Genomic DNA, 127,500 nt, shown 5'->3' with positions numbered 1-127,500 from the left:
CCACCTGCCGAAACATCTTGGGAAAATCTAAATACAATGTAGTTGCCAGAACAGTAGCCTATTACAGAATTACCCGTATGTGTGGGATCTACTGATATTGGAGCTTGGAGGGTCGCGTACACATACACATGTACAGTATTAGGCTAGGGTTGTCATCACGTGATCTATTCTAGACAGAAAGATGGAGAGAGGTACACCATGGAAGTGTTTGAGAGAGGGAGGAAGACAGTAGAGACGATGTACACATGGCAATCACATGCCTCAAGGCTCTTTCATGGAAGTAGGTAGAAATGTAACAGCATACATTGCTGTTATTATTAAGGCATATGCCTCCTGGCAGAGATTTGCGCTCTGCTGAGCACACGCACCTTTCTAGTTATGTAGTCAAATCATAGTAATCGGTTATGAGATAATATCTAATTTGAACGCAAAATGTCATTACATAGGTCATTCACAAACACAATGATTCTCTAAAATAACAATATGGCAGTCTCTCTGTCTCTGTTTATCTGTCTGTCTGTCTGTCACTCACATCTCTCTCTCTCTAGTACTTTGTTTACTGACCTCTAATGCCCCCCTTTACATGACATGATTTCACAGACAGTCTCTGAGATTGTGCCTCTATAATGTGCAACCAATTAAACTGAATTAACTTTGCAGCACATGGCCCGAGGGCTGTTTCTATTGGCCATGTCCTAGGCGAATGAGTGTAGACAGACAGACAGACAGACAAGAATAGTGAGGGAAGAGCAAGCAAGCAAGAAGCAAATAATGATGTCCCATACATTTTCCGCAAGAAAGTCTGTTTAGAAAAGTTGGGACATCACCTCCTGCAAAATTACACTCATTCGCATCGAGGCTAGCTCTATCAAAACACACTTTAGAGAATAATGATTAGGGTACTGTACCTGTCCATGTGAGGAAAACGCAGGTAAGCTCCTTGGGTGTTCAGTTGATGAATAGAATGACTGACTCCTGCTGATCCATAACAACCTTGGTTTAATAATGTAATTCATGGCCTCGTTCTCCTGTGTAGGGTCTTCTAGTGTAATGGAATCAATGCGATCAGTTTTACTCCACCATCTCGCATCCTAGCATCCCTACTGTCTGCTCTCTGCATCCGGTTTGCACCAGAGCTTAATTGACATTGCTTGCACATACAGTATATAACACATTTATATAGGAAGCACCTTATCAGGTCATCGTGGCTTGGCACCTTGGCTCTCTGCTTCAGACTCAAACAGCTCTGTGGTCTGTGATGTCGACACTGCGGTCGTCTGCTTACTTTCACCCTGGCCAGCTCTGTCTGTTGTTGTCATGCTCCTCTTCCGAGCACGAAGGATGTTGACATAAGACTAAAACTAAACTACACTAATGGTTAGGGGGAGAAAAAGGGCCTCAGACATTGTCTTTGTGCAGAGAATACTCCCAAGGCAAATCTTCCCTCATTCACCTCATTCACTGACCTTGTTGCGTTCTACACACAGTAGTGTCTCTCTCACCAACACGGTTTCCATCCGACACTTCCATGTGTCTCTGAATCATGTCCCACCTGAAACTCGGCACTTAAAACCATAGACACTGTATACAGACGTAGACACCTCATTGGCCGCAGCTGTTTATTGGAGCGATGCGTCATCACGGCCACCATATTTTGTGAAAAGAAAAGAAAAGTTGTGCCACGTAATGCCAAAAGTCATCATAACTCGCTGAATGCGCAACTGATTTTGGCACGGTTTGGTTTCTTAAAAATGTGGGTTTCATACGAAGACACCTGATTGCGAACGCGGAAGGAGGCCTCCGCCCAAGTGGAGCTTACTATGAAAGTCTGCTCGGCTTGTGTGTCTGTCTGTGTGCAGTGCACTGCCTGGGTGCGGCCGACAGAGTGCGCCAGAGTGCAGCTACAGTCAAAACACACACACACACACACACACACACACACACACACACACACACACACACACACACACACACACACACACACACACACACACACACACACACACACACACACAAAGTCCGTAAATACACAATATTTTCGAGCTGCGTTCGCTTCCAGCGTTCGCGCGTCTTACTTGTCTTACATAGACAGTAACAGCAATGGTTATAAAACAGAAAAAGGTTTTAGTCAGCTACTACTATACAACTCATATGTCTTGCAGTGGAGTTATGACAAGCTTCCCCACATAATATAATTTATGGAAAAAAAAAAAAAAGTTTGTTTTCTGCCCGACAGCAACGATATGTATTTTGTGTCAATGTTTTGCTATAGAGCACCGAAGTCTGACGTCATTTACGCATCCTACCTGGGTCGCGTTTTTTTCCCCCCATTCTGAATTCCCATAGACGTGTTTAATATCGCGTCAAATAAGAACTGTGTTCCAAAAATAAACAAATGATCCCGGCGGTTTGACTCTTATGGATATGAAGCATCAGCTGACGGTGAGAAAATGCTAATGTTGCTTCTGCTGAATTAAATACATTTTTGCCAGAAACAGACTGTAATATGAGTGACGTACTGACTATCATAAACGATACAGAGCCAACTCCCTGACAATATTGCAGGGACAGTTTGTTTATTTTTGGACCACAATTCTTATATGAGACGATTCTAAGATGACCCAATGTTATTTTCCATAGAGAAATTACTTCCGCGACCTGGGGGATGAACGAGTGATGTCGGGACTTCTGTACTCTAGAGCCACCTTCCTGACAGAATGGACTCTTTTTCTTTTTACAGTACAGTTTGAATACAAAAAAGTCAAAGTGATTTCTTTATGGCCCAGGGGGTGTGGTTTTTATGTCATATTTACTCAACATGAGTGAATATCATAAACCATTGTTTGCTTCGGGGCTTATTTTCTTAATCCGTCTTAAACCCAACGCAAAGACAACATTGTAAATCTGCAGCAGGGACCCCACGGCGGAAGGCATCTTCCGGGTTCCGCCTACAGAAAGACGTCATTCCTGCCGGCGCTCCGTAACACAGGACGGCTAGATCCGCTGTTTCCTGCCAGAATGATCAGTGCTTTATGGCCCGAATGGCAACAGAGAACACTTTAATGGAGCTGGAATCTGTGCAACATGTGGTTCACAAGTTACATACCAGAAACAGGAGCAGGGTTTCGAGCAGCGACCGGTACTAACACTATACTGCCTCTCTCGACATGGTGCAACCATCCCGCTTACCACGACGGATCCCTCCGTATTATGGGGCGCTGTGACCATTTCGGAGCATCAGGGGCAGGATGAGTTTTTTGTTTGCGCGCCGTGTGTCCAAAAACATGCTAACAAGGCTTTATCGATTCACGTAATGACATTCCCGTCCACTCTATCTCTGCAGGGCGCCCCACCCTAACTGGAACCAGATGATCCAATCATGTCATACTTGGAGGAGAACCAATCTTACATGACAGAAGTGGGTGGGTATTTCTAGACTTCTGATAAAAATGGAGAGAGGAGGGGGGAAAAAAACTTTTCTAAAGGGATAGTCTATTAAAGAGAAAGCATGAGGCCTTTTCCACAGCTGTTTTGTACATTGTCCTGACTGAGTCAAGCGGGCCGACTCGGTAATGGAGTGATAGTCAGTGTGGAGCGTTGCTCCGCCGAGGCCTGTTTCACGCTTTTTCAGGGTGTTGAAGAAGTAAACTTGCAGCAGGACCGCACACGCGCATGGACTGCTTTGTCTCCGTGTTCTCACACATGCAGACAGACACGTTTACATGCAGACACCAGCTCAAACCGAAACACTTAAGACACTAAACCACTAAACTTCAACTTAAAGGGGGGTTCTAAGTTATATTGTTTGGTTAAAATAAGTGTTAAACAGCTCTATATAGCAATCATTGATATCATGTGTTTGTTCAGTAACAGTAACAAGCCTCATCCTTACAGCTCTTTTGTAAACAGAAAATGCATGTTCAGGTCAGGATAGCAATTCTATCCAATCGGGAGAGAGAACTCATACAGGATATACTGTAGGTTAAACATGTGATATTCAAAGTGATTTGCGCTCTACCGACTGATTGCACCTTTCTAGTTTGTAATAATAAGAAACATAGGACCAGACAAAATTGGAACTGGAACACTATAACATTTAAGCTGATAAATTATCTTTCTGTGTTTGTCTCTACAACATTGGTATGCCAACCTGAAAATGCATTTTCTAAAGAGCTGGAGAGACCAGGGGACCCCTGTTATTGAACAAACCCTCGATTCAATTCAATTCAAATTGCTTTATTGGCACGATGAAATATGTTTTACAACTGGTAGTGGTTGTATTTGGTCTCTCTGTTCTTCTATTGAGCCATTTAAATCCAGTGTCTGGTTTGACACCTGGTTGGCAAGTGGTACTGTCTGAAGGTCAAAATGTAATTTCTCCTCTGATCAAGCAGGCAGGCTAATAGCTCAGTGGTAAAACAATTCCAGCACTTGAGCTGGAGGTTCGAATCTGGAGGTGGTACAGGAAAGTTACAGAGGGTAGCTTTAAGTAAAAAGAGAATCGGAGCACTTCTTCCACCACTGCAGTGGTGGAAAAAGTACTCACAAGTATCAACACTCCAATGTAGAAATACTCTGTTAAAAGTAAAGTAAAAGTCCGGAATTCAAAATGTATTTGAGTTAACGTACAAAGGTATTAGTACCAAAAGTAGAAAGTACTCATTATGTTATTAAGTTTTCAAATGTATAAAATGTCAAAACATCTTTTGAAAACAGCAGATCTACAAGCTCACAATGAGTCGCATCGCAACGCATTGTGAGCTTGTAGATCAGCTATTTTCAAATGGCCGTAAGATATACATAAGGCTGAAGTGGTTAATGTGTGTTTTGTGATAATAATCAAAATCTACAGAGCAACTAGTAACTAAAGCTGTCAAGTAATTGTAGTGGAGTAAAAGCACAATATTTGCCTCTGAGATGTAGTGGAGTAGAAGTAAAAAAAAATACTGAAAATTGGAAATGCTACAGTAATGTAAAAAAAGCTCAAAATTGTACTTAAGTACAGTACTTGATTACATGTACTTAGTTACTTTCCACCACCGCACCACTGACTGTAAGCAGCAGCATATGAACACCTCTGGTGACTTGACAGGCCTGCCGTGGACTCCGTCTGTCCCCCACTTCTCACAATTTAACTGCCTGGCGTGCAAGAAAACTCATTACACACAAACGTGTATACTTCAAAGTTCATTTGGATCCCGCACGCTTCACACGCGCTGATTGCCTCACTCCTACATTATAGTCATGTGCAATACTGGAGCACAGGCTGTAAAAACCACAATGTGGCCGTAATGTTTCATGTATTTGGTTGGTGTTTGTTGGTGCGGGCCGCGGCGCTGGGCTTAATGTTTCCTTCCCCCAACGCCAAGTCTGGTTTCAGTGGCCGGCTTCCATGTTCCAAAGATCACTTCGCATTTACACTTAGCAGTATATACGCCGGTGACTCTTGTACTGGGCCTTCAACCACACACACCCACACGCACGCGCACGCGCACCCCACACACACACACAGTTTTGCACACGGCGTGTGCGCTCGCGAATCATCTGTTTCAGATCTTCTAGTGTGACCAGCTTGAGACAGATGCAGCATACTGGCAAGAGAATGATTCCAATAAATTGAGAATAAGAAAGGGAAGAATCTTGTGTGTGTGTGTGTGTGTGTGTGTGTGTGTGTGTGTGTGCGTGTGCGTGTGTGTGTGCGTGTGTGTGTGTGTGTGTGTGCGTGCGTGTGTGCGGCGTCTGGGTGTGCGTCCAGCAGGTTGATGAAGTCGTCTGACACGGCGTAAGTGACATCACAACGAGTAGACGGGTCTGGGGTCAGAGCAGTAGAGAGCTGCTGAGGGGCCCCTAAGAGCCCCCTAAGGGCCCACTAGACCTCTGACTCCATTCTTCCACTTTTAACAGCTCCCCCTCTGCGGTTTGAAAGATCCTACAGCTCTATCTGTGTCTGCCGCTCAACTCTTTGTTTCTCTCTCTCCGCCACTGGTGGACGGTAACTTAAGTTGCATTTAAAAATGAAGTGGTTAATGTAGGTTTTTTAATAATAGTCAAAATCTACAGAGCAACTACAGTAGTAACTAAAGTTTTCAAATAATTGCAGTGGAGTAAAAGTACAATATTTGCCTCTGAGATGTAGTGGAGTAGAAGTAAAAGTACTGAACATTGGAAATACTCCAGTAAAGTACAAATACCTCAAAATTGTACTTAAGTAAAGTGCTTGAGTACGTGTACTTAGTTACTTTACACCACTGCTTTTACTTACTGTAAGTAAAACATCACAGTACTTGTCTGTCTCTCTACAACGCCACTGTTGTAACCGCAGATTAATGAGAGGTCCGTTCCAGTGACACGGACCCCTCATTAATCTGACCTCAGCGCCGACCAAATAACAAAGCGAGGACAGTAAAGTGGTCCTCACTGAGGTATAGGATGTCCCTTCACAGCAGTTCCACTCTTTCATTACAACGCATTACACATGATGTCTGTAGCACATTTACTCAAGTACTGTACTGGAGTATTTCCAATTGTCTATACTTTTACTTCTACTCCACTACATCTCAGAGGTAAATATTGTATATTTCACTCCACTACAATTATTTGAAAACTTTAGGTACTAGTTACTTTGCAGATATAAATTATTACGTTATAAAACATATATTAACCACTTTAGCCCTATTTTATATCTATGCTATTTGAAAATAGCAGATCTACAAGCTGACAACGCGTCGCATCGCGACCCGTTGTCAGCGTGTAGATCTGCTATTTTCAAACATTTTAGTAGGCTACTTTTACTTTTGGTACTTTAAGTACCTTTTGATACCAATACTTTTGTACTTGTAACAGAGTACTTCTACATTGCAGTATTGATGTTTTTACTTAAGTAAAACATTTGAGTACTTTTTCCACCACTGGTAATAGACCTTACAGCTATACAGGAGGTATGTGCAGGATTACAGTGGCGGAGGATGTACTCAGATTTCTTTTACTTACAGTAAGTGAAAGTAGCAATGGCTAGATGTAGAAATACTCTGTTACAAGTAAAAGGCCTGTATACACATTTTTACTTGAGTAAAAGTACACACAAGTATTGGCATCAAAACAATAGTGGTCATTGTGCAGAATGACCCATTTCACACGTTTTTTGAAAAGTTTTCAACATTTTGTCAAAATCTTTAGAAAATATTGATCTGTAGCTTGTGAGCTTTGTACATTACATTACAGTCATTTAGCAGACGCTTTTATCCGAAGCGACTTACAATAAGTGCATTCAACATAGGTAGGGAATGACACTACTAATCACCAGAAGTATTAAATGCATTCTCTTCTAAAACAAGCAACTAAGAGTACCGGTAGCCTATACCTAAAGTAAAAGTGCAATATACTGTATCAGCTACCTACTTTCATAAACAGATGAGACAAAATAGGAAAATCAAATTAGCAAGAGCTAAAAAAGATAAGTGTATCGAATAAACAAGATCCAATAAAACAATAAAACAAGAGTTCGTACAACTAGTTAACAACAAGTAGGCAAGGCGAAGAGGAAGGATAGTGTTTCCCTGAAGAGGTGGGTTTTCAGCCTGCGGCAAAAGATGGGCAGTGACTCTGCTGTCCTGACATCAGTGGGGAATTCCTTCCACCTTATGTGCGCGTAAATGTTTGGAACTTGTAAATAACATGCACAGTAGTTATTTTTGTTGTCGATTGAATACTTTAACAGTTTGCAAATAGTACAGTGGTACGATATATGCAATATACAATGATGCTAAAAGCATTGTGGTCCTGTGTATTCAATTCATCAAGACATTTATAGACATACATTAATCTAGTAGCAATAAAGGTATACAGAAAACAATTGGGGGAGGGGGGTCGTTTCTGGTGTTAAGCTTCGAAGACTTTTCTAGGACCAGCTGCAAACTATAGACAGGTGCACTTTTATGGCAGTTTTGAAGAAGGGTAAGGAGTCACACTTTTTGATGGCTGTTGGTAGGGCATTCCACAATTTGGTGTAGGACGAATTTAACCCCATATTTGTGCCGAATCTGGGTTGAACGAGATCAACCCTAGTGCTGGGCGATATAAACAAAAGCTAATATGATAGATTTCCTCGATATCGATATTGTGACGATAATTCAATCTTTTTTTAATTTTAGAAAATAGTAGAAAAAAAAACACAATGCGTTGCTTTGCAATGTGTTGTGAGCTTGTAGATCTGCTATAAAGCACCGAAGTCTGACGTAATTTATGCATCCTACCTGGGTCGCGTTTTTTTAGCCTGGTATCCAGCCTGCTTCGCTACGTTCGGCGGACTTTTTTTTCTCTCTTCGCTTCTCAGTCTGGAATGCCTCCTATCTCCAAGGGAGGCGGGACATGACAAACGTTTCGAGTCGTGCCGTGGCTTCTGATTGGTCTGTGGTGCGGGGCGGGACAAAAAAAACAGTGTGATCGTTGTGATTCGTCATTCGTTTGAACAACATCCAATCAGCAACGACGTTGCCTAACGTAACATATGTAGTTCCAGTGTAGTTCTGCAAAACGAGTCAATGGGGTGCATTCCAGACTGATAAGCGGAGAGAGAGAAAAAAGTCCGCCGAACGTAGCGAATCAGGCTGGATCCCAGGCTAGCGTTTTTTCCCCCCATTCTGAATTCCCATAGACGTGTTTAATATCGCGTCAAATAAGAACTGTGTTCCAAAAATAAACAAATGATCCCGGCGGTTTGACTCTTCGCCAGAAACAGACTGTACCAAATGAGTATCATAAACGATACAGAGCCACCTCCCTGACAATATCGCAGAGACAGATTGTTTATTTTTGGACCACAATTCTTATATGAGATGATTCAAAGATGACCCAATGTTATTCTCCATAGAGAAATTACTTCTGCGACCCAGGGGATGAACGAGTGACGTCAGGACTTCTGTACTCTACACCCGCTATTTGGAGGATACATTTTATACGTTTATTGTTCTGGTTTTAAATAATTAAAACCAGTTTTAAATAACACCAGGGAGAGACAACATTTATGCCATATCACGATTTCTTGTCACATATCACAATATTGATATAATATTGTTATATTACCCAGCCCTAATGCACATACAAACAAAGATGCGGGAACAGGTATAAGCTTGCACGCACACACGCACGCACCCACACACACACATGCTACCTGTGCGGAGAAACATGCAAAGAGTGAGAGAGAGAACAATGTATTGCGTTTTCTCATGGTCTTCTCATGGTTTTTACTCAACGCGCGTTGGAGGATTTATCCCACAATTACAGCAATTCCATTTGACTTTACTGTGCCTGGGGGAGTGTTTAAATCAATTAATATATCGAACAATAAACAGCTCCATGCAGGAACTTGAGACGAGCCTACGCCAATGGCCTCCGCCAGGCCAACAAACACAGCACCTAAACAGCAAGTCAAACATGCTCATAAACGACTATTAATACTCCTTGTAGTGCTCCAATTCACTCATAGCAAAGACAAAATAACAGACAATTGGCTTCCTAAGCTACTCGAGGGCCAAGGATTCACTTCCAGCCCTTTTCTGCCGCCAGACAGTGAGACTGTATTAGTTCACACCTCACACCTCAATGAAACATGCTTGTGTTAGTTTTACAGGCTTTGGCCCGATGGCGCAGAGTATCCACACTGACCAGTAAAAAACTCGAGTCCACAATGGAAAGTCGAGATAGTGATGCTAGCCGTGTGTGTGTATATGTGTGTGCGTGCGTGCGTGCGTGCGTGTGTGTGTGTAATCGGACAAAAGACAGCTGAGATGGAAGAGATAGCGCCCTTCGCGACACACCAAACAAAAATGCAAAAATGTCACAGAGCGGAGCAATGAATCGATGGAAAAGACACATAATCCTCGTTACAGAGGGCTTGGCGCCTCTTTATGTGACACATGTGACTGCAGAACAATTATACATTCTCCCAAATCCCCTCCAACTGTGAGCGCTCTCCCCTCTGAAGGCATAACCTTTAGTTACAATGGAATCTTCTGATCAAAACATGTCATGTCCTCCTCTTTAAACACAGTTTGTGTGTCATCATGGCTTCTTCTCGTTACTGTATATGATGCAGCCCCGCCACCAGTGTGTGTGTGTGTGTGTGTGTGTGTGTGTGCGTGCGCACGGGTCTGATAATGCGGGGAAAGTCTGCTACAGTGACTTGGAGTTCATTCAGCGCTGCTGCTTTGAAGAGCTCAATTTGTTCACAGTCGTCTTGCTTTGGTTTGTGGGTTTCTATGGCCACAATTCATTAGAAACACTTTTCTTGTCAGAGCATTTACTGCACTATCAGCAGGCGCCTTGCCCTGTCTTCTAGGCAGAGGGGGAGTGAAGGGAAGAGAGACAGAGGGAGATAAGGAGAGAGAGAGAGAGAGAGAGAGAGAGGGGGGGGGGTAGAATGGGGGTGGGAGTCACAACCAACTGCCACACTGCTCTGGCAGGCTCTGCTCTATCCCCCTGACAGCTACTAGAGTGGGGGGTGAGGGCAGTAAAGTGTGTGTGTGTGTGTGTGTGTGTGTGTGTGTGTGTGTGTGTGTGTGTGTGTGTGTGTGTGTGTGTGTGTGTGTGTGTGTGTGTGTGTGTGTGTGTGTGTGTGTGTGTGTGTGTGTGTGTGCGTGCACCTCCGTGCATACTGTACATTGCGAGCATGCCGGTATGTGTTGTTGCCCGCCGTGCGTGACCGGCGCTGCGTCGACGGGGTCCAGAGATGTTGTTCTGAGGATGGGGTTCGCTGTGTGACCCCGACGCGCACGGCCATTCCAGCAGCTTGTCAGTGCTGGCGGCTCTTTCCATGGGACCGCTCGCTCTCTTATCCAAATTGCAGTCAAGCTTCAGAAATAAAGAGCCCCCGAGACCCATTCGCCTAAGCAGCTAAAACCCACGCCGACCGTGCGTCACAAACTCCATATTGACACTTTCATGGCTGTTCGTTTTTTTTCACTACTTCTACTGTTTTTTTTCTTCTCTCTCTCTCTCTCTCTCTTTTTTTTACCAGCGCTTTGACCTTTGGAGAATTTTCACAATTGTTCCCTCCTCCGCCGCGCCTGCATCGCCTTTTGTCTCCATCCATATTTTCCCCCTATTATGACTTTCTTTTCTTCCTCTCTCTCTCTTCCCTTTTTCTCTTGTTTTGTTTTGCTGTTTCTCCCTTGCTTGATTTCTATGGTGACAGTGCGCTTCCCAGGAATAATGGAGGCTGGGGGATTAGGAGGCGTGAAGGAGAATAGATGGCTTTCTCATAAATAGGTAGGAAACTCCTGGAGCCGGGCGGATGGGATCAGCAGATGTGTGACATGAGCTCAGGCTCTAATTGGAGACTTTTCTATCACTCAGGAGGTACGAGGAACCAGGGAGCGTTCAGGGTGGAAATGGAGACACCATCTTGCCCTGCTGCAGGCCTCACGTCGTCTCATCTCAAACCCCACTTAACCCGTTGAGACTGGGAACGCATCTGTGTCAATTTTAAGGCTATTCAAAAATAGCAGATCTACAAGCTCATTGCACGGCACTGAGTGCCGCACTATGAGCTTGTATATCTGCTATTTTTTGAAAAATCGTGAAAATGTGTCTGATGTGTCAAATCTTTGAATATACATATTTTTTCAAGCGAACATTTGTAACTCAAATGTTTGCTTCTGGGGGGTCCCTGGAACATAATATTTTGAGATGGGGTCTGCGGCCAGATACATCATTTTGGGGGTCCTTGACATGAAAACGTTTGAGAACCGCTGACGTACCAACGTAGGTTTAAAAAAAATAAAACGTTAACGAATTAGAAGACATTTTGTAGAATCGGCCTCAGGTCTTAATGGGTTAATCCCTGTTCGCACACACGCACACATGCACGCATACGAGCACACACGCGCACGCACGCGCGCGTGCACACACACACAAACGCGCATGCACACATACATACATAAACATACTCACGCCGTTCATAGCTCCAGCGTTGACAGCCATGTCCTGCGCTGCTACAGGTAATGACATCATCACGTCCAACGATGCACCACTTCCAGGTTTCATCGCCGTGAGGCTCCCTGTTGACAGGATACCATCGAGCGGCGCTCTCCAAATGGCATGGGAACCACGCGCGAGTCAAAACACATCAAAACACTTAGACACACGCAGCCGGGGCTGAGGCGAGAGCCAGTCTGTTTACAATCTGACATGGCCTGTTTGGAATAAGAGGACAGGGCCATTGGTTGGTTTTGCAGGGATGTTATAGTAACTCTTTTACACAGTGTAATGAGGGATTCAGGTTTCAACCGGCGGTTTTGTCCCGTAAATGCCAGCTAACTGTGGTGCTGTGCCTTTGGAAAGCGGGAGAGAGAGAGACAGAAAGATTGAGAGACCCGAGTATACACACGGAGTACGCATGTGTCCCAAAGAACACATGTATCTGCGTGTGTATGTGTGCACGCTCACGTGTGTGTGTGTGTGTGTGTGTGTGTGTGTGTGTGTGTGAGCGCGAGAGCACTAGCCTGAACTCTTCAGAGGCTGCTGGGCTTGACCGCATCAACCACAGGCGAGCCGCAGCTAAGCCTCCCAAAGCCAATTAAAATGTTACAAACTTCTCCATTTATTTATTTATTTTGTTCCTCTGGTCCGGGAACGGCCCGGACGGTTACTGTAACCAGAGGAACCCGCCCCAAGCCCCCCGAACCCCCCTCTCCCTCCACCGTGGGTCCGCCCGTGGGAAAGGTGTGGATGGGCGGTCCCTGGGTGGCCGGGCAAGGTAGACGCAGCCTGGGGGCTTGGAGAGCGAGAGCCTCCTGACAGGCTGACATGAGCGAGAGGCTTACAGAGGCCGGCTGCTTCCCAACAGACAGAGGGAGGGAGAGAGAGAGAGAGGGAGGGAGAGCCACAGGAAAGGCCTGCATGCTGCTGCTTTGAGACAGACTCATGTCTTGCATTCCGACCATATTGCACAGTGACGCATTGTGCACTGACCACGTAACCTTATGCCGTCAGAGCTAAAGCCCATATGCACCTGTGTGTGTGTGTGTGTGTGTGTGTGTGTGTGTGTGTGTGTGTGTGTGTGTGTGTGTGTGTGTGTGTGTGTGTGTGTGTGTGTGTGTGTGTGTGTGTGTGTGTGTGTGTGTGTGTGTGTGTGTGTGTGTGTGTGTGTGTGTGTGTGTGAAGGAGGGGATTGCCTCCCTTATAAAAACATCCTGAAAGTGCAGCTGAACACACACTGCACTCCCCAGCAACCCTCAACTCAACACACTGCACTGCGGACTCGCACCCAACACTCCAAGATCACATACACACGTCCCACAGACACACACACACACACACACACACACACACACACACACACACACACACACACACACACACACACACACACACACACACACACACACACACGTCCCACAGACACACACACACTCACACACACACACACACACACCCCTCCAAGCTCTCCGGCGGGAACCATAGCCATGCAGAGCTGCAGGCCGTTTCCCAGGCTTCAGTGGTATCGCGTGTCGCAGGTGTTGGAGCGCCGTACCGCTGGCCTCCATGTGGCGGCAGAAACGCCGGCGAGACGTCATGGGTTTGGAAACGCGCGGCTGACAGTCTGGACGTGACGGAACACGCCCGATATTCACCTTGACAGCGTGTTTGATTTCTTTCGGCATTCAGTGTAAAGAACACATACACAGACAACACCGACACCCTCCCTGCGGATGACAGGACGTCACCTGATGTCATCCGTCTGGACTGCATGACTGTCTCTCGGCCAGGGGTGGAAGTAAAGTACATTTACTCAAGTACTGCACTTAAGTAGAATGTATACTTTTACTTTACTTGAGTATGTTCATTGCTTTACAATACTTCTACTCCATTACATCTCAGAGGCACATAATTGTGTTTTTTACTCCACACTCTACATTTATTTGAAAACTGTAGTTACAAGTTACTTTGTAGATTTAAATTATTCATACAAAACATACATACATACATTAACCACTTAAACCATATTTTATACTTTGAAAATAGCAGATCTGGGCATTGTTGCAGAATGGCTATTTTCAAAAAAGTCCTTTTACTTTGGTACACTATATAGTAAGTTTTGATGCTGCTACTTTCGTACTTTTATGAGTAAGATTTTGAATACAGGCCTTTTTACCTCTACTTTATAGCATCCACCACTGTCCCTAAGGGCCTGCATTACTGCCTCTGAGCTACATGCATTGCACTAGACTAGATGAATTGAATATGCAGGACCACAATGGAAACAAAAGCCCTGCAGGGCTTTTTGTGTTATCCTTTTAGCGTCATTGTATAACTGTAAGTCTGTACTTTTTGCAGACTGTTGATAAAAGTATCCAGTCAATCAAAACTGTGTCACTTCCATGTCTCTAGTGTGTGTGTGTGTGTATTCCTCTACTACAGGAATATATGTGTGTGTGTGTGTGTGTGTGTGTGTGTGTGTGTGTGTGTGTGTGTGTGTGTGTGTGTGTGTGTGTGTGTGTGTGTGTGTGCTCGCGCGCACACATGTGCACGCTGTGTGCCCACCAGCGTGTAGCTGCATGTCTTGTATGTGTGCGCGTGAGTGCATTTGTATAGGCTTGCTTATACATTCGCATTTTGTTTGCACTTGCAGGTTTGTGTGTATAAGTGTGTATGCGCGTGTGTGTATAAGTGTGTATGCGCGTGTGTGTATAAGTGTGTATGCGCGTGTGTGCATGCGTGTGCGCACGATGTGCATGCACATATGTGTGTGTGACTGCGTTGTTGCATGAGTGTGTCTCTCCAGCCCTACAGTAGTAAAGATTACAGGTGATTATGTCAGATGTACGTGTAGGCAAAGAGATGTTGTATCTCTCTCTCTCTCTCCCTGTCACACACACACACACACACACACACACACACACACACACACACACACACACACACACACACACACACACACACACACACACACACACACACACACACACACACACACACACACACACACACACACACGCCGCACACTACACAGATCCGGGGTCTGCCCCAACCTGCTGATAGGAGGTGTTTGTGTTGTAACTTTTTTTTTTGCGCGGGGGTAAATGTTTTGATTAAAAGGCTGTTACTATTTTTCTAGTCACAATGGCTTTGTAGTGCTGTGGTTCTGCTGTGGACAGACAGACAGACAGACAGACAGACAGACAGACAGGCCGCTCCCTGCCTCCAGTGAGCGGCGGAGTGAGAGAGAAGCTGTCAGCACTTCACTGCCGTCACCACGGCGAGGGAGAGAGAGAGAGAGTGACAGAGAGAGACAGAGAGAGAGAGAGACAGAGCGAGAAACAAAGTTGAGGAAAGGAAGAGAGAGAGGGGAAAAAAACAGAAGTAGAACGCGTGATGGAAGGAGGGAGGTCAACAGAGGGTGCGACTCACTCACCTCACACCCTCATCCCCCCAGACGGGACGGGACGGGAGTGGGACGGGACGGGGGGAGCCTGCATTACGTAAAAGCAGGTGGAACCCTCTTTGTGATCAACTAGCCCACAGGGCTGCTGGAGCAGTAGTTCTCAAACTTCTTTGTGTCAAGGACCCCCAAATTGATATATATTTGGCCGCGGACCCCCCCCCCCCCGATCTGAAAACGTTTTCCAAAAAAACCCTAACCCTAACAGAAGATGTGATGCAAAGTGAGCTTTTATATCTGCTACTTTTGAATAGCCAACATATGAAATATGGATAAAGGGGTTAAAATGAGTGTGCTGCTGTATTAACTAATTTTGCTGGGGACCCCCGGACCCCTCTTTGAGAACCACTGTGCTACAGCCCACGGCTAAATGCTCCACTGACTCTGGGGGTCCTGCAGGACGTGATGAGAAGTTTCACAGCCTCCAGTAATGGCTGTTACGCCGGTTGCTATGCGTCGCGTTCGGACGGCTAGGGTACGTCACTCAGAGGATGACGGAATGCCATAAATCCCGAGAACAAAGGGAATAAAGGGACGAGGCAGCATCTCTCTGGAGGGCCGGGGGTGGCGGGGAGTGTATTAATGGGCTACTTTAAAGACGAGCGTCAGACACTGATGGAGGTCATCTCTTCCACTCGTACTGTAGTGACATCAGCGGCAGTTGGAACGAGATCCGTCCAGTTTTACTGCTGTGGTTTCCTCGTCGTGTTTCATGAAGACGAACGCAACCGGACGCTTTGGTGGCGATCAGACAAGACAACAGGACTCTTGATATCTGGGTGTAACACCTGAGATTCGAACCCCGGGGCAACCAAACATCTGCCGCTAGGTCAAGAGGGAATGCCCCCTTGACCAAGGGAGGTATTGGGCTTTTGGGATTCGGCCCCCCCAAGCCCCCCCCCACACACCCGAGATTCGAACCTGTGTCGACAGCTTGGAAAACCAAGAGAGGGAGGCCAAGAGGGAATTCCCCCTTGGTCAGGGAGACATTTGGCTTTTGGGCTTCTTTTGGGCTACTCTGCTACACAGGCTTGATCTTCAGAAGCTGTTTAGGCCCAGTTCTCAATTTAACCACTTGAGCCCTATAGCGACCCTATTCTGGGCACAAACTTTCGGCCGAAAACAGCCGATCTGCAAGCTCACAACACGTCGAGGCGTGTTGTGACCTTGTACATTGGCTAGAGCCCTGGGGGACGGCGGTCAACCAGGTAGGGTTTTAGTGGTTTTAAGAGTGGGAAATAAAAACAAACTGTTGAAATTAGTTTACGTTGAGGAAACAAGAAATATGATCACACTTTTAATCCAGTGAGAACCCCCTGACACCCCCAGCAAGCAGGGTTTTTGTCTTACAGTTAAAGATGGTTCTTCATTAGGTCTAAGCATTTTATTGTGAGGTTATACTGTAGAATTGTGTGCTGTCGCCGGCAGTTCCTTAATTTTTAGAACGGTCTCACAGCGCCCCATATTGGTGACTTGGACAAAATGCATATGAATACTGGATTTTTTTTTGGCATAATCCAAAACTGTGTTCGGCTTCAGTTTAAGTGAACACAGAACAAGGTGATGTAATAGTAGTAGAGTTTGAATACTAGAGGAGAGGTTTTTCCATGAGTGTCAAGCACACTAAATTGTCATAATATTGCGCGGAAATATTTCATAATCGGTTATACCTGTGTTAAAGTTTGAAACAAGACTTGATTGATAGGTATTCAGCAAAGGGACGATAATAAGTGATGTTCAACCTTTTGCCTCATTGGTTTGTTACAATGGCTAATGGTTATCGTTAGTCTATGGACAAACAGGGCATTATATGCAAAAAGAAAACCATGGCCATATAATCATTTAGTACTCAAATGAAAAGTTTTCAATATTGTAATATGTTTCTTTTTGCTCGATACCAGTACAGGTGTAACAGCCCAAAATACAGCATACCCGCGGCCAAACTATACCCTGGGTTAAAGTGGGCCAGCCCAAAATACACCCCTCCAGCCCAGACTATACCCCCTTGTGTTTTTTGCTATGACATTATTTTAGTAATGCATTATTATGTCATCTCTATAGCCCAGATTATACCCCCTTGCGTTTTTCATCAATACATCTGTATATCTCTCCTGTCCAGTTTATACCTCCCTGTGTTTTTCATAAATGAAGTGGTTGAAGTATTGGATTTAATAGCAAGTAGGCCTAGTAGACTACCTCTCTAGTTCAGATTATTCCCCCCTTGTGTACGGTCATTTGGTTGAATAATAACATTATAATACCAGATTATACCCCCCTTGGAAAGAATAGTATCTGGGTAGAGGGTTATTTTGGGCTAGCCTAATTTATACCCCCCGGTGTACGAACTGCACTAGACCAGAATATACCCCGGGGTATAAAACAGGCTAGCCCACTTTAACCCCGGTAGTTTGCCCGGGGGTATATTTGTGGCTGTTACACCTGGTGCCTGACACAGTGCCCTGCCAGCCTCATCCTTCTCCCTCTCTGACCTTCTCCGTGACCTCCGTAGAGGTCCACGTTTCTGATGTGGTCGGAGTGGTCCGCCCATGTGACAACAAGGGTCCATTCGTAGCATCCTTGTGTAGACCCCACTTGGGGTCGCGGGAGACTGACGTGGGGTCGCGAAATAATTTTGGGTCATTAAAAAAAAAAAAAAAAAAAAAGTTTTTTTTTTTTTTTAACTTTAAATTCAACAGAATGGATGAAATACCATCTAAAATGATCACAAATGGTACATTTTACCATTTTAATACAATACAAATGCTTTTTTTATTTTAGTTTATGTGTATAAATGACCTCCAGGTTTAGGTGGGGTCGCGAGTCAATTTCCGCCTTATTTTGGGGTCGCGGGCTGAAAAGTTTGGGAACCCATGGTGTAGACGGCATCCATGGACCTAAAGAACATTTTAGGATAATTCAATTTAAAACTCATTGTGTTGTCTGAAAAGTTTCACATAATCTGCACATAGAGGTATAATATAGAATCTGCACAGTAAATCCATCCATCCATGTTCTCATGCATTTATTCTTCATTGTAGACAGGCTAGCACCCCCTACTGGTTTTATTTGGTATCCTATAGATATTTCATCATTTAAAGGGGAAATCCACCCATTTTCAATATTTAACTATGTCATTAATATAGCATAAAGGAGTTGTGTGGAAATAAGAAAAAAGTTCCCCCCTTTCTGTGTTGCCTTGAACTGGAGGATTGATTGTGGGTTTAACATTGCAAATTACAACATGATGACTCATCATGTTGTAATTTGCAATGTTAAACCCCAAATCAATCCTCCAGTTCAAGGCAACACAGAAAGGGGGGAACTTTTTTCTTATTTCCACACAACTCCTTTATGCTATATTAATGACATAGTTAAATATTGAAAATGGGTGGATTTCCCCTTTAACATAGCCATACTTACATCATACTCACAGAATATGGAGGACACGCTTGAAGTAAGAATACAGGTGTAGCCCACATGTTTCTGTGAACACACAACACTGTTTACAGTCAATTCCTGATTGAACATAATTATATTAATATGAACACAACCCATTGTATACAGCAAGTCCTTATAACAACAAAACCTATAAAAAGCATGTTAAAGGGGAAATCCACCCATTTTCAATATTTAACTATGTCATTAATATAGCATAAAGGAGTTGTGTGGAAATAAGAAAAAAGTTCCCCCCTTTCTGTGTTGCCTTGAACTGGAGGATTGATTTTGGGTTTAACATTGCAAATTACAACATGATGAGTCATCATGTTGTAATTTGCAATGTTAAACCCACAATCAATCCTCCAGTTCAAGGCAACACAGAAAGGGGGGAACTTTTTTCTTATTTCCACACAACTCCTTTATGCTATATTAATGACATAGTTAAATATTGAAAATGGGTGGATTTCCCCTTTAAGAGTATGAATGGATACAAGGACTTCCTGATAAAATAAAATAACGTACTGTACATTTGAAGGTTTCAAAACCAGAGGAACTTATTTACAGTGTACTCTCCCCCCTGACCCCCCAAACTTTCCCCATCAACGTCAAACATTAGACTGGATAACTTCAACCCATTAGGTGGTTTTAAAAGTATGTTGCATACCTTAAGAACTGATGATTGCAGCTATTTAACAGCTATTTAATTTGACATTTACAATGTGTAATTAGTTTGTTTATTGTTTTGTGGATTATGGGTACTGTTTTAATGTGTACAGTAACTGAGTCTCCTGGCCAGAGGTCTGTACTACGAAGCACGTTCAATAATATCACTGCCTCATTAGTGCACTGGTAGATCTGACTATGATTACATTTATGTATTCCATTAAATTATTTATTCATGGCGTCTATGATCATTTTAGCTTTATTATCTAGGCTGTAACCCTGGCAGATGGAAAAATAAGTATGAAAACGTAATTCAAAGTGGTAAGTAGGTTTACTTTCATATCTTAAGTAGGAGGTTTCTCTGTTGTCGGATCATTATGAGTATAAAAGCACATGAAATGTTTTGATAGTCCTTACAGCCAACAGCTCACAGCTCACGAAGATTGATTGATTGATTGAATACTTAATTAACAGTTTGGCCAAATAAAGTACAGAGGTACAGTTTCATACAAAACGATTCTAAAATGATAAACCCAAGAAAGCACTATGGCTTGTTTCCATTGGGGTGCTGTGTATTCAATTCATCGAAACATTTAAAGACAAACAATAATCTACAATAATATGCAAAAACATAATATAAAGGAGTAGTAATCAAAAAGAAAATATGTACAGTAGGCCTAAACAGTTGGGGAGTTGGGGGGGACTTGCAGGGGCCAGTTCAAGCTCTTTTAGAGCGGTTTTGAAGGAGAGTAAGGATTCACACTTTTTTATAACTGTTGGTCGGGCACCACATTTTGGTGGCATAGGAGTAGAATGAATTTAACCCCTTGTTAGAGCCGAATCTGGGTTGAACGTGATTTGTGGAGCTCCCTCTGGTGTTGTGCTTGTGAACGTCTTTAACGTTTTTGAAGTAGTTTGACAGGTGTCTTTGTGGTGTAGATACAGTATCTTGTAGACCAGGCCCATTGCAAGTTGCTGTACTCTGTCCTCTACCCTGAGCCATTCCACCCTTGCATGATAAGCAGGGGTTAAATGAGTTGTAGATGTAAGGCCAAGAAGTAGCCTGACCGTTTGTTTTGGGATATCTGAAGCCTTGTTTTTAAGGCATCCAGCTGATACAGCTGATACAGATAACAGATAACAGATAACTCACTCGCTCTGATGACAATCAATCACAAAACCCATCTAACCCCTGCTCATTTTGCTAGGATTGGATGGCTTAGGGTTGAGTACAGCAACTTACAATGGGCCTGGTCTTCAAGATACACCACAACATTGGTATCCCCCTGTATTTGTCAAAATACTTCCAAAACGTTAATGAAGTTCACGATCATAACACCAGAGGCAGCTCCACAAATCATGTTAAACCCAGATTTGGCTCAACAAAGGGAATGAACTCGTTCTCATGCTATTCAACAAAAATGTGGAATGCCCTACCAAAAGGAGTAAAGGAGTGTAAAACCCTACTCACTTTCAAAACTGCCCTAAAGATGTCTTAAGAAGTCTTAACCTACCCCCCCCTCCCCTATTTCTTTCTTCTCTTGTACATATTTTTCACCCTTCATACCAGTAACCTGTAAGCTGATTGTATGACGTTCTGTATAGTAGTGTATATATCTGTCTGTCTCTTATATGTCATCATGATTTGTATGCATGGGGATCTCATCTTAAACAAGCTCAGTGCTTAATGAGTCTTCCAGTTTAGTAGACCTTGTATTGTGAATTTGTACTTCCATGTACTGTTGTTCTCATGTCTTACTAAATAAAGTACATCAATCAGTCAATCAAAACCACTCACATTAAGGCTGCAACTATTTATTATCTTCTTAGCAACAATTATTCTATTGATACATTTTTATTAACGAATCGACACAAAAATTCAAATACGTTTTTATTATCGACTAAATGGATAACTTTGATTAAACACTTAAGCCCTATTTTATTTCATTCTACAAGTGTCACGCAAAACTCATGACGAGTTGTGAGCTTTGTAGATTGCCTATTTTCACAATAAAATGTTTTTTATTAAATTGATTCATTCGAGTAACTGTTGCTCCCCTATCTCATATAAGAATATGTCATGGAAAGCCAAAGGGTTTTACAGAGCTCCTAACAAAATACAAAAAAAAGTCTAATTGATTAGAAAACTTTGCTCTTTTTGACAAAAAAAAAAAGATTATCGATCAAAACATCAGTAACCAGTGGTCTAGGACTCCAATTGACATCCAACCTCAAAATCTGCCACCGGTCCGGTTTTAGTCTCGGGAACCAGCGGTTCACGAACGTGTCCTATAGGTCAGGAACTTTTCTCCTGTTTCCGTAGCGTGAGGCAGCTTGAGGTACACGTGCACCCCCTGGACATGACGCTAGTATGTCACCTCATATCCAAGTACACCCCCTGGACATGACACTAGCATGTCACATCATGTACAAGTTACACACCGTAGACATGATGCTAGTATGTCACATGATGTACAGGCACACCCCCTGGACATGATGCTAGTACTGTATGTCACAGCTACGGTACCAAGGGTACCACCTCTCATCAGAGGGACAAGATGGAGAACAGACAAACTTTAAGAATATATACAGAAATCATTTACTATGCAGAACAAGATGGAGAATGGACAAACGTTAAAGGGATAGTTCACCCCAAAAATTACTTTTATTCTATCGATTAGTCACCCCATGGAGACTTGAATTCATGGATATCTTATGGCTTATGTTTTTGTCGCATTCTTAATTTGATGACCGGCAGCGGTTCCGGTAGGAGACACAAAGAGTCTCCTTTGTGTCTCCTACCGGAACCGCTGTCTACCGGTCAGCTGGTCATCAAATTATTGCCGTAGGAATGCGACAAAAACAAAAGAATATCCATGAATTCAAGTCTCCATGGGGTGACTAATCGAAAGGAAAAAAGTATTTTTTGGGGTGAACTATCCCTTTAAGAATATAAAATCATTTACTACTCTCCCCTCAGAGGCAGGACAAGGTGGAGGGTGGATTCTTTCTGGATGTTGTAGTCAGAAAGGGTGCGGCCATCTTCCAGTTGCTTGCCAGCAAAGATGAGCGTCTACTGGTCAGGGGGGAATGCCTTACTTGTCCTGGAGTTTGGCCATGACATTCTCCATGATATCACTTGGCCCAACCTCCAGGGTGATGGTCTTGCCAGTAAGGGTCTGCTCTACTCAAAACCTGCATGTTTGAAGGATGTGAATAAGTTGAGTTGCTACTTTGAACAGCTCAAGATGTAAATGATATGTAATAAATCAGCACTCTGCAAACTGCAAAGCATAAACTCTTTATCTCTCTGTCTCTTATATATTGGCAGTGACATCACAGTTTAGCTCCGACCTTGCATTGTGACTGGCTAAAAGACAATAATGTCTAATAACTCATCAGTACTACAGCATACACATACACATATACAGTACATGGGCCTATTTGTTGATCTGTTCCGCATTTTCTCCTGGGATTTCCAGACGTGTGTCAATGTGCCAACTCTGAATCCTGCCTAAACTGATTTACATCATGAATATCTTATTGCTGGCTAAAAGCAAACCAAAGCTGTACCCGTTGTTTTATTTGGAATTTTAGCCATACATTTTTTATTGATTGTTTTTGTTTTGTTTTACTTTGTTGTGATCATGTGTAAGCTATTACATATCTGAGCTATATTTTGTACTGTTTATCTCCAGTGACCACCAGGGATCCATTCCAAATGGACCCTATTAGGCTACCTGAAAGTCTACAAATGGAACCAAATGGACCCATAGGGCTGTAAATCTGAGTGTACAAACACACTTCCACAATCAGAGTTAATATACCACTGAGGATTTTACAATGTAGAATGGGGCCCCAGAGATTAAAAAAAATCACACCCAGTGTGAAGAGTGGTGCCTTTGAAAGTGTAACTGGTTGCATCCTTGTGTTGCAATCAGCAACAATATGTTGTCACGTGTATATACGGACGGACGGACGGACGGACGGACGGACAAAGTCAAATGTAGGAGTAGTTGGCACCACTCAAAAAAAAGAGTATCAAATGGGGATCCATGGCATAATTAAACTCTCGAAATGAAAAGGGTTGAGAATCTTTCAACACCATGGATGCTGCTTGGCAAGTGAGACTAATCCGGACAGAAGACAAATGTCTATAGCAGGGGTCTTCAACAGCGGGTCCGGGACCCCTAGGGGGTCCTCAAAGTTACTACAGGGGGTCCGCGAGTCCACCAAATCTTTGTGTGATGGGGAACATTAGCCGAATATAGCAGATCTACAAGCTCACAACGGGTAGTAAAAGTACAATATTTGCCTCTGAGATGTAGTGGAGCAGAAGTAAAAGCACTGAAAATTGGAGATACTTAAACTAAAAGTACCTCAAAATTGTACTTATAAGTACAGTAATTGAGTAAATGTACTTACTTACTGTACCCACTGGCTGCAGGTGCAGCGCATGGTGCAGGATGGAGAGTGCAATCAATGAATATACCCTTTAATGTAATAATACCAGAATAATACCACCCCAGCACCTCCATGAAGACCACCCACATCACCACCAGCGTTGCCATGTCCGCTTATTAAAAGCGAATTTGGGCTTATTTTTCTGTAAAGTTGCTTGTATCGATTGATTGATTGAAGACCTAGTTGCTTATTTCTTTCGCAATATCTGGCAACAGTGGGCCCGCCTCCTGTGAAGACAGACAGTGCTGCTAATCGCTCTCCGATCAGGAGGATGCATGGATGGATCAGGCAGCAGGAACAGGAAGGATAGTGGAACACAGATAGATGTCGTCGTCGGCCGGGGGCCAGATAGATGGACCAACACCAACAACAACATGTCTCTGTCCAGAGGGTCTTCTTCTCCTGGATCCCCGTCATTATTAGACACTAGACAGTAACAGGCATTATTATCCTTATTAGACCAACATGTCTCTGTCCAGAGGGCTGAGATGCTGCCAGAGGGTCTTCTCCTGGATCCCCGTCCTCATCATCACCTCGGTGGTCCTCTGGTCCTACTACGCTTATGTGTTTGAGCTGTGTTTGTGTGAGTATAATGATCTGATCTGATCCGCCTTGTGTTGGGGTTTTGACTCTGACACAGCTCTGGTTCAGATCGTCAGTGAGTTCTCTCTAACGCTGTGCCAGTCTCGCGCTGCTCTGCTCATAGACCGAACATTCCACTACTGTGCGAGGTCTCCAACTTTAGTAAAAAAATAAATAAAGACAACTATTTCGCTACTCATCAAAACTAGGGCTGTTTTGTGTTGTTGAAAGACTATTCTATATGGTGGGAAACGTTTCCGGACCCCACCTTCTCTTTATAATACACTTATGGGCAGAAAATAAAATATGTCCGCCAGATAGAAATTGTTTTATTTGCTCCACTGCGCCCTCTACAGATCTGGTCAATGGGAATGTATATCGACCAGATCGTTAGAGGGCGCAGGTGAGTAATTCAAATAATTTCCGTCTGGCGGACATATTTTATTTTCTGCCCCAAAAGTGTATTATACAGAGAAACTGGGGTCCTGAGACGTTTCCCACCGTGGAGAATAGTTTCTCAGCAACACAAAACAGCCTTTTTTTTGATGAGTAGCGAAATAGTTGTCTTTATTTTTTACTAAAGTTGGAGACTCGCACGCTAGTGGAAGTTTCAGTCCATGGGAATAGCACCGCTCCTAACAGAGCGTTAGAGAGAACTCGCTAACGCTCTGGACCAGAGCTATATAATCGATAGACTTTGTTGTTGTTACTATTGCGATTTTCGACAACACACATTTCCTGTCATGTTGTGATATTCTAAATACTAATACAGAGACCGTGGTGGCCATTGTTGACAGCTATAGCTATAGGAAGTTCACTAACTGGATTTTCTCTAGTTCCTTGTTTGGCTGTCTAGCTTAGCTAGCCTATATGTAGCTGTAGCCTATTATTGTGCAATATGTGAGCACACTCATAATAATAATAATAATAATAATAACAATAATAATATTGATTATACTATAAGCTTACAGTTGTGTTTGGTGTTTTTCAGTCACACTCACCAACTCACTGGAAAAAGGTGAGTTGATCTCTCTTATGTATGCAACTGTAGACATCTGATTAATCACTATAACCCCTGTATATACTTTGATGATTGGAGTCCCCCAGGGGTCTATAGTCTGCTATTAGTATTTCCCTCTTCTCTTCTTTGAAAATCCGTGACGCTATGTTTCATACATACAGAAATGTGACTGATGCTATCTATCTCATTGTCTACTACAGTATGCTATCTACTGGTGTTCCATGTTTGCTTTGCAATGTTCTCATGGACATACTGGAAGTCCATCTTCACTTCGCCTGCGTCTCCTTGCAAAAAGGTTAGTGTGAAGTTCTACATTTATTTGGTTCTCAAAGGCGATCTGCCTGCCAGGTTGGACCCTTTTGTGGGCCACATCTGGCCCGCGGACCGCCAGTTAACCACTCACTGAACCAGTTGCACCACCTCACACTAAGTTCAAACTTAGCCTAGTTATAGCTTAATCCATCCAATCCGGGGGACGCATCTCTGTCATTTTAGATTTCTTTGGCTATTCAAAAATAGCAGATATACAAGCTCATGAGCTTGTAGATCTATATATTTTTTTAAATCGTGAAAATGACACCGATACTTTCCCCGCTAAATGAGTTAAATGGCTTTTTAAAAGCCATTTAAGCCATAACTAGGCTAAGTTTGAACTTAGTGTGAGGTGGTGCAACTGGCCCCAGGTGTGTAAACCTCTCCCGACATGAAGTCCCTAAGTGATACCTGGTGAATGACTTATATCTCTGACTATCATCTAAAAGTCATGTGTTGTGTTCCAGTTCCAGCTGTCATATTCAGACAAGGAGCGCTACGAGATGGAAGAGAGGCCAGATGCTCAGAAACAGATCCTGGTTGAGATTGCAAAGAAACTGCCCATCTTCACTCGAGCACAATCTGGAGGTAAAGGCTCTGGTTTCTCTAAAACGACTTCCCTATGGTTTCCATTACAAGGCTCTGCTGCTAGCATGACCACCACCACACTGTGTGACTGATCACCCGTCTGCCAGCGGCGAGAGAACGCTGTGAGCTTTGAAAAGGCGCACGGCATCATATCTGTTCCGACCCCTGTAGTTAAACCCTTAAGAGAGATTCTGTAATTCAGCATTTAAGAGTATGTCCACAAATTGCAGCTCTCAGTCCCTGGCCCTTTCATGCACTGTTCCGCATCTTCTAATCCTCTTTGTGTTGAAAATAACCCAGGGCAATTAGCTGTGTGTGTGTCTCTGAGAGCGTGTGTGTGTGTGTGTGTGTGTGTCTGAGAATGTGTGCGGCTCTTGCTGCATGCATGGACGGGGGGTCATCACGGTCTCCACCACTGTAATCAGCCAATGTGTCTCTTTTCATTAGCGCTGATAGCTCTGACAGGAAGTGAATGAAGGGCAAGCTTGGGCTCAAGTGTCCGTGCTTTCAACTGACCGTCCCCTCTTGTCTTCCAGCGATCAGGTTCTGTGACCGCTGCCAGGTACTGAAGCCTGACCGATGTCACCACTGCTCTGTTTGTGAAACGTAAGTACCCCGTTTCCTCCCTTCAGGACACTCAACTTAGGGAGATTGCCCCAGGCAAGAGGACATGTGTTGGCCCGGGGAGTGTTGTGATAATTAGAAGGTGTTGCTCTCGCAGGCACCCAATCTGTTTGAAAGAGAATCACCCAACCGTGTTCAATCAGAGCGATGCATGTTGTTGCCTTCCCTGAACTAAGAGAGGAGGACGCAAGGCTCCAGTTTCAAATCACTTTCTATTTGTTGAAAAGAACAAAATCAATACCTGCAAGTTTGTCATTCACTTGTAAAATGAGCTCAGAGGCTTAGGATTCTGTGTGTAAAAAGAAAAGGTGTAATTGTATTTGTTAATTCACCACATAAAAGTGCTTTAATTTTTTATTTGTATTATTTTAGAGTTTTTGTTCATTATCTGGGGTATCTCTCCAGCTCATTAGTAAATATAAAATACATTTTCAGGTCAGGATACTGATTTCATCCATTCAGGAGAGAGAAGTCATACTCATGCCGTACTCATAACAAGTGAAATTGGAAGTGATGAAACAAATAAATAATCAGACAAAATTGGAACCGGAACACAAGCGGATATATTATCTTTGTGGGGTGCTCTCTCCTGATTGGATACATTTGTAACCCACCTAAAAATGAACATTTTGTGTAATAAAGAGCTGGAGCGACAGCGAGACCCCTGTTAGCAATGATTACTATCAGAATAGAGCTTTACACTTTTAACTACCATTTTTTGTTTTAACTAAACATATCACATTTACGCACCTTTAACGTTTGGTGTGAAATTTGGATAATTGTGAGAATGCTTTAATTTGAGTGTAAAATTAAACGCCATTGAATATTTTCTATGTAAATCATTGTTGTATCTACTGTACCATAGTGTCACCATCATCATATAGGTGGGATTTAGAAAGAGTAACGTTTTGTTGCACTGCAATGTACTGTAGCAGTTTGAATAAGAGAAACAGTGTTTCTACCTTTAGGCCAATGCAATAATGAATGTGCCTTATTTCAGATGTGTGTTGAAGATGGACCATCATTGTCCATGGTAAGCTCAGATCAACTTTTCTTAGTTGGAATTAAAAAAAGTTTTTGCCAAAATGTTTTTATTGTATTTTAAATGCAAGTATAAAACTATTGAATAATATGTCTGTCAAAAATGTGAATATTATTATATAACATAATTCAGAAATCGATGTGTGAACCACTTTCAACCTGACGTCCTTAGTTAGCACAGTGCGCCACGATACGACTGTATATTTGTTTATAAGCTTGTAGATCTACTATTTTCACTACTCGTAAGACAAAGGCTTGAGTGGATAATCATAACCCAATACTGAGCAATTGTTATGTTGTGATTTCCGTGAACCAGATGCTATGCTGACTGCAGTATCGTTTCGTCTTTTAGGGTGAACAACTGCGTGGGCTTTTCGAACTACAAGTTCTTCCTGCTGTTCCTGGCGTACTCCATGTTGTACTGTGTGTTCATCACAGCCACTGTCCTGCAGTACTTCCTCAGGTTCTGGGTGGTGAGTGGCCCATTATAGCCCATTTGTACGACAGAGTCACGCAAGCAGTTCACTCATCTGCCGTCCTAACTTTAATTCTGTTCTTTTTGGCAAGCGACACCTGCATGGTGGAGTAGATAATGCTTTAGTTTAGGAAACTGTAAACATAGGAACAGATTGCATTTGCATCTGTGAGAAAGTGGAAAGAAGCTCAGCTCGTAACGCAACAAGGTGTAATGACAAAGTTGGGTGGTTTACTGCACATGCACGTACCGTATCTGCAAACACGCACGTAACGTTTATTCAATTACGGCCGATAAATGTATTCTTTGGCCGTTGAAAAATAATCTTGCCGGTCACGGTGGCCGGCCCAAAAAATGCCTAGCGTAAAGTCTGGTCACCTCATAGGCCACTGTCGTGATTAACGCGTGGCATCTTGTGATCCAACTCTTATCACAAGATCATGATGTGTGTGTAATTGAACCTGTGGGAGATCCCCCCCCCCCTATTCTAGAGAACAGAACATTTTATTGTGGAGCCCACCAGAGTGCCTCAGGTTTCTGCCTCTCTTGTTTCTCTCTCCCAGGGGGACCTGCCAAACGGCCCTGCGAAGTTCCACGTCCTCTTCCTGATGTTTGTGGCGCTCATGTTCTTTGTCAGTCTCATGTTCCTGTTCGGCTACCACTGCTGGTTGGTGGCCAAGAATCGCTCCACGTTGGGTAACGCTTTACATATTTATCAGAATACTCCTTAGATTCTCCGTCTTGAGTTTCACTCTGTGTCCTTTAGTGCTGCAACTAGCGATTATTCTGTCGATTTATGTTTTCGATAAATCAAATAATCGAGAAGCATGTTTTTGGGAGGATAGATATATTTTTATATCAACAAAACAATACACTAAATATTCATTAGATTTTTTTATAATCGACTAAATTCGTTTTTTTTTAAACCCTATTTTGTACTTCATTGTACAGCGATGTCTCACAAAAATAACAAAACAAAATAGTAGATCTGCTACTTTCTGTATTGCAGAAATCGATATTCTTATTTAAATGGATTCGTTTTATTCACCTGTCGCTATGTGTTGGTGCTGTTCCAGAGGCCTTCTCAGCTCCAGTGTTTGTCGGTGGTCCAGACAGAAACGGCTTCAACGTGGGCATTCGCAGAAACCTGCAGCAGGTGTTTGGGGAGGACAGGAGGCTGTGGTTCATCCCTGTTTTCACGAGGTCAGTTTGTTCACATTCACACACTTGACCACTTAAACCCTAGCTTGCATCCATATCGTCGCTGTCGGGCAGACACCAAGTGTCTCCATATTTCAACCTTTTTTGTTTGTTTTTTGTACATGAATGCCCTACTTCATTCATACAAAAGTGTCGCACAAAAGTAGTGAACATAGCAGATAGCTGTTGGCTAGTTTCACTTTAATTTTTAAACTAGGGTTGGGGTTCAAAAGCATTTGTTGATTCTGAATCGGGGTCTGCTTATGAAATTTGAATCCTTCTAATCCCTTTTTGAATCTTTTGGGTGAATTGCACGTGAGCCTGTACATGTGAGCGTAGCTGTAGGCAAGAGGCATACAAAGCCCATGCATTACAGACGTAATTAATTGAAGATCATTTGTTTGACTCTGAGCATATCGAATAGGAATAATTTGCCTACTTGGAGACAGTTCTTTACTGGCTATAGACAACAAACCAGCATCATCATCATTATCATCATCATCATCACATTTGGCACACTCAAGGGACAGGGGACAGCAATTATGTGACGGAATAAAGTATTATTATGTTGTAATTGGAGTGAAAGAGATGGAAGGAGTGAATACGTTGACTGTTGCTTCACATCGTTCCTTTTCATTTGTGTTTGGTTTAACAGTCAAGGGAACGGGCACTACTTCCCCTTAAAGAGTCTGAACGAATCCCAGAACCCTTTACTAGCCAATGAAGAGATGTGGGAGGAGTCGGATGAGGGGTCTGATGATGGGAGCATTGGTGAGTTCCTTTTGACACTGTGACAATGACACCGACACTCACCTCGCGCCTACATTGTAACTTTTGGTAGTCGCAATAGTTTCTCCTGAACATAATGTTATGGTTTAGGCTCTGTGCTTAACTGTAGTAATGGGTTTCCAGATGGTGGCATGCGCATTTCCTCTTCCAGTTGTTCTGGCTGCAGATTTGAACTGTAAACATATACGACACCTTCATATGTGTTTATGGTTCAAATCTGCTGCAGAGCCAATCAAACAAAGCTACAGTATGGGAAAATGAACCGGAACAGGAAACGGGTGTGCCACCTTCTGAAGCCAGGAAATAGACCAATTATTTGTTTACCAACATTGAGACGCACAGGTGATTGTTTCATGCCATCAATTCCCAACATATTGTTTTGGGGTGCGCTGGTTTCAGTAGATTGAACCTCCTCTTGTGTGTTGGCTAGTGAGGCGCGTCCTAGCGAGACTTGACAGAATGGGTTTCATTTGGTGCCGTCCGGTGCGCGCATACTGGTTCTTATCAGTGTGACGTCGTCTGTTAAGGGGTCTATACAGTGATGCACCAAGCCTCCTGGTCCAGTCAATGCTCTATACTGTCATCTTGTGGTCAGATGTAGCAAAACACTGGAGCGCATATCCTACTAAAAGAATCCTAATAAGATGAACAAAACTCTCTCAGTCCGTCCATTTTTCTCCTCGGTGGGTTGACCATTCGATCTGGGCTTACAAATGGGCATTGGCATATGAAAGGAATGAGGAAGTCGAGTTTTCACTTTTTCCAAAGAATTTTTCACCACAGGCTATAGGATCTGTAGTTGCGGTCCCATAGCCTGGACGGATGAACAGTGGGTGGAAATGCGCGTTTGGATTAGTTTTTACAAAAAGGCATTGATGCAAGTTTTCTATGTTGAATATTCTATGATCTTTGTTTGTTGTTTTTGTTTATTCTAGCTGATGACCAAGACCCTTCGGTTACCATAGAGATGGAGGAGTAAGGCAAGTGTCAGCTTGGAACTTTTAAACCCTGGAACAGCAGACGTAAGTTCATTAGTCTCTCTGTACCATGAGGCAAAACGCATTCCGAATGTCCTGGACACGTTCAGACACTGCAGATTTCACACACAACAGAGAAGCTAAAACGTGTGGATGAAATCTGCATTTCTTTATCATTGCCACTTTTTATCCTGGTGTTTTATTTGCATAATTGTGAAGAAACGGAACAGGATGGACATCATTCGTCATGAACCTTCCTCTCTGTGTCGGACGGATTCAAGGCAGCATCACGTTGATTTGACGGGTAGAAACTAAAGCTCACATAATCGGGAGACAAGCATTGTTTACTGTGGGACCTTAACTTCTCTGTGGTTCTTCATGCTGTGAGCACCAGCTTCTGTGGGAACTAGAGATTATTTTGAACTGGGATACTGTCTGCTTTCCTAATGTCTCATGTTCTACTGTTGGCCTGTGAGTGTACAGTGCATTTACAGTGTTGCACCTCGAGGTCCTTAACACACCTGACCAACTTGAAGGAGTCACTTGTCACTTGTGCAGCGACACAGATCACCCTCCCCGCCCCGGCTTCCCTTCCACAAACACAATTGTGTTCACACGTATGGACACTCGGCCAAGCCGGCTGCACCGGGGTGGATTCGAACCGAGTAGTATCTGCGGTGGTGGGCAGGACCTTTTTACCACTGCGTCATCACCTCCATTTTCACAAAGGACTTGACCACTTAAACCCTACAGTGTATACTTTGTTGACTTGTAGTCTTCCCGGGGTTATATACTGTACTAGGCCCCCTACTTCTGTTTCCCGCTATACCAAATCTCTTTGCCGAAAATAGCAGATCCACAAGCTCACAATGAGTCGCAACACGACACGTTGTGTGAGGTCTGTTATCTGCTACTTTTGCCAAAGGTTCGCCTCAGAATAGGGACGCTAGGGTTCAAGTGGTTAACATAGGCTATTGAGCACACTCTGTGTTGATTGTGCCCTGTCTGTTTTGTGGACCTACATGTTTAAAGAATGTATCACAGGGTCTGAGGAGCGGGCTAGTGTCTGTATTTGCGGTGGTGTTTGGAGTTGTAATTTCATGACAAGTGGCAGCACTAAGGCAAACGGGTATGACATTGACTAGCCTGCTGCTTAAAACCTCTACAGTGCTGATGTTTTTTTAAGTCACGCCCAGGGTAAGGTTGGCCTCCGTTTGCATGCACCATGCAGCGTGGAAATCTCAGTGGAGCGTATGTAAATGGTATAAAATCACGCATCAGAAGAGGGCGCCGTTGGCCATATACAGTACACTCCCATAATTGTAGTTAAAGCTGCAATTATTTTAATGAATACAATGTTATTTTAACCAATCTGTATGGTAGAGTATGTTAATAAAATATAATTCTACACCTGTATGGTAGAGTATGTTAACACAATGTAACTAGTACATCTGCAGTGGTTGGAGGGGGTCTCCCTACTCTCCTATTGAGCCATTTAGACCCCGGTGTTGGATAGGACACCTACTGGTTGACGGGTAGTACTGCCTGAAGCTCATAAGTGCAATATCTCCCCTGCTCAAGCGGGGATTCCCTCTTGGTTTGGAGGAGTGGTAGATGTTTGCTGGTCACCCACGTGGGTAGGACATCAAACGTATGGATTGCAGCTTTTAAAATTCTTTGGAAAATCTACCTGAAACCTCTGAGAAAACACTGCTGTCTGTCATCCTCTGTAAATGTCATTAGCATTTGTGGATGTTATTGTTTTTTCTTATCACATTCCTTCATTCTCCATAGATTACATTGGGAATACTTTAGTCAAAGAACTATTAAGGTGTTAGTGACCTCATACAATCTACATAAATTCATGCACTGTAAACATTTTTTTATTTAAAAAATCAATGAATTCTTTCTTATTGAGGCTGTTTGGTTATAAAAGTAGTATGACCTCATAGGCTCTCAGCAAATGTACTTAACAATGATCAACCTCTTGCATAGTAAATTAGACCATGTACTCGGTATAACCTTAAGGTTCTCATGTATCCTTGAAAGATGTATTTGAGGAGAAAAAAAAGAACTTTGGCTTGTTTCATTATAGACTCACAACAAGTCAGTCTCTAAAAACCTCACTCGACTAGAGACTACGGACAATCTCCCAGCCTTCTTTGTTAAAAGAGATTAAACGACAACTGGCATTCTAGAACCAAACCATAATCTTTAGGGTGTTCCTTCATATAGGGGAAAATGACAATTGATAAGTAAGCGTCCGTTCTAGCAACTACCTTGCATTTAGGCTCACAGTTCACACTGGCAGCCCAAATCCCATTAGTGGCCTACCTATCCAGATTGGAATCACATTGGCTTTTATCAAGGCTGATCTGTTAAAAACCCCACATGGTAACAGATGTTTGCTAATCAGATTTGAATCCCATTCTGGTAGTCTGAATTGCGATTCAAATCGGATGTCTAAAGAGCTCATTCTGGACACCGACGCCTGCTTTATACTTCCTCGTACCACGGTGTCGACACGGTGTGAGCTTGTAGATCTGCTATTTCCGGTGAGCGACACTGTCGTACAACGAAGTGTAAATGACGCATTACTCACTTACAGTACGTCTTTACCACAGCCACCAATGCATATAGGTCGTTGATGTCTGAATGCATAATTTGATCACTTGCAAGTAGCAGTATGGACATTCAGTCGTCAACTAATTGGGTTCGCCTGGTGTCAACAAAGCCTGTCCTCAGACGTATTGTTAGGCGGAGATCTCAGATCGTCTGGCACCGCGAGACTCATTGGGTCTGTATTTCCTGTGTTGTTCAAGCCAAATGAAAGTGCTCCTCACATCCAAACATTTAAATATCTTCTCCAACTTTTCTTCATGTTATCCACGGAGTTGTACGTGTCGGTATTTGAAAGCATGTGTAGAGAAGTGAGAGTTGTGGCTGTCGAGTGTCTATGTGGTGTGTGTGTGTGTTTTTATTTATTGATAAACTGTATCGCTACAGAGGAACTTTACTGTGTGTTGAGTGATATGCAGCCTTGAAATAACTCGTTGAAATGAACCGGATTTATAAAATATGCGGACATTTATTTAACATGAAGGGACAAGGTCACACCTGTTCCATATACAGTTCTGTACACAAGGATGTTGCATTACATTACATAGGGCCCCTTTCTAACGTTCTTTGATGTAAAGTACAGTCGTACTTAATGGTGGTTGGTGGGCACTCTTTTTAATACACTGTTAAATGAAAATACTGCTAACCGCTTCTCTTGCTGTTCTGTCTGTCGACAAAATATATCAATCTTTTATTCGATCCATCAGTGGATGTAACATGCAAAATAAAATCAACCAGCTTGAATTCTACATGTTTAGTATTGAGTTGTCCCTGTTAGTCAAGGTTCATAATATACACGGCAGAAACAAATAAATACAGTTAATCAGATTAATCACTTCCTGTCAGTTTTAGGCAGATTTAAGACGGCAATAGGCTCTATGCACAGCAGCCATATTGGACAGAAATTGGGCCCCTTCCTTGCTTCCTTCACAGGTGTTACCGATGACACTAATGAAGGCTCTGTTCCATTTAGTGTAGTGGTTGGACCCCCATAACTCTGAGAGTGTACAAATGGAACCAAATGGACCCGGGAGGGTCCATTTGGTTCCATTTGTACACTCTCAGAGTTACACCCTCTCCATGAGGGTCCCTGGACCACACTTTGAGACCCACTAGTATTTCTAGTGAGCCAACATGCACAATATCAGCACCCTGACTCTGTTTGAACAGAATGGAACAGAGCGTTCATTAGTATCATTGGTGACACCTGTGAAGGAAGTAAGAAGAGGCCCAATTTTTCTCCAAAATGGCTGCTGTGCATAGAGCCTATTAAATGTTGCTCAAAAGGCTTCCTGTTTCAACGTGTTCTTCAGGTGGTCCGTGGGTTCAGTCCGTGCCAAAGTATCTCTGTCCAAAATGTGTTGGAGCTACGGGATGCACCTCTGTGGTCAGGATGGTTATGTCTGGGAACTCCTGGATTATGGACTTGGCTCCTAGAAGGTAGCAGTGGTGGAAGAAGTACTCAGATATTTTACTTGGGTAAAAGTAGCAATACCACAATATAAAAATACTCTGTTAGAAGTAAAAGGCCTGTGTTCAAAATGTTACTTGAGTAAAAAAGTACAGAAGTATTGGCATCAAAATATACTTAAAGTATCGAAAGTAAAAGTACTAAAATGTTTGAAAATAGAAGATCTACAAGCTCAAAATGCGTTGTGAGCTTGTAGATCGGCTATGCCTATGTATAAAATTAGGCAGAAGTGGTTAATGTATGTTTTATAATATAATAATTTATATCTGCAAAGTAACTAAAGTTTTCCAATAATTGTAGTGGAGTAAAAGTACAATATTTGCCTCTGAGATGTAGTGGGGTAAAATCGCAAATTGGAAATACTCCAGTAAAGTAACAACATTTTTTACTTAAGTACATGTACTTAGTTACTTTCCACCATTGGAAGGTAGCATAATCAGACCATGAGTTTTATGGTTGTCACCGTCATGAAATCTTAGTTGGCAATCAATTGTCAAATAGCCTATACAAGCTCATGACGCGTCGCATGTCATGTGGGGAGCTTGTAGATTGGCTAATTTCAAAATGGTTCAAAATTCAATTTCAAAATTCAAATGTTAGTAACATAATACAGTACCATGTGGAGTGGAGAAGAGACTAAGCAGAATGATGTGTTTGGGTTGAACTCCGTGTTCTATCAGAACTCTGACAGCCTCGATCACAGTGTTCCCTGTACCTACACACACACACACACACACACACACACACACAATGAAGCCATGCTCTGTCAAAACGTCCACATCTTTTACATTTGAGATGCACTTTTTTGACAGTGCATTTCACTGTCAAAAAGCTCAGTTTTTGACTTTTTTTACCCGTCTACATTTACAGGTAAACCCTACTGTAGGGCCTACAGTATATACTTAATTGACTGGAGTCCCCCAGGGGTCTATACAAGGCCCCCCTCCTTTTTTCCCCCTACCAAATCTCTTAGCTGAAAATAGCGATGAAGAGTAGAGCTGGGCAATATATTGTTATATTGTTTAAAATGCTTTAAATCGATGGTACTGTAGCTTGCGAGCTTGCAGATCCGAAGAAAAGAAAACGTATATTATTATACGTTATTATATCATCAATATCGATAGAGGTATCTAGTCAACATCGTGAAATTTGAATTGGTCCATATGGCCCAGCCCTACTACATGGTCAAAACGCGTTGTGACCTTGTAGATCTGCTATTTCTTGCCAAATGTTAGCCCCCAGAATAGGGGCGCTAGGGTTCCTTGATGTGGTTAACTTGTATTATCCCTTTGTATTTTAGCTTGTTTGTTTAATGTTATAAAATAAGGGATAATGCTCTGCAGACTGCAGAGCATTTCACATCAACATAATTATTTCAATCCACAATCCACATAGATGTATGAGTGAGTGACAAATACAACCTCTGGAATGTTGAATCTATTAGAATACTATTTCTGGAGGCTTTCATTACGGTATTGTGCTGCTAGGTGGCCATCACACAGCAGGCAGTGTGTAATTTGCCCCTAACAGCTACTGTATGATTATCAAGGGGGGCTATTTAGCCTGGAAATGTAGAGCTGTCTGAAAGGGTCAACTGAAAGGTAATTTATGAACCAGAAAAATATGATTGTCACATCATCAGATGAAAGTGTAAATGTGGGGGAATAAATGGGAAAATAGTAGATCTACAAGCTTACAACGCTTCGTAAATCAACATTTTTGTAATCGAATAATCAGCTTAAACAATATATAACTGCTTTTCTTTTGTTCCAGATTATAAAATTAAAAGTTAGGGTTGTGACTGTTGGGTAAAGATAAGCAATTTCAAGATGCCTTCTTGGGTTCAAATGACTTGTGGTGAGCCATCATTATGTACCTTATTTTAGGCACTATTTCGAGATTAATCAAAAATAACCATTATATCCATTTTCTTGGTTATTAATCTATAGTTTACTTTTTCGATTAAAAGCATAATAGAGAAGCACACTTTTCGTATATATAAACAACGGGAAAAGTCAAATTGATTTGAATTGATTCACAAATTTGAAATCCCTCCCCCAAAATCGATTATCAATTATTGTTTATAATTGATTAAATTGATTTGTTCGATTAACTGTTGCACCACTGGTGGGGCGCATGGACTTGAGTGACTTACTGAGGATGGGGTACATGAGCAGCACTTTCCTCCTGTACACGTCGGGGGGGAACTTTGCATAGTAGACCTTTGCTTTCTGGGTCTCCTCGTCGCTCTGGATGAGGATCTTGCCGATGCGGATGGACCGGCAGCAGTCTCTGAGGCCCTGCTCCATAGCCTCACCTGTCAGCACGGCGACACACAGCAGGCTGGGGCTTAAAGAGGAATTCTACTGGAAAGCAACATTCAAGCAGTGGTGGAAGAGGTATACTCCATTTTATTTACTTAAGCTGACCTGGAACTGTGTAATTTTTTGATTTGAGCTAAAAAGCATTATTTTACACTTTGGGCTATTCAAAAATAGCAGATATACAAGCTCGTAGCACGGCACCGAGTGCCGCGCTACGAGCTTGTAGATCTGCTATTATTGAAAAATCGTGAAAATGTGTGCAAATCTTTGAATATAAATATTTTTAAAGCGAACATTTTTAACTCAAATCTTTGCTTCTGGGGGGTCCCTGGAACAAAATACATATCATTTTGGGGGGTCCTTGACATGAAAAAGATTGAGCACCACTGATATAGAAACATACGTTTTTCAGAATACTGTTGAGATTTAGAAGACATGTAGAATCGGCTTCAGGTCTCGTCTCAATGGGTTAAGTAAAAACTACCTCCTGTGTGTACCCCCATTTGAGAAACACTGTTCTACCCTACCGCTACAATTATTGCATTTGTCAGCCAGCTGCAATATTTTATTTGTGTTTGAATGGTTCGTAAAGTAGTAGTGGGGCTTTATGTCTGGAGTCAGGACTGTTTATATGCAGATTGTGAATTCATTTTACCTTGCAGGAAAGCGACTTTTATTCAAATGAAACTCACCACAGAGTGCCATTTTCCTTTTAATGGAGCTGCAACCACAGGGGTTTAACTTTCCCTCACAGCAATTACACAATAATCACTGCCCAGAGATATAAAATGAGAGTGTTGACAGCCGTCTATTTAGCTGAAGTGCCTTTGCCTTATGATGCTTATTTCTAGGGATACCATAACAAACACATCTACTTATCTACGCATTTACGTTCGACTTACCACTCCTCATAATGCTGACTCCACAGTTGCCTCTCTCAAACTTGACTCCTTCATACTTGTACCCTGCAAGGGGAAACAGAAGGAAACGGGAGGAATCAAAGTGTTTGTGTTCTGAACAGAACAGCCCCAGTCAGTCTGCTGGGTCGGGCTGGTTCCCCGAGACGGTTGCAAGTTTGGCAAAGTAGCGGCCCTTGCTGGCCGCCAGCGGTACTTCCTCTGTGCTGTCAATTAACTTTAAATACATTTCCCAACAATATCCTTTGTCTGTCGGACGTTCGGCAAAAGAAACACAGCGACACTTTTTAAGCAACGCCATTGAACCAACAGGCAGACTGCAGGAAGGCAAGGCAGGAGAGGGGATTTTTGTCGTTGCTCTGAGGCAAGTCAGGCAGCATTTCCCCTCAGACTCGTACAATTCCTTGGGTAGGCCTGCCTGCCAGACCCGTAACATGGCCCTAACCACGGCCCTGACCATCTCCAACCTAGACCTAAACATACCCATTTGATTGGTGGAGCCTGGTGGGGGTGTTGTCACGCTGCCTGTCTGTAAAGGCTAACATAAGAGCAGGAAAGTCTCTTAACCGAGAAGGTTGGTCACACAGGCCATTTGGGTCAATTGCCAGTGGGTGTAATTAGTTACGTACAATAGGAATTAGGGACGTGTGATTAATCGTTCATCATGTCAGTATCGGACGATATTTATCTTAAAATGCTTTATCTGTAAAATTGGTATCAGCAAAAATAATTAGTAATCAGTAAGAGGCACTCACCTGTGGGCGTGGTGACAGTGCACTCTGAATAGGGGAGCTGATTCAGCCCCTCTTCAACCACAAGTCTGATCTGTAGACGGAAGGAAAAACTCAGCATTAACCCTAGCTTACCTATTCAGCACTAACCCTAGCTTACCTATTCTGGGCATGTCATAATAGCCAAACATCCAGAAAAATAGGTGAACATTCATTTATAATAGCAGGTGGGCCAGTGGAAGAGAATTTTACAGTGATTCTGTGGAATACAGTGAAGTGGTTCTCTGGATTGAGCCAGCAGTGGTTTGCTCAGAGTGAGCGAACTAGGGAGCAGCTGGGTGTTCAGCGTCTTGCTCGGAGTGTCTTAGCATTAGTGAAGACCAATTATATAAGATTGAAAATTGATTAAGTTGCTCCTTTAACCAGGCAGCACAAAGCCTAGAGAAGCAGAGGATCAAACCAGGGAACTTCCAATTCCCGGACGGAGTCCTCTCCCTCCTGACTCTGAGCCACTGAGAGGTGTGTGCGCCCCAGTCACAGACGAGTATGACGGTGGTGAGTGGATGGTCTTACCAGTCGATCGGCACAAAACACAAAATCTCCTCTGCTGGTTGTCCTGTGAACGTGAACAAAACCGCTCGTTTGTTTATCAAGAATTGAGAAGAACAAAATGTTAGAATTGCATTTGGGAAAGCCTCACTGTAAACACAATTGACAACCAATTCATTCATGTTAATCCTGCACAGTCACCTAACTCCATGTTAACCCATTCAATCCAGGAACGCAATCATTTTAGATTTAAGCTAAACCATTATTTTATACTTTGGCTATTCAAAAATAGCAGATCTACAAGCTCATAGTACGGCAGATCTGCTATTTTTGAAAAATCTTGAACTTTTGTGCTAATCTTTGAATTTCTCTTTTTTAAAGCAACATTTTTAACTCAAATCTTTGCTTCTGGGGGTCCCTGGAACAAGATATTTTACAAATGTTCGATTTAAAAAAAAAAATATATATATATATTCACAGATTTGCAAAAATGTTCATGATTTTTCATAAAATGGCAGATCTACAAGCTCGTAGCGCGGCACTCGGTGCCGCACTATGAGCTTGTAGATCTGCTATTTTTGACTAGCCAAAAGAAATCTAAAATGACAAGAGATGCGTTCCCAAATTGAATGGGTTAATTTACTCTTGAAAGCATACAAATGGGACCAAATGGACCCTTCACACATCTGTACTCTGAAGAGCATACAAAATCTAACCAAATGGACTTGATAAGGTTTCCATTTGCACTCGTGCGTTAGAAAAGGACACACTCACTTGTCTCTGATTATAGTTTGTAATTCTCGTATCTGGTCGTTTAAGGGGAGCAGTTTCAGCTGAGGCCCCAGGGCCTCTTGGATCATCTCCGGCTGTATGCTGACGGTGACGACGACCGCTGCCTGGTCGTCATTGGACACCGCCGTAGCGGCGGCATCAGCAGGTGAATTGTTACTGTTGGCGAATCGAACCTGCTTCATGGTCGGGTGTTGATCCTGACAGCTGTTGTTGACATTGCTCAGTTGTTGACTGGGACAAGGCATCCTGAGGTAGGTAGGTAGAGAGGACCTTCATTTGATCCCAGGTGTCATCACAGCCCGCAGTGAGCGAGGAAAAGGAAATCACAACAGGTACAGGTAAGAGTAGAATACAACCAAGATATGATGTATAATGACAGAGATCTAATAATAACACAAATAAGAGTAAAAATGTAAAAAAAAATCTGTCATTTTAGGTTTTAGATATAACCATTATTTTATACTTTGGCTATTCAAAAATAGCAGATATACAAGCTATGAGCTTGTAGATCTGCTTTTTATTTTTTTAAATCGTGAAAATGTGTGCAAATCTTTGAATATATAGGTTTTTTAACTCAAATCTTTGCTTCTGGGGGTTCTACAAAATGTCTTATAAATCCTAACAGCAACAGGCAATTACATGCCTGACATCACTGGCCACCTTACAGATTGCTACAAAACCTGTATACCCACTAATGATGTACCATGCATGTTTAAAATCATGGATAGCTCAATCGTCTCCTCATCTCTGCTCATGGTCATATAACTAAAAAATGACAGTTGCGGGGGGGGAGCCCCTGCCGTATATACAGATACATGACCATAGGTGGCTGGCTCGGGTAACCGGAACAGTGGGCCCCTGACAACACTGGCCACCATCTCTTTTTACTTTTACATTTCATTTGTACATTTCCTTTACAAGTGAGGGGCTAAATACACACATCTTCCTACTGTGTATTAAAATTGACCTTAACCCATTAAGACCTGGAACGCATCTGTGTCACTTTTTCATTTGAGCTAAAAAGCGTTATTTTACAATTTGGCTACTTAAAAATAGCAGATATACAAGCTTATAGCGCGGCACCGAGTGCCACGCTACGAGCTTGTAGATCTGCTATTTATATGCTATATTTAGATTTAGTCTAACCTCAATGAGTCATCATGCCATCAGGCCCAAACAAATCAGTCAGCATATACCAATATACCATATATGGCCATAAACGGGACAAGGACTGACAGATGCAGAGATCTCCATACATGCCCATGAAAGGGACAAGGACTGACAGATAGAGACCTCCATATATGGCCATATCAGTTGGATCGCTGGTGCAATGTAGCAGTGAGGGCCACACAGCGGCCCGATCTCTAAATGTGAGGGCCACGAAGTGGCCTGAACCTCTAGTAAATATCCTAATTAGATGGTATATGTACAGTTATTCAACCGCATATTTCACCTGCTAAAACATAGCAGGTGAAATCAAATGTTAATCAAAGCTCTTGTGTTGTCCCACTGACCTCTGACCTGTATGTATGTATGTATGTATGTATGTGTGTGTGTGTGTATGTATGTATGTATGTGTGTGTGTGTGTGTGTGTGTGTGTGTGTTTCCACTAACCTGAAGTCTGTGTTGGTTGGTGTGTGTGTGTGTGTGTGTGTGTGTGTGTGTGTGTGTGTGTGACTGACTGTGTGTGTGTGTGTGTGTGTGTGAGAACCAGTGGGGTCAGTGGAACCCACTGACCTGAAGTTTGTGTGTGTGTGTGTGTGTGTGTGTGTGTGTGTGTGTGTGTGCTTCCGTGCGTGCGTGCGTGCGCGTGTGTGTGTGTGTGTGTGTGTGGTTCCACTGACCTGAAGTGTGTGTGTGTGACAAAGAGCAGTCCAGTCCAGACAACGTGTTCTTCTTTATCTTCAATGCGTGTTCAACACGACTGTGTTGAAGTTTAAAGGCCAATGTACAGTCATACAGTTACCTCTTATGATGGACACGTTCATAAACCAGTCCAGTGTGGATCAGAACAGTCCAATAACAGACAGATCTGCTGCAGATCTTCAACCTCCTGCTATCTTAATGCTAGCTTAACTTGACACACAAGTGACAGCTCTGTGTGGGATCCGGAAGTGACGCAGTGGCCGGTTAGTTGCCAGGTTTTGAGAGAGAAACAAGCAACCGGGTCTATGAAAACGCCCCGAAATACCTGTATGTGCGTCTCAAAGATATGAGTCCTTTAAACCATCTGCTATTTTCAAAACAAATCTTGGAAGAAAAAAAAAAAGAAAAAAAAAATTGAAACATTTTAACAACACAAATCTGGTATCGGGGTCCCTGGCATAACATGTTTTCGGATAGTGGTCCGCAAACAAATATATATTATATATAAATGTTTGAGAACCACTGGTCTAACAACATTAGGAAACAAGCCCAAGCAAGCAACTACACTTTAGAAACAAGCCCAAAAAACGCAACCCGCAACTACCAACATTTGCAAGCAACTTTACAGAAAAACAAACCCAAAGTCGCTTATAATAAGCGGACATGGCAACCCTGGCGGCCGGTTTGTTTTGTTGACGGTTGACGATAAAGTTGGGAAGCCATAGCCCGCAGGGTTGCCGCGCTGTCATTGGCCCAGTTGGTTCCCATGGCAACCACTGATGCAAGGAGAGCTTGCTGTAGAAAAACAAACAAGAAACAACAACACTCATTTTAAACACAACATTGGGATGTGTGTGTGTGTGTGTGTGTGTGTGTGTGTGTGTGTGTGTGTGTGTGTGTGTGTGTGTATGCGCGTGTGCGTGCGTGCGTGCGTGCGTGTGTGTGTGTGTGTGTGTGTAATCTTCTCACTGATGATGACTAAACAAAAACTAGAGTTGAGTACAGAAGTTAACGTTAAAATGAATAGCTATTATTAAAAGCCTTTTTTTCTTTACACAATATACAACATCAGAGCCAAGGGGAATTTAATCGTCCAAGAGAAAAGGAACACAATATACAGATTTTGCAGCATTAATTGTAACATTTTTTAAAACTATAAATAAAAAGGGCCCACATTTGGATTTATGTATGTTAAATGTAGCTAAAATAATGATCAAATTGATTATATATAACTCATTATGTTAAATGCCACCCCTTCCCAACCTGCAAATACTTTTTTGGTGTTATCCTTTTTAGACTAAGTGTATGACTGTACTCGTGCTGTTTGCATTTATGTCTAATAAATTATTCAATTAATCAATCAATCAATCAATCAATCAATCAATCAATCAATCAATCAATCAATCAATCAATCAATCAATCAATCAATCAATTAGTCTATTGGGTAACAGGACAGGTGGGCACCAAAACCATCTGGGCACTAGGGACAACTGGGGACCAAATCCATCTGGGCACTAGGTACATGTGGGCACCTGGACGAGTGGCCACCTGAATTAGGATTTGTGTCCATTGTTTTTTAACTTGACTTTGTTGTTGGTAAGTGTAACTGTTCTTTAATTATTTTTAGTATTTTCCCATTTTCCCAATTTGTTCTATTTTTTTTTTAACAGTACTTCTATTTTGGCAAATACACTCTTATATTGTACTTTTGATCTTGTTGTTGTGTTGAGTTTGGGGGTTTAAAGAACAGTGGGTTAAATATCACTTACCAACAACAAAGCAGCATGCTATGTAAAGTTAAAAAACACTTGTGGTGGACACGAATCCTAATTCAGGTGCCCACTCGTCCAGGTGCCCACATGTCCCTAGTGCCCAGATGGTTTTGGTGCCCGGTTGTCCTGGTGTCCACCTCTCTAGACGCTCACTCATCCGGGTGCCCAGTCATCCCAAAAATATGGCACTCAGATGCCTAGTGCATAGTGGCACTAGGGGCATCAGGTGGGCACTAGGCTAGTGCCCACTGGTGCCCACCTGTCTGACAATCAACCAGCCAATCACAGCGCGGTGGTGTCCCTCTGGACTATGGGAACGTCAGACTGTAACTTCCTTGCACCGGGCTAGGCACCGGGTTGAGAAGGACACGCCTCCTCTGGTCAACAACATGGCGCCGCTCTTGGTCCCGCTGAAGTGTGGGATTCACGTTCAAAGACGAAGACTAGCCTGTATTCTTCGACAGACGAGTTCGTTTCACGCGTGGAACCACAAGGACCAGGATGAACACCGACACAAACATCAACACAACAAGACATATCACGTGGTAAGGTCTTTAAAGAGGTACAGAGGGGGGAGAGTTGGAAAGGACACGGCGTTTTTTTGCGTCGTACGTCACTGTGGGTCTAACCATGGATCACACGACGGTCATGGATGAACTTCAACCTGGTGTTTGCACTTTCTCCATTTACGGTCCGTACATCTACATAAACGTTCATATTTCAAATATAAAGTGCTGACCTTATGGCCATGGATGTTATTTATGTGTACGGGTCCTCAGAGGTGCCTGTATCTTCCGTATTGTTAAATGAAAAGCATTTTAATCCGATTGGTGGCCATTTTCTCCGTATTTTCGTCGTAACTTTCAACAACGCGACCCTATCGGTTGGGAGGTGTACTGCACTCAGATACATTATAAGTCTATGAGAAAATGGCCACCGATCGGATTAAACTGCTTTTTATTGAACAATATGTATATACGGGTACTTTTGATGGCCCGTACATAGTTGTAACATCCGTGGCCATGAGATAAACGCTTTATGTTTGAAATCTGAACGTTTATGTAGATGTACGGACCGTAATTCCAGAAAGTGCAAACACCAGGTTGAAGTTCATCCATGGCGGTCAGGACATGTCAGTCATGTTTCAGGTCTACGTCGTGCGTCACTGTGGGTCACAAGGACAGCGGCTGCATGGTGTCATGAATTGAATAACTTCATGTTGCATCATAAACATTATAGTAGATGTTTATATGTCCTGTATTTTCACTTCCAGTCGCTGTCATGTACATTCATGTATGGTTTAGTTTACCCTCCGGGTTTATGATGATGATACATCAACATGTCATCATGCTCAGTGGTGTAAAGTAACTAAAGTACATTCACTCAAGTACTGTACTTAAGCACCATTTGAGGTACTTTTACTTTACTTAAGTATGTGCAAATGTCAATACTTTTACTTCTACTCTATTGAATTCCGTACTTTTACTTGTAACAGAGTATTTCTACATAACAGTATTGATACTTTTAAGTAAAAATGTGAGTACTTTTTCCACCACTGACTGTGGGTCACAAGAACAGGGGCTGGTGTAATGGATTTAATGAATAACTTCATGTTGCATAATAAACATCAACATAGAAGTTATGTTTTAAGTTTCAGTGACTGTAATGTTTATAGTATGTTAATGTATGTGATGATACATACATGTCATCATCATCATCATGCTTATGACACCAACACACCACACATTTGGTTTGCCACAATTATAGTGCTTAGTGTGTGTGTGCGTGGGTGTGCTTAAGGTGGTGGCAGTTTGTGGTGGAGGTTATAATCAGTGGTGGAAAAAGTACTCACATTTTACAGTAAAAGTAATGTAGAAATACTCTGTTACAAGTAAAAGTCAAGAATTCAAAATTTGCTGTAGCTAAAATGTTGAAGCTGAATTGATTAATGCATGTTTTGTAATAATAATCAAAATCTACAAAGTAACTAGTAACTAAAGTTTGCAAATGACTGTAGTGAAATTGGTATCCTGACCAGGGAGACGGGGAGACCCCTGTTACTGAACACTTTCACACAGAAATACCACCTGCACCACATAAAGCTGGCATCCCCAGGCCCGTACTAGTGTCAGCAGCAAGATGCTGATGCCTTTACCAGAGTAGACTGACAGTGGCCCCTGTCTGTTTGTCACGTGTGGAAGTGGGGAGAGTAAATAGCATGTCCTGTGAGATAAGAGCTGTACTGTTAATGTCCCACCCTGTGTGTGTTGTGTACTGTCATTCTATGTCTCTAGCCTGCTTTTGAAGCTTTTAATCTCGGCAGAACTTTGGACTTTTACTGTTCCTCAGCTTTCATCTTTACTCTGTTGTTGTTGTGACAACATGATGACAGCCTGTCATTATTTTCTGCTGACTGTATGTTGTCCTAATAATGTGCTGTGTTGTCATGACCTCCAATGGTCTAATTATGTTCTATGATTCAAGAAGAACGTTTAATCCTCAGGTTGAGTTACTCATAATACTCAATATTCACTATTCATTTTAGTGGCTAGCCAGGAATGTCACTGTGTCTATTGTTTAATCCACTAAGATTTCTTTGGCTATTCAAAAATAGCAGATATAGAAGCTCATAGCGCTATGAGCTTGTAGATCTGCTATTTTTGAAAAATCTTTGTATGCATGTATTTTTTAAAGCGAACATTTGTAAAATATTTAGTTCCAGGGACCCCCAGAAGCAAAGATTTGAGTTACAAATGTTCACTTAAAATATATATATATATTCAAAGATTTGCACACATTTTCATGATTTAAAAAAAAATAGCAGATAAAATAATGGTTATAGCTAAACTCTAAAATGACACAGATGCGTCTTAATGGATTGACCCGATCTTAACCCATTAAGACCTGGAACGCATCTGTGTCACTTTAGATTTCTTTGGCTATTCAAAAATAGCAGATATACAAGCTCATAGCGCGGCACCGAGTGCCGCGCTATGAGCTTGTAGATCTGCTATTTTTGAAAAATCTTGAAAAATCTTTTTTTTAATTTTTTTTTTCACAAAACTGCTAGGATTTAGAAATGTTTTAAGAATCGCCTCAGGTCTTATATGGATTAATAAACAAGTCTGTTGGTTCGAATCCACCGCTGGTACATCCGGCTTTGTCGAGTGTCCAGACCATAGACTGTATAAATGAGATGGACAAAGCCACTCCGCTGCTTTCTACAGACCGAAAATGAAGCCGATTGTTCCAAGACTGTAGGTCCGCCATCTTTCAATATCGCGTCATATCGCGTCATATCCTGCAGAATGAGACCAGACCATTATTGGTTGGGTAGCTTGTCAATCAAGAGCGGGGGCGGGGAATGAATGCTATTGGTTGTGTAGCTTGTCAATCAAATCATCCCGCCCCTCCTCGAGAATAGCCTGCTTTATCGTCAATTAAAAAAAAAATAGGACCATAATTTAGCAAAACGCATATCCTGATGATTGAAAGGAGACTTTAAACTAGCGACTGGAAGCATATAGAATTTATGACAATTTTTATTACAGTAAGAAAATCTAGTCTAAAGTTTGTCAAAAAACCCATTCACTTGCGTTAAAATAAATTCCTTCTGACACCGCAGGTCGGCGCAGGGTAAAACAGCGCCACTCTGGCCATTTTTCCGGCCTCATCGTAAATATCTAAGACTTGCCCCTTGGTCCAGACCTACACAATTGGCCCATGTTCGGGGTACTAGGGAAGGCGGTGATACTTGTCACCACACGCAATCCTACGGGCTGAGGGGCGGCACGGTGCACCTGTCACCAGGGAGTGTTGGGTGGGAGGAGTAGCCCACACCGTCCTCCCGGTGGGTGCTCCTCACTGGCAGGTGAGCCAGTATGGTGCAGCGGCAGTGACAACACACAAATCTGTGTGGAGGGGAATTAATTGGCATAACGACTGAATTGGGAGAAAATTGGGGTAATAAGCAACAAGAAAAGAAAAGGGAAGAGAGACTTTACGTGGCAAAAAATAGCAGATCTACAAGCTCATTATATAGCGTGGCACCGAGTGCCACGCTATATAATGGTTCTCAGACTATAATAGTCTGAGAACCACTGATATTATTATAGCAACATACGTTTTTTTCAGAAAACTGTTAGGATTTAGATTTGTAGAATCAGCCTCAGGTCTTAATGGGTTAATTCATACCAAAGAAACCATTGGTATTTTGCGGTCTGTATTTTTGCCTGTTGCTGACTGAGGTCAGGACTCAGGAGGACTCTAGTTGGAGTACTCAGTCAGTTAGCATGACTTAGCTTTGGAACTTGTTTAAAATCAGTATCTATTGAAGCTGAGCATACAGTATATTGTTGCTGTCAGGGACAGAAACCTTCAAGATCTCCATATTTCAACTTTTATGTTTTTTCATTAATTACTGCCCTACCTCATCATACCACAGTGTCATACACAAGTAGCAAAAATAGCCGATCTACAAGCAACTTGTCAGCTTACTGAAAACTTTAAAGCAAGGATCTTGGACATAGAAGGTTTCCGCTCAACACAACATTAATACATCCCAATGCTTGTTTTCACAATATCATGAATGAATTTGGCAATAGTGGAGAATTTTGTTTCACTTACAGTAGAACAATTAGATTAAGCAACTCATGTTGCTTAGGATTAGATTAAGCAGTCATTTGTTAACAGCAGCCCTGCTGCATGCATTTAATGATGAGCATAGTGGACTGTGGGGGGATAAAATAATGATTCTATTACCAAATCATCAAGATGCAAATGTCAAAAATGTTTGGCAAAATAATATTCTCACCATCAATAATGAAAACAATTCACATGAAGGTTTTCTGTGTTGTGTGTGTGTTTTTCTCCCATCAGTTGAGGTCCACAGCCAACCTGAGAACGGCACCATGGAGTGTCAACAACACCGGAAACTGTCGTCGGATCTTGGAAGCGGCAAATGTAAGTAGAGTAGAAAAGCATTTTCAAATGGTTCATAATAAAATCTTGCATGTCGTGTGCTGGCTGAGTCAGAAACAGATCCAAAGCTTAACCCAACATGTATATATATTTTTTCCAAAGATTTGCACACATTTTCACGATTTTTCAAAGATCTATAAGCTCATAGCCGCGCTGTGAGCTTGTATATCTGCTATTTGTGAATAGCCTTCCATCCACTTACGTTATACGTTTCGTGCTGTAGAAGCCCCGACGTGGAAGTGCATGTAAACAGAGCGTGCGTGCGAGACGGCGGAGGGTCCCGACTAACGCCTGGAACAATAATATTTCCAACGCGATCCTCCATTGCAGAGTGATCGCCGATTCGAAAACAGCTCGCTTCCACCACGTTAAAAAGAAATGGAGATATTAAGCTTTTAGTCAAGGAGATAACATTGGAAACGCCGACCGGAAGGATTTTTGACATGGAGTCACATCCAGCCTCTCCTTCTCAGAAACTCCTTGGGTGATCCCAAAGTTTCGTTTTAGCGCCCCACGTGGGCCCCTCGTATAAAAATAGAATTAGGTCAAAAACGGTCCGGCCCGTTTACGGCACTTCTCGTTTGGATTCTCAAAAACGGTCCGGACCGTTTATGGCACTCGATCGATGTGTTAACAATTTGCTGAATATAAATGCATCATATGCTTTGTCAGTTGTGTAATTGTGTTTGTTTTCACAGTATTTGCAGGTGACGGACAAACGGACATGTTGGCACGGCAGCGCAGGTGGAGGACTGAATGCCGACCCCAAAAATGTGGTGGGTATTGATCTTTTCAATGCTTTTTAACTTTCAACCCCTTTTTCAAGCTCTGCCATGGGCTGGGCCTGTGTTTGTAAACTCTGATTTAACACATTTTGTTGGTATCGGACACATTGTTTTGGAGTTCATCAGTGGGATCCCATATTTTCTGTTAACTTTTGGATTTTATGTGGATAAGCACATAAGTCTAAGGGTAAAGGTCCTTGAACATCTGGAAGGTGACAGAAATGATCCATTCATACAGGTTGATGCTTTTTTTTTAAATTCACGGTGAAAAGTTGACTTTGTTTCGAAAATAAATCATGTAGAATTATTGCCGTGTATCACAGCTCAGTGTCTGCCCTGAGGTTTGGAGGTCGAGGTTCGATCCCTGCTCTGCAAGGCTTACTTACTACTTAGTATTGCTGTGTAATATTGTTCTGTGTGGATGTACTCATGACACAAACAGCAGTTTAAAATAATGCAAATTAATTGCACTAAAAACAACTTGTGTAACAAAGTGTAATCAATCACAATTCAACAACCTAGATGAATGCAGTATACAGAAAAATGTGTACAGAAAACACAATGTATTGTGGGGCTGGGCAATATATTGAAATCATATCTATATTATGACATGACAATACTGTATATCATATGGGATTGTGTTGTCTTTACCTGGTTTTAAAGGCTACATTACAGTTAAGTGATGTAATTCTGAACTTACCTGACTGTTCTAGCTGTTCGATTATTTGCCTTTACACAGTTATTATGTGGGCATTACTGATGATTATTTATCAAAAACCTCATTGTACTGAGTATTTTGTGAAAGCACCAATCCCCACGATATTGCCTCAATATCGATTTCGAGGTATTTGCTAAAAACGTGTTGTGAGATTTTGTCCATATGAGCTAGTCCAGTCATATTCTGAACGTGATCTCAAACTGTCATAAACTAGTGTTAATGGACTGGAGGTGTCCATATGGTCCACTAACCTTCACTAGCTCATCCAACTGTTAATGTTAATTCTAACTCGACTCACTGGCAACAGTTATTGCCTGATTGCATTTGATTAAAGGCAGGTGTTGGGCACAATTTTCCCTTTAATTTGCCAGTGTGGCCACCAAGCAGCAGTGCTGTAGCATGGCTCTGCCATATTGAGTGGATTAAAGGAATTACTGCATAGTCTTCTGCCCGTAGCGTGGAGAGTCCCTGCGGCAGGTGTGTGCCGGAGCATGGGTAAACATCCATGTTGGCACCGTGATGAGCGGGCTGGGATGACAGGTGTGTCCTGGGACTTGTAGTGTCAGGCAGGATGCTTTGGTCCACCTGGAGACTCTGCTGCTGCTGCTGCTCCCAGACCCCCCCCGCTGGGACTTACCTTGACATTTGATGCTTTGTGTGTTGTGTGCCCAACCATGCCCACCGAGTCCTACCTGGGCTGTCGGGGGCAGTCTATTGTAAAGTGCAAAGGTTATCTTTCAATATTGGTTAACCCATTAAGACCTGAAGCCGATTCTACATGTCTCCTAAATCTCAACAGTATTCTTAAAAACGTACGTTTCTGTATCAGTGGTGCTCCGTCCTTTTCATGTCAAGGACCCCCAAAATGACATGTGTTTGGCCATCTCAAAATGTTATGTTCCAGGGACTCCCAGACGCAAAGATTTGAGTTAAACATGTTTGCTTTAAACAACATATATTCAAAGATTTGCACCAATTTTCACGATTTTTCAAAAATAGCAGATCTACAAGCTCGTAGCGCGGCACTCGTGCCGCGCTATGAGCTTGTAGATCTGCTATTTTTGAATAGCCAAAGTGTAAAATAATGCTTTTTAGCTCAAATAAAAAAATGACACAGATGCAGGTCTCAATGGGTTAACCACATGAACCCTAGTGTCTCTATTCTGGCAAACATTCGAGATTACAGATTGGCTATTTTTGGTGAAGAGATTCGGCGTAGAGTGAAATACTAGTGGACCTAGTATAGAGCCCTTGGGGGACCCCAGTCATAGGACCATAAGTGGTTAAACTGGTATGATATAGTAACAGTAAACTGTGATCAAAATAGATAATTCTTGTACATTCTTTGGTTGTATTTATTTATTTACTTACGTACATGTAACAACTGTGAAAATTACAAATCATTAATTTAGTTGGGGACCATCTGGAACCCCCTCAAGGACCCCAGGGGGTCCTTAATCGCCACATTGAGAGCCAGTGATATAAATGGGATCAGAAGTTCAACCTTTGAACTTACAGTCTGTGTTCAGGACAAGGGGCAAGTCTTAGATATTTACGATGAGGCCGACAAAATGGCCAGAGTGGCGCTGTTTTACCCTGCGCCGACCTGCGGTGTCAGAAAGAATTTATTTTAACGCAAGTGAATGGGTTTTTTGACAAACTTTAGACTAGATTTTCTTACTGTAATAAAAATTGTCATAAATTCTATATGCTTCCAATTGCTAGTTTAAAGTCTCCTTTCAATCATCAGGATATGCGTTTTGCTAAATTATGGTCCTATTTATTATAAAATTGACGATAAAGTAGGCTATTCTCTAGGAGGGGCGGGATGATTTGATTGACAAGCTACACAACCAATAGCATTCATTCCCCGCCCCCCGCTCTTGATTGACAAGCTACCCAACCAATAATGGTCTGGTCTCATTCTGACGCGTATTGAAAGATGGCGGACCTACAGTCTTGCAACAATCGGCTTCATTTTCGGTCTGTAGAAAGCAGCGGAGGGGGTTTGTCCATCTCATTTATACAGTCTATGGTTCAGGATAACAAATGGAAAGGACCCCCAGTTTAGCCCGTAAGGGTCCATTTGGTTCCCAACTATCAACCCCCAGTCTGGGGACCCCCCGTTGAGAACCTGTGATCTATGCTATCTACAAAATCATATTAACCAATCATCACAGACTCGATGCGTCCCAAGTGTTTTTGTTGTCTCATCTCCTAGCAACATGACATTGTTTAGTTGAAATCTATAAAAATCACATTAACTCGCATAACTCAGTTGAAAAATATCTATAAATCCACAGAGCCGCATATATGGAGTTTCTTTCTTGATGTCATCAATACGATGGACGTCATAGATGGCCTCCAAGTAAATGATAATGGGTACTGCGTTATGTAATCTTGACAATGGGTACAAGGGATTACATAACTGAAGGGGAATGTGTTCCGACAAGCATCACACAGTATTCTTTAACTCGAGATGGAAAACATATTTTTCTCATAATAGCAGTTTATTTTGTATGAACCCAGAGGAAATGTTATGACCTTGTGGATAAAACAAGATTATCTAATATTGTCTAAAGTGCCATGCCTTTTGTTGTTGTCTTTTACACAGCTGAAGGAGGTCAATTCTACCCAGATTCTGTCTGCGATGCTGTCTTATGTGTGGCCCAAGGACAGGCCAGATCTACGGGCGCGCGTGGCCATCTCTCTGGGGCTGCTGGCTGCGGCTAAGGTATGATGATGATGGAGAGACACCGCACTGAATGTTCTTAATGTTCTTCTTTATGTCACTTATTGTTACTTGTTTCAGAAGGCTGAACAATTCTATTATAGGAATCACTCGAGCCCTTATATGATGAACAAAATATGGCGAACATAACATTTTAGAAAATGAAAGTTTTAAGAACATTTTCGCCTATGACGACGTGGTCAAAATAGGGATGCCAGGTTGAAAGTGGTTAACCACTTAGGCCCTGGTTTATACATCATCGTACAATAGCGTTGTACTGTGGAAATAGCAGATCTAGAAGCTCACAACGCGTCAGCTTGTGGATCTGCTGTTTTTGCTATTTTTGATAGAAAGTGGTTAATGGGTCTTTCTGCTGACGCTAGATATTCACTGTTATATGTATTTCTTGCAGCGTGTGTTTGTGAACCACAATCATTTCATGTGTACCTACCATCTACTGTATCTATTCAGACTGCCAGGTTGAAATGGATGCCTTATTCAGGGACTGTGGCTGCACAGTTGGAATGCAAACATGGATCCTGTACATAGAACAGGGTTACTGACGTTTTTGGTGTTGGGTAATGTATCAAGCACAGTGTGGACCAAACCAGTTGCTCAAGCTAAACAAACAGTGTCGGTGATCCGTTTGGAACCAGCAGAGCAAAGGATGTATTATTGGGCCTAGGTCAGTGACGTTAGGTTTTCAATGGAGTGGTCATTTGAATGGGCCCAGGGAAATTTCCTAAAAATAATTATCGTTTTTGAGAAATTGCTGTTAAACCTGTGTTTAATATTATATGGCTATAATTATGATTATATGTATTTATGTTGATAATGTATCTAAAGAAAACAATGTCCTGAATCTGACCCATTTATCTGCAAAAGAGATCTATATTACTGAAAATACTAGTAAGGTAGGCTAAATAGTACGAAATGATAAAATAAAATAGTAAAAGGGTGTCCTGTGCTGAGGAGATGGTGGATACAGTATATGAAAAATACACAGTATTAATATGCTACACAACAGCATGTGTCTCTCTCTCACACACACCAGCCCCCTCTCTCTCTCTCTCTCTCTCTCTCTCTCTCTCTCTCTCTCTCTCTCTCTCTCTCTCTCTCTCTCTCTCTCTCTCTCTCTCTCTCTCTCTCTCTCTCTCTCTCTCTCTCTCTCTCTCTCTCTCTCTCTCTCTCTCTCTCTCTCTCTCTCTCTCTCTCTCTCTCTCTCTCTCTCTCTCTCTCTCTCTCTCTCTCTCTCTCTCTCTCTCTCTCTCTCTCTCTCTCTCTCTCTCTCTCTCTCTCTCTCTCTCTCCACAACCTGCCTCCTTCCATCGAGATGATTGTGCGTTGCCAAGTTGATACCACGTGTGTCTTCCAAAGTAACTAGTTTAATGCCGATGTCCCGTCTATAATTATTATTATTTTTTCATTCATTTTGTAAATTTTGAGTAGCCAATGACTTTTTACCCCTTTTTCTCCCCATTTAGTCGCATTTAATGCTACTCTGTTGTATCGTACAACGTCATAAAACAACTCGTTGGTCTTCAACCTCGTGCAGCCGCCCACACACATGCACGCACAGACTCACACCGACGCAGCATGTCGGATCCGCCGGTCTGACAGACTGACTTGTTTTGAATTGGAGGTTAATGGTATGTTGTGTAGCCAGAACTTGCAGATGCGCAGCAGACGCTAAAACAAAAAGTTGATTCTTCTGTAGATTTTTCTTTTGTCGAGGAAAATACCATGCATGGTCTTAGTTAGTCTTTTTTGAATAAAATTGGTTATTGGTGCAAGACCCGCAGCTAAAAACCTGCTAGGTACAACTTTGTTCTACGCCGGTATAAGTTACTTAATCACACCTATGTCTTTACGTTGTTACCACAGCAACCAATGCAGATAGGTCTGAATACACAAATCAGATCGCTTGCAATATACAGTGCGTCAGTATTTGATCAATAAATCACATGTATCTGCAGTCTGAACAAAGCCCTAGTAATATGGTTCAAATCTGATTTGCAAAACCTGTTTCCATGTGTTTTTCAGCTGTTCAGACAAATTAATCTGATTCCTATCTGGTTAGGCCAGAAATGGGATTTCTGGCTCATTTCGCAGTTTTTTGATCCGGTGTAGAGAGAATCGTCAGATACGGATATACCCTGTGCTCCCAGAAAATAATTCCCTCAGAAACCAGGGGTGTCATACCAGTAGGGCCTACCAATAAACCTCTGAACGTTTTTCTTGGCATACTTCATTTGGTATATGTCCATAGTGACTGGTGACACTTGATGCATTCAATGCATTCATGCGGGGGAACAATAACATTGCCACAAACATATACAGTACATACACACATATCCCAACCGGATACCGATATTAGTAGGGCAATTCCTGCCCTAGACTGGATCACGCTTCATCAGACAAAAACGAGGCTTTCTGCCGCGTGGAAAGTCTGGTGGTGATGCAAGGTTAGTCTGACCATATCCTGAGTGACATACTGTAAATACTAGTCTTAATTCCATGTTAGCCTAAAGGCGTTCAGTCCTTCACCACTACATCTCCACACAATCTATCTCTCCATTACACCAGATGTCACATCTCCAGGTGCAGAGTGACACTGTGGAGATAATCCCCCAGTGTCGCTTGTAGTGGATAACATGCTGCACATTTCTCCTTATCACGTATATACTGTATTGGCGGTAGAATTGAGGACATGTTTTGGTCTGGTGATAATAGTCTATTTTTGTGTCGTGTTCTGTTGTCTTGGTTGCAAAGTAGCAGATTTTAGTTTTCTCTTTGGGGGGGGTGGGGAGTCTGAGGGCTGCTATTGTCTGAGGCACGATGTGGAAGGGTGAGAGTGGGAACCCTGGAGCTGTGTCTTTTACAGTATTAAATCATTGCTGTTGGGCGGATGTCCAAAACGGTTCGTTTTTTATTATTATTTTAATAGTGAAAATAACCGCATTGTGTGCTTGTAGATTTGATATTTTCACTACTTCTGTGTGATACTCTTGTATTATGAAGTAAGACATTGATTTACAAAAAAAACATAAAAAGTTGAAATGGTGAGATACTAGGTTTCTCCGCGACAGCAACGAAATGGAGTTCCATTAAGTGGAGTTGGATTTACTCCAGCAGCTCCACAAGGGGTATTTCTTCTTTTTAATCAAAACTAAAACATCCTTCATGTGAAGAAAAGGAGAAGAACACAAGAAAACGAGGAGAAGTGGAGTCAAGGAACTGAAGAAGCGGCGTGTTCCAGCGTGTTACGGGTTGAAAGGTTCAGCTGAAAGTGGCTTCCAAATGAAAATGCTTTCCAGCAGCGTGCTACAGTGTTCTCTGGCTGTCCTAATGTGCAGCACAACCTCCCAGCCCTCGTCACACAGCTGTCCCTGCTCTTTTAATTAGCCCTAATAACCATCTCACTTCCATTAGCAGGATGCATCAGCCACCTCTACACGGCGCCGACACAGCCCTGGCACGCATGCACACACAAGCACACACACGCACACACACCCACACACACACACACACGAACCTCTGAATGTATAAAAAATGTTGAGTTAATGCGAAGCAACAGCAGAGAGCCACTGATTCCAGCTTTAAAGCATTTTTTTTACATTTTATTGGGTTTTTATAGAATATGGTGTCACATACTGTATATGACGCAGGGTTTCAAAGTCGGGCTATCAGGAATATAAAAAAAGTTTTTTTTTTGAGCATGTCATCGTAAATAAAAAATATATAGATCTATTAGCTCACGACGTGTGTCATTACGACGCATTGTGAGCTTGTAAATTGGTTATTTTAATTATTTCTGTTTTAAAAAAATATATATATGTATAAGCTATTTTGCAACAGGGGGCCGCAGACATGAGGGGTCCTTGGCATGGAAAAGTTTGGGAACCCCTGCTATTATGACACAGAAGACGGGACTGAGCTGAAAATAAACATGCTGAGATCTGGCATTTGAAACAGTTTGAACAGTGCTGTCTCTTTATTTCTCTGTCCCTCTCTCCCCCTCCCCAGATGACCAATGTGGTGGTACCCTTCATGTTTAAGTATGCGGTGGACGAGCTCAACCAGATGTCGGGACACATGCTGAACCTGAATGACGCGCCAAGCACCGTGGCTACCATGGCAACAGCCGTGCTGATTGGCTGTGAGTGTGAGACCGGGCGTTAGGGGCTGGCAGGTGCCGTGCTCATCAGTGGGGAGACCGTGGGACTGCCTATTATCTACAGGCTGACCTTTTTTTTTTCTTCTCTCCAACGCATTCATATCAACGCCACTCCTCGAACTGCCTGTTCTTCCCTCGTCGTTATTTGCATGACGTCCCCCTCCCCCTTCCTTCTGTGCCTCCAGATGGTCCCCTGGTGTATCGTGATAACTTGTGACTGGCCTCACCTGTGCGCTCCGGGGCGAGAGCCCGAGCCACTGGATGCATCTGTTCAGCTGCGGGGCAGACATCTTTAATGTACTTTTAAGTGTCTTCTAGTAGTCAGGCTTGGATTCAGACACACACACACACACACACACACACACACACACACACACACACACACACACACACACACACACACACACACACACACACACTCCCGCTCTAGTGGAATTTACCACCTTAGCCTAACACCGCCATACGTTGGAAATGGCCGTAGATCACAACACAACGCGAGCATTGTAAACTTGGCGATTGGCTATTATTCGCTGTGCAACACCGTCATACGACTTGTATTAAATTACCGTAGTATATAGGCCATGGCTATTTCTAAAGAATTCTCGCCTACAAACACACCAGGGTTAATGTGGTTAATGAGGGGAATTGGCAGCCCTTTTTTCTTAAAGCTTTGCTAGGCTTTGTTTATTTGGTATCTCCTCTCTGGTCCTCGCTCTTCTTGTCCATACCCCCCCCCCCCTTCTCTCCCGTACCAGAGGACTGTGGGAACACAAGGCTGGTCAGGGGTCAGTTGTAGCTCGTCGCTGATCAGAGTGTTCCCACCAAGGCGCTGATGAGGGAGAGCAGAAATCATTCAAATAACACGAACACGGCGCTCAACGTGCGAGTCACTCTGGCCTCGAGTGAGATCGGCTTCAGATGCTCTGTACACTTGCCCCTGTAGCCACTTATTTTAATGAGTCCACTTAGGTCCTGCACGCTAATGCTGCCTGTGGTGGAATAATTGGGGCACAGGAATGGAACTGCAGACTGGGTACAATTTAGAATGAAGAGTATAGGAATGAAACGAGTTCTCTTCCCCATTTCTGAGACGCTTGCAACCCTTGTAGCGTGGGGTCTGTAGTGTCGGGTATAAATCGGCCTAAAAGGTAGTTCAGTGCTCATCCTACCTTGTCAGATGTGGACACGTTGTTTCATTAGACGAACGCTTCCTATTTAACGCCACATTACAGGCTCACGAGGGCCGCCGAGGACGGTGCTATTATTATTACCCCCGCCTTTGGCTCGCCAACGGACAGCCGTGCGGTCTCTGCGAAGCCGCAGGACGGCCATGTCTCATTCAAACACTCCGCTGTTATTCATTCGTAACAGTCATGCCGGCCATCTGTTTGGATATGGCTTCATGAGAAGGAGTCTGTTTTAGAACGAGATGATGACTGACTTTTGCATCCCGCCGAGCTGAAGTTCTCACGGTTGTTGAATTAGCTCATTAAATGGGCTAATTTAAGATAACTTTCTTTTTTTAAACTGAACTAATAAGGAGAAGACGGTGATGTAGCGTGTATTGTTTATGCCCTCTCTCTTCAAAGCATACCTAATTACACACACATTGACAGTGTTTACTAGGCCAAAAACATTTAGAGAGGTAGAGCCCGCACTGACTATGGTAGAGAATCACTTTAGAAAAATTAGAAAAATGTACGTTTCGATCCTCACAGGATCTTCTTCAGGTCAGTTTGGAAACTATTATAATCGATATCTCATTGTACAACGGCGGAAATAACTGATATTCAAGCTCTCGACGCGGCTCGTAGATAAACTATTTCTGGCGCGCGTCCCCGCCGTACGACAAATTATAAATCGCCTTAAGGTGGAGACAAGTGCCGCTGTGAAATGAGGCTGGTTCATTGACAACTGGACTCATTTCTGTCTCCCCAGCACTCTTATTAAAACCTCCTCCCCCTCGTCTTGTATTCAGCTCAAACACACACACACAGGTCTGTATTACTATACGTGTGAGGACATCAACATTTTTAGACATTTAGGAGTGCCATTACAAAAAAGAAAACGCTTTGTGGGCTTGTAGATCAGCTATTTTTGTAGGTACTCCACTCAACGATCTGTAGGTGCTCGACTTTAACGTGCAACTAAGTGTAAATCGGGCATAACTCTATCCCTAATCCCTAAACTTCTAAATGTCTTAATCCTAAACCTCAACCACAACCTGAATCCTTTTTCTAATTGTAAACGTATCCATAAACATGTTTTTCCAACCATAGAACATTTGTTTTCTTACTTAGTCCTCTCCTCTCCTCCGCTATTTTCAGCAAAAGCTTTCCCCACAATAACAGAACACTGAAAATACACTAGTATTGAGCCCTGAGGGACTCCGGTTACCCATATGGGGTTTAAGTGGTTAAATACAAAATTATTTTCCAGACAAAGTGACCGAAAAATCTTGAAAAATATATATATATTTCTCTTACTCAAATCCAGTATTTTCTTCTTTTAGTTTTCTTACAATACTGTGTTTTGTCTTATCCTCTTTTCAATACAGTAGAAAAGGACAAACTCTTTCAGACTCTTTTGTTGTTATCAATTCTCTTATAAAGATCCTGTATTTTCTCCTTTTTTTTTTACGCGCCCTCTGCTGTTTGCATCGCGATACATTTTTTTATTACATCGATTTAAATTGTCACCGGTTTGAATCGATTTTAATCGACTTATGATAAATCGCTGCACGCCTATGTACTTGTGGGGACATTTCGTCCTCGCAAGTATAGTAATACAATACTCCCTCCCCCCCCCCCCCCCCCCCCCCCCCCCGGGCCTGCCATAGCAGCAGCGAGGCTTCACACAGCATCCTGCTCTGTAATTAGCGCGGCCTGGGGAACTGCTCTGCTGCTCCCGCTCTGCTGCTGCTGCTGCCGCCGCCGCCGCTGCAGGGCTTTGGTTGGAGCACACACAGAGGGAGGATGTGAACGATCCGTCCCGCCGCCATCTTTTTTACTAGCCTTCAATTAAGAGCGCTTGACTGGCCTCATCGACCCCTGTGCCCGGGTCCTCTCTCTCCCCGCTCCCTCGATACTCGATTACATCTGAAAAACGCACGACATGCCACAGGTCTGTCTGTCTGTATTCCCGCGTTCCCTGCTGTGTCTTTAACCCGTTCAATCCGGGAACGCATCCGTGTCATTTTAGATTCTTTTTTAGCTTTCACCATTATTCTATACTTTTGGCTATTCAAAAACGGCAGATCTACAAGCTCTTGTAGATCTGCTATTTTTGAAAAATTTGTGCAAATCTTTACTTTTAACGATCATTTTTAACTCAAATTTTTGCTTCTGGGGGGTGCCTGGAACAAAATATTTAGCTGGGGGTCGGCGGCCAAATACATAATCATTTTGGGGGTCCTTGACATGAACAAGTTTGAGAACCACTGATTATAGCAACAGAAGTAAAAAAACAAAAAACTGTTAGGATTTAGAAGACATTTGTAGAATCCCCAGAAGCAAAGATTTGAGTTTAAGGTGTTCAACAATGATGAGTCATTGGGGGTACGGTAGCGCAGTCGGTAGCGCTGTCGCCTCACAGCTAGAAGGTCCTGGGTTCGAATTCCGCCGGGGACGCTGTGGGCGCTGGAGGCGTGTCCTCTCCTCCGCGTCATCAGCGCCCATACCCTAGGTGGGGTTGGGCCTCTCTGTGTGGAGTTTGCATGTTCTCCCTGTGTCTCTCAGGGACAGGGTAGTTAATACCCTCACAAAAACATGTAGAAATCCTGGTCGCTATACCGCCTCCCCCATGACAGCCGGGGCGCCTGATGGAGGGGAAAGGAACTGGTTGGAATAACGTGTTCCTTCGACGCGCTACGTCCAACCGGGGAAACTCCCCCCTGTCAGGTGACAAGAAGGTCAGTTGGCTCTCATGCATTGAAGGAGGCATGAGCTCGCCCCTGGCCTCCCTAGGCTGGTGGCGGGAGTGTAGCGCCCAGGATCACTTAAGAGAATTGGCACCGGGTGAAAAAAGGGGTTGCAAAAATCAATGATGAGTCAAAAATTGCAGATTTACAAGCTCGTAGCACGCTATTTTTGAATAGTCAAAGTATGAAATAATGGTTATAGCTAAAATCTAAAATGACATGCTTTCCCGGATTGAATGGGTTAAAAAAAAGGCTTGAGATGAAGATAAATGATGGTCTCTTCCTCAGCTTCCATTCTTGCTCTTTTTGAACCTTATTGCTTTTCGCAGCAGATGTCCTAAACTCTCTCTCTCTCTCTCTTTATCTCTCTCTCTCTCTCTTTATCTCTGTCTGTCAATTGCCCTCTCTCTCACTCTCTCCATCTCTCTCTCTCTGTCTGCCTCTTTCTCTCTGTCTCTGTCTCTCTCTCTCTCAGATGGTGTGTCACGGGCGGGCTCAGCCCTCTTCAATGAGCTGAGGAACGCTGTGTTCGGCAAGGTGGCACAGAGCTCCATCCGCAGGATCGCCAGGAACGTGTTCCTCCACCTGCACAACCTGGACCTGGGCTTCCACCTGAGCCGGCAGACGGGCGCGCTGTCCAAGGCCATCGACCGCGGGACGCGAGGCATCTCCTTCGTCCTCAGCGCCCTGGTCTTCAACCTGGGACCCACCGTCTTTGAGATGGGCCTCGTCAGTACCATCCTGGTGAGCAAAACCCTAAGAATTATATACTGTAGAATTATTACCTTTTTTATAAAAAATGGAGATGGCTTGGTTGTTGTGTTTGGTGGCTCTCTTATTGAAAATGCCTCTGTGGTTGCTGATTAACGTACCTGACTATTTAAAAAATATATATATATGTTTTTGGAAAATGTAAACTCCAGTTTGAAAGTGGCTAAAGGAATACTATTGGAATGATATCGGGTTTTCAGCCTTATTCCTCATTTGCAACATAATAGCAAGAACAGGAATACCACAATAACGCAATGGTGACTTTGAACCAGCAACAGATTCCACTTACCCACAACTGGAGGGTTCTTTTCCCAAGCTGAAATCTGCGTTTAAACTGGAAGGCTATGGCTGTGCCTGTGTTGTTGAACACATACACAGCTTAACGTTGAGAAAGTTACATGACTCACTCGCCCAGGTGGTGTCAATGATACTAATCACCGTAATCGTAACAAAATTCAGAATCACAGCGCTGCCTGTTTCGAATTCCGCACGCTAAAGTATATTCATTCATTTGTTCGTCTATTTATTAACTGCTACTGTAGTCTTACCCTGCGGTACATGAAAACTCCTGTTACAGTCATGGATGAACTTCAACCTGGTGTTTGCACTTTCTCCATTTACGGTCCGTACATCTATATAAACGTTCAGATTTCAAATATAAATTGCTTATGCTATGGCCATGGATGTTAAAATTATGCACGGGACTCTCAAAAGTACCCGTATATTCTGTGTTGTTCAATAAAAAGCATTTTAATCCGATCGGTGGCCATTTTCTCATAGAGTTATAATGTATCAGAGTGCAATACACCTACCAACCGATAGGGTCGCTTAGTTGAACGCATATGGAGAAAATGGCCGACGATCAGATTAAAATGCTTTTCATTGAACAATACGGATGATACGGGTACTTTTGAGAACCCGTACATAAATGTAACATCCGTGGCCATGGGATAAGCACTTTATATTTGAAATATGAACGTTTCTGTAGATGTACGGGCCGTAAATGGAGAAAGTGCAAACACCAGGTTGAAGTTCATCCATGACGGTCGAGACAGTCGACCGTCGTGTATCCATGGCTATTACTCCCTTTAACATTTCCCGTGTTTTTAGTTCATTGAAATAATGTCATGCACATTTGTCCAGTGCACAGCCTACTGCAGGCCTTGTTGACTAGATTTAGAAGAGATTTTGAAGCTATTGCTGCTGAAATTATCGATTATTTTAAGGGGAAAAGCCATCATTTAACATGCAAGTCAATGGGTGAGAAGCAAAGTTTGCCAGGCGCTGCCAGGCCTGGGTGTGACTAACTCCGCACCACCAGTCACAGAGTGGAGTGGGTGGGGCTTAGCGAAGGGTCCATTGAAAGCACCACACACATCAAATACTACAGCCATTCTCTCCTAAGCCACTAGGGGCCAATAGACCAATGCTTTCTGGGTATTGTAGGATCAGACTCCCATGTTCAGACGGTACCGGTATTGTGTTACGCTGGAACGATTTGCCATCAATCCGCACAGTTCAGCGTCTCAAATTGACTAAAACATCCACAGATTTGCCAGCCGAGTACCAATCCTGTTTGTAGCCCTCCTGTTGGCTCATGTTCCCTCTCCGTGGTGCGTTTTGTTTTCAGAGCAGATTGTGTGGAAAACGAGTTGTGGGACGTGGTCTCATTTGCATCCTAAATAGAAAGCCAATGCCAGAGAAGTTTTGGTGGCAGCGTGGAACCCATTAGACTCAATGATGAATCCCACAGCTTGGTAACAGCTTAATCCATTCAATCCGGGAACGCATCTGTGTCATTTTAGATTTGAGCTATATTTTGGATATTCAAAAATAGCAGATCTACAAGCTCATAGCGCGGCACCGAGTGCAGCGCTACGAGCTTGTAGATCTGCTATTTTTTTTAAATCTTGAACATTTGTGCAAATCTTTGAATACTTATATATTTTTTAAACAACATTTTTAACTCAAATCGTTGCTTCTGGGGGTCCCTGGAACAACATATCTTGTTGGGTGTTGGCGGCCTAAAACATAATTTCGGGGGTCCTTGACATGAAAAAGTTCGAACACCACTGATATAGCAACATAAGTTTGTTCAGACATTTGTAGAATCAAAATATACTGCTCAAAGAAATGTAGGGAACACTTTGATACCTTAATTATTTTGAGTTTTCATGAACTGTGTACATACAGCTAACAACAACTGCTCAAAAGAATTAAGGGATCAAAGTGTTCCCTTAATTATTTTGAGCAGTGTATTTTGCTCCTGGGACCCCCAGAAGCAAAGATTTGAGTTAAAGATGTTTGCTTGAAAAAATATATATATTCAAAGATTTGCACAAATGTTCAAGATTTTTCAAAAATAGCATATCTAGACGCTCATTGCGCGGCACTCTATGAGCTTGTATATCTGCTATTTGTTTAATAGCCAAAGATCTAAAATGACACCGATGCGTTCCCAGATTGAATGGGTTAATGTATTCCTGTGTACTGGTGGTACTGGTTTGCCCTGAACAGATGCCCTCCTCCTTGGCGGGAACCAGGAGCGTGGATCCTCTATGGCTTGCTGCTATTATCCTACTTAGGACCATAATAATGTCAGCTTCCCTGTAATGAGGTCAGAGCCCATTGCCCAAATAGCTAAAGCATTAGCGCGATTAGTTCTTGTATTTTCCCCTCCATTTGTAACACTCAATTTGATAGTGAAATGGGTGAAAGGAGAGAATGTGCTGTTGTAATACCGTGTGACGCTGATCTCAGGTGCCTGATCAGAATTTAATGGCTTGACGTTTCTCCTCCAAAAAGAACCATCCCTAAAGGAGATTTACAGTACCCTTTTCTTTGTTCCGTCTTTGCCCTCATTTAGTATTCCATATCCTATGAATTATGCATACATTTTGATCGTCCGGAATTTGAGTATCCACAGAGAACATCCACCAAATGCACTGTGACCAAAACAAACAAGCCAGTCACTTCCTCATTATGGGGCAGTTTGTTTTGTTTCACTCAAGGTCCCTGCATACTTTGTCATTCATTTATTATTGAGCTCTGTGTGACATGGTGTCACTCCTCATCTGAGTAGCGTGCTCTGCGCCAAACCTGTTCTCAGTGAATTTGTCTGAAGACCAGATTTTAGTTATGAAACTGTATATTCATGGTTTTCGAGATATGCAGAGCATAAGAAAATGCCAGGATGTTCATTGGTAAGCCTCAAACAGACTGTCTAAAAAGTGTCTCTTTAAGCCTTATTTTGCACTTAGTCATATCGCAAAAGTAGCTTGTAGATCTGCACATTTTTGTAATATTTCGAACCATTTAGATTTGTTAATGGGACGCCATGCAGGTTGAAAGTGGTTATGGCAAGCTGTATCCTTATTTTAATAACTGTGTTTTATCTTGCTCTACAGTATTATAAATGCGGTGGACAGTTTGCGGCTGTGACTGTGGGAACGTTATCGGCGTACACAGCCTTCACCATCCTAGTCACTCAATGGAGGTAAGAACATTGACTCACCATCGCTTATTTCCACTGGTTAGCAGGTTTAGCTTCTGTTAGGCGGGTATGTGTCATGTGACCGGCCTCCATCTTACACAGGACTCGTTTCCGGGTGGAGATGAACAAAGCGGACAACGAGGCGGGGAACGCAGCCATCGACTCCCTCCTCAACTATGAGACCGTTAAGGTGAGACCACCTCCTCTTCCACCCCACCCCGCACCTCGCATCACACTTCCCGCACCTCACCCCCCCCCGCCCCCTCACCCCCATCACAGCAAAGCACGTAGATGTGAGAGCAAATATTTGTTCTTGTGTGATAATGCCGTGTTTCATTAGCATGATTACCTCTGGCACGATTTGTATTTTAATTAATTTGCTCAGAGAAGGCCCATCTCTCTCTCTCTCTCTCTCTGTCTGTCTGTCTCTCTCTCTCCCCCCGTCTTTTCTCACTCTGAAACAGTCACTTTTGTTCTTGTTATACTTAAATGTCATTGGGTCATGGTCTGGTTTACTTGTAAACAAGTCGTGGTCTAATTTCAGATTTGGACTACAGGTATTTGTCTGAAGGGGACATGGCTGATTTGTGTGAAATCTGTCCTCTCATGAGGACAGGAACGTAAACAATGAGGCCTACTCTACCTATTGCACTGTTTTCTTACAATTTTTAAATATAAATCCAATCTCTGGGTCACCTGTCGCACATAATTAAAAACATTATTAATCTGTAATGATAGAGTATGATAATACAATAGAACTAGTACATCTGCAGTGGTTGGAGGTTGTCTCCGTACCCTTCCATTGAGACATTCACTGTAGACCCTGTGTTCTGGTAGGACTGTTACTTTTTGACATGTGGTACTGCCTGAAGCTCAAAGTGTGGTCAATATCACCCTTGCCCAAGCGCGTCTTCTGTCTTAGCTCAGCAGTAGAAATGTCAGACCTCAGTCCAGATTTGAATCCTGCATAGGATATAAATGGATTGCAGCTTTAAGTAGCTTTTTCTGCTCTCCCAGATCTATGTTTTGTTACACAAAACATTTTCTTGTGCCACAGTGTTCAATGGTCCCACGTCTTTCCTTCATGTTTTTGTTATGTGTGTTACTTTGTGTCATCTGTGTCAGGCTCAGCGCCGGCTGGATTTAGCATCACTGTGAGACTTGAGTGTGCATATGTAATTAGCCACTCCGCCCACTCAGAAATCCGTTCCACTTTTACAAAGGGGCTGGATGAGAAACCTGAACAGTGCTCGGCTCCGTCTGTCTGTCTGTCCTCCGCTCCGCGTGCTACTTCCCTCCGTCTCCTATTCCCTGCATCTCCCATCGCTGTATGCAAATCAAATCTACGGCTGCAGATGTAGCTGAAGCGTTTGCCTTTTGGCTACAGTAGTGAATCGCCCACTTAACCAGAGCGTAGGAATAATAGTAGACACTAAACAAACAGGGCTATTAGGTAATGCTGCTTAGTTTAGTTTAGGAGCGGTCATGTACGGCCGGCGGGTGATATGGATAAAATCGCAGTATATATCTTTTTTCCAAATACCTTTTATAATGTAGATATTGAAAATAGATTTACAAAATTGTCAAACATAGCTAAAATATCCGATCTACAGGCTCACTCATTGTAGACTAAAAAGGCTATTTTTGCTATGTTGGAACATTTGTGTAAGTATAGAATACGGTTGAAGTGATTTAAACCAGGAAAAGACAACACCAGCAACCACCTGATATCCTTGTAATTATAGCAGTGCAACCATGGACCAGTTCTACCTGGGAGAGAATAGAGAATCAACACTCTTTCTTTCTCTCTACTTTCTTCTTTTCCATCCCCTCCTACACGTTGGCAACAGATTCTATATTCAGGACATGTCTTCTAGCATTATAAGACTTAAGGACTTGGACTTTTGAAGTTGTAGATTTATCTTTTTTTCCCCTCGGATGGCATGTAAGTCGTTAATGCTAAAAGTACATATCAAGTTTGTTGCATCATTCTTGCGAACTGCCCCGTGCTCATTGTCACGTCATTGTTTGAGCAGACTGCTACAGGCAGAGGAGAGTGCATGTGAGATAGAGGCAACTGCATAACGTGACAATCAAACTAGCATTGTACTGTCCTTGACTGCTGTTGACCGAGGGGTTCCCGTTTATATAAGGATGTACAACACAACGTTTTGTAAAGGCTCCCTTTGCAGAGGTAAAATTTAAAAGAAACCCAGACTCACCATGTTTGTTATTACAAATGTAACAAATGATGATGGTACCTTCTATCAATCATTATGAACAGAAACATTTTTTTATGCATTGGCAGAATCCACTTTGTGTTCATTGTGTATGAGAAGTGAGACTTCTCACTTTTCAATGCAATGTTAGTCAATGTAATCAACAAAGCAATATTGTAGCATATTGTGACTCCAATATTTGGAGTTACACCATGGCAGGGGCCTACACTACCAAAACCTCTACCAAAGTTTAATTTTATAAATCCCATTTCTCCTCTCCTTCACAATCTTTGCATCTTCTTTTTCCGTCTCAGTATTTCAACAATGAGAGGTATGAAGCGGAGAAGTACGATGGTTACCTGCAGACGTACGAGAGTGCTTCTCTGAAGACCACAACAACGCTGGCCCTGCTTAACTTTGGACAGAGCGCCATCTTCTCTGTGGGCCTCGCATCCATCATGGTGATGGCCAGCCAGGGCATCGTGGCAGGTACATGACATGACAGCAGCCCAGATCAACGATTCTCAATCGTATAACCAGATAAAATGCCAGATAATCACATAAATCGGGAAAATAACAAGATTTATTACAGATGAATGAGAAATTAACATATTGGAGAAAAGATAATTGTGATTTTCTTTTTTTTGCTTGGGGACGTTTTTTTAAAACATAATCATTGAAATAATCGCCAATAAAATGATAAATTAGCAGCGCTAATGGGGACATAAAATCGCCGTCCGTTGACAAGGTGTTTACCGTGTGCTGTGTTTAGGCAACATGACGGTGGGAGACCTGGTGATGGTGAACGGCTTGCTGTTTCAGCTCTCGCTTCCTCTCAACTTCCTGGGTACCGTGTACAGAGAGACCAGACAGGCGCTCATCGACATGCAAACACTCTTCACCCTGCTCAGTGTGGACACCAAGATCAAGGTAACCTGATGGCCTGACGCAAAGCGTCAATGGTGGCTCTTTGCACACCAATATTGCACGATCTCTCTGTAAAAACCTGGTAGACATTGTAAAAAAAATGGTCCCAATTATATATTGTAACGTTTCGCACCCCGAGCTGGAATCGAACCCGGTCTCCAGCTCTGCAGACCGGCAGGTAACAAGCAACGCCGAGAGAGCTAGCAAGTTACGGCCGGGTCTTTCGCGGGGTCGCTATACTACCCCCTCCTTTCTGGAGCGCGCCCTCGCGCTAGTCAGTTCACTGCTCGAGTCCCTCACTTCCCTCACGCAAGGGCACACTCCACCGGTCCTCAACCGCTTCTGACACCAATGTAACGTTTCGCGACCGGCATGTAACAAGCAACGCCAAGAAAGCTAGCTCCCTTGGAGGAGGACGGCCGGATCTTTCTCGGGGTCGCTACACTATATATAATATATATAGTGTAATATATTATATTTAGTTTTTACAGTGCACAGAACACATAGTGAGCTTGTTGATTAGCTATTTTTTTGTATTCGTTGTACAATGGAGTACACAGTGCTAAGTGTTAATGGGTTCAAATCATGGCATGGCACCCAAAAGCATGCAAGCATGTCAATGAACATTGAATAAATAAATGTATGAATCAATTGATCCCCAAACCCCGTAATTTCTTCAGCTTTAGTCAGTTCATTTGTCACAAAAAATGTGTTTCCTTTTAATGTTGTAATAACTGGGTTGTCATCAGCGAGGCCGCCTGCCAGCGTTTAGTTTTTTTATTCACTTTTTTAAGGGGCAAAGACCGCCCCTTTTGCGTCACACAAAGTACGCTTAAGTGCAAACGTTCCGACCAGTATGAATTCCATTCCCGTCTCCCAACCTATAATTTCTATAGGAGACATGAATCCGCCCACTTATCTTCACTCATCAGTAAAGCCTCCTGTCGTCGCGTTTCTCAGCAGGAAGCCATTAATCCCCCCCCCCCCCCCGCCCCCAAATAATTTTTCTAAACAGGTTGGCCTATTATGTTGGCCTTTCCTGCCTTCATTTTTGCTCAGCAAAAATAATAATAAAATGTTATTTTGGCCTAGTAGTCTCCCCCCCCCCCCCTGTCCATTTTGGGGGCTTGTAAAATTAGCATCTGTTTATACTAATGGACCATGTGTTATGGTCTCTATTCAGTGGCCGGGGGGGGGGGGTCGAGGGTGATTATGGTGCTATTAGCTAGTGTAGAGCAGCATAGAAGCTTTTACTCTGCTGGCCTTGGCCGAAGACCAGTTATTTGTATTCACAGTTATCGATTTCCTCCACGTCCACGAAAGACAGTATATCGTCTCTGTCGGTGGAAACCTTGTATGTCCAGACCTGTGACGTTTCGGGAAATGTGATCCTATGCATCCTACTGTATGTATTGGATGTTATTATTCAGTCACAAACTCTTGTTAATACTTGTACTTATGAAACCCACAGATATACTTAAGCACTTTCACTTAAAAATAATGTGAAAGTAGCAAGAAATAACTGATATTGCAAGCGTAAGCTTTTTTGTTTGCTTTTGTGTGACAATGTATTATGATGAAGTATAGGGAATTAATTTACGAATAATAAAATGTTGAAATATGGAGATACAAGGTTTCTGCCCGACAGCAACCATATGTAGGATAGAAACATTTTGTATGGACCTATTTAATAACCACAACAGTACCATATGTTGGATGAAGTTGCATCGTACTGGGGCTGGGCAATATGGCGATATTGTGATATGAGACTAGATATTGTCTGTGAGTTTGGATATCATAATATATCATGACATGGCATGAGTATTGTCTTTTCCTGGTTTGAATTCCTTAAACCTTATTTTATATTTTCAAAACTTTTGCTTTTGTAGAAATATCGAATGCATCGATTCGATATGCCTGTTGCATATCGAAGCATTGAGAGCTTGTAGATCAGCAATTTTCCCCTTTTGAAATGTTATCACAATACAGTATATATACAGTATACATCTATCTATATATACAATTTGAATCCTGCGCCATGTCGGTTGTCCGTATGCGACGCCAGTGTGACGGTGTGACGTAATCTGACATCACGATGACAACGCCAGTGTGACGTAATCTCACGACAGCATGACATCACATGACATCACATCCTACCTATAAATTCTAGGATGCCGTCAGATCGCACCAGTTCGACGGCTTCCATAGTGATAAATAGTAATAATCTATACAAGGAACTCTCTCCACCACAAGAACTCTCTCCACCACAATGACGACAACTTCACCAAAGCCACAACGGCTGGAGATACAACGCCAGACATGGCGCACTGCAAAGTACGCGGCCCGAACTTCTAGTATATATATACAATTTGAATCCTGCGCCATGTCGGTTGTCAGTATGTACGTATGTAGCCAGTGTGACGTAATCTGACATCACGCCAGTGTGACGTAATCTCACGACAGCATGACATCACGCATGACATCACATCCTACCTATAAATTCTAGGATGCCGTCAGATCGCACCAGTTCGACGGCTTCCATAGTGGGTTTTGGTCATTGGAGAGGTGATGCACGTCACCTCTTTCTGAAGTGGGTACTTTCAAAGCCTGCCGTGGATTTAGGAGAGCACAAAACTCTCTCTCACACTGTGAGGTGCCTGTAAGGTGGCACTGCAAAGTGAACGACTCTAGTATGCTACAATATCGATATGGAGGTACATAGTCCATTATAGAAAATGTGGATGTCGTGAAAAAGTGAATTTCCTTACGGTATTGTAATTAAAAAAGTGAAACTTTCATTTATTCTAGATTCATTACACATAAACTTCAAAGTGAAATATTTAAAGCCTTTTTTTGCTTTAATCTTGATGATTATGGCATACAGCTCATGAAACTCCAAAAACCATTCAAACTATTAGTATATCAAAAACATTATTTAATATACATAAATGACCTTCTGAAAGGTATTTTCACTTATGCACTCAATACTTGGTTGGGGCTCCTTTTACACAAGGAACTTTACTTTTCAGATGAAAGTTGCATTTCATTTGGAAATCAAGGTCCCAGAGTATTGAGTGCAAGTACTGAGTGCATACATGAAATGTGTTTGTTTCTATAGACTGTTTGTTTAGAGTCACCCGTCTCTCCTTCTCTTAATCCACTGACAGTGGAGCACGCTCAGCTCAGGACTTCTGTCCCATAGTATTTGTGTGACATTAATAAACACACTGGCGTTGATTGGTTGCAGGAGAAGGATCTGGCTCCAGCGCTGACGATCATGCCGCAGGACGCCACAATCCGCTTTGAGGACGTCTACTTCGAGTACCTCGAAGGCCAGAAGGTCCTGAACGGGGTGTCCTTCGAGGTGCCTGCCGGGAAGAAGGTGGCTATCGTCGGAGGCAGTGGATCAGGGTAGGTGTCGGACGAGCGTAATGACGACCCGGCCATTGTATTAGTCATGAGAGCTTAGGTGTGTGTGTGTGTGTGTGTGTGTGTGTGTGTGTTGGAGCATAACCGATATTTGGGGTTGGCCGATTGGCCATTTTTTACAAGATCAGGATTGTCAGTTTGTCACAAATTTATGTAGACATAATAAACAAAAATACATTGGGCCTCATTCACTAAGCTGTTTGTAAATATAGTGACTAAAGAGGTGTGTATTTTCTCTAAGCACAAATTCACGTGTGATTCACCAAAGGGAGTGTAGAGCCCTGATATGTGCGGATCACAGGTGTATCTCATTTTTGTTTGAAAGTCAGAGGCGTGCGCACACGGAGATCATTTGCATTCTTCCACGCCCCATTTAAGACCATAAAAGGCAACCGGAAACATCCAACGTCAATGTCAAACATAATCTCTCTTCAAAATGGACAGATCTACAAGCGTACAACGCGGCGGGACTCGCCCATTTGACAACTTGTAGGTCAGTGCAAGCGAGTCGCTCACACGATGGATCCGCTGAACGTTAAGTTTAACCTCACGACCAAAGGGTAATACAACTTGGAATGGATATTATATACCTTTAAGCCCTTTCTACTGAACAATTGCTCACTCACCTTAGCCGATTTAAATAGATGATGCTGGAATCCGCCAATATTTTATCAGAGCTTTATTGATTACTGAGGGGAATATGTCCTTTGGACGAAAACTGTCTTACATCGGAATTGGAAATGGGTAATGGACCTACTGTAGGAGAGGTCTACTGTATCCTCATCAGATTGTAAGACTGCGTTCATGTGATCAATATCATAAATTAATAGCGCGACATTGGAGTTGGCATGAAAGCCCAATAGGTGAAACTGTGGCCACACTTGCAGAAACGGCACACACGCCGAGGGAACTAATAATTCAGCTCTAAATGCGTCAACTGAAAAGAAAAAAAGATCGGTTGAGTTTGTATCATGACTATAATATGCAATAGCTCGTTTGACATCACTTTTTTTTTGTGTTGACAAAAGCTTTGGTCTCATGTAAATCTGCCTCTGAGCGGACATCCGTCAAAATTCACCTACAAAAAAATATTGATGAATCAGTCACTCTCAGTCACACTCTCAACGTGTAAAAGTGCTGATAAGTACAACATGTGTGCGTAAAAGAGCTTAGTGAATGAGGCCCATTGAGTATTAATGTAATTCAAGTTAAATATTCTTTTCATAGTTGTTAAATTTAATATAATCTATAAACAATCTATTAAAAAAAAAAATGTGTTCATATTCTTTATTTTATTTGTTTGCTTACACCTTAAGCAAGATGTTGTTTGATGACTGATGGACGTTTTCATTGACTGATGGTTGGTGTTGTGGTGGGGTTGCAGGAAGAGCACCCTCGTGCGCATGTTGTTCCGCTTCTATGAACCCCAGCAGGGGAACATCTACATCGCTGGTCAGAACATCAAGGATGTCAGCCTGGACAGCCTGAGGAAGTCTGTGGGCGTCATCCCTCAGGTCTGAACACACTTAACAACATCACACACTGGAGCGTCATTTAGGGTTCCAGGGGATGGGAATTGCCACCCCCTAGCTTTTGCATTTTAACCTAAGAATTCGGGTCTTTTATTCATATTCCCTCCACACCATGTTTTTTTTTCTTTCAGATTAATCAGATTTTTAGATACACTTATGAACACTTCTTTTCTTTCTGCAACCATCCATTCATTAATCCCTATTTTGGACATGTCATTACATGCAAAAAAAAGCAAAAATAGCAGATTACAAGCTCACACTGCACTTTTTAAGTGGCCACTTTTTTGCCGCCCTCTAGTTTTCTTTTAATTAGCACAACGTGGCCCATAGAGAAAATGACACAAGGTGGCGCATAGTGAAAATAGCACAACGTGATGCATAGTGAAAATAGCACAACATTGCGCATAGTGAAAATGGCACAACGTGGCGCATTTTAACACATTGTTTGCTTTTACAGTAGATCTGATCATTTCACTATTTGTGAAAACCAAAAGGCATTTGCTCAATTTCCCTACAATGAGGGGGCAGCATAGAACAATGAGAAACTATAAGAACTAAAGTGAATTCAGCCAAACTTTGGCCAATTTGATCAAAACAGATGGTGAATTATTTGTTATGGTGGATTTTCCTCCCTGTTCTCCTTGTTTTTGCAGTCCTCTCTATATGCGTCTTTGCTACAATCAAAACAAAACAATATATACTGTATGTTGGGTAGAAACCTTGTATCTCCATATTTAAACATTTCCTGGTTTTTCGTTGTACAAGAGTGTCATGCTGAAGTAGTGAAAGTAGCAATTTTTGCTACTTTTGAGAAATTGTCTGGTTTTATAAATAATGAACCACTGAAAAGTATTAACTACAAGAGCTTGTGAATAAATAATAACTACATCTGATCCATTGCTACACGGGTTCTTTTTTCTATGTCTTGAAAAGTAATGGTTTTGGACATAAAGGTTTCCACCTGACAGAGAAGATGTGTATAAATACATTATTGCTTGCTTGTATGTGCAAGCAAGTGTGTGCTTTCTGCCGCTAATCTCTCCATTAGGCTGATCAGCCTCATGTTTCTTGTGCACGCTGACAGCAGGCCAAGGACCTCAATTATCGAATAGTTTTTTAATTATTCGCCATTAAAATATCTTATCTGCATGTCGGAGAAGTTGCTCTTCTTCGCCGAATTCCACTTCTTCATGTCATCATAAACCTGAGGGGGCGAGGCCTAGGCTCTGAAACAAGAATATCTAGGAGTGTGATAGTTAAATGTCAATCGTTTTCAGCCGGCACATTTATCCACACCTGGCCATTCTTACACTGTGATTGGCCGGATGCAGCCGTCTGATAAAAAACACGTGAGCCCTGTCATGAGATGATTCCTGCGGACAGATCTGTGCTGGTTTCTACTTGATTGGCCTTAGATGGGCCTCTCTCTCTCTCTCGTACACACACACATCAACTGTTATCTAGAGAACATGTGTTTTTGTAATGTTGTGTGGAGCACATATTTATTTTTTATTTTTTTTGTCCAGCAATTGTTCCCAAGTCTAAATTGAGCAGTGCACACCCATGCAAACAGGTCCACACACACACACACACACACACACACACACACACACACACACACACACACACACACACACACACACACACACACACACACACACACACACACACACACACACACACACACACACACACACACACACACACACACACACACACACAGAGAGAGAGAGAGGAACACACAGTACATACTTTATATGCTCTTTGTTATTATGTGGAGCAGATATTTTTGTTTGCTCTTTTTGCCAAATTGGTTTCAGAGCAGTGAGAGCAGAGAACACAGCATATTGTTTAATACACAATTGAAGTGAACAGTTATTGCCTGCCTGCCTGTCTGTCTGACTGACAGCTTTATTGATCACTGAGAGAACACCGACTTGGAATGAAGTTGGTTCAATGTTGGAAAAAGTGATGTAGCATCTACTACTTTTGCCATGTTGTTGTAGCTCAGCTTGCAACATTACTTTGCAGATATACAAGCTCATAGCGCGGCATGCGCTATGAGCTTGTATATCTGCTATTTTTGAATATCCAAAGTATAATATAATGGTTAAAGTGGTTAAAATCTAAAATGACACAGATGCTTTCCCGGTCTTAATTGGTTAATCCTGGATAACGCAAAAAACAAACTGCTTAATAATAATAATCATCATCTATTAAAAAGGAAAACATGTTGTTCTTCGCCCCCCAGGATGCTGTTCTGTTCCACAACACCATCTTCTTCAACCTGCAGTACGGGAACATCAGGGCATCTGCAGAGGATGTGTACCGTGTGGCACAGCTGGCTGGCATCCACGATGCCATCCTGAAGATGCCCCATGGCTACGACACCCAGGTCGGCGAGAGAGGCCTCAAGCTGTCAGGTATAGGCCACACCCACAACCTCACACACTAAAGCCCGAACGATGGCAGATTTCTGGGAGCGACAGCGATACAGATTTTTGGAGAGCCCTAGACCAGTGGTTCTCAAACCTTTTCATGTCAAGGACCCCCAAATTGACATTTATTAGTCCGCGGACCCCCTTTGGAAAAGATAAGCCAGGTAGTGGACCCTCATAAGAGAAGATTTGTTTTTACGGCTCTAGCAGTGATTCTCAACCATTTTAATTTCAAGGACCCCCAGTTTGACATGCATTGGGCTACGGACCCCTATTTAATGGCATTTCTATCTCTGGGACCCCAATTTAAATTGTAAAATCAATGTTAATTTAACTCCATTTGGTTCCATTTTTACAGACCCATAAGGGTCCATTTGGTTCCTAACTGGTTGCATAATTGCCGATGTCGTCAAAAAAGTCAGATAATACCCGAAATTTCAGCCACACCGATATATTGTTCTTCACAAGAACTACCCTTATTTATTTGTTGTGTGAGCTTAGAATGTCATTCATCCTGTATACTGGTTATGAAATCATTAAATCGGTTTCAAAATTGTATTTCAATGTCTACATTTTGGGATTTTTTTACTTCAATTGTAAACAAAATCATGTGACAAAAGCCAGTGATATTATTAGTTGTTAGTAAATTGTTAAAACATTTTAATTCTATATTCCGATAGGAATCATTGTTATTGTTCAGTAACAGGGGTCTCACAGTCTCTCCAACTCTTTAATGAACAGAAAATAAATGTTCAGGTGGGTTAAAGTTTTATCCAATCAGGCGAGAGAACCCCACAAAGATAATTTGTTCTACTGTACGTCCAATTTTGTCTGCTAATTTATTTGTTTCATTACTTCCAATCTCCAGTGATGTTGCTAGGTTTTCAATGTAATGGGTCCTGGGATGCAAGGGTGGTCTTTTAGATGGTTCCCAGGGACATTTTATGGGTCCCACAAAAATGCACAGCGTTTAACTCGTGTTTCATCTTATATGGTTATATTCATGTAGAACATGTATCTGAAAGAAAAGTACACAATTCCAAATCCGACAACTAGTACTTGATTTTTTTTTACATTAACCACTTGAATCCTAGTATCCCTTTTCTGAGGAGAACTTTAGCCAAAAAGAGCAGATCTACAAGCTCACACTTGTGAGCTTGTAGATCGGCTATTTTTGGAGTTATAGGTGTGTAAAGGGAAAAAAGAGCAGCAAAAGTTTATCTGAAACACAATTTTATACAATATAGAGGGGGTCCCTGCTTCATCTCTCTCTCAACTAGGGGGTCCTTGGCCTGAAAACACTGAAGACCCCTGCTCTACAGGGAATTATTTGATATCTGGCTGCACGGAAAGACACAAGAATCACAGCTGCCATTAATTAGTGCTGTTCAGTGTTGATTGCCTAGTGGTCAAATTGGGGTCAACGAGCCATCGTTAACTTGCTTTGAAGTTGGGCTGTAAGTTGCGTAGCACTCTCACTTTCTCTCCCTCTAGCAGCAGCTCGCACTGCCCTGAGACAGAGAGAGAATACTTCTCCATACGGCGGTGTTTTACCGAGATTTTTCTTGTTTTCTGCACTATGCCTTGTAATCCGCGGACGGCTTTGAAATCCACGGATGGCCTTCAAATCCGCGGTAATTTCCGCTAAATTGTAGTGCGTCCCATGGACGCAACAACGGTGCCATGAATGCGTCCTTTCTCAATATGGTGCGTCAGAGACGCAGGACGCAGGCCTATGAGCATCTCTGAATCTCACTTGATTATTATGCATCCTGTATGAGTTCTCTCTCCTAATTGGATGAAATTGGTATACCGACTTGAAAATGGATGTCTACTAAAATGCTGGAGAGATGGAGCGATATTTAACAGTTATTTTAACAAAATAATATAATTTACACCATCCTTTAAACCCTATGTACTTCCTTGACTGGAGTACCCAGGGCTATATACTTGGTCCCCTCCTTTTCTCCCTGTACACCAATTCAGCATCTCACATTATTAGAATTCAACCAATATGAATTGTTTGGAACGAGGGTCAAGTTATATTGAATAATTGGCTGATTATTGATTTATATGCAACAATGTTTGAAAATCGTAATGCTGTAATGAAGAATATACTGGTCCTTTTCCTGTGTGAATTACTAACCAACATTTACGTTATGTGAAGCAGAATGAATCGGCAGAAAGAATCACTCACTCTTTATTTATTATACTCAGAACAGGTGGTCCAACAACATTTTGTGGGACGTTGAATGAACATTGAATGAAAATAGATGATCTACAAGCTTGTAGATTGGCTATTTTCAGTAAAGAAATTCAGGGTGTATAGGTGCTGTAAATCTGCATTTTTTTTGGAAAATTTGTATATATGTATATGTATATACACATATATATATATATATATATATATATATATATATATATATATATATATATATATATATATATATATATATATATATATATATATATATATATATATATATATATATATATATTATACATATATACATATACATATACATATACACACACACACACACACACACACACACACACACACACACACACACACATATATATGTTGTGTTCACTCTGATCTGTGCTTCTAGGGGTCCCTGGAACAAAACATTTTGAGATGGGGGTCCGCGGCCAAATACAAATGCTTTTGGGGGTCCTTGACATGGAAAAGTTGGAGCACCACTGATATAGCAACATACTGTTAGGATTTAGAAAACATTTTTAGATATGTTTGGCCGCGGACCCCCATCTCAAAATGATTTGTTCCAGGGACCCCCCCCCCCCCCCCCCAGAAGCAAAGATTGGAGTTACAAATGTTCGCTTTAAAAAAGATATATTCAAAGATTTTCACACATTTTCACGATTTTTCAAAAATAGCAGATCTACAAGCTCGAGCTTGTAGATGGCCACAAACTAGACAAAAACAAAGGTTGTCGACAAAACTTGAGTTTTGCCCCCTACTGCACTGTGCTATATTAAATGTGTGTTTAAGCTGGGGTTCATTTGGTCATGGACTTGCGGATCGACGGGTAGTGGTTTAAGTAATTAAGTACATTTACTCAAGTAGTTCCACCTACTCTTTTTTTTTTTTGGAGAAGGAGGGGCAGAGGAAACGTTTTTCTCACTACTGCCTAAGTTCGCCATGGGTACTTCATGCAAACGGAAAGAACATGCACGTCGGGCTGAGTGCTGTCCGCAACCGGACAGACAGGAATGCGGGCTTGCCGGGCTGACGGTGGGACCGGAGGGGGAGACAAAACGGACACCTTTTGTCCGTCGAGCGCTCCCTATGTCAGACCATGTATCTCTCTTTATTGAACAAACACTCGTATCGAGCTTGTATATCTGCTATTTTTGAATAGCCAAAGAAATCTTAAAATGACACGGATGCGTTCCTGGTCTTACTGGAGTAAAGTCCTGTAAGACTAATGTGTTATGTGAAACCAACTGAATACCTGATGTTGTTGTGGACTCAAAAGTTGTTTTCCTTCAGACTCCGTTATCATCACGTTATTAGCACGGAGCCCAGAATTAGCTCCGATCCCCCACACTGCTCCTCCGCTGCACATCAGTTTCTACACCTACGTGGCGACTGCGGGTAAACTCTGTGTCAACAAAACTTCTTCTGACGGCTTTGAGAGACAGAACAATTTCTCTTTTCAAAAAAAAAAACATGCAGTTGTTTTATTGTCAATTTCTATGTTGGTTTGTGAGCTATTCATAGCAACTTGTTGCCTGGCAGGCTTATTTAGCAATTTGGCTCCCTGCATTCCTGCATTACTCATGTATCGGCCTTGTAAACACGCCACGGCGAGCACTTTGACTCAACATCCTAGACACAATTACCGCAACGGTAGGAGCTTTCGTCGTGTGAGTGATGAGATGAGAGGGAGAGGTATAATATTTAGAGATGACTGACTTCTCATTAATTTGTCTGCGGTTGGTACGTGACTGCCGCTCGAGCGTTGGGCGCTGGAGGGTCAGCGCAGGGCCGTGCGAGCGTTTCACCTCCTGTGCCGCACTCTCCTCCGCTGTCAGTGGTATTTATATCTGTGTGCCAAACACCGGGCTGCTTTCAAAAGTCTTTCGCTCAGCTCGCATGTAATAAAGGCCATGTGCACAGTGGGAGAAATCTTTGTGTCCTGCTTCTTTTCTGCTCGCAATTAATCCATTAAGACCAGGAACACATCGGTGTAATTTTGAGATTTCTTTGGCTATTCAAAAATAGCAGATCTACAAGCTCTGAACTTGTAGATCTGTTATTTAAAAAAAAAAATGGAAACATTTTGCAAATCTTAGAATAAATAAATAGATAATAAAAGTGCTTCTTGGGGGTCCCTGGAACGAAATATTTTGAGATGGGGGTCCATGGCCAAATACATATCATTTTGGGGGGTCTTTAACGTGAAAAAAGTGTGAGCACCACTGACAAATACAGTATAGCAACATGAGTTTTTTCAGAAAAAAAGATATAGAAGACATTTGTAGAATCCCTGGTGCTCGCTATGAGCTTGTAGATCTGCTATTTTTGAATAGCCAAAGTAGAAGATCGTGGTTAAAAGTGGTTAAAATCTGAAGTGACGGATGCTTTCCCGGTCTTAATGGGTTAATTGTGGTGTTGGTTTTGTTTCCAGGAGGGGAGAAGCAGCGCGTGGCCATCGCTCGCGCCGTACTGAAGAACCCACCCATTCTACTGTATGACGAGGCTACATCCTCCCTGGACTCTATTACAGAAGAGGTGAGCATAATAGTGAACGCACGCACACACACACGCATGTACATGTTTGTATCACTGTATGTGAGGATATCGGCATGTTAGGACGCAGATTTTATGACAGCCTTTTTTTGGGGCTTTTTTTTTGCCAGTCCATAGCACATTGTACAATGCATTGTGACCTAGGAGCTCACAAAGTGTCGTGTCCGCGACGCGTTGTGAGCTTGTAGATCTGCTATTTTTGGCACACACCACCATCATGCAACAAAGTATAAGTTAGGCTTAAGAATTGTCTGCGACGCGTTGTGAGCTTGTAGATTTGCTATTTCCGGTGCACGACACCGTCATGCACTGAAATATCGATTGGGCTGAAGAAACTGCAAATAATCACCCCAGCGTTTGCACGGACTGGGGCGTTTATTTGGACGGGGCGTTTACTACGCAAAATGGTGTCAGACCCCTGGCGTGGTATTAGGAAGGGGGCTACTATGTGGAAATATACGGTAACTCCAAACCATAAACCTTACCTCTAAATGTCTAAACCTAACTAATTGTACTCTGAAAATCTGAAAATCTTTTTTAACCATGAAGGACCAGGAAAATGGTCCTCACAATGTATTTTTCCCCCTCAAATTATACTATACTTGTGGGGACATTTGGCCCTTACAAATATAGTAATCCAGGTACACACACGCTGACAGCGTGCTGTTCATGTAGGCTGCCAGCTCATAAGAACACAGATGTATACATTCACTCATTCAAGTAAATCCACAAATCTCTTTGTTTCTTTCTCACAGCATGATTAGTGCTTGGTGATTGGCTCAGGAATGAGCTCGTTTGTGTGGGCGTGTGGGTGCGCGCATGCACACACACACACATGCGTACCCCACCCCCTGCCACCTGCCACCATTTCTCCCTTACCAAATCCCTAGTTGAGCGTAAAGCCCACAGTCTTTGTAAATGTTAACATTAACTAGAAAAAAGCAGCTTCTGGGGAAAACTGCGTGGGCTCGCTGAAAACAACTGTAAAGAAAATTATGTTTATTTTTGAGTAGAAAAGCATTTGGAGGAATGTACCCTCTTAAATGTAGAAGAAGATTAACGACTTGAACCCTAGCGTTCCTGTTCTGGGGGCAAAAATAGCTATCTAAAGTCCACAACGCATCACAACGAGCTGTTCGGCAAAGAGATTTGGTATAGAGGTAAATAATACGCCCCCGAGCTACCCTGGTCTACTAAACAGTATAGTGTTCAAGTGTTTCAATATAGTTTAGGTTTAAATTAAATTTGATTTTATCAATTTAAAAGCATAATTATGTTGAGCAGAAATGTTTGCCATTTGTGTGTATCTATTAAAAGTAAACGAGTGGTTACTAGGGTGTAGTAGGCCATTGCTAGGGTAAAAGGGGGCGGGCCTAATTTAAAGATTTATTTTTGGGCCTTTATGCCTTTATTGACAGCACAGTAGGCTGACAGGAAATAGGGAGAGAGAGATGGGGAGTGACATGCATCAAAGGCCGTCAGGACTGGGACTTGAACCTGCGACACTGTCAGGCTACACTGAGCCTAGGTGCCTGGACCGCTAGGCCAGTGGTCCAGGCCGGGCCAGCCTAATTTACACTAATCACAAGGACTGTCAGCCGAGTCCACTAAGGTTGACTACCTTGTCTGTACAACAAGCGGTTCAGTGATTAAGTAGCAAAAAATAAAGGGAGGGGTTTGAGGGCGTCCAACCCCCGCTGATTGAATCCCGCTGCAGGCACAGAATCGTAAATCATGTTTTTGGGCGAGCGTTTGCCCCAACTACCACTCAAAGTGACTTCTGGTCAATCACAGCGTGTCTTTTCTGGGACTTGTCAGAATCTAGTTGTATAAAACTATCACGCAGCATACCTATTCTTGGGGAAACATTCGCCATAAATAGGCTATACAAGCTGACAACGCGTCGCGATGTGTTGTCAGCTTGTAGACAGCCTATTTTTGCCAAAGAAGTTTGGTGTAGAGTGAAAAAAAGAGTGTACCAAGTTCAGTTGCAACTCGGGTCCGTTTTACTAAGTAAAGAGGGTTTAAATGGTTAGTGGGACTGGGAGGGTCACAGTCAGAGTTCTATTACGTCCTCCTGGGGAAACTCCTTTACTGTCAGGTGAAAAGAAGCATCGATAGAATGAAAAGGAGTTCAGTCTTCATTTGCAAGTTTAGTATTTTCATATTGCCTCGTAGCTTTTTTTCTTCCCATCATATAACATTGGAACGGAGAGCAAACAACTTCATGAACGCACAAAGCCATATATTTCTGAGCACTGTTTATTTAACCAAATTACCTTAAAGTTAATGCTCCAGGGCTGATTTCATATATATCCTGTCATTCATATTTTTGCATCTTATTTTTTCAGATGAGTAAGCCTACAATATAATACAAATATTTCATATTTCATTTTTATGAAGCTTTTACGATTTTTATGATTGTATTTGCCTGGGGTGTATTCCAGTGTTATTCCCTGATAAAGTGTAATGGTCATCTTAAATCATGGCTTCACGTAAATACAAACTGGAATTGGATAAACTCCCCTGGCTGTCCAGCCCCTTGTCTCAGTGTCACTGTGTGCCTTTGTGAAGTCTTTTGTCAGATGTGTTCTGTCTTTACTGTTTATATTAGTATTTAATTTTGTGTTTTTTTACACTGTGGACTGGAGTAATAAACAGTGAGGCAGGAGACATAGGCAAGTCGAGGTAGTTTACTTAGCTTCACCGTAAGTCCATACATTCATTCAGTCACTGCGGTCAGCAATAACAACCACACCATTAACCCGGAACCAGAAGTCACTATCTCCCTTAACCCCTGCTCTTAAAAGGACAAGCCCTCTTTGGTGAATGTCTCTCAATGTCTCTCGATGTGGGTCACCACAACACCGTTGTTCTGTATATTCTTCTGAGTTTGTTTAGTGTTTTAATGGACCACAGTGGAAACAAGCTCAAGCTGATTTTATAATATTTTGGTGCTTTTATGGTGATGTTGTTTTTAATTGTCTGCCATATAAAATATTATATTCCATTCTATTCAGAACATTCTGAGGTCGATGAAGGAGATGGTCAAAGACAGAACATCGGTGTTCATCGCCCACAGACTGTCCACCATCGTTGACGCTGATGAGATCATCGTCCTCAATCAGGTAAGAACCGGTTCATCTCATCAAGCCTCTATTCAGATTTATTTGCTTAAATAAAAGTATCAATGCCACAAAGTAAAAACACTCCGTTTCAAATAAACAAAAAGCTTAATTCAAAGTACAAAAGTATTAACATCAAAATATACTTAAAGTAGTAAAAATATTTATTATGGAGATTACATATTTCAGAATCATTTATATCACATTATTTAACTACAATTTATCATGCTATTTGAAATGAGCTATCTGTGATGTGCTATTTTTTTGATTTTTAATAATTGTTTTAATAATCTAAATCTGAGAAGTAACTAGTATCTAAAAGCTGTCGGATAAATGTAGTGTTGTAAAAAGTAAAATCTGTGCCCCCTGAGATTTATTGGAGTGGAAGTATCACGTTTGGAAAAATGTAAATACTCAAGTAAAGAAGAAAGTACTTCAAAATGGTACTTAAGTACAGTAAATGCACTTACAGTAGTTACTTCCCACCACTGGTTCCAGTGTTAGCGGTGGCTTCATAAATGGCCAATTAAATGGCGGGTCAGGTTTGTCTGCTACAAAAGTATGCCGTGTTAATTACCGCTCCAATTAGGTGGCTGGTGTATTGATAGGAGTAATGACCAGGGAACTTAGCAGGCAGGCTCAATTTCTGCCACTTGTCACTCACCTTTCTTCAACATACTGTGCGTGATGAAAAAACGCATTGTTGGCCACATCTCATTAACCCATTAAGACCTGAGGCTGATTCTACAAAATGCCTTCTAAATCAGTGGTTCTCAAAAAAAATTGTGCCAAGGACCCCCAAATTGACATGTATTTGTCCGCGGACCCCCCATCTGAAAATGTTTTTTTGCCAGGGGAACCCCCAGAAGAGAAAAAATCAAAACGATTTAATGGGTTAAGTCCCGAGAACAACAGGCCACTGTCAGCGTAATGTTTCTCTTCATAAGAACTCATTAGAGCAGTCAGACGCGACCGCTCGCTGCAGTCAGATGGTGCGATGGTTGGAAGGAACGGTCTTGTTTGTCTCACTGACTAATAACTGTGCGCTGGGCCCGCTGCCCAGACACCCATGATGAACGCCTCGCCCCGGACTGGAAACCAAAACGCCTCGCCCCTTCAATGGCCGCCTTTACTCAACGGCCTGTGTGAAAGAAACACCTCTCTACTGTATGTGCCGTTCAACTGTGCAGAAATGAGAGCTAAAATACACAGCCAGACAAGTGTAGTAGCCATGTTTTATTTCAATACCTTCCTCTGTGTGTCGAGCGTACATCGGTGCCAGAAGCATCTGTGACACCAGCGCTCAAGTCATTCCAAGAAAAACGATGCGTGCATTTGACCTCCACACAACACTCCGCGATGCAGCGTTTATAATGCGACCTGTAAGGAAAGGTGCCGTGACATTATCCATCCGTTGCAGAGTTGAATGCGTGATGAAACTGAGAGGTGTAAAGGGCGATTTATGCGTAGTTGTGAATCGGCACGTCGCACACACACCGAAAACAGTGGATCTACAAGCTGACGAGTGTCGAGGCGCGACGTTTTAGTGAGCTTGTAGATGTGCCGTTTTCGGTGCAACTGAAAGTGTGAATCAAGCCTTGGTGGAGTGAGTGTCGCGCATCAGATGGCGGGGATCAGAGGGGTCGCGGCGAGGAGGCTTGTTTAGCGTGTGATGCGGCTGCAGCGGCACAGCGTTTGCTGGTGTCATGAGCGGAGGAATGCCTGGAGGGGGGGGGGGAGGGGGGGAGGGGTGCTCATTAAAATAACGAGTGGAAGCGGGCACGTGCATGACTCGTGCGAGCTAAAGATGACGCCGACACCTCTGCATGCGCTCCTGGGAGGTGGGGGAAGGGGGTGCCATTATTTGTGTTTGACTGTGTGGGATGGAGGCGGGTGCATGTACGTGCATATGCGTGTTTGTGTGTGTGTGTGTGTCTGTGCAGTCTGCATGTGTCCCATGTTTTTGCGGCAGAGAGGAGGGAACAGTTGTTGGGGAGGCGGCAGGGCCTCCATGACTCCACAGAGACTCAGACACACTGATCTGTGGTCAGAAAGACACTACATAAGTATGAACAGTGGTTCTCAAATATTTTCATGTCAAGGACCCCCAAATTGTTATGCGTTTGGCCACAGAACCACATCTGAAAAGATTTTGTGCCAGGGAGAAGATGAGTGAAAATGTGTGTTTAAAAAACATATATAACAATATTTCAAATTCTAAAAAAGAAAATCAAAAATAGTTGACACGTTGTGAGCTTGTAGATCTGCTATGTTTGAATAGCCGAAGTATAAAATAGGGTTAAAATGGTTAAACTGATTTGCATGCTATTACATTCTTTTTTTTCTGGCCCCCCCTGGAACCCCCTAAACGACCCCTGGGTCACTGGGACCTCACAAACACGTTCATTAAATTCCTTAAGTCTTCATTCCCTACATATTACTATTATGAGTCTGGACAGACGCATGTAAACGGCAACTGGTTGGTGGAGGCATACAACCTTATGTGGAATGCCTAGATTTCTAAAGTGAATGTAGTGTGTGCATCGTCCTGATATTATTGTTGCGGTTAATTTTCACCTTTTGTGTGACACAGTGACATACATTTTATTTAAATTATTATTTTACGTAGCCTTCTCTTGGCTGAGGAGACCCTTTCTTTTGATTGATTTATTGAAGTTTTTATTGATAAAAATATACATACATGCATATCATGACAACAATATATTTGTACATTTCTGTCAAAAGAATAAAACAAATCAATGGTGGTCTTTTGACTATAAATTTGTGTGTAAACTGAGGGCCAGGTGTTGGAGTGGGGGCAGCACTGATACAGAAAAATAGCCCTATTCTGGGGACTCATTTACCTGAGGGGTCCTTTTTGAATAACCTTTTTAAATCTTCAGTGGGTAATTATTTAACATTTTCTAAGCAGAGCAGTCTGACGGGATGAAAACGTCAGTCAAATTACCAGAGGAAATATTGACCGTGACCCAGATGTGAATGTTTGGAGATCTTGCTCTCCTGAGAGCTTTGATTTGACTCTTTTTAATGGGGTCCGTGCAGACCTCTGTGCTAGGGTAGGGGGTTGTTGTTGATACAATCTCCATTTTTACATATGGAATATTTTTTATTCTTTCCAAATAAATGAAATATGAATGAAATATTTAACTTGATTTTCATAATAGAAGTCAATGGCAGTCAGATCGGCCTGAAATCTTGCTCAAATACAAAGTCATAGTTACTGTATTGACGGCGGGCGTCACAGATTGGCATCATGATGTCCAAGATCTTCATGGAGGCGGGGGAAGAAGCAGCAAAAAACTGAACTAACACATCCAAATGTGAAGTCACAGTTGCTGGACAAAAGAACAAAAAAACAAAAAAAGGAAAAACGTCTGCACGCTGGATCAAGCTCCACAATAGTTATTTTTCATTGAATTACCACCAAGGTGACATTTTCCAAGGTGATGTTTTGAGCTTCCAAGCTCTTCCAGCAGACAGATGCAAATAGGTAATAACTCCAATTCTAGGAACTCCTCCAGTCTCTCTCTTCCTCACAGCCTTGACCCTCACTTCTTGCTCCTCCTCTGCTCCTCTCTCTCCCAGGGTAAAGTAGCGGAGCGCGGAAACCACGCCACGCTCCTGAGCATGCCCGGCAGCCTGTACGCCGAGCTGTGGAACACCCAGAACAGCAAGATCCTCAACAGTGGCGGCGTGGCCGAGACGCCCGCCGAGAAACCACTGTCCGCCAAAGAGGAGGAGAGGAAGAAACTGCAGGAGGAGATCATGAACGGCGTGAAGGGCTGCGGAAACTGCTCCTGCTGAGAGGAGCGGAGGAGGAGCAGTTAGGAGGTGCCCCCTGTCCCGCTGTCGTTCTCCTCCTCCTCCCGTCAGAGGCCGGCGCTGGTCTGGTTGCTCTGTGAGGTTCATGAACACAGATAAACTCCTCCTCCTGAAGAGAGAGCTTACAGGAGCGTGACTGGTATCCCTCAAACCACCGGTGCTTATGGAAGAGAATGTTCAGGAAAAAGGAAAAAAGTTATAACCACAAAACAATAGTCCAGGCACTCAAAGTATTTTTTAAAAGTTTATAAAAGGCCTTTAATTAAATAGACTTGATGCAAAATGTATATTTTGCATCAAGGCCTTTTAATTTTAAGGCCCACTTTGAGTAGCTGGACCTGGATACATTTTTTTTGTCTTTGTGGTCAGAACTTTTCCTTTTTCCTAACTCCTCCTCCTCCTGGGAGCGGAGATATGCCATTGGTCTCCAAGTGGGAAGAGGAGGGGTGAAAGCAGTCGGAGCCAGTGTGCCATTGGCTGACGTCCAGGGGGCGGTGCTTGTATATGTGACGTACAAACTGCACAAACACATTGTCTGTTAGCCTACGTTTTTCTCACGTTGCACTCGGACACGCCTTTACCCACTTGAACCCTAGTGTTCCTGTTCTGGGGACGTACATTCGGCGGAAATATTTACACGTACAGCGAAAACAGCAGGGACCCTAGTATAGAGCCCTGGGGGACTCCAGTCAAGTATATAGGGTTTAGGTGGTTAATTGGCTTTGGCAACAGATGAGGCCGCACACACGTAATGAACCATGACTTGACATGACACATGCCTTGGCGTTAACCATGAATTATGTTGATTGAATTTATTTTTTAAATTATTTTTCCATGTAATTTGAGCCTGTAGTTAGTTGCCGTTCTTTTTTTTTTTTAAGGATGTATAAATGTATATGACTATTTCAACATAAAACCAGCCTATGTTTATTATTATAGATGCACATTAACTGTTTGCATTTGTTCCAGTAATGTCGTTTGTCACCAAGCTGCTGTTTCAGTGTTATTGAGTCACAGTCTATGCTTCCGATGTTCATAATATGCCCTGATGAAAGAATCACATTTGCCAGAGCAGCATTCAGTTCATAAGGTCTAACAGTACCTAGAGATGTGCCAGAAAAAAAGTGTGAATATTTGGCTTCAGAGATTCAAGATGGCTTCCTGTGAGCCTGGCTAATAACCCATGACGGGTCTAGTCTTCCCTGACAGTGACTTGAAGCTTTTAGAGCATTGTGCTGTTCATATCATTTATCTTTTATTACTGGACTATTCTCATGGAAACTTGCAGTATGATGTTAGAATTGTAACATCATGGTCATTTTGATAAAACTGGTGAAAATGAATGAGTCTAGACACTGGAAAGTGACTTGCTCGGTTGCTCCCAGTCAGTTTATTAATGTTTTCAGCCGACATATTGTAGGGTCGACATCAGGGAGCAAGTAACTTTCCGGTGTGTGGACTCTTTATTCTTTTTTACCTATTATTGACCAGTTTGTCCTGCACCTGGGCTTTTTCTTGAGGATGTACAAGCTTGTTTCCATTATCGTTTTGATAAAAACAACCTTCTATGACCTGAATACTCAAACCTAAGGTTGGATGTTATTACGTACAGTTTGGGGTGACACACCCTGGTTTTATTGAGGACTTAACTTGGCTGGAGAGTAGTCGTTCTGATCGGGACTTCCTTCTACTATGGGGTTGTATTTGTATATGAAGAGAATCCATATTAGATTAGCTTGTACAAAATGTAAAACCTCGCATTGTGTTCTGAGTGGGAACAGGTATAACATGTATATATGAGTGGCCTGCAGACAGAGTTTTAAAATGAATAAAGATCAGTTCAATATTTCCAGATGTTCGTCAACTCCTCAAGTTTAATGTGTTGACAGATGGGTTACTAATTGCATTTTAGTTCAGTTTGTAGTGCAGGTTAATACATTTGTAAATGCTCATTAACAGTTAAATTGTGCAAAAATAAAAACTGAACTAATTGGATGCATATTATTCATCAGAGCGTCGGCGCCCTGGGCCGGGAGCAAGGTGGCGGTTTAGTGCAGTGGGAGAACCCTGGACTCAAACCGCTCCTGCCTGTTGTCATGATGAAAAATAATTCGGCGCACCTCATCACCAGGCCATGGGAGTCTCATTGGGGCTTTGGTGTGTGTGTGCGTGCGCATGCATGCATGCGTCCAAAATCCCTCTTATCACCCGTCCACTTTGCATAAGCTCCATGCGACCGCAGTTGAAGCACCGGGAGAGCGTTTCTGAGGATTCCACATTTATATCAAATCCGATGACGCCACACATGCAGCTACGCTGTGATGTGTCACGGAACGGACACATGCGGTATCCTGTGGTTCTCAAAGTGGGGTCCCGGTGAGGTCCCCCAGGGGCTCTTGAAGGGGTTCCAGGGGGTCCCCAGCCTAAATTAGTTCACAATCATTTTAACCACTTTAACCCTATCTTGTACATTTAGCTGTTCAAAAATAGTCAATCTTCAATCTCACAATCGCTCACAAACGATCTTGTAGATAATTTTAGATAAGATTCTTTTCAACACACCCTTTTCAGATTGGTGTCAGTGGCTAAATATGTACGTATCAATGCTGTATAGCAAGGACATGCCATGAACACACCAGTAGTCTTTTCCTTACGAGGCTCACATTAGAGATGTGAGATCTAAAGAGCCGTCGTTTGTATTAGGGGCCAGCTCTCCTGCTGTGGTCCATATTAAAGGATGCTATTAGAGGCCTTTGTGTGGCGTTCTGCTGCCGTTGCCGCTGCATTATGCTGCATGGAAAACGGGAGACGGATTCCTCATCATTACCACCCTGTACAAACCCGGGGACACACCCACACCCTATTGAAACATTTTCATTTTCACTAGCTAACTAGAGAACAAATATATGTTCCCTGTTTCTACTGCTGACATGTTTTGCGTAACGTAACTGCATGAACCCTATAGGGTCCCTAATCTGGCCATGTCATAATAATTGGTGAACAGTCGGTACAAATGGCAGACCTACAAGCTTGTTTTGATTGATTGAATACTTAATAAGCATGATTATTAAAGTCAAAGGTCATGCTAAAAGGATAACACAAAAAGCCCTGCTCAAAAACGATACAAAACATTGGAATAAAGCTCAGTAGAATAAGGTATATTTACAGAGAAAGGAGGGGCGGGGGAGAGGATTCTACTATCAAGATGATCAAGGAGTTATACTGTTTGTTTTTTTTGTATTTTATTTTGAGTACAGGATGTATGTCTGCTATAATTATCGACGAGATTTGCTGTAGTAGAGGGGCTTATAGACCCCTGGGGGTCCCCGGTCCCCCCCCCCCCCAGCCGCGACCGGAAAAAAAATCCTTTTGTCACTGTCAGTGCACTCTGTCTGGGCTATTGTTCTAGGTGTTAATGGCGCATTGCCGGCTCTCTCGTGGGCACGCATTTGCACCTTCAGAGCTGCGCCCCGCTATAGTAATGATACTGTAAATTTGGGCCCCGACATCTGACATTCATGTGGGGGCTGATCATGTCGGGTGGGGGCTTATGTCCCGAGGCCCCCACGGTATCAGCGTCTATGCTTTGGGCTATTCAAAAATGGCAGATATTTGGGGGACCCCGGTCAAGGAAGGAACTATTTCAATCCGGGAACGCATCAGTGTCATTTAACATTTTAGCTATAACCATTATTTTATACTTTGGGCCAGAGGCGCCGATTTATATGCGCGGCCGATACGGCACCGAGTGCCACACCACGAGCTTGTAGATCTGCTATATATCTTTTTTAAATAGTGAAAATTTGGTGAAAAACCTTGAATATAATTTTTTTTTTACTTAAATCTTTGCTTCTGGGAATGTCTTCTAAATCCTAACGTTTTTTTTTTTTTTTAGCGGTGCCAACCGCTCTACATTTGACTCTGTCCGTGTGTGTGTCCGTCCGTCCGTCCGTCCGTTATGTCCGTCCGTATGCTTGAACACGGCAAAACACATGCGCCACTTCAACCCACACACACACACACACTGCACACATGCGCACACACGAACACACGCACACACACACACACACACTTGACGTCCGTATGTCCGTATGTTATGTCCGTTTGAGCACGGCATTTAACCAGCAATAACTTCAGTTCGCAGCATGGTACGGAGTACAAATTTAGTACATGGACTAAAACCACCAATAGGCACAAACTGAAATGAATTAAGCCCCGCCCCCTCTGTCTTCCTATTGGCTGGGCTTTAAACAGCCGTAAGTCCAGTTTGCAGCATGCCACCAAGTCCAAATGTGGTATGTGGACTTAGATCACCAATAGGGACGAACTGTAATTACTTAAGCCCTGCCCCCTCTGTCTGCCCATTGGCTGGGCTTTAAACAGCCATTATTCCAGTTTGCAGCATGCTACCAAGTACAAATTTGGTAAGTGGACTCAGACCACCAATAGGGACGAACTGAAATTAGTTAAGCCCCGCCCCAAAGGCACCGCTTCCTTCACACAGGGTGTGATTTTTTTTTAACTGTTGCTATATACAGTATATCAGTGGTTATATGTGGGACATATTATGTCAAGGATCACCCAAAATGATATGTATTTGTCCGGAGTCCCATCTCAAAATATTTTGTTCTAGGGACCCCCCCCTCAGAAGAAAAGATTTGAGTTAAAAATGTATGTATATATACACATTTTTTCCCCCTCAAAAATAGCAGATCTACAAGCTCATAGCGTGGCACTCGGTGCCGCACTATGAGCTTGTAGATCTGCTATTTTTGAATAGCCAAAGAAATCTAAAATGACACAGATGCGTGCCCGGATTGAATGGGTTAACCTTGCAATTTCCTTGGCATCCACTTTGAAGACACACTGCCACAGACAGACTCCATAGTCTGGGGTTGAAACGCGAAAACTGTCCTGTACGCAGTCACTGGTGCCAAACACATCACCGTGATTTTTATGTCCCGCGAATAATTAGCGCTGAACCTGCGAAGAGACAGCGGCTGAATATTATTGGGAGTCGCTAATGAATAGGCTCATAATCCGCTCCAAGGTTTAGATTAAAGGGATGACATTAACATGGAGTCATCAGCCCAGACATCTGACGCATGGAGAGAGAACCCAATCCAAGCAGCAATCATCTAGTTGGCTTCCTTTTAAGCAGAGCGTTATCAAAGCACACTTTAATCTATAATGTGTGGCTTCTGAGGTGGTGGCGGGGTCTTGGGGTGCGTTCTCTCTCCTTATAGGCCACATCCTTTTGTTGTGGTCTGTTTCAATTATAATAATAATGCAAGAGGCTTTATAAGAAAAAAAGATTTGTGCAGTCTACCCTTCAGCATTACTGTGGAACATTTTGAGTGCATGCAGCGACACAATCTGGAACAAGGTAGATGAAATGGGTTTCATATTTTTGCTCTAATATATGCCAAGCTCTATTATCCGGAACTTATTATTATCTTGTGTTCCACAGATATCTCATAAGACTGTTCAGAATGTGGTGCTTAAGATGAAGAGACTACATTTATTTGTAATGCTCGCCGATTGAAAGCCCACTTTCAACCTTGCTACCTTCTGAAGGCAAGAAGAACCAAAAGGTTGTGTAATAGGCTACACATGCTGCTTAAAAATACACAAAAATGACAAAGTGCAAGGAGAGGCACAATTTAACCCAGTGAGCTTATTTGAAGCCTCCACCTAAAGAATGTTACAATTTAACAAAGTCATAGAGAACACATAATAATAGATAATATGACTGCACAGAAGGGGTTTTAAACTAATAGTAACAAAATGTATACTGTATAACAAGCAGAAAAGTATAAGTGTTGTCGCACTGACAACGTGATGCGTCAGTCAACGTGTTAAGGTTTCAGTACCCAGAATTGGCTCCTGGGTAATTGTGTGGGTGAAAAGGCTCTCTCCCTCCCTGTTGTTTGCTTGTATCCATCTATCTGTGTCCCTTTTATGCCCATACATGGAGATCCCTGATGTCACAGTTCTGACGTCATAGACTGAACTCCATGTACCTACTAAGATAATGGGTACTGCACTACTCTTGACAACAAGTACAATGGGTATTGCATAACCACATGGACATGCGTTCCCAACGGGCAACACCCTAGTCAACATAAGAGCAGACAATGATTGTGATGCGTACGAATGTGTGTTCATGTGTTTGTGGAGGATGCAACTGTATTGTCTGCTGATACTTTGAAGCAGTTACAAGACAGCAGTTAAATGCTCTTTTAACCACTTAAGCCCTATTTTCAAAATGTTGAGAGAAAAAAAAGGAAAATGAAATGTACAGTATCTATCAACATTTTTTAATTTTTTTTTGTAAAAGCTCACAACGCATCGCATCGTGATAAGTCAAACCTTTTTTTGTTTTACTTTGTAGCAGTATATCATTGCTGGGGTGCACAAAACCTCATATCTCCATATGTAAACATTTCTTTTTGTAAATGAATGCCCTACTTAATTATACTACAGTGTCACTCAAAAGTAGCAAAACATTGCTGATCTACAAACTCACAACGCATCACATTGCCACTCTCTTTTTTTCCATTTCCTGAAAAGTTGTGGACATACAAGGTTTGCGCGAGATTCCAGGTTCTGGCCCCAAAGAGAACAAACGTAAAGGATAAAAGGAAGGTTGGTCACACTCTGCAGCTCCTTAAGTGTCATTTTAAGAGTTCATCCAACCATGACGCTTGGAGCCCAAGCTCCTCTTTAAACCAAACACAGAGACTTCATTTTAACCACATGAACACTAGTGTCCATATTCTGAGTGCGAATCTTTGCTGAAAGTAGCTGATCTAGAAGCTCGCAATGCAACGCGCCATGAGCTTGTATGTAGATCGTCTATGTTCCGCAAAGATATTTATTGTAGAGCAGGGGTCCTCAGAGTTACTACAGGGGGTCCGCCAAATATTTGTGTGATGGGGAACATTAGCCGAAAATAGCAGATCTACAAGCAAACTCACAAACTCACAACCGAGTTGCAGACCGGTCAAGTAGACTAAATATTGAGGGTTTAAAAGGTTAACTGACTGAAAATACACACTGACGTGAATCCAACACATTAATAGAAAAGATAATGTACTTCAAACATGTCTATGAAGCTATCTATGAAATCTATGTAAAAGGTTTAATATGCAACACAATTTTATACAATGTGTAGTGGGGGTCCCTGGGGGGGACCTCCTTTGTTCAACGCATTCTCGCACAGCTCAGCGCGGCCTCGCTCGAATGGCAGCCTCACTGGGCTCAAGTCTTGCCTTGTTTTAAATGTTTTTTTTTTACGAACGTGTCAACTTATTACGAGTTAGGAGTGAGATCTGCATTCCAGTGTGGGCGCAACTACCGGTAGTGTTGTAGAATGACGCGACAGGGAATCCCATCACGTCAAACAGGTGACTCAGTCACGCATAGTCAGATGGCGCCCCAACTCATCACTATAGTACGACTACGAGAGTGAGAATATGTTGGCCTATAGTATACAGTGCAGTTACTGCTTTATACGCAAAGAACCAACCTGATCAAATAGGCTTTTGCATTAGCCGTGTTTCAATTGGCCAGCCAAATGGCTTATTGGTATATAAATGATAGTGCACTAAATTGCTTATTGGTAATGGTATACATGATAATGCACTAAATGGCTTATTGGTATATACATGATAGTGCACTAAATGGCTTATTGGTATATAAATGATAGTGCACTAAATGGCTTATTTAAACATGATAGTGCACTAAATGGCTTATTGGTATATAAATGATAGTGCACTAAATGGCTTATTTAAACATGATAGTGCACTAAATGGCTTACTGGTATATACATGATAGTGCACTAAATGGCTTATTGGTAATGGTATACATGATAGTGCACTAAATGGCTTACTGGTATATACATGATAGTGCACTAAATGGCTTATTGGTAATGGTATACATGATAGTGCACTAAATGGCTTACTGGTATATACATGATAGTGCACTAAATGGCTTATTGGTAATGGTATACATGATAGTGCACTAAATGGTTTATTGGTATATACATGATAGTGCACTAAATGGCTAATTGGTATATAAATGAGTTAACTAATTATATATCTGTTTGTTAAGGAGTTGTTTAGCCCCCAGTATCATGAAGGCTTATTTGACCTTTGAGACAAAAAACTTAGTTACTGCACTTTGGCTTTGTAGGGCAGTATATAGCCCTGGTGGATTTCAGTCAATTATAACAGGGTTTACAGTAAGTGGTTTAATGCATCTGTGCTGCTCACATGACGGTGTGGAGCTTCCTGTTATCCTCTAGCAACTATTGTACTTGTTCACAATTCTTTTGTGCATTATTTTCTTGATTATGTTTAGCTCTATACTACAGAAATATGGGAAAATGACCCAACAAGTCCAAATACAAGACCCTAGATTTCACTCAAAGATAGTTAAGATCATATCCTATCAATCAAAGTTGCTGAATTTTCTTTATCTCATGTGGATATTTATGAATAAGTCAGGGAACTAGAATAAAGAATATTGGTATTGGGAAAATCTGACGATTTTCTCAATCTAATATATTTTCCTACAATGTATATTTAAATCTAAACTAAAATGTATACTGTAAGTCTTTATCAGGTCAAGAAAACTGGACACACTTTCATTAGAATGTTTGATGACAGTCAGGTGGGCGATAAGTAAAACCATTAGCATTCTTTCCACCAGAGACAGCAGAGAGCTCTAAAACAAACTGATTCCACCTCAGCTCTCTCTGACTTCAGAGAGAGAGCATTTTAAATGAATACGCATCATGAATAAACAAACCACCTCCACATCTATTCTCTCTCACTGTTGTACATTCAGTGCTTCTCAAACATTTTCATGTCAAGGACCTTCAAAATGATATGTGGACCCTCATCTGAAAAGATTTTGTGGCAGGGACCCCCATAAGATTTGTGTTCGTAAAACATTTAAAGATTATCTTGAACAATTTTTCAAGATCTTTTCAAAAACATTAGCAGATCTACAAGCTCTGAGCTTCTAGATATGATATTTTTGAACATCCAAAGTATAAAATAAGGTTAAAGTGATTTTGAGGACATTAACTCATTTTGCTGGGGACCAAACGTTGAGAACCACTGTTGTACATAGCAGGGTTGTAATTCGGTTAAAGATGTACATGTTTATTATACAGCAGTAACAGAAAAATTGTGTTTGGGTGAAGATAAATAATAAATGACTTGCTGCAAAGACTTCTTCTATTCAGATGAGAAGCAGAGGTTATATTAAGAGGCATTGAAACACACATCACCATTAAACTGAGTTGAATTATGCAAACTATAGGCATCCGAATGATGGAGACAAATGTTGATAAGGGTCAACAGCTAAATTGTAAAAATCAATTGCAGATGGAGCAAATGCCTAAAAGATCTACTTGTAATCCATAGAGTATGTAAAGAATGAATGTGCTTGTATAAAGTGTGGTTTTAATCAAAGTACAGTATAAATATCTAATAGTGGATATACTAAAGAACCAGACACTGAGCATTGGCCTTCCTTTGGTCTGGCTTTTGGATGCATGCATGGACAGCAGGTTTGTCGTATCTCAAAATGTGCAATGTCACCTCTCTCTCTCCAGCTGCCTTCATTGCACTACAATAGAGCCAGTGTATGGCCATGGGCGTCTACGCCGCCATGAATATGCATCAGCGCCTCAGAGAAGATGTAGTTATTTCCACCGTTTTGTGTGGGAGTGTAAATTTATGTGCGTAATCCCTGTGTACAGTATCTGTGCTCCTGGTCAAAGCGGGAATGAATATTCACACACATACACGCGCACACACACACACACACACACACACACACACACACACACACACACACACACACACACACACACACACACACACACATACACATACACACTGCAGAGCCCTTTTTTCTTAAAAGTCAATAAATGCATCTATGGCGGTATTATAATTTCCAGACATCTGGAATATATTGTGTAGAGATGATGCAACTGCCTAGCAGAGCCTGTAGGCTGCAGAGCAAACTGCTGCAATTTGTGCCTTGGCTTCAGGTTCATTTCTGATATTTTATCTAATTGCAGTTTATGATTTACACATAAACACAAAGTCATCTGTGCCCCATTTAAGCTCTAGAAGCAATTGATGCTTTTGAACGCCTGAAATAATTGGGTTATGAATTCTTTAAAGGTGCTGTGATGTTTTTTTTTTGGTTAAAACAAAAACAAAAAATCATTAAAAGGTTAAAGCTTTATTGTTCAATAACAGGGAGCTCCCTGTGTTTACAGGTCTTTATTATAAAGAAAAGGCATTTTCAGGTGGGGCACCAATTTCGTCCAATCAGGAGGAAGAACTATTTTATCAGCTTCAATTCAACAGTGTTCCAGTTCCAATGTTTGTCTGCTAGTTTCTTTGTTTCATCAACTCCAAATTTCACTTGTTTATCCTGTATCCGTGTGAGTTCTCTCTCCTGATTGGATGAAATTGGTAACCGTAATAGTGGGCCTCTGATAACTCTGGGCACTTAACATAAAAATAAAAAATAACATTTACACATGACATTTAAGGCCTAATATTTCTACAATTGCTACAAATTTATACAAACGTGGATAGCCAGTCATTTTGGGAATAAACAAGAAGTTCTACCAAAGAATATCACAGCAATTAAAGAATGTCTCAACAGAAAGCAGGATTGTATGGTGCCTGCTATTTTGTTCCACCTTTGATATAGCTGTCCTGCTTGTTCTAGAATCTAGTCTGAAACGCAGCTGTCATTTTTCTGTTGCTTTATTCTTTTTTTTTGTCCACAAAGGTGTTTGCCTGGTTTTATTACCATTCCAGCCAAGGTCGCTACTGTATGAGCTTGTTCTGGACAAACATAGAAATAAGGTGCTTGCGTACAGTACATACAGGAATACAGCGATTGCCAACCTGTTGTCCGGGGCCCACTGATGGGCCTTAAGGATATTGCAAGTGGGCCCTCAGATAATTTGGAAAAAAACGCTTTTATTGATGATATAACATCAATGTAAAAAGTTATTTTGTCTTTAAAATCTTGAAATATTAGTTTTCTGATGAATATAAAGTTTACTATTTTAGTTCCATTTATCCAAGCCAGAACACAGTCGATTGATAGATCATCAAAATTAACTCTTAATCAATGCTCTGAAAATGCACACGGCTTACCCATCAGACCACTTAATATGACATCCGAATGGTTGCTGTGTTAAGTGGTCGGATATATGCATATATCTGATCTATATGCACAAAGATACAGTATCAATTCAATTCAATCTCTATTTCAGACCCAGGGAGATCCATATTACAATTATAAAACACAATAAAATAACAGAAAAAAAGAAAAAAAAATGCAAATAGCCCACATTGTTCAGTTTCTGACATACAAACACGTGCGCCAATGGTTCCACAGTCTAGAGGAGAACCTGACAGAACTGCGTGTAGGGTCCGTTATGACAGCGATGATGTCATTTACTGACTCAGATGCCCTACACATAAACCTGTACATAAGGTTACGTAGCACAGCAGAGTATAGAGTGTATATATAGAGTGTATATAAGGTGCATGGCTAGAAGACATACTTCTAGAAGACTATATACGTTCTAGATGCTTTAGATTCACTGTAGAGACTCATTTGACTTGGCGTCAATAATTTATCCAAAGTGGCCTTAAAAAAAGACATGTGCTGGGATTGTAACTTTCCTTTGTCACTGTCTAAATTGGGAGATGAATCACATTTTGTAGCAGAGGTGTCGTATAAACACCCACTGCTGCCATGATTAAAGGTCAAAGTGAGAAACTTTAACGATTGCCTGCCAGAATTATTTCAGATTTTTTGCAGTTTTCTACCAGAGATTTTTCATTGAAATTAAAAAAGTACTCAGGAGCCGAGATACAGAATTTTTAAGTTAACAAGGAAGTGGATAGGAGTCTAGATCTTTGAAAAATCATATCTCCTTGGTCTTTGGGTCAAATTAAAAAAAAAATGTAAAAAAGAAAACGCATATATGCGTTATTGGCAGGCAAGTGATGGATTCTAAAGAACGCATATATGCGTTATTGGCAGGCAATGTGTTAAAATGCCATGTCTTACACATTAACCCTATAGCCATGGAACTGCGTACATTTATCCTACATACTTACCTTCGCAATACTATTTCCACTTCTGCCAATCAATGGGGTGCACTTAACCACTACCACTTAAACCAGTGATATTCAACTGGCGACCCGCGGGCAAAATCCAGGCCCCAGCGGAGCTTTCCTGTGGCCCCAGGAGACATTCTATGTTCCAATGTAAAAATGAATGTAATTATTATTGGATGGTTGGTTAAATAAAATATAGGCTATACTGTTCAGAATGGAGGAAAGTTTGTGACTCACTCAGGGTCCCAAATGAACATCCACCAGAACTGCGTTGTGCCAACCCAAATGTGCGTAAATATAATCTTTGGTGAGTATGTATTTCCTAATGTAGATCCGCTGTGTTGTGTGTTGTCGTAGCACCACTAGCACGTCTAGATTAGGGTGGCCACAGTTATACAATTACTTGAAGTTGGGGGCCACAAGACTGTGACAACACATTTTTTTTGTTGTTAATTCACAAAAATGTTCTTAGTTAACCGTTTAACCGGAAACTGTTAAGAAATGTGTAACTGCTTGGTTAAAGGGTTAATTTATTATGCTATTATTTTATTATTTCTTCGGTGCAAGGGCAGCTGTCAAGCAGCCATGTTACAAAGCTGCAACTGCTCACTTGACAAATTATCTTTCTATTTCTTCCTTCCTTATATTATATAGTTTTTAAATGTTCTATATTTATAAAGACCTTTTCATGGTACAAAGAGACAAAACAGCTAGAAATGTTGTCTACTTCTCACTACTTTCAGAATAATGTATTTCAGCAGTTTTTTCTTTTTACCATGTAGCTGGGTAGGATGCATTTCATCCATCATTTGCCATCTATTTGTAGCTGTTTCTGAGTTTTGAGCGGCTGTTGATCATTACACCAAAGAAAGAATTCTCCATCTGCATCCATTAGCTAGTTTTGAGTGGCTGTTGTCCATTACACCAAAGCAAGAATTCAGCTTCTGCATCCATTAGCTAGTGTTGAGTGGATTTTGTCCACCTTCCATCTTCTACATCTTCATCCACTTTGTTTTCGGTCGCAGACCCATTTTTATGGATGACAGTTAAATATCCCCCTTCTGATTCACTATTTGTCTGAATATGAAGCTGAAAAAGCTCTTTTGTGATGATGAAAGCTGAGTGCATATCAATCAGTGCTGCCACTGCGGAATCTTTCAAAGGGGTCAAGGATGGAAAAATGTTAAATAAAAATAAATTTCAGTTGTTTATGTTTGGATATGGGGCAAAATCTCAATGTCTTATATCCCTAGTTTTTCGTGATGGGCCAAAATTGTACTTGTTTTTATACAGATAATATTGACATCTGTAAATATCAGTAATCGATCATAACAGCAATGTTGATCAGTTTCGGCCAATAATGTCACATTGTTGCATCCTTAGTTCAAAATGGTGTTTAGTGGAATTTGTTATCCTCTGCTGAGAAAATGTATAAAGTCAGTTTGTTTGTACCGTATGTTGTTAAATAACACCTGTAATGATGAATGTTGTTGTTGGAAAGGTATTTCAAGAGCTGTATTTCTGTTACTATGGAGATCATTAGCTTACAGCACTTGCGGTTAAAGTGAAAAGAGGCAACAGGCTAATAAGATAAACTAATCTGTTTACAAGGTAATGTGCGGTGTGTGTGTGTGTGTGTGTGTGTGTGTGTGTGTGTGTGTGTGTGTGTGTGTGTGTGTGTGTGTGTGTGTGTGTGTGTGTGTGTGTGTGTGTGTGTGTGTGTGTGTTCTTTGTGCATGAATGACTATGTGCATTTATGTAATATGTCATTTACAATTTATTATTCAATGTATTTCTTTTTTTGTATTCTGTGTGTGCGTGTGAGAGAAAGATAGATGGTGATACAGAGATAAAATGTCAGTAATTGCAGTAATCAGTCCTTTCTTATATCTAACATTATGATAACTATATCTGTAAGCCTTGCAGTCGATACGGTTTCTGTTTTAGCACATGGATATTCTGGTTTAATCAAGTATCTGAGTTCATCGGGGCGATTGTAAACATGTCTCTTACATAGCCTGTCATGCTGAGTGCCCACCCATCGTGACCACTTAACACGGCAGCCGAATGTGGTCGGATGGGTGGCCGTATAATGTCTTATAGGGAGACAGGTAGAGATATTCCACCTAGAAATGTGTTATGTAATTGTCCAGAGGTCGCTTGCACCCCCTACAATATTCCGGTCTACTCATACTGTTAAAAGGCCTTTAAATACCATCCTAGCTATGCTTTACCTATGCTTAAAACCCTTAAGTTCATATAATAGGCTATATGCACAGCAGCCATATTGGAAAGAAATTGGGTGTTACCAATAATAGTAAGTAAGACTCTGTTCCATTCTGGTCAAACAGAGTCAGGGTGCTGATGTTGTGCATGTTGGCTCACAGGAAACACCAGTGGGTCTCAAAATGTGGTCCAGGGACCCTCATGGTTCTTTGAGGGGGTTCCAAATGGCCTCTTACGGGTGTGTAACTCTGAGAGTGTACAAATTATGGGTCCATTTGGTTCCATTTGTACACTCAGCGTTATGGGGGTCCTTGAAATTAAAAAAGTTTGAGAACCACTGTGCTACACTAAATGGAACAGAGCCTTCATTAGTATCATTGGTAACACCTGTGAAGGAAATAAGGAAGAGGCCCAATTTCCATCCAATATGGCTGCTGTGCATAGAGCCTATAATGCTCATAAGATGCCACCTATTGTCTGTCTACTCACTCTGTGTCTCGGAGGAGGGCTGTGGACAGTTCAGAAACCTGCCTACTGCAGTGACATCATCGGTCTATTAGCTCAGCCGATCTTCACGTTATCAGCCCATAGATTGGGCTCCAAAACATCCAGCCCAGTTGGGCCCATCGTCCCAACTAGTTGGGTCTATTTGGGTCTTATCAGCCTTTTCTTTAGGTTGATTCAATATTAAGGCATGTGCTGCCACGTGACATGTCCAACTGCCGGAAAAGACGCGCTGTGATTGGCCAGTAGTCACTTTGATTGGCAGTAGGTACGAACGCTCACCCCAACATATGATTTACGATTCTGTCCCTATCGGTGCATTACTCGGACGGTGCTGAGTCGTCAGAATCGGACTTCGCAACGCTCTGCACGCCGCCCCGCTCGGCGGTGGCTCAAGTCCGCTTCAGCCGACGCAGAGTGAGTAGACAGAAATGGAGCATGCATATGAAGAGCATTAATGAGGACTAACATGAACATAAGGGTGAAAATGGGTGAAGTGCTCCTTTAACAATTATTTATTGTCTATAGGAATGTCATTTTTGCCTGTCAGCACACAACTCTGACCCCTCCACTGTGAGTAAACCGACCTATATTCATTATTACAATAAAACACTATGAGTGTCTCATTAAGCAATACAATGTGTGGAATTATGACTGACACATAATACACCACTCTAATGCACTAATACTGGTTCTCAAAGTCGGGTCCGGGAATCACCTGGGGTCTAAAAATGACCCTTATGGGTCTGTAACTCTGAGAGTGTACAAATGGAACCAAATGGACCCGTATGGGTCCATTTGGTTCCATTTGTACACTCTCAGTTAAATTAACACTGAGATTTGACAGTGTAGATTGGGTTCCGCAGAGACAAAATGAAAAACAGATCTAATGCATATCAAACTGGGGGTCCATGACATTCAAAAGGCTGGGGACCGCTGTCCTATATCACATTCGTTGACCTTGCGAGATCACCGATTTATCGACTCACTTCATTCAGAATTTGAAAGAAACGATTGGTCCATAATTTCGAAAGAGGAGAAAGTCTGCAGCTATTCTATTCACAGGGAAAAGCTTCCATTTTGATAAATGCATTATGATGAGCGTAGCTACAGTATCATCATCCAGCCCAGGCACACATGACATGAGTAGATATTCATTATTCATGTCATTGCAGTTGCCCTGTTATGATACAGTCCTATTTGGAGACGGTGTGCGTGTGTGTGTGTGTGTGTGTGTGTGTGTGTGTGTGTGTGTGTGTGTGTGTGTGTGTGTGTGTGTGTGTGTGTGTGTGTGTGTGTGTGTGTGTGTGTGTGTGTGTGTGTGTGTGTGTGTGTGTGTGTGTACTGTATGTATGTGTGTGACACACACATACGCACACACGCACGCACACGCACGCACGCAGGCACGCAGGCACACACACACACACACACACACACACACACACACACACACACACACACACACACACACACACACACACACACACACACACACACACACACACACACACACAGGGGTGGTGGGGGGGGGTGTTGGGGCTGGTACCTGATTTGCTCAGCGCGTCTGTCAGGGCGTGCGTGAGTGCGTGCGTGCAGCGTGCGTGCGTGCGTGGCCCTGGCTGCGTCGACTGCTCGGTGCGCGTTCACAGGTCGAAGAGAGAGAGAGAGAGCGAGAGAGAGAGAGAGAGAGAGGGGGGGGCGAGGACGCGCCCACGAGACCGCGCGCCGCACGGAGAGAGAGAGAGAGAGAGAGACAGAGAGAGGAGAGAGAGAGAGAGAGAGAGAGAGAGAGAGAGAGAGAGAGAGAGAGAGAGAGAGAGAGAGGTCCAGCTGCAAAAAGAAAAAAAAAAAAAAAGGAAGAAAAAAAACCTCTCTGACAATGGCAACACAAGCATCTTCTAAAAGGTAGAGAGCAGGCGGGACGCAGTGACACGAGTCCCGTTTCTATCCACTGAATACCATATGGGGATCATATTATAACATTATTATCATCATTATTATCAGCATTATTATCGGCATTATTGTTGTTATGATGACACGCGCTGACTGACCGTCATCAGCGGACCTTTCCTCTGGAACAGGAACCATCTCTTCCCGTATTAAATGTAAAATGGAGCAGCGGCAGCAGAGGAGGAGGAGAAGAAGAGAGGAGCGTCTCCATCACTGAAGGCGCGTTCACCTGCTATTGCACCGGACGGAGGAGGAGGAGGAGGAGGAGGAGAGGAGAGGAGGAGGAGGAGGAGAAGAGGGAGAGGGAGGCCCGGGCTGATCGCTGCTCGCTGCTGGTTGTGGAACATGATCATGAAGGAGAGGAGGAGGCAGGAGAAGGGTTTGCATTTCGGGGAAAGGAAGACGCTGCATCTGAGATTCTGTCCGAGGCAGCAAACAGGATCCCGTTAAAGGATCCACCGCGATCCGGAGAAGGAGGATCAGAGGAGGAGGAGGAGAAAAAAAGCACGCAGTTTGTGGTGCAGACGGATCTGGACTGGAGGTAAGAAGAGACTATAGTGCAACGTTATTACGATCAGCCGATGTGTGTTTGGGGTGAGTCCCGCCATCCATGACACCTTGACGTTAAACACTGTGTTAGATCGTGTTTAATTGGACCGAACGGCGTGTTTGATTTAAAAGGCAGGAATGGCTCGGGCTCCAATAAAGGCATGCGGGTGTGTGTAGTAGCCTATAGAAGAGCCTCCCTCCCTGGGACAGCTGTCTGTCGTATATTAGCCCTCTACATCCATTCGTCACCCATCGATTACCATATTCTCTCTCCCTCTCTGAGAGAATTTAATACCCCCCCCCCTCACACACACACACACTTAATTCAAAGCACAGCTTTCTGACCCGATCTGTAGAAATGTCACACTAGATCATAGAAATGCCACGTGTGGGTCCGATCGACATTGGACCGGGTTTTTTTTTGTGGGAGGGGGGGATCCATCACCTAGCTGCTACTGTGTGTTTTTGTATAGTGGCCTGGCCTGTATGGTGGTGGTGGTCGGCATTTTGAATCAATGCACCCCCCCCCCCCAAAAAAAGAGAGAAGGAATAAGGGATATAGGAATGAAGCAGAATATTCTAGTACAGTAGTATGTATCCTAAACTAATGAATGATTGATGAATGGGTTATTGAAACCCAATGGGACAACACATCATCTTACCTCCCCCCCCTCTCTCTCTCTCTCTCTCCACCGTGATATGGATGCCCCTAAATGATTGATCACAAACGTTTTAAAAACACCCCAATGTATATCCAGTCGGGGCCAAATATCGCGATATAATAGCAGGGCGCGCGCACGCACGCACGCACGCACGCACGCACGCACGCACACACACACACACACACACACACACACACACACACACAAACACACACACACACACACACACACACACACACACACACACACACACACACACACACACGTGTGTGCATCACTGTGGGGGGTCACTCAGTATTAGAGCAGTGTGTCTGCTCCTTTAGAAGAGGTCTGTGTTCCTGACAGATGTTGACTGGATGGATGTCCCAGCCTGCCCAGACTAAACCATGCTACAACATAATGAGCCGCAGTCCTACTATTATAGGGTGTTAGAATTTGTTTTTAACTTTAGTTTCAATAGGGTTTTTCCACATGTATTTTCTAATTTATAAAAAAACAAATCTGTGTGGTTTAGGGGTTTAATTAATATTTTCTTTTGCTAAAATAAGTGCATATACTATTATCTGATACTAATCATTGCTATAAAGTGAGACCCTGGTAACAGATCTTTAGTTGTGATACCATTTCATCCAATCAGGAGAGAGAACTCGTATAGGCCTACGGGATACAGGATAAACAAGTGAAATTGGAAGTAATGACACACTCAAAACAATGGCACACACATAATTGGAACTGGAACACTATAAATTTGAAGCTGATAAATTACCTTTGCGGGGTTCTCTCTCCCGATTGTATCAAATTGGTATCCCGCCCTGAAAATGTATTTTCTGTATACACTAAAGAGTGGGAGAGATGCAGAGGCCCCTGTTACTGAACACTCCGTGGTTCTCAAAGTGGGGTCCGGGGACTCCCAGGGGTACTTGAGGAGGTTCCATGGGGTCCCCAGCAAAATGTGTTAATATAGCGTCACAATAATCTGAAGCTTTTATACTTTGGCTATTCAAAAATAGCAGATATACAAACTCATAGCGCGGCACCGAGTGCCGCGCTATGACCTTGTAGATCTGCTATTTTTGAAAAATCTTGAGCATTTGTGCAAACCTTGGGATATATATATATTTTTTAAGACAACATTTTCAACTCAGATATTTGCCTCTGGGGGTCCCTGGAACAAAATATTTGAGATGGTAAAGTTTGACAACCACTGCTGTAGCTAGCATATCAAATAGAGCAGAGTCGTTTCCGATACCAATAGCAGTATCGGAAAAGCTGCCGATACTGCTTAAAATGCGGGTATCGGTATCGGCGAGTATGCCAGTCTATGCCTTTCCGATACCACGGAATTTATCACATGATGATATATATATTTTAAGATTTATTTTGGGGCGTTTATGCCTTTATTTTGTAGTAGTAGGCTGACAGGAAATGGGGAGAGAGAGGGGGAGTGACACGCAGCAAAGGGCGTTGGCATCGGGACTCGAACCCGCAACGCACTGTCAGGCTACATTGTAACCTATAGGTGCCTGGACCGCTACGCTACTGACTGAGAGTGTACAAATGGAACCATATAAGGGTCCATTTGGTTCCATTTGCACACTCTCAGAGATGCAGACCTGTAAGGGTCCATTTGGTATATCGGTACATCTCTAATATTGAGCTTTAACATTTGTTTGACCAAAAAACTGTTGTTTTTTGTTTTATTTTTTTACAACACATCACGTACACTCCCTTTAAAATCAACACTTTGATATTTCTTGGTTTATTTGTCCCAGTAGAGGATGTTGCCACATTGTGCCCTGTATGCAAAATAGTGCTTTGTACAACGATTTGGTCTGATAACTTTAATTAGAGCTTCGAAAAATGTAACATTAAACTCATTAGGGGCCAGAGGCCAATGACACCACACAGCAAAACATCCTTTGTGTTCATTTCATCCATTAAGACCGGGAACGCACCTGTGTCATTTTAAGATTTCTTAGCGCGGCACTTCTTAGCTTGTAGATCTGCTATTTTTTGAAAAAACGTGAACATTTGTGCAAATCTTTGAATATATATATTTTTTAAAAGCGAACATTTGTAACTCAAATCTTTGCTTCTGGTGGGGATTCTACAAATGTCTTCTAAATCCTAACAGTTTTTTTTTTTTTTTTTTAAACGTATGTTGCTTTAATCAGTGGTTCTCAAACCTTTTCATGTCAAGGACCTCCCAAACTGACATGTATCTGGCCACGGACCCCCCTCTCAACATATGTTGTTTCAGGCCCACCCCCCCAGAAGCAAAGATGTTCGCTTTATAAAATATATATACAAAGATTTGCAGTTTTTTTCCACTACTTTTCAAAAGAATAGCAGATCGAGCGCCACGCTATGAGCTTGTATATCTGCTATTTTTTGAATAGCTAAAGAAATCAAAAAATGACACAGATGCGTTCCCGGTCTTAATGGTGTGTGTATGAGTGGAACCATAAAAGGACCCTTATGGGTCCATTTGGTTCCATTGGTATCCTCTTCAGAGCATGATCTAGCAAGTGTCTGTCACCTCCCTTCCCCAAATCCCTCCTCCTCCTCGTTGTAACGTGACGACAGGCCAGATGGAGGACCATGCATTGATTGAGTCAAGGAGAGACCGTAAGAGGGGGAAATTGAGTTGACACGTTGACGCGGGTTTCATTATCATGTGTGACGGCACACAGCGTGCGTTGGGCCCGGGGGCTGGGTGGGTGACGTGTAGGAAGAAGAAGGGAGAGAGAGAGAGAGAGAGACAGACAGACAGAGAGGGTCTTCTTGGGTCCAGGCGCCCGCCACGGCCCCCCGTTTGAAGATCAAAGATGTGGAGAAGTGACTGGAGCGATCATATCAAACCACATCTTCACTCCGTGACGCGCCGACAACCCAGCTTTACAACAGGAGATACGGCGCTCATTCACATCCAGCCCTGTTGGGCCTTGTCGTATCTCGTTAGCGTTTTTTCCTTTTTTTGCCCTTCGCATGTTTAAATCAGTGAAGGTGGGGGTACGTGGGGGTACGTGCACCCCCTAGGGGTACGCAGAGGTACTACGGGGAGAAAGTGGAAAATTATGTTAATTGATGTTAATTGATGTTAAACGAATGGAAAACAATGCTTATTTGCCGTTAAACCGTTTTATTTTGAGCGTATTGACATCAGAACTCATGACTCAGGACTCACTGAATATTGTAGAATATAATAATATGAAATAATGGCCACAGTTTGAAATGAATCAGTTCAGGATGCACTAATTGCAACCCTTTCGCTCCATTTCTTGACAACAATTGAATCATTTTTAAATAGTTTTTTTAACACAAATCTTCTCTTCTGGGGGTTCCCTGGCATAAAACATTTTCAGATGTGGGGGAGGGGTCCAGGGCCAAATACATATCAATTTGGGCGGTCCTTGGCACAAAACAGTTTGAGAACTATATTGATTTATAGAAGGTATTTGTAGAATCGGCCTTAGGTCTTTAAGGGATAGTTCACCCCCAAAAAATATGTTTTCACCCCATGGAGACATGAATTTGTGGATATTTTGTTGTTTTGTTGTCGCATTCCTAGGCCAATAATTTGATTCCCAGTGGACCGGTATAGGCAGCGGTTCCGGTAGGAGACACAAAGAGCCTCCTTTGTGTCTCCTACCGGAACCGCTGTCGGTCATCAAATTATTGGCTTATAGGAATGCGATAAAAACAAAAAAGAAAATGCCATGAATTCAAGTCTCCATGGGGTGAGCAATCGGTAGGGAAAAAAAGGGGGTGAACTGTCCCTTTAAAGGGTTTAAATGGAGTGAGACATGGAGCCCCAGTGAAACATCTCTCGACATCTTGACTCCCTTCCACGGAAAGCTGAAAATGTGGTTCAGATGCTGTCATGGGGACGCGTCGCAGCCATAAAAGCCAGCAGCTTGTGTACACATTCTGTTATCTCCTCTCGGCCATGTGGGCTCCGTGCCTCGGCCCTCTGCCCGCCCCGCCACTGTTTTAACCCTTTAAGACCGGGAACGCAATCTGCGTGTGTCATGTTATAGATTTCTTTGGGCTATTCAAAAATAGCAGATCTACAAGCTCATAGCGCGGCACCGAGTGCCGCGCTATGAGCTCGTAGATCTGCTATTTTTGAAAAATCGTGATTTTTTTTTTGCGAATCTTTGAATATATATATATTTTTTAAAGTGAGCATTTGTAACTCAAATCTTTGCTTCTGGGGGATTCTACAAATGTCTTCTAAAAACTAACAGTTTTTTGAAAAAACTTATGTTGCTATAATGAGTGGTTCTCAAACTTTTTCATGTCAAGGACCCCCAAAATGATATGTATTTGGCCGCGGACCCCCCTCCATCTCATAATATGTTGTTCCAGGGACCCCCAGAAGCAAAGATTTGAGTTAAAAATGTTCGCTTTAAAAAGATATATTCAAAGATTTGCACACATTTTCCAAGATTTTTCAAAAAATACCGATGTGTTCCCGGTCTTAATGGGTTAATCATATAGAGTGAACTAATCCTCATCAATCACCCTCTTTTCTTAACCCCTGTTCGTGCTAATTATGTGTAACGATCTCATTTGTGATGATTTTTTTCTCCCAGCTTGTACATTGTAAACGCTAACGGATAAGAGACTAGTAAATGCAGTAACAACAAACCTTATCAGCTGGTTCCCTTTGGTCAAGTACGGCATGTTGTCCCCTATAGTTTTAACACAGATGTAGTTGTGTTGTTTTAAAGCCATAATCATTTGGGATTCATGCTGTTTAGCTGATTATAATCACAGCTGTTTTGTTGTTATTGTAGCCTATGTATGTTTGTTGTTTGTTGTTTGTATTATTATTTATTTACTTATTTACTTGTTTCAAAATCGTAGGCTGCTCTGTGGAGGCTGTGACGCCTACGTGTGTCTCATTAAGCATTAAAGGACGACTTCACCCATTTTCAACCTATCTTCATATAATTAGTCCTCACTAATGTTCATGATAAAATAGCACTATTTTTTCTACCCGGTCTGTGTCTCATAGGAGGGCTGTGGGCAGTTCATCATTAGGCAGATTATTTTTTTAAACAATATTAAAACAATATATATTTAGATTTGTATTATTCCCAGAACAATGGCTTCCATTATAGCATGCTAACCTTCCAGGAATAGGAGGCTTGCATTTTCTATTAGCTTGGATTCCCCATCGATGATGTCACTGGTAGGCAGGTTTCTGAACTGTCCACAGCCCTCCTCTGAGACACAGAGTGAATAGACAAAAATGGTACCATATTATAATGAGCATTAGTGAGGACCAATTAGAAAAAGATAGGTTGAAAATGGGTGAAGGCTTCCTTTAAGCATCCATGGGCGTTGTGGAACCCTGGCGTGATAGTTTTATACAGCTAGATTCTGACAAGTCCCGGAAAAGACGCGCTGTGATTGGCCAGTAGTCACTTTGAGTGGCAGTTGGGGCAAACGCTCGCCCCAAAGCATGATTTATGATTCTGTGCGTATCGGTACAACATAACTCGGACGCCGCTGAGTCGGTCAAGCAAACTTCGCAACGTTCGGCACGGCAACTCGCTTTAGCTCGCTTGGTGGTGCCTCTCGTGGCTCAAGTTCGTTTGAGACGTCGCGCCTCCGTCGCGGTCCAAAACTATACTTTATCGGAAAAAAAGTAGTCCACGGTTGTCGGAAAAAGAGTACCGGCATCGGGATCGGCATCGATCACGGGAGGATAAGGTCTGCAGTGTGTGTTTTGGGCTTTATTAGAATGTGACAACGCTCCCACCGTTGACCGGAGACTTGTTTTCTCGTTTTTGCATTCAGCCAATCGCAAGGCAGGCAGGGCGGGGCTTGGTAGAATCTTGTTACCATGAAATAATACGCGGAACCCTGTTATGCAAGGCCAGTGTGTACTTGTATCGCTATACTTATGAGGACCACATGACCTCACAACTCACAAGTAATAGTAATGCAAGTACAGTAAAGTGGAATTTGAGTTCTCCTGGTCCTCACAAGAGGTAACTGTTCTTTAATATGGTTTTAAAAAAAATACTTTTATAGAGTTAGGCTTACAATTACAAAAGGTTCAGGATGTGGTTATAAGATTAGGTTTACGCATTTAGCGGTTGGGGTAAGAGTTATGCCTGATTTATATGCCGCTGCGCGCCAGTGTCGTGCACCAAAAATAGCCGATCTACAAGCTCACAATGTGCTGCAGCGCGAGCGCGACGCAGTTGCCCAGCTTGTAGATCGGCTATTTTAGGTGCGCATCTACGTACTGTATACAACTCAGGCTTCAGGGTTAAAAATTGTAAAAAGTGGCATTCATAAATTGCCCTCCTAAAATGTTTTTGTCGTAAAGTGTAGTAATGCCAAAGTGTGTGTGTGTGTGTGTGTCTGTGTGCGTGTCTGTGTGTGTGTGTGTGTGTGTGTGTGTGTGTGTGACAACGGAGGCAGTCTCTCAGTGCTGTAGCTCAGTGCTTCTCAATTTTTTTAAGCTCATAGCGTGGCACGCCTGCCGCGCTACGAGCTTGTATATCTGCTATTTTTAAATAGCCAACGTATAAAAGTTTTAAGCGGTTAAAATCATTGTGACGCTATGTTAACTACTTTTAGCTGGGGACCCCCTGGAACCCCCCCAAGGACCCCCTGGGGGTCCCCGGACCCCACTTTGAGAACCAGCGCTGTAGCTGAGTGGTGTAATTAAAGGCGGAGGTAAGTCCAGAGAGGGAAGGCAGGGCTCTGATTGCTTTTCATGGCCCAGAGCAGAGAGCTGCAGCGCCCCCCCCAGGGACCCCCAGCGCTCTACTCAGCTCTTTACTGCCTGTGCTCTGCCCCCTCCCCCTCCGCCCCCCCAGACACACACACACACACGCACAAATTACTATACTTGTGAGGACATCAGCATTTTAGGAGCGCAATTTAATGAAGGCATTTTTAACCCTATTAGCCTAAAGCACGAAAACTAGCTGATCTGTTGTGCATCGAAAACAGATCTGAAAATAGATCACGCACACGCACACACACACACACACACACACACACACACACACACACACACACACACACACACACACACACACACACACACACACACACACACACACACACACACACACACACACACACACACACACAGAGACACACGCACACACACACACGCACACACACACACACACACACACACACACACACACACACACACACACACACACACACACACACACACACACACACACTGGTACCAGTGCTGTAAAGTAACTAAGTACATTTACTCAGGTACTGTACTTAGGTACAATTTTGAGGTATTTGTTACTTTACTGGAGTATTTCTAATTTTCAATACTTTTACTTGTACTCCACTACATCTCAGAGGCAAATATTGTAATTTTACTCCACTACAACTATTTGAAAACTTCAGTTACTAGTTACTTTGCAGATATAAATGATTATATTATAAAACATACAACCACATCAGCCCTATTATATACATAGGCTATTTGAAAATAGCCAATCTACAAGCTCACAACGTGTCGCATTGCGACGTGTTGTGAGCTTGTAGATCTGCTATTTTCAAACATTTTAGTACTTTTACGTTTGTACTTTTACTCAAGTAACATTTTGAACACAGGCCTTTCTTTTACTTGTAACAGCGTATCTTATATTGTGGTATTGCTACTTTTACTTAAGTAAAATATCTAAGTACTTCTTCCACCACTGACTGGTACTCAGACATACAGTATGTCAGTCTACACATTCATACACACAGAGAAGAGGCATACATCACAGCAGTAAACAGTGTGCTAATCTACTTTAAAATAACGCCCCGTTTTTAGAAGATATGCGTCAGCAGCACGAGGTGTGAGGAGGCGCCGAGGAGAAACTGTTACAGCGCAGTCTTTGTAATGAAGAGAAAAATAAAGGAGGAAAAAAAAAGCAGCTGCCCCAATCAGAGAGACATTAAGGAAGTCTCACTCCATTGGCTGCCTGTGAGCGTTTGACGGAGCGTAGTCGATGTTGCGATTGGCCCGGCTGCGGGTATGGAGTGGAGTAGAGGCTGGGCTGTGATTGGCTGGGAGGAGGACCACAGCCAACCGTGTGCGGGGGGGGGGGGGGGGGGGGGCTTGTGTGTGAGACCTAATGACATCAGCCCCCTTTATTCTTCCTTTCAAATGGCTTCATCGATGACAGCCGGCTGGGTTTTGACCACTTAAACCCTCCATGTACTTCATTGAACCGGTGGTCCCCTCCCCCAGGGCCCGAGGTCCTCTACACCAGTGGTTTTCAACCTTTTTCATGCCCAGGACCCCTAAATTGATATACATTTGGCCGCGGACCCCCATCTGAAAATGTTTTGTGCCAGAGACCCTCAGAAGAGAAGATTTGTGTAAAAATTCTTCAAACACTTTCAAGATTTTTTGAAAATGTTCAGAAATAGCAGATCTACAAGTTGTATATCTGCTATTTTTGAATAGCCAACATATACAATGTGGATAAAGGGGTGAAAATGTATTAACACCTTTTGCTGGGGACCCCTGGAACCCCCTCAAGAACCACTGGTGGTCCCTGTACCACTGGTTGAGAACCACTGCTCTACACGAAATCTCTTTGACGGAAATAGCCGATCTACATCAGTTCGTTGAAAAAGGCAATTTTGGGGAAAATGTTGGCTCCAGAATACGAACACTAGGGTTCATGTGGTTAAAAAACATTGTGACTTGCAGTATAGACAATCAGGGACATTACGGTGTTAATTGCGTTAACCACTTAAGCCCTATATGTACATCGCAATGGCGTTTAGAGCTTGTAGATCTGCTATTTTAAAGCTTTGCCTATAAATGACATGGCACAAAATAGGGACGCCAGGTTGAAAAGTGGCCAAATGAACGCTCTGGATTTTACGGTGTAGTCGTTTTTTTTGGTTTGTTTTATTTTAGCAAAGGAATGGGGATGAGAGGGATTTGGGAGACTGTTTGGATGCCAACTCAGACCGCATGCTTCCAATGTGTTCATGGATCAGTCCAGCCAGGATAATTAAAGCAATGCATCAGGATTTCTGCCATTAACCAAAAAAATAAAAGTCCAATTAAACTGTAGCCGATTAAGCCACTTTCTGGATGGCCTGATTTATCTCAATATGTTGGTCGGTGGCCACTGGGACCGCAAGGATGCAAGCTGAACATTTAGAGCTCATTTCCTGACTTCACATTAAGGGTGATTTACACTCGGTTAGGCGCCGGTGTGTGTGTGTGTGTGTGTCGTCTGCCGAAAATAGCCAATCTACAAGCTCACAAACGTGTCACAGCTGGCTCGACACGTTTGTGAGCTTGTAGATCTGCTGTTTTGGGTTGCGTGACACGGCGCGCAACCAAGTACAGTACAAATCATCTGGCATTACACTCTTATATTGCTGATGGATAGATACTAATTTCCCCCTGCTCCTCTCTCTCTCTCTCTCTCTCTCTCTCTCTCTCTCTCTCTCTCTCTCTCTCTCTCTCTCTCCTGGGTCCTCTGCAATTTAGCTCCTGGGCTTCTTGAAACAGATCTGAGATCAGCCTGGTCGTTGAGTCTTAAGTAAGACGGGGGGGTTGGGGGTTGGGGGGGGGGCGGTTAATGCGACGGACACAGGTGCAGCGACATGAATGGTGTGAAGGCGACATATTCACACAACATGACTCGGGGAGACAGGAAAACCTATATGACTGGGCTACATTTTAATTGGTCTCACGCGGTGCAGCCTCGCATGCATTGTTCCCTTTGTAATGGCGCACACGGTGGCGGGCAACACACAAGCTCTAGTTTTTGGTTATATAATAACTCTAATAGATTCATCGCCCCTTGTCTAATTTGAGCATGTTTCTCTTTGAATTCCTCCTAGCGCGGCTCGAAAGGAAGACGCGCGTCGCCACCGCCACGGAGCCCCGACGCCGGAATAATAAGCCACCTTCGTTCGTTAGCCTTATCTAGCGATACGTCGGTTGGAGAGAGGGGGGGGGGGGAGAGGGGTGGCGGGGGGGGCAGGGTGAGGAGGAGGGGTGTTTGCAGAAAGGAAGGGAGAGGATGAAAAAAAAGGGGTGGGGGGTGAGGTTGATGATGAAAAAAAAAAAGGAGAACACAAGACTAGGAAAATGATGTACGGTGGGAGGGGTTAAAAATAGGAGAGAACTCCTGGAGAGATGGAGATAGAGGTAGAGAGAAGATTAGAGGAAGAGAGAATGAGAAAGGGATGGACGGACGGACGGAGGGAGGGAGGGGGTGGATACAGAGGGGTGGGGTGCATGGGTTCAGGGTGTGCTAGCTCTCTTCTTTCCCCACTTGGAACAAACGGTGTTGTTTCTAATGGCAGCGCGAGCTCGCTGCGCCCTGGATGTTGCCCCTGCACCTTTTATTTTTCCAAGCTCTCTGTTTTGTCTGCACACCACTTAACAAGCCACCAGCCGCCTCAGAAAGGAAGCGCGCTTTATTTGCTGCCGCACATAATTACCAACCATTGAAGACAGGCTTGTTTGCTACTCTAAACGATGTTGTGAATTTATGTACAAATAACAGACAGGCTATATTGGGGCTGCACACGTCTGCCGCAGCGTGCCGATTGAGTGTTTAAAAAAAAAAAAACATTATTTATGCCCGTTGATGCCGCATTCTGTTGACGCTTCATTATCTTTCGTTTCAATTTGATTCCGCCGCAGCTTTTTTTTGTGTGGACCGCGCCAATGTGGCGCCGTAATTAAGCTAGCATTAGTGATAATTGAACCGGATTGTTTTTTAACGTTGGCTGGACTTGAACCACGCCTGATTCAGAGAGGATTGAGTGACAGTCAGAGCCGCTGGAGCAGACACATTAGTCTCTGTGCCAGATACTGTCTGCTGATGAGTAGAGCTTTTTGCCCAATTTGTGCTCCGTGGTGTGACGGTGTCTCGCGGCGTAAATAGCAGTTCTATAAGCTCGCAACGCCATGTGGATGCAGCGCGTTGTGAGCTTGTATATCTGCTATTTAATTATGAATTATGAAGGCTTTGCTCTCGGTTTACCACCGTAAGACAGAGAGAAACGTCTTGAAGGACATTTGAAATGAGAAATGTTTTCGAAATGTTTTGTTGAACAGGGAGAAGTGAGGATTGAATTGCAGAGATGAAGAGTGTGTGTGTGTGTGTGTGTGTGTGTGTGTGTGTGTGTGTGTGTGTGTGTGTGTGTGTGTGTGTGTGTGTGTGTGTGTGCGTGCGTGCGTGCGTGCGTGCGTGCGTGCGTGCGTGCGTGCGTGCGCGCGCGTGCGTGCGTGCGTGCGTGCGTGTGTGTGTGGGGGGGGGTATTGATGATGTGTGTTATTACACAGGATAATAATTATAATCATTCACAGCCAGGGATTCTTGTCTCCACAAGTAGGACACTATGGAAGCCACAGTTACTGTAGGACCACTGTAGGAAAGGTAGCTTGTTTTTGCCGTATACCGGAACATTCCTTGGGCAAGTTGGTTACCGTTGAATGTTTTGACTGTACCGTCTTTGCAGAGCCTAGTCTACAGCCCATAACAGTTGACTCTGAAGGCTAATAACCGTTAGGCTAAACATAAAATCAAGAACGTACTGGCGTTGCCACAGTGTTTTGGAGCTGTGCTTGGCTTGGAGATGCTTTTTCAAATTTCAAGTGGAGCTCCTTGAAGCTGACAGACACTTGTCACCCAGGCACAGTTTGCATCTCACTGTGGTGTTCTTACCCCTGTCAAAATAATGCCAATACTTCCACCACATATAGGCTAACCATCTCGCTCGCTGACTGAGATGCAGGTGTGCACTGACACACCCACCAGGAAACTTCCTCCATATGTTCATAGTAAATAAACTGAAGCAGTACAAATGTGTCAGGATTTTATTTTTCATTTGTGGCAACAGAAGGAACAGGGAAATCAGGGAAAGAATTGTTACGTGACTGATTGCTTATTTGAAAATGTAACCATGTGTGTGTGCGCGCGCGCGCGCGCGCGCGCGCGCGCGCGCGCGCGCGCGTGCGTGCGTGCGTGCGTGCGTGCGTGCGTGCGTGCGTGTGTGTGTGTGTGTGTGTGTGTGTGTGTGTGTGTGTGCGCGTGCGTGCGCTGTGCACGGTGCACACATGTGTATTGGTAGTCATTTGTGCTGTGTTTCCCTGCAGCTCTGACTATGAGTTCCTTTCCTGACGTGCACATGCGCACATACAATCACTGACATCTGTGATGATGCGTGCACACACAGGTACAGTATACACTCACACAAATATATACACACACACACACACACACACACACACACACACACACACACACACACGCACACACTCAGACATGAACGCACACACACGTGCACAGAGCGTTTTACATTACTAGGGTGACCCAGTCTCGGCTGTCGTAAAAGCGAGCGGCTGATTGCAGCTGGAGGGAGACATGAAGGACCGGAATGCGTACGAGGCGTTTATTTAGATCCCGCCGCGACAGCAACATTCCGGGACGTAGCAAACGCACTGTCATGAGCGAGAGGAGAGATATTTATTTAACTCTCCCTAGCTCCGTGCTCCCCTTCCACAACCGTTTCCCTAAGTCATCATTCAGCACCGCAGCGTCAGAACGACAACCCGCATGCATACATCACAGCCCCCACGACAGTTAAAACATTAACGTAGAACCAAGTCGAACGATCCTTTCAACTCTGAGAGTGTACAAAATGCTACATTTTGTACACTCCCAGCGTTTCAAAGGGATACATTAACACTTAGGATTTCATTGTGTAGCAGCCAGTGGCACAAACGAAAAAGAATTGATTATTCAGTCGTATAAACCCTTGGAGATGTGATGGGATAATGGGGGGCTATTTTTGTGCTGTGGGATACCTGGTTTTGAATATATCTTGAATAGTCTCTGGGGGGTTTTGCTGAGCGTGTTACACGAGCGATGGAAATAATTGTTTGTCACTTGTCGATGGCGTACATTAATCTTCAAAGGCTCTTCCCTTTAAAAAAAAAAAGTTGCTTCCCTGAATTGGAGCCGCGGTGGTTCTTCTCTCGACGGGGGTCTTTCCTGTGCGAGTATTTCCACCGCAGACGGATCGGTACTGAGTCTGTGGGCTAAATACTCTGCGAGCTTCCACACAGCGCGGCCATTTTCCTTTTATATTCAAATGACGTTCCGCCACATGCCCTTGTTCCTCTGAGACATGTCTCTGAGGTGTGTGTGTGTGTGTGTGTGTGTGTGTGTGTGTACACTGTATTAATATACTTGTGGGGGCCAAATTGTCCCCCACAAGTATGGCCATTGTGAGGACAATGTTCCTGGTGCTCACAAGAGAAATGGTTGTTTTAGAAAATTGCAAAAATGGCATTTAGAAAATTGCTGTCCTAAAATGTTGATGTCCACACACACAATACCCACGTGAGTGTGTGTCTGTGCACGTGCCTGTGAGTGTGCGTGTGTGTGTGTGCGTGCGTGCGTGTGTGTAATGTGTATATGTGTGCGCTCACAGATTGGGACTTTTGGAGTTCCTTATGGTTATTTATGCAGGTCTAATCCCAGTGAGGTAAAGTATTTGTCGAGGGAAGCCAGCACCATGTCTACTGTGCAATGGAATTCGGTGCAACATTAAAGTGTTCCTATCGATTGATCTGCTTGGCAATTTAGATGGTATGATTACCAGGTTGTGCCGCTGTGCACGCGTACGAGGCGCACTTCATTTATACTCTGCTCTTATGATGGGTGTCACTGGGTGAAAATGGCTAATCTACAAGCTGCTCACAACGCGCCGGGATGGGAAGTATATACGCCGCGTACGGACGCACATGTGCAAAATTAAATATTCGGCTTCCATTCTATGTGAGTGAAAGGGCGGAGCTTCCGTTTGCGAAGCAAATTGGCATCAGCTGCCACTTCTCCAATACATGGAGTTCAACTTTAGTGTACTTTAATGTGTTTCTTTAGCTTTGGCTATTCAAAAATAGCAGATCTACAAGCTTGTAGATCTGCTATTTAAAAAAGAAAATCTTTAAAATCCATATCTTTGAAAATATATATTTTTAAAGCAAACATTTTAACTCAAATCTTTGCTTCTTGGGGTCCCTGGCACAAAATATTTTCAGATGGGGGTCCTCGGCCAAATGTATATCAATTTAGGGGTCCTTGGCATGAAAAGGGTTGAAAACCACTGGTCTAGGGGGTTAGAATGCACCGCAGTGCATCCGGCTTGCCGAGCGTCTATACCGGTTCCAGGTTACCAGGTTCTCAAATGTTTTACTTTCAAGGACCCCCGTAACTCTGAGAGAGTTCTGTTCATACGGAACCAAATGGACCCGTAATGTACACTCTCAGATTTACAGACCTGTAAGGGTCCATTTGGAATGTTGAACGGGAGGAGGACGGAGGTGCTACGTCCTCCCGGTTGAGGCTCCTCACTGGCAGGTGAGCCAGCTGGTAGTGTAGAACAGCAGTGGGAGGAATTAATTGGCATAACAACAACCAAGTTGGGAGAAAAAGGGTTATGAATAATTGGCTACTCTTAAAACAGGTACACAGGTTTGGTGCACAGGTACACACACACACACACACACACACACACACACACACACACACACACACACACACACACACACACACACACACACACGCGCGCGCACGCGCCCATGCACGCACGCGCCCATGCACGCACTGCACACACACGCACACACACGCGCACGACGCACGTACGTTGTTTTTTTGCAAACATTTGGTTACAGAGAGTACCGAAGACTTTGTTAGTTGATTACTTGTTTTTTAATGTGTTTTTTTCCCATGCCATCTGTCGTAAACTGTAGATAGAACCCTTTAATTAAATCCAACTGCAGTATCCAGTTGTCATTATGAAATCAACATCAGAACACTATTCAGTTCTCAACCTCATCAACCTGTGAAAAGGATGCTGTCTGCCTGACTGTATGCAGCAAACACTATCTCAACAAATTCAGATCGGGGAACGGGAAAAGACCCGCAATTATCGTATCGCAGATATGTTCAATGTTCGTGCAATTGTCCTCCGTCATACCAGAGGTGGGGACTTGAGTTTAAGACTCGGACTCGAGCCGCACTCGAGTTGCCATACATGCCATACATGCCATAGGCCTACATGCCATACATACCATACTGTACATGCGACTTGAGACTCGACTCAGTCTCGCCCCTCAAAGACTCGTGAACACTCGTGAACTCGTGAACTCGGGGCGGCCATAGCTGAGTGGTTAGTGAGAGCCAGAGGCCCTGGTTGCCCCAGGTTCGATTCCAGGCCAGGCCAGCATATGTGTCGATGAAATGAAATTTGTCCCTGAGCAAGACTCTTAACCCCTAATTGCTCACAGGTTCTCATTGGAAACAAGACCGGAAGGACTTTGATGAACGACCTGATAAAAGGAATTATCCTTATCCTAACAATCTTTATTTAATGACGTATTTCACACATTAATGAATGACATGACCGAGTCGGACATCATTGTCCTTTCCTTTTCTTACACGTTTTGGGAATACCTCTAGTGACCATTCCGAGGTCACCGGAATTTATCCGGGGCGAGCGTTCTTGTATTCAACATGGCGAGCACAACAGCTGCTGTGTGTGGGCTCTTTCATCATAACGTTTAATTATACATTTTTTCTTTTAGCTCAGCATCAGCTGTCTAACTTTAGTTAACTTGGCATTTGCTTAATATTTTGATAAGATGATCGGATCATCCGTGAGAGTACGTTGGGTGTTCTATGTTGCGCTGCTGTCTCGTTCAATGCTACTCTAATGTTCACTGCATTGACGTAAGCTACAAGCAAGTTACATGTCTAAGTTGACCACGTAATGTTACAGGCTAAGGCTACAGGCTTATTTGGTTACCAAAATGCTTAGTATTTGTATACTCTGTCGCGCCTCATTGTTTATGTGCCCAAAAGAACAGATCCATAAGCTGTCGACACGCCATGACGTGGTGCGTTGAGCTTGTATTGTTTGTTTTTGTTTTTGTTTTTGAGTAGGCGATGCACATTACGTGTCGTAAGCTATGTTTCTGGGTTTGAGAGGCTATCGTTGATCTTTGAACTTATAGTACTAGATTATAGCCTAAGTTGGCAGTTGTCACAATATTGTAGCTCTGTTTGGGACCATTGCACAAAGATGGATGATGAAAACGTTGCACTTTGCACGCACAGATCACAGATTGTATCAAATGTAACTAAATATCATAAACAATAGAGCTACAGCCACCTCCCTGACAAAATGCTAGGAGATTTTTCATTTCATTTTTTGGAACGCAGTTCTTATAATAAGTGATTTAAAAAGACGTGTGGATCGACTCAGACTTACCGTGACATCAGTCATCAGTCCAAGTTTGCAAGATTAGCTCCAGAGACCCAGACACACAGACACACAGACCAACCCTCTTATAGACGGCTAGGATCAGCGCCGATCCACACCGTAAACATGTAATTGGACGGGAATTGAATGGGTGAATGTCTTTATGACCTAGGAGGCGTGGCTTTGACATCAGACTTTCAGTATTGCATTGATTTACATCTCTGCCACCCCCCACCAGACCCCCCCCACCAGCACACACACACACACACACACACACACACACACACACACACACACACACACACACACACACACACACACACACACACACACACACACACACACACACACACACACACACACACACACACACACACACACACACACACACACACACACACACACACACACACACACACACCGAGCTAACCTTATGAAGTCACATCTAATTGGGACACCAATGTTGTCCTCAGTTTGACACGCTGTCCCCAATGAACCGCTTTCATTTGGTCCCCAAATGTGTGGCCTATGTTAGGAACACACACACCACACACACACACACACACACACACACACACATACACACACGCACACACACGCACACACGCACACACGCACACACACATGTGCGCGCACACGCGCACATTTGGATTACTATACTTCTGAGGACATCAATTTTTCAGGATGGCAATTTTATGAATACCACAATACGCCAGCGTGAATTATAAATCAGGAATGAATCTAACCCAAACTCCTAAACTAAATCCTAAATACCGAATCCTAATCCTAAACCCAGCCTGAACTCCCCAAATACTTTTTTTTAACCATAAAACAAAAGAAAATCTGAAACTGTCTATTAATCAAATTCTACTATACTTGTGGGGACATTTGGCCCTCAAAAGTATAGCATTACAAGCACGCAGATGCACACACACACACACACACACACACACACACACACACACACACACACACACACACACACACACACACACACACGCACACGCACACGCACGCACACTAATAAGCCAAAGGAGGGTGAGAAACAGTGTGTGCACCGATTTGTGCTATTTGTACATGCGGAGAATGTGAATCACGGTTTTATTTATGCGAGTCAGTCTGCATTTCACTGCAGAGAAATAATTAATCTTTGTTTATCTCTCACTACGTACAGTGAGGCGAGTTGAGCAACGTGTTTGTTATGTAGATTATCGTTACGTAGCCAAGCACGCCGCAGCAACATTCCTGCAGATTTGGAGGGCAAAAAGAGAGGGAAACAACGGTGAACAGATCCAACACTTTGGCTTTCTCCCTGGGGATTTCACCAACTGTTAATTCAAGTCTCCCTTTTTTATTTTTTTTTCGTTTTATTAAATGTACTTAAACGTGAACTAAGAATTAATTCCATTATTCTCGGTGTCAAACGGAGAAGGTTTGCAGCTCTCTCCAGAGACCGGCGGGTTTTCCCAGAGCTTTTTAAAATCAATTATCTTTTCTACTGTACCTCCCTCGGCTCTCCACCTCCTCGCCAGGCACTCTCCTCCTCACATAGTCGTCATTATAGAACGGCCTCCATTCCTTCTGGAGAACACGTCGTATACGCTTACACCTGTGGTTCTCAAACACTGGGTCGGGACCCATTTGTGGGTCGCGGGGCCTATGTTTATGGGTCGTGTGTAAAAATATCTCTTATCTCGTTTCTTACCGTGATCTTATTATTATTTTACAAGATTAAAAAAAGGCCAGGGACCTTCATACAAGATGTGTGTTGTTGCAATGTTTCAAAAACATCAAAAAGTCATATTTTCTTATTTAAAATATCAGAGTTATAAGCTCACAACCCTGTAGATTGCCTATTTATGCCACGCACCCCCCCCCACACACACACACACACACACACACAACAAAGTATAACTCAGGCAGGCTTTAAGTGTTCATGACAGCATGGAGTGCCTCTCTGTTCCTCTCGTTTGCTGTTTAGTTTTTTTTTCCCGCCAGGGTTTCAGGGCCCGCGCGGCGCTCATTCAGGTTGTTCCGTGCAAACGGCTGGTCGGTGTCGACAAGCAAGTCTTCCATGCAGGCCATGGTGGTTGGTTATATATAGGTTAGACAGGCTCGGTGGCTGCCTGGCGGTTAAGACCCCGCTTGGAGTCCAGTGTGTCACCACAGCAGCAGCAGCGGCTGCCGAGGCGGCGCGAGAGAGACGCCTAGAGGGAGATAATGTTATTCTTTCATATTGTCGCTGTCAGGCGGAAAAACCTTGTATGTTTCTACTGTATGTAGAAAACATACAGTATCGAAAACATACAAGTACAAAATTCTTCCACAATTGTTAAGATAGTAGATCTACTGTACAAGCTATTTTTGGCAAATATATTTAGTGTAGCCCATAAGAATAAGGTCCACTAAGTACATGGTTTAAGTGGTAAAAAAAAAAAAGCAGATATACAAGCTTATAGAACAGGGAGTTTCAGCAATTTGTTGTTCGACAAAGTCAACAGGGCATTGAGTGGTCGCGATGCGACGCGCCGTGAGCTTGTAGATCGGCAGATTTCCACACTTTCGCTCAACGCCGTCTTACGACGAGTTCGGGGCATTGACTTGAAAAAAACATTACAAAAACAATGCATACGGAGATACGAGGTTTGCGGCCGACAGCGACAATATGCACCATCTCACAAACATCTCACACGACTGAGGGGAGAATTAGCATAGACGGAGCTTGACGGCTGCGGCTGCCTATTTCGGTCTTGGGCAGGTAGGCGGACGAGTTGAACTGCGGAGGATCTCTGTGCAGCGACGTCTTCATCTAATTAGTTTGTCTAATTATGTCTTTGTGCTGGAAATTTCTCAAATTAGTGGTATCGCGCAGAATGTGAGCGCGCTCATTAAGGTTGTCATGAGGATTGTTACGGTGGTTGGAAGGAGAGGAAGAGGAAGGGGGGGGGGAGAAGAACGGGCGAAGGGAGAGTGTCGTCGGAAGCCAAGAGAACAAGTCTTCTTCTTCTTCTTCGGTCCATAAGCCTCTTTTAACTAGAGCACGGCCGATGCCAGATGTATGTATGTCCGACGCTGAGGAGAGTCCTGGACCTGATGTTTTGACCCATATTTCGTCAAGTAAATTAGAGAAACTAAGATTTGATTAAAGTCTCTGTTTGAGAAAGTTTTACTTATATAGCCGACGCAATAAAAATAATGATAAGCACAAATAACATTTTCAATTAACCACTTAAGTAGGGGTGTGCCGATATATCGTCCCGCGATATATCGCGATACGTTTTCGCGACGATATGTATCGTTTTGGGGAAAAAAAATATCGTTTTTTTTTTTTTTTTTTTTAACAATCATAATAATCAGGCATGCAAACGGCCCCGAAGTGAAAAGAGTGACAACATGTTTTTTTTTCGGGTCAGGTGTCATACTATTTGGATTCAAAACGGCTATTGTAGCTGAAAAGCTACAAGTTTGCATGTCTGAATAATGCAAAAACAGAATTATTTGTTTGCATTTTCTTTTTTCTCCTCCATATATTTTCATAATAAAAAAAGTGCGTATCGTATCGTATCGAAATCGTATCGAAGTTGTGAGCCAAATATCGTATCGTATCGTTTCGTGAAATTAGTGTATCGGCACACCCCTACACTTAAGCCCTAGTTAACCAATTTCCCCCTTAACATTTAACTTAAAAAAGCACCTATAACGACATGCCACCAGGTCGTAAGTGGTTAAAAATCAGAACACATCGGGCGGGCCTCATGATTGTCAAAAAAAGTGTATCGCCCCAAACTGCAGTATATCGGTCTGGCTCTGCTTTGAACCAAACACCAAACTATGTTATGACAGGAACGCTTAAGCTACGTCCCAGGAGAACCCCCCACCCCCACCCCGCCCGCTATACTGTACCATGTGGTACCCTTAACCCATTAAGACCGGGAACGCATCGGTGTCATTTTAAGATTTATTTGGCTATTAAAAAAATAGCATATATACAAGTGTAGATCTGCAATTTATTTTTTAATCGTGGAAAATGTGTGCAAATCTTTGAATATATATATATTTTTAAAGCAAACATTTGTACTCAAACCTTTGCCTCTGGGGGGTCCCTGGAACAACATATTTTTAGATGGCGGTCCGCGGCCAAATACATATACTTTTTGTATACCACTGATTATAGCAACATACGTTTTTTTCAAAAAACTGTTAGGATTTAGAAGACATTTGTTGAATCCCACCAGAAGCATAGATTTGAGTTACAAATGTTTGCTTTAAAAATACATACATTCAAAGATTTGCACACATTTTTCACGATTTTTCAAAAATAGCAGATCTATACAAGCTCATAGCGCGGCACTCGGAGCTTGTATAGATCTGCTATTTTTGAATAGCCCAGAGAGATCTTAAAAGATGCATTCCCCGGTCTCCAATGGGTTAAAAAACGTGCGCTACCCTTAAGACCGGCCCCTCTGCTGCTGCTGCTATGCCACACAAATAGTTCCCCTTTGATTCTGCATCAGCTGCAGGATGTCACAACATCAGCTCCAGCATGGAGTCATGTTCTCCTTGTTCTCCTGCCCTGCCTCCACACCTCTGGTCCTCCTCCACCACCCCC

General features: G+C 42.7%; 3 protein-coding genes across 5 annotated transcripts; 2 read left to right on the top strand and 1 right to left on the bottom strand.

The window, feature by feature from the left end:
* The first annotated feature begins 24,329 nt into the window (after positions 1–24,329).
* On the top strand, positions 24,330–34,983 carry zdhhc15b (zDHHC palmitoyltransferase 15b). Its single transcript, XM_084042023.1, has 11 exons — positions 24,330–24,587; positions 25,578–25,604; positions 25,808–25,902; positions 26,387–26,507; positions 27,044–27,113; positions 28,132–28,164; positions 28,525–28,645; positions 29,211–29,343; positions 29,724–29,850; positions 30,503–30,618; positions 31,572–34,983. The coding sequence occupies exons 1-11, from the start codon at positions 24,470–24,472 to the stop codon at positions 31,613–31,615; spliced, it is 1,005 nt and encodes a 334-aa protein (XP_083898149.1). The 5' UTR covers positions 24,330–24,469; the 3' UTR covers positions 31,616–34,983.
* A 327-nt stretch (positions 34,984–35,310) lies between these two features.
* Positions 35,311–43,141, bottom strand: uprt (uracil phosphoribosyltransferase (FUR1) homolog). Of its 2 annotated transcripts, none has more exons than XM_084041134.1 (8): positions 42,862–43,141; positions 40,999–41,286; positions 40,249–40,291; positions 39,700–39,769; positions 38,930–38,992; positions 37,859–38,020; positions 36,320–36,418; positions 35,311–35,665 (listed from the first exon to the last, which is right to left on the bottom strand). In XM_084041134.1, exons 2-8 carry the CDS (start codon positions 41,259–41,261, stop codon positions 35,559–35,561), a joined length of 807 nt encoding a protein of 268 aa, XP_083897260.1. In that variant the 5' UTR covers positions 41,262–41,286; positions 42,862–43,141; the 3' UTR covers positions 35,311–35,558. The 2 variants fall into 2 exon arrangements, with proteins under 2 accessions (XP_083897260.1, XP_083897261.1); XM_084041135.1 differs by having other exon boundaries at positions 40,999–41,262.
* Positions 43,142–45,036: 1,895 nt separating this feature from the next.
* On the top strand, positions 45,037–90,371 carry abcb7 (ATP-binding cassette, sub-family B (MDR/TAP), member 7). Of its 2 annotated transcripts, XM_084085868.1 has the most exons (17): positions 45,037–45,200; positions 49,534–49,617; positions 50,334–50,411; positions 53,753–53,872; positions 57,896–58,028; positions 62,441–62,709; positions 66,144–66,232; positions 66,332–66,419; positions 68,763–68,937; positions 69,221–69,378; positions 72,623–72,786; positions 74,189–74,318; positions 76,588–76,759; positions 81,430–81,533; positions 84,572–84,679; positions 88,283–88,509; positions 88,547–90,371. In XM_084085868.1, exons 1-16 carry the CDS (start codon positions 45,045–45,047, stop codon positions 88,499–88,501), a joined length of 2,247 nt encoding a protein of 748 aa, XP_083941994.1. In that variant the 5' UTR covers positions 45,037–45,044; the 3' UTR covers positions 88,502–88,509; positions 88,547–90,371. The 2 variants fall into 2 exon arrangements, with proteins under 2 accessions (XP_083941994.1, XP_083941993.1); XM_084085867.1 differs by having other exon boundaries at positions 88,283–90,371.
* The last annotated feature ends 37,129 nt before the right edge of the window (positions 90,372–127,500 follow it).

The sequence above is a fragment of the Gymnoscopelus microlampas genome (genome assembly GCF_963454915.1).
Source record: "Gymnoscopelus microlampas genome assembly, chromosome: 18".
NCBI classification, from domain to species: Eukaryota; Metazoa; Chordata; class Actinopteri; order Myctophiformes; family Myctophidae; genus Gymnoscopelus; species Gymnoscopelus microlampas.
This window is presented reverse-complemented; position numbering and strand designations above follow the sequence as displayed.

Bases quoted from the DNA above. Each gene is read 5' to 3' on its own strand.
- zdhhc15b (XM_084042023.1), top strand. From the start codon at position 24,470: ATGTCTCTGTCCAGAGGGCTGAGATGCTGCCAGAGGGTCTTCTCCTGG. The intron at 25,605-25,807 runs GTGAGTTGATCT...TGTCTACTACAG, and splicing joins CACCAACTCACTGGAAAAAG to TATGCTATCTACTGGTGTTC. The intron at 25,903-26,386 runs GTTAGTGTGAAG...GTTGTGTTCCAG, and splicing joins CTGCGTCTCCTTGCAAAAAG to TTCCAGCTGTCATATTCAGA.
- uprt (XM_084041134.1), bottom strand. From the start codon at position 41,261: ATGCCTTGTCCCAGTCAACAACTGAGCAATGTCAACAACAGCTGTCAG. The intron at 38,993-39,699 runs GTGAGTGCCTCT...TTCCCCTTGCAG, and splicing joins CACTGTCACCACGCCCACAG to GGTACAAGTATGAAGGAGTC. The intron at 38,021-38,929 runs GTAAGTCGAACG...CCGTGCTGACAG, and splicing joins AGTCAGCATTATGAGGAGTG to GTGAGGCTATGGAGCAGGGC.
- abcb7 (XM_084085868.1), top strand. From the start codon at position 45,045: ATGGCGCCGCTCTTGGTCCCGCTGAAGTGTGGGATTCACGTTCAAAGA. The intron at 66,233-66,331 runs GTAAGAACATTG...CATCTTACACAG, and splicing joins ATCCTAGTCACTCAATGGAG to GACTCGTTTCCGGGTGGAGA. The intron at 76,760-81,429 runs GTATAGGCCACA...TTTTGTTTCCAG, and splicing joins GAGAGGCCTCAAGCTGTCAG to GAGGGGAGAAGCAGCGCGTG.